Genomic DNA, 127,842 nt, shown 5'->3' on the forward strand with positions numbered 1-127,842 from the left:
TCGTACCAAAACTGAAGCAGCTTCACACAGAGATTCCAAAGAAAAGGACAGTTTCAGGCACTTGATCCTCTTAGCATGACAACTCAAAAGGTATTTGATAGATCTTTTTCAAACTGTACAGGGGCATTGTTTGGATGATGGAGTAGTGCTGATCAAATTTTGAGACAAATCACACAAAAATAGAAGCAGCATCACAGTGATACTAAAGAGAAAGGTAGTCTTCAACACTTGATTGTGCCAACAGCACATAGTTTATTTTGTCATTATCTCCTGGTTGCGGATCACAGCTAAATGTTGTAATGATATAGTTTTATTAAAGTGAAGTTAAAATACAAAAACTTCATAAGCACAAGCACTGTTCATTCGCATGAGAATAAAATATACTCTAGAATATCATACAATCAAATCAATGGCCAGCCACCACAGGAGCTTCACCTCTTTCCTTCTTCACAGGCTGCTTCTTCCTCTTTTTACCTTTAAATATCGGCGAACTCAAGAACTGCGTGTCAGTAAATTTATCCCCACGCCTCATTTTGCTAGAAAAAAAGAAAAAGACATTTTCAGTTGGGGCTGATCAATATCATTCAATCATTCAAAAATCATTCAAAGGAACTGCTCTGCACGTGAATAAAAACTTCCTGTCATTTATTGTGTGAAATAAGTAAGTGTCTCACTTACTGTGTGAAAAGTTCTCATGGGAATCTGAGTTAAGTATTTACCAAACCCAGCATTCTCCAGCTGATAAAGCACATTAGCAGGTTTCATTGCATTGCATCATATGCATACAAACATGTATAAACAACAGAAGTAACAATTGCAGCTTTCATCAGGTTCATGCAGCTTTAAACCCTGACTATCTATTATTGAATTTAATAATCAACTATAATACAGAACCAGGTTGGGTAAACATTGGCCCACCGATTAGCTTTAACCGGCCTTTCAAGCAAAAATATATAAAAGATCTGTTTATTATTTTCATTTATTGCATTGATTGTACAAATCGATTTAGCAAGAATTAGGAGATATTTCGTTTTTAGCAGTCTGTAAAAAGATAAGTAAATATTGGACGTGGATCGGTCACATATGGCCAATACCCGATCTGTCTAATAAGTAAGGATTGGTGCCAATACCAGTCCAAATATCGGATCGGTACACCCTGTCAACTATTTACCCTTACAATAAATAAAACAATAACAACCCAAGTGGAATCATTCAAATTCATTGGAACCACCATCTCACAAAACCTTAAATGGGAGGCAAACACTGAATCATCATGAAGGCCCAACGAAGGATGTTCTTCCTCCGACAGCTAAGAAAATTCAAGCTGCCACAAGCACTACTAGTGCAGTTTTTCAGTGCTATCAAAGAGTCAGTCCTCACATCCTCATTGACCATTTGGATTGGATCACATACTGCAAGGGAAAAGGCAAAACTCCAGCAGATCATCAACTCAACTTCCTTTCAAGGGATTCTACCACAGCAGATGCAGGAAAAGTCCTGCCAATCCCCTTCTATCAGCCACTACCTTCAGGGGTCAGATATCGAACTGTTAAAACAGGAACTTCAAGGCACAGAGAGTTTATTCCCATGGACCATAACCCTGCTCAGTTACAGAATTTAGACTCTCACTTTTTAATGCTATATGTTGACTTATATTTAAAGCTCGTCTTGTGTGATTCTTACAGCAAGCGTCTAGTAGTGTTGTCATGATACCAAAATCATGACTTTGATACGATACCTAAATAAAATATTTTAATACCGATACAGTGTGTGGTTCAGTGAGCTAAGCCTCTGCGTCTATGATCAGAAGCTTGACAGTTCAAGCCCAGCCTTGGCATGTCTGTGGATCCTTGAGCAAGGCCCTTAACGCCCAGCTCCCTGGGTGCTGCAACAGGTGGCTGTCCTTTGTGGTCAGCTTGCTCTCACCTAGAGAGCAAGTTGGGGGGAGACGTAAAGACAATTTCCCCATGGAGATCAATAAAGTATCAATTATTATTAGAGACATTACCACAACAAAAAACTAATGGATAAATAGATGAACACGGAACTTAAAATATAATTAATATTTGATCGATATCAGTCAAGCTAAATATAGCCTATTTTGTCACAAGTGCAGAGCTATACTGAACATGTTTTAACAAAACTAAAATCATTCAGTCGTAGATGCTGAGCTTTACAGTCATTTAATGTTGTAATACATTTATAACACTGAAAATTTGAATATTGTAAATAACTTGATCAAGGTCATTGCGTTATTAAAGCTTACATGGTATTCAGTATTATCCCCTATACTTCAGTTTTGATTTCTTTTACGGTTATAACTATTGGCGAGATGCTCTGCCAAGTTCAATGTGTTGCCTCCCTTGTTCTGTGTTGATTTAATACATCTTTTACACTCAAGCTTTACGATGTCTGGTTTTGCCCTGACTGCCAGCAATGAAAGCTAAATAATGCCATATTTCTCTCCGTATGTCTACAAGCTGTTGGCAATTAGCAACAGTATACTGAAATGTTGTGACATTTGTGAACGATTTGTTTGTGGGGAACGAGTCTCTTACAGGAACTATACACTAAATACAGGAACTGTACATTCACTTCCCTGCAAAGATTTTTTGTTTTTGTTCTTTAGATTGTCTTCAGAAATATGACATTAATGCTGCTTCCCTCCTCAACTATGGACAGTGACAGCCAGTAAGGCAAGTAAGGTGCTGTAACCGAGCATATGATTGGCTGAAACCTAAACTTGGGACTAAACATATTTGCCTACAGTGAATGAACGACAGAGTTGGTGAGTGAGTCGATGAACAAGAGTGTTTCCTCAGTCTCTCAGGTCTCTCATTCTGAACGAGAGACCAGGAGTGAGCAAGCTGGTGAGCGAGTCAGTGGATAAGAGGCTACTGAACGAGAAAGCTGTACCTCAGTCGTGACTGAAATACTCCATCTACAGGTGTATTATAGTCTACATGTGCAGTGACCCTCCTCATATGCTGCAATTGGAAGATGTAACATTTTCAGGATTTAAATTATTTTAACCATGGTTTATTAGCAATGGTTTATTATTGTGATGAACAGTTAGTTTGGCGTTTTTAAAAAAACATGGTAAGGTACAATATTGAGAGACAGACTATAATTCAATACTGGTGGTATTTAGCTTACTCCTTAGCACTATTTAGCTTTAATATAATATAATAATTATATTATACAAAAACACAAAGCGGCGGTGTGTGACAACACCGCTACACAACACCGTAACCCACCACGCCATCCTGCCTCCGACTGGCTTGCACAATGCGTGATGTTAATATCAACATGGCATTTCATGCAACTGTTACGTCTCAAGGACCACAATAGTCTGCTGAGTTCAAGACTCAATAATTTGCACTATTTTTTATTTTTTACTCAGTCACTAGAAACAAAACTTAGTAAGCCTTATTTTATTTTAATGATGGTTCCTTTACAAAATGATCTAGTATCTGTAAAAATAAATAAATGAACATGATCAGTCTAAAGTTTACCGCCACTGCTTTTGCATGAACTCTGCATGCACATTATGTATTACAGAGCTGGTCTGCCAATTCCATAAGAATTCATAAATTAGATGACAGTCGATTGTTCCTGATTTTCCTTCCAGTAGGGCTGGAAACCATTAACACATGGTGCTAATTTAAAAATTATAATGTGTTATTATTTCTCTCACCATGTTAATGCATGCAGTACAGACTATCCCCAGGTTACAATATGGTTACATTTCAATAAATATACTGTATTGTAAGGCAAAAATATTGTTACAATGCAAAAATGCGTTGTAATAAACATCATAGCATATATGCGGTGTCAAGCACTCATTTTTGTGTACAAAATACATTCTCTGCCACAAAAAAACATTATTTAATGAGGAAATCAAGTAATGCTTTGCTGCATTCTGTCCACAATAGCAAAAAGACTCTCTTTTGTGCACAGAAATCAAAAGCAATGTTTCATTTTGTGCACAGAATTGATATCAGCACTTTGCATTTCGTGGACAGAAGAAAGTCATTTTGTAGATGAAATCCATTTTGTGAATGAAAGAAAGTCATTTAGTGGACAAAATGCATTTTGTGAATGATACAGTCATTTTGTGGATGGAATTGATTCTGTGAAATCACAAGATGTATTTCGTCTTTAGCTGACGAAAGCAGTATTTTGTTGGAAATTAATAATGTGTATGTCACAAGTTTAACTTAAGTTAAACTGTTTAACATTAAAATATGGGTCATTCTCACAAACTTCACACTTAAAAAAATGTTTTGGTGAAATTAGCAAAAGCGTTTTCTGTTAATCAACTGACTAACATTTTACGTATATTAAAATTACATAATTTGTTGAAGTGATTTGATGAGAGTTAGCTATTGTTTCCAAATAGATCAGTAACACACAACTACAAAAAATGTTTTCAAATATTTCAGCTTAATTGCATGTAACCCACAATAAACAATCAATTTGTATGATAAGATATACATTTTTAATTTTTGTCATTTTTCTCTTATTTCAGTAATGTGTACCCTGGATTTGATTAATACTTATATTACAGATATAAATAGTGACATAACAGAAATGAATAACTACCCCAGAAGCAAAATCAAGAGTTGAGACAATGAATCTAAAAATTAGAGAAAATGAATGTTACAGTAATGAGTTTGTGAGAATGACCCATTTACTCTGCTTTGTGTTAATTCTTCATAGATTTGGGGATTCAAAATATAATCACAGAAAATTGTAAGATGAATTTTCTTTATGGGTGCACCGATCGATCGGCCAGCGATCGGAATGTGCCGATTTTCAGCCTGATCGGTGATCGGCCGATCAGTCTCGTATTTACGATTACGAACCGATCTTGCGCATGTGCAGTACATCATATACACAGTCGCGCACTTTCAGACATGCAAAAATGGCAGAAAAAAACGGCAGAAGAGAAAAAAAAAAGAAGTCAACTTTTGCGATATAACCCAAAACCTTTGCGTTATAACCAAAACTTTTGCGATATAACCCAAAACCTTTGCGTTATAACTCAAAATGTTTGCGACATAAGACAAAACTGTTGTGACTTGGAACTGGAAATATGAGTAGTCAGTGTAAAGAACATAACAGATAGGAAAGCATATAGCGTTTAATCATTTCTTACTTTGATTTTGGTCTACAATACAGTGGTATGAAAAAGTTTGGGCACCCCTGATCATTTTCATGCTTTTCCTTTATGAATCACTGGTTGTTTGGATCAGCAATTTCAGTTAAATATATCATATAGCAGACAAACACAGTGATATTTGAGAAGTGAAATGAAGTTTATAGGATTTACAGAAAGTGTGCAATAATTATTTAAACAAAATTAGGCAGGTGCATAAATTTGGGCACCCTTGTCATTTCATTGATTGAATACCTTTAACACTAATTATTGGAACACAAAATTATCAAGGGGGCCCAAACTTTTTCATACCACTGTATATGGACATTCAGTTTGTTCTCGGATCTAGGCATGATGTTCACATAAGTCTGAGACAGATTAAGAGGATTTTATGTGAAAGGGGATTATTCCAACGGAAAAACTACTCCAACTTGGGTGATGTAATTAACTTTATTCGCGAGCAGCTTTTGCACTCTGGGCAGCTTCATGGTTATTGATGAATGTATGCAAAATGCAGAATAAATGGACTTCATGTGAGAAAAGAGGATGTGCGTTTGATTTATATTATATTAATTTATTATAAACATGGAACAACAAAAAACGAACAATTCTTTAGGCTTAAATCAACCTCAACAGATTAGCATTAATTAGCAATGCTACTGAAACTTTACCAAGGCTTGCTGTACAAATTACTAATTATGAATTAAACAATCAAATCTTACCACACTGAACTCTAAATTTTTTTTAACTGTTAAATTAGATTAATAAGCGAAGTGGGGATCAACCACATAATGCAAACAGCGGCTTTGGAAGTTGCACTTGAATGACCAAAAGTACGCTAGTCACCTGGTTTTATTGTTGCATTACTACAGAAAAGTGTTGGGTTATAACCAAAGAATATAAACCAAGATCAGCCAAGAAAATCGCAAATCGGTGCATCCCTAATTTTCTTTAAATCAATTCACAGCCCTACCCTGAAGTTTTAATAACGAACAATTTCAAAACAAATTCTGTTTCCGTTATACAAAAATTGCATCAAACCCTTATCCTAAATACAAGGTGTGTACCCTTACACCATTAGTAAAGACTAAGTTCTTACATTAAAAAGCCTTTATTGAGCTATTGTTTCAAGTTGGGTTGTTGGCTGAACACATAGCTGCGAGTTTTTTGTTGCCCAATTCAGGGTGTTGGGAAAGATGTGCATGAATAATAGTGGTATTACCACAATATTTTGTAGGAGCGAATCTTGCAGATATTCATGTCTTTACAGAATCCAAAGTTTGCCCAAACTTTAGATTCAAATTGAGACAGTGCCGGAAAAGTCTCTGCACATGCTTGCTCATTCATGATAGCATTGTGACGGGCTTCCACATTTCAGTCTCTTAACAGAATGTGTGCAACAGGGTAAATCTATTAGCAGTAACAAATGAGACCAACTTAAGTAACCTAAAAAAGTCTGCCCACCCTTGATATAAGACATTTGCAAATGCTTTATGGATTAGATACCATAAAGGGTAAAAAAAAATAAAAAATTATGAAAAATTAGATGCCACCCAAGTCTACTATTAAACATCTAAGCCAAAATCTAAGATCTAAGCCAATTTGAAAATAGTCCATTGCTAAGACAGTAGTTCATTTGAAATTGCCTGCTGCCAAGCCCAAAGGACAGCAGGTTAATAGCACTCTAAGCTGTTTATTATATGCTTATAAACACATGGCTGCAGTGGCAATGTAAATATATTTTGAACTATTGTTTCAATAATTTAGCTTTATGTACCTCCTGATATTCAACTGCATTATGAGTGAAACCCAATTATGGAGTGTTTACTGATTATTAAAACCGGACTTTGTCATCTTGTTTAAGCAGGTTAAACAGGACTGCAACATAAGAGCAGACTACAAGTTCATTATATCAATTCATCGTTTTGGTATTTAATCACTGACCACAGGTCCTGATCTTCAGCCTAGAGTACTGCTGTTGTCTAAGTGATCTTTACTTTTATAGTTTCCATTAAGTAATGTTAGTTAGAATGAAAAAGATTATTGTTGCTTGGCTGGCACTTCATGTGCGGTTAAAGAAATTTAATCAACACCTTTCAGATTTGAGAATTCAACAGTGCTGTGGCATAAAACAATATTAAAACTTGTAGGCTCACCATATGCTTTGATACCCTCGTTTTTAAGTACTCACCTGTTGATGGGAGGTTCCTTGTAAGACACAGCTCCCCCCCGCCTTCTTTTCGGACGAGATTCATACTCACCTGTTGATGGAAGGTTCCTTGTAAGACACAGTTCTCCCCTGCCTTCTTGTCAGATGAGATTCATCCTCTACTGTCCAGTTTGTATTAGTTATATTCTTCAAAACTTTCCCCTTTTCAACTATGCAAACAAAAACAACATCTGGTGTTTTAACATGACTAACTAGGTTCAAATCATCTTAATTACTTATATTAAAAGACATCACCTACCTGGGGATTTATCTGCTACTCTTGTCCCTGACCCAGTGTGACCTGCCACACTAACCCTTGATTTCGGAAGAGGACTAGCAGCTGGATTTTCAGCTAGGACCCGCTCAGAACAGGGAATTGATGAGGGTGCAGTGGCACTGCAGTGAGGTCTGTCACCCTTGGTCTGCCATTTTAAGGTGTCCCATAGCAACTCTGAGCCTTCCTCAGCTTTTACTGTGACTCCCAGAACAGGAGTGACGCCATTGGCTGAACAAATACCTCCACACTCAGCATTCTTCCTTGTCACTTGTGAGTTGCTGGTAACATAAGCTTTTCTGTTGACTTCACTTTGTATTTTGTTGCCCTTTTTCTTTTCTTGCCCTTCCTCATAACCTCTTGCAGTACTGGAAGGATGTAACTGGTGGTATGAAGCCACATTTTCTACATCACACTGCCTCGACATCTTTCTGGGCTCACTGCTAGTGAGATTTTCGTTCACTGGAAGAGAGAAGTCATCTTTCCGGGTGTTTTTCTTCCTAAATCTGAATGTGCTCTCTTTACTTGTGTTCTTGGATTTAGTGTCAATAAAGGAGCAGGTGTTCAGACACTCCCAAGGAGGTCTCTCCTTCATGATCAAGTCTTCGGAATTCTCTAGATCCCCAGCTGCCCGGAATTCAACAGAGAGCTGTGGATTCTCTTGGAAAGGATCCTGCGGTGATTCTGAGACTTCTGTCACCAAGATAGTTCCTCCAACAGAAACAGGAGCATCAAGAACAAGAGACAGATCTGGGTTGTATCCTTCATGGGCCAAATCATCATCCCTCCTCAGGGGGAACACTGTGTCCTTGCTTTTGGTTTCAAGGCAGCCTATTGCGCAATCATCTATTACATAGGTTCGTCTATTTATAGAAGAATAAGATGTGGGGACAGTGAAAGTCTGTTCACTTTTTAAACAAGGCGTTTTACCATCCTGCACATCTGCATCCCAGGGAATTTCCACATTTCCAGAGTTCTGAACTTCAGGGTCTCTAAAATAATCATCTTTAATTTGAGAAAATAATACATTGTTATCATCATGGTTCTGAGAGGTGACTGAAATTCTACTAAACTGTAGTCTATTTGCAATGGATTCATCTACGGTTGGCTCTTTTTGAACTTCACGACTCTGATGCTTGGTTCTCCGAGAGGTGACATGGGTCTTCCTGTGTGTCACAACTGATTCGGACACTCTGCATTCCTCCTCCAGCTGCTCTGCCTTGTCCATGGCTTCATACAACTGCAGGGGCCTTACAGGACCCACCAGCTCCTGTGCCTCAGTTTTTTCCAAAGTAGCAGAGCAGTCTGCTTTCAGGGTATCTTTTCTGTCAGCTGAACTGTTCTTCATCTGCATCCTCTCCTTCCCGAGAGGGCAGGATGTGTCTAACCGAACCTTTTGCTTTCTTCTTGGCTTGGCTACAGAGTGATTTGTGGTCTTTTTGGGCTTGGTCTCCACAGCATCTATTTCAGCATTGTCACTAAAGGTGATTTCCATCTCTTTATCGACCAGTGTCGTCTGCTCTTGGTATGGGGGATCAAGAGGAGTCTCATCTGTTGTGCTGGATAATGATCCCCTACTGTACTCTCCTGAAACATAATTTACTGTATTGGTTGCAGGGGCCATGTTAAGAGTATTTTCAATAATATCTTGGACCTTCTGTGGAGTGTTTGAAGGGATCTTAGACCACTTTTCTAACTCCATGGGTAACCTAGTGGCAACTTGAGTCGTGGGAGCTGAGTTTTCTGTCCCTGCCATGTTTGCTTGAGATATATTTCCTGCAAAAGGTAACAGAACCATTCAGAAACTATACAAATGGATTTTAACACACATTAGCAAAGCTCATTTCCCCCAATGACTTTTAAATAATTAATACTAACAGCAGTATAAAAACCCATGGACAGGAATCCATGAAAGGCAAAACAGTAACATTTTAAAGTACAAATGTCTCAAAAATACTTTCAAACCTTTCAAAGTATTAGGCTCCGATTGTGTGGTTATGCCGAGTGCTGCTGTGAGTGGACATATGTTATCTGTATCTGTTACCCGTCTCACTCTTGCAGGCTGTACTGAACACTCAGCAAATTGAACCTGAGCTGATGAGAAAGGTTTGCTTGCTGGGTTCCTAAAAATAAATATGTGACAGATTAATATTTTCTTTGACATAGTACTATGAATACTGGATTTTGAATTTTAAATCTAGTACGCACGACCGCACAAAATTCATCAATTCAGTGCTTAAAGGAACTATATAAATGATCACCCATGCTTTGTGTTTGTCTCTTCACAATCTGCCTGCAATTGTTCATCTGCAACTTCCTGTAGATCGGAGACATCCTTGGTTGTGAAAAGATAAAATTGACAAAATTAGTTAGTTGTTACTCTTATTTAAGTAAAACGAGAAACACATAAGGCCACACATTAAATATACTGTAATGAAAAATAACCACTGGGTTGATCAGGTAAACTCTATTTCGTGATTACCAGAAATTCCCAAATACACACCACAATAACCAAAATCCTTACATCATGGGCCAGCACGTCTACAGCAGCCGCCAAGCTCTTTAGAGCATTGCTGTGAAGATCCTTCAGTACTGCAACCTAGGACAAGACACTTAGATATCAATATACTCTGTGTGAAATAATCCATCTTCACCATTCTTTTGTATGTGTTATTTTGTCCCATTCTTCCTGCAAACACATCTTAAGGTGTGAAACAGTATGGGGTGGTCATTGTCGCATTTTCTGTTTCAAAATTCTCCATTATTTTTAGAATTACTGCATTTTTTTTTTTTTTGCATTTTCCATACCATCCTAACTTTTTCTGATTTGGGGTTGTAAAATATTTTAATTCATATACAGTAGGAGGCGCTGCTGGGAACCACACAGAAGTAGGTTAAAAAGGCAATCCTTGGAGGTACTCTTTCATTCTAAAGCAAAATTATGCTTATTATGCAACTAAGAATATACCATATGGATTTCAGAATGGTGCAAAAACAATGCTTAAGGGTTTAACTGGTCTCCAGGTGAACACTTTCAGGTTTCATTTGTTCACTGCACTTAATATTTCTGACCCACCAATTGAGTCTGCTTGTGCCGACGGAGGGCAAGGTCAAAGCACAAGCTTTGCACCTCTTTCCGCAGGCGTACAATCTCAGTCTCGAGGTGCCTGCTCTTCTCCTTCTGCGCCGCAAGAGCAAGGGCAAGAGCCTTGTTATTAGTCTTAAGAGATACCTTAAAAAAAGAAGAGGTATCTGCAAAGAGGATGAAATTAACAAATTCAATAAGACAGACTTGCAACAAACTTAACTACAGATAAGGATCCAATATAAAATAAAATAAAATATGATTCAACGTCCTCAAAAGCAATCATAAACAAAAGCATATTTCCACATTCGGCAGCTACGGGGCAAATTCTGTAAATAATCAGCAGAATTATATGTGCAATAACTGGTGCAACGTTTTGCCAAATTGTGACATTTAGAAAAGCGCATTCACCAGTTTTCACCATATGACTATTGCTGAAACTGCCATGTTACATAAAGCACCGGCATCACAGCAAGAACTCGGTATGTGTACGTTTCCTTTTGTATTTTTAACACACAAAGATAACTGTACTTACTTGCGATCTTAGTCTTGATCTTAGATGAGATCAAGGAGCTTGGCTTGGCGACTTGCCTCTGTCGCACCATCCTCCCTCGGGGGTTTACCAACGTGGTGGAAGAGGACATCATGTTGCTGGTAATTACTACGGTCCTGTCAGGGAAGATAAATAAATTCTAATTCTATTCAACAGCAAATTAAAAATAATCTACAGACTAGACGGAATACATATATCTAGACGAGTATCCTGTGATATTTTCACTTGGATCTCTAGGTAACATCGCCTTTGGTATTTTACAAACGACACCCCCCTAACTTTTACCGGTATAAAACAAAATAGTTTTTCTCCAAATACTTACCGGAATAAACTAGACTAATACATATACCCTCGAATTACTGGTATCTTCGTGGCAAACTGCATATCTTATACTAACCACATTTACCCCGATGCAAAACAAACCGAAAACACCACTTCAAACAAAAACGTTCTTCTACCGCCGTAACAACTCAAACTTTAAGCCCCGCCCATTGCGTCGCTTCAGCGGGCCGGTATTCTGCTGATGACCAATCATAAAGAGGTTTAATTGTTGTTTTGTATGTGATTGGTGGGAGTATTTCGCTTCATTTTTTTCTCGTTTTGCGGGGCACTGGCTGTTTTCGGCGTTTCCAATTTCTCTTGCCATAAATGACTTCAGGCTGTTTTTATTGCGTTTCGGGTTCCCTTGTTCTTATTTTGAGGTTGTAGTTTGGGGGCTTTTTAAATTGCGTATTGGGAAACTTCTTTCAAGGCATTTGAATTAAAAAAATATAATAGATTCATCATTCAAAGAAAGAAATTCTAATATTAATTCTAATTATACTACAGATCCAACCCATCATCGATCCAACGATTGAAATTAGACAGCTAACTTTTGGCGTACGCGCATAAAATAGCTTGAAGCTTAGAAGCTTGCCATCAAATGCTGCCTCCGTTGTAGGCTAAATTTTAACCTTATTTTATTTTTCCTGCCGTCATACTGTTCATATATTATATGGTATTTTGACGCTATTTATTATTACGAGCTGGGGAGAATTCCCACGATAACAACCGAGATCCAAAACAGCACCCAGACTGCGCGTTTCGGGTTTTTAGGAGTCACTGTACTGTGGGAATTCTTTTTTCTGATTCATACTTTAATTCCCTAGCATCCTTGCTGGCTATTTCCAGCCATTTTGGCTAGCTCAGTTAATTCACGAGAGTTTGCCCCGAACCGCAGATCCGGTATTCTGTTAAGTAACAAAAGGCCCAATAGGCAAAACAAAAACGAAGAAATGTAGATGACTTGATGGTTGCATCATTCGCATTAACTGACAGTCTGTTGATGTAGCCGATTTTAGGTCCATATACTGGAATAATATGAAATGCTCAAAAAATTAAAGGAACACTCAGTTAAGCGTTCTGCTGAGTCTGGCAAAAGAATTTCATCTTTTAATATCACTTCATTTAATTTTTGGCCAGAATTTGACATTGAACTAGTGGTTTAAGGTTAAATAAGAGTTTTGTTATGCAGATATATCACAAAATTTTGCACCTCTCATATATTTATGAGTTCAGTATCCAATAGTTTGTGTGAAATGTGCCACAAAGGGCCATATTTAGTTTAGCAAACCATGAATTATTTACTATTATCAATTCCACCAAAAAAGAAACACTAATACAAGAAAATGGTAAATTAAGAAAAGAACGGTGCCTCAAGTATTTGTAGGCTATTGTATGCATATTTACATGGAATACACATAATATGGCAAATACAGGACAAACTATTCCATGCGGTCATGTATATTGGGATTATATTTGGGCTTGATTTCTCCACTCTACTTTGCACAGTGAGTTTATTTTGGGCTTGTTTTCAGAGGTCATGTTGCATGTTTGTATTAAGAGACTGGGCAGCACTCGCTGTTTTATTCGCTTAGCTACAATTTACAATTTAGAGTTTAAACCGAAATAATTAACATTGTTTCTAAAACTCCATTGCTCTGTCCTCTGTGCCTGCAGTTCAAATTGCAGTTACATTTAAAACAAAACCCAGCTGCCCAGTCCCTTAGAACAAGGTTTCTCAAACACTTGTCCGCGGTAACTCAGTGAGTTCCAAGGCCTTGTGGTCGGAAAAGTTGAGAATCCCAACCTTAAAATTCACCTGAATGCCAATAGGTGTCACTCTTTCTATGGTTTATGTTATGCTTGCACTGCACATGGTTTGTCTTTAAACAGAGATGGCCTTGGTTTATACAGGCTCCGTTTAATCATGTAGAGTATTACGTAGGTAACCCCGATGAAATCAGTAGCACGTGTAGTTACAAAGGCTACATATAAATTCTAAAGGCACCAGAAAGTCTCTGAATGGAAGGTCCTGCACCGGTCTATAAGACCTCCAGGATAAGTGATGCTTGAAAATGGCGCAACATTATTGGAGATTCCTCGCACCCAAACCACAGACTGTTTCCTCTTCTCCCATCTGGAAGGAGGTGCAGAAGCCTCCAATTCCACATCAGCAGAATGAGGAAGAGCTTCTTTCCCACAGCTGTCTCAGGGTTACCAACTTTGGTCAGCTGGAGTGAGATTTTCAATTCGTAACAAGTCTGCATGTACATGCATACGCATTTACATGTTACAGTTTTACTACCCTGTAAATCAGGGGTCTCAAACTCCAGTCCTGAAGGGCCAGAGCCCTGTGTAGGTTAGTTCTTTCCCCCTTCCACCACAAATGATTCCGCTTAAGAGCTGTCTGGTAATTAGCATAAGGAGTTGAATCAGGTGTGTTAAATGAAGGTGAACCAAAAACTGTGTAGGGCTCCGGCCCTCCAGGACTGGAGTTTGAGAGCCCTGCTGTAAATAGTCTGTAGGGTTTGCAAACCACCTCAGTGCTGTTGATGTAGCCGATTTTAGGTCCATACTAGAATAATATACAATACTCAAAAAAATTAAAGGAACAGTTTTTAATCAAGTATAATATCAAGTCAATTAAACTTCTGGGATATTGATCTGGTCAGTTAAGTAGCAGAGGGGGTTGTTAATCAGTCTCAGCTGCTTTGGTGTTAATTAGATTAACATCAGGTGCACTTGAGGGGCAACAATGAGACAACCCCCCTAAACAGGAATGGTTTAACAGGTGGAGGACACTGACATTTTTCCCTTCTCATCTTTTCTGAGTGTTTTTCCAGTAGTTTTGCATTTGGCAACAGTAAGTGTCACTATACAACGGCACCTTGACTACCATTAGGAATCAGGATGAAATCCTTGGACCCACTGTCAGACCACTGGTGCAGTAGGTCCTGGGTTCCTCCTGGTGCCTGACAATGCCCGGCCTCATGTGACAAGTGTATGCAGGCAGTTCCTGGAGGATGAAGGAACTGATTCCATTGACTGGCCCCCATGCTCGCCTGACCTAAATCCAATAGAACACCTCTGGGACATTATGTTTCGGTCCATCCAACACCACCAGGTTGCACCTCAGACTGTCCAGGAGGTCAGTGATGCCCTGGTCCAGATCTGGGAGGAGATCTCCTAGGACACCATCCGTCGTCTCATTAGGAACATGCCTTGACGTTGTCAGGCATGCATACAAGTATGTGGGAGCCATACAAACTACTGAGTACGATTTTGAGTTACTGCAATGAAATTTTAGCAAAATGGACTAGCCTGCCGCATCATTTTTTCACTTTGACTTTCGGGATGTCTTTGAATTCAGCCCACTTTAGGTTGATAATTTTCATTTCCATCAAACAATGTGGCATCCTTTCATTCCTAACACATTACCCATTTGATATAAGTATAGATATCCAGCATGATTTTTCTCTCATTGAGATTTGATGTGTTTTCAAAGTGGTCCTTTAATTTTTTTGAACAGTGTAGATTTGCCGTAGGATTTCTTGCTTTGTCACGCCAGATGTGTGAGAGTTGGCAACCCTGCTATTTCACTGCTGAACTCTCCACTTATCATCACTAATCTTTAGTACTAATCGTTATACCCCTGTATAGATGTTTATTCTTCTATTTACTGATTCACATATGTATATATTGTACAGCAGTGTCTAGCCTTTTGCACTACTTTGCACTTTCAGATTAGATGCTATACTGCATTTCGTTGTTTGAGTTATTGCGCAATTACAATAAAGTTGAATGTAATCCAATCTAGTGTAATCTAAAAATTTGTAAGTGGTTTTTAATATAGAGTTTACCTCTATATATTTTTTTCCTATATAATGGTTTATTATCAAATCTCTGTTTTTGTCATTCGCAAGTTATGACAGTTAATTGGTGGTGGCAGAGATACAAACGTACTCACGCTGTTTTCAGACTATTAACATATCTCCACCTAAACCGATTGTATTATCTAATTCAACTGGAAGCTGAAGTATTTAAATATGGCATTAAACTGTATTTTGTGGTATTTGCATCAATTGTACGTCGCTTTGGACAAAAGCATCGGCTGAAGAAAGTGAATGTAAATGTAAAGTATTTCACCTAATCCCACAGATATTACATAGCGAAAGCATGACTACAAATAAGAAGGCCGCGAGTCACCATTTTTTTTTCTTCTACAATAAAAATATGATCAGGGATAGATTAGACTAGTTAATTTCAGAATAATCGTTCACTCCAGATTCGCTTCTAGGTGAAAGTAACCCCGATTTTGACATATAGATGTGTGATGCCTAGTCGCGTGACCAAAACAGTTCGATCCTGGGGGTGATCGACTAGTTTGGTCTGTTTTAGGAAGCGGTCTTCTGTTGGTGGCTGGGGGAAACTAGAGGCAGGAAGGTAGGTGTTTGTTTTATATGACATCTAAACTTAAGCTTAAAGCACATGTCACTTGTATTGAGTTAGGACATACCTATTAAAACGATATAATATTTAAAACATCGATAATTAATCGTTAGCAATCAAAATGAGATAGCACTTATCAAGGCCTCCTGGATTAGACAGGGAAAAGCAACGTCCTGGTTTTTTTGTATCGGTCTGTCGCTTTCTATCGGTTATGTCGGACAGATTTAATTGATTAGCCTATTTTAAACAATGCCTGCTTGTCTGCCTTGTACTTCAGCACTGTAGTTAGTTGTAGTTCATAATTGTATTGTACTTTACTATTATGCAGTGTTTGCTTTCTAGCAATTATGTATATGCATGTACATTTTAGCATTGTTATATTAATTTTTGCGAATACAATATTGCTGTATGTTCCTGTATAATTAACATTCGCAGTGCCACAAAATTACGAGAAGCGTAACGGATCTCAACCGTCGTCTTCTGTCACGGGCTTGTGGTCACATGGTTGGATTGTTATTAATGGTAGTTGGTCTTAACTTCATCCCTTATTCTTATTTTACGTTACATTCGTGTTTTTCGTTCGATCTCTGAGTTTTCATATTTTAAATGTTTGTTGCAAAGATTAAGTATTTTGTGTGTTGGTGTAGAACAAAGTGTGGTCACATAAACTCATATGTTGGTTTGAAGTTGTGTGGTTTTTACTGTTTCGAATAACAATATGAATATGCAAGCATTGGATCAAACATTATATGTCAACTATTTTGACAGACTTTACCATATATAGTCAGAGGTAAAAGGACAAATGGAAAGAAATCCGTATTGTTGTATAATCAGTTTAATTTGCTCAATCATTATCTGAAGTGTGATACAGATAAAGACATTTGCATTGTCTTTAATAGTACTGAGATCATCAAACTGCTTATAAGGGTTTTCCTGAGTTTTTATGTAAGTTATGCAATTATACTCTGAAGAACTACCCCATGCCTGGCTGTGTCGTGGTATGGGCATGGGCAAAGTAAAGGGGGGCAAAGTCAGGACAAGTCCAAGGGCCCCTAAGTGGGGCCTAAAAATATGTAACATAATTGAATTGGTCTTGGTTGAGGGCCCAAAATCTCTAGTAGCACCCCTGTTTGTCGGGTGGTTTGTGCCTCTGCGGGTTAGGGTTCTGTGCCCATGATCAAAATGTCACTGATTCACCTTTTTCCGCTGGCAGAGTTGAGCCCTTGAGCAGGTCCCCAGGTGCAGCAGTGTGGTCTGACCCTGCTCTATCATCCTCACTTTTATGGGTCATTCCATTTTAATTCAGCAAATGGCCTTTGCATGACCATTTTTTATTTTGATGAAATTTGGCTTATGAATTATACATACCTGCATGACACTTCTACTAATGGGAATAAAGCCACGGACGCCCAGGTTTGAGGGATCAGCTCTGCCATTTGGAATCTGTGCTGGAGAATCTTTCCTGTTTGCTTAATTTTCTCAGAAGAGCACAAGATAAACATTATTTCATGTATGGGATCAGAGTAATAGTTGTGCATGTGAATAATCATAAAGATCTGGTGTAATGTGCCCTGCAGACCTGATGAGTGCCATGCCTGGACTCATCTTTCAAAACACAGGAGAAATTCCCTGGAAAGTCCCCTGAAACATTCCACACTTGAGGCCACACTTTAGGTACACCTCAGGTGTACTTTAAGCTGTTTTTGTGGAAGGAACTGGTTAAAAGAGAGTGAGATTAGTGACGTTTCAGTGATTGTTTTTTGTATGTTCTGTGCTTCGCAACTCCTACAACCGATTGAATTACAAACACTTTTTTTAAAGCAGGAAATGTGTACTTTCATTCCAGCTAAGTGAAACGTTTTTACCCCTCTCCCACTTGCTTTTTTTGAGAGTCAAATACAGCTTTTCTGTACAATTTGTGCAGTTTTGGGGTGCATATCTCATGAAGGATACCAGGTACCAGGTCAATGTTTTGTATACTAGCAGTACACCAAGTAGTACACACACTGTTTTATTACAGCCCTTCTTACTCACTCCTCACTTATACCATAATTGACGTGCTATCCCAAGCCCTCCACTGTTTTTTATAACCAAATCAGGTGAAAAATGCTGTCTGTAAGATTAACTTTGACCTTGAAGAAAGACTAATGCAAAAGTTAAGTTTGATAATACCGTGAAAAAGTTCTTTCTGAGCTGTCCATCAAGCTATAACTGACCCATGTCCTTAGAAACACTCCGAGCTATCATTTTTGACTGCCTGTGCAGTCACTATATCTCAAAACTAAATTAAGAAAAACAATGAAGAACATAAGAAATGTACAAATGAGAGGAGGCCATTCAGCCCATCCAGCTCATTTGGGAAGAATTTAATTAATAGCTCAGGGGCTTGTACTACGAAGTGGGGTTACTGGTCAGATTTAAGGTAGTCTGGGCAAAATGTAAGTGAATGAATATGAAGTCCATTTAAACTGTCCGTTTAAATCCGACAAGTTACCCCGATAAGCCAGTAACCCCGCTTCGTAGTACAGGCCACAGAGCTGTTAAAATCTTATCTAGCTCTGATTTAAAGGAACCCAAGGTTTTAGCTTGCACTACACTAACAGGATGACTATTCCATACTCTACATGCTGTGTAAAGAAGTGCTTTCTGAAATACAATTTAAAATGTTCTCCCGCTAATTCCCACCTATAATTTCCGTAAGTTCTTGAATTTGAAATAATAAAGGTAAGAATAATTTCTGAGCTCAGGAATGAATATGTATTTCACATGCCAAATTTCATCAAAATCAGAAAATGGTGATGCAGAAACCTTGTTGGAAATTTGTTGAATGAAAATGTAATGACTCGTCCGTCACTTTGGGAGCACAAGCCCCTGCTAAGTAACTGTGATGTAATGTAAGCCTTGTCTTGATCACTGGGGGAATAGTGCAGCCGTAACTTTTGGTTACTTGTCATGTGATTTCTAGTTGATCATGCCTTTCATTAGCCATTTCAGGCATTGATAATTTGGGTCATGTGTATTTTCTTGTGGAAAAAAACAGTGTTTCCTAGCTTTATGACTTTATCCTTTTCGTTAGAACTGCTGATAATGACACATTAATACAAAGGGACCTTTGTGCTGAAAAACAGATGGATGATGAAAAATGAAAGGAGTATGACATCATATAGGACAGTTTATTCCAGTGCTGTCCTTAGTGCACTTATTCAGGTGTTGTAGAAATGGGATTAATTTCTTATACTGTGGAAGTTGGATCTTGTTTTTTTTTTTTTAAATAGATGGGGGGATCCACTGAATGATTCTTTAGGGAGACTGTCTATTATTTAGCCTGTGAGCCATCTGTAGATATATTCAATAGATGATTGAAATTGATGAAGGCTGTAGCTCCTGTCCATGGGGGCCCAGTGACAGCCCCCACTAAAGAAGTGTATCTTCCTGGCAGGGGCAGTGACATGGCTGCCGATGACAAGTCTTCCTCCTCCACTCTGGAGTGGAACGCTGAGCCACTGCCCTCCCCTGGCAGCCCCTCTCACCTCACTCACTTCAAGCCCCTGACCCCCGAGCAGGATGAACCCCCACTGCGATCTGCCTACAGCTCCTTCGTCAGCCTCTTCCGCTTCAGCAAAGGTGGGACGTGAGCCTTTGGCAGACTGTTTACATGCTCTTTCTTTTTCACAGGCATTGTGGTTGATTTGGCCTGAAGTTATTTAAATACAGTGTTTCTTAAACTGGTCCTTGGGAACTGAAATGTGGACCTTCTGGCAGGGAGTCGAGATAGAGCAAAAACCTGGATCGTCTTGGGGTCCCAGAGGACCGAGTTCAGACACACTGATATAAATGGGTGAAGGTCATGCAGACCTACAGGACTTAATAGCCAAGGAATTGTGCCTAATTCACCTGTTTTCCAGGCTTATGTAGGTATAGTCTGCATAGTTATGTTAAAATATTTGACAGGGGATTTATCATTTGGATTAGAATCATCTGTAATTCACAAGACTAATTGATGGAATCCAGAGCCTTTCTGGAGAGCCAGATGGACATCATTCACTGGATCCTGTTGCTGTTCATTCATGGAGAATTTCTGGTGGAGAAACTTAGTTTGCTGGTTGAACTTAGCTACTTGTTGTGATTTTGGATTATTCGTTTTACAGCTTCTACTACCTTAGTGGATATATGACAGATCATTTGATTCCTAAAATAGTCTAGTCTGTTCTGAAGTTTTCTAATGGAAAAAGCCAGTGTTGCTGGGGCTGTAGTTAAATGAGCTGTACAAACTGATGTTTCTTATTTTTGAAACATAGAAAAAAATGTAAAAAGTGCTGCTAACATTATACAGACAGTCAGAGGAAAAAAATACAGTGGTACCTCGGAACTCGAATCAGAACGCTGGTCAGGTTGCGATTTGGTCGAGGCCCAAGTCAAATTTCCCCCAAAGAAATAATGTAAATGAATTTAATCTGTCCCAGACCCCAAAATAATTGCCTATTTCAGCTTATCTACCCAATTAATATAATACTAATACACAAAGCACACATGCAAAAGCAATAAACGTAAAATAAATGACAATCCCACACTCCAAATCCAAGAGCAGACACAATCATTATCTGAAGTCTCGCTATAATTTCATTTTTTAGTTCTACAGTTACTCTCACTACTTTCCTCTTTGGTTTGCTGCTATGACAGCCAACTTTTTAGTGGCCATGATGACTGTATCACTAAATGTACTGTAGATAAAGCACAACAAATTCACACCGATCACAGCTTTCGCGATTCATAGGCATCAGCATCCCAGTAGGTCTGCTTGCCTTCACTTCAGCCCATCAGAGACGCGTCTGGATCCGTAGAAGTTTTAGCAGGTCTGTTTTGTTTTGTTATGCTCCGATTTTTCGTTCAAGTTGCGGTTAGATTTTCCTTGACCGGCCTGCATCTCGACCCATACAAGTTATAACAGGAAAGGTCGAGGTACAAGTCAAAAAAATCCAACAGACTCGATGTCCAAGTTGGTCGAATTAAGAGGCGTCCAAGTTCCAGGATTCTATGGAAATTTACTTATTGCTATTGTAAGTATTTGCACGTCAGTACTTCAGTACAATATTAGTAAACTGGAGAAAAATTGGCATTTTTTAGATTTTAGATTTTTACTATTTTCAATTAGGCCTGTGAGATATGACCAAAATCTCATATCCCGATAACAGATAATATACATCACGGCCTCACCTCGTATTTACGCATTTTTTCTGCAGATCAGCTGCGGTAGGAACTGGACAAAAATCTTCTACTAAAAAGGCGCGAGGTCACAAATAGACAGGAAGTGATACGAAAATAAGCAAATCTCTTTTCGTGTGTACAAATCTCTCTGTATTTTTGTGGATATGATTTTACATAACATAAATAAAAATACATATCTGTGAATTGTGATGAATTTGTGATTTTTTTTTCTTCTACAGATTAGCTGCGGTATACAGAGCCCATAATATATTTCTGGGTGTGAAAATATCTCGCTATAGTTTGCGTTCCCTCGCAGTGCTTTTCTGTTACTAATACTAACTGTACTGTGTCCGTTTAAAGTACAAAAGATGGAATTAACAGACTAATAAGTATAAACCTAAATGATATAACCATGTCCAGTTAATTGTTCTTTAAACATTAAACTATGGGGGGCATTGTAACTTTCTTATACAGTATGTGTTTTTAAACGTATTTATTAATAATTGCACTGTCCATTCACCGTCAGTGATTGTAAATAAGTAGGCTGGGCTTGGGACATTGGACGTGAAGTGCACACACAAACATTGAAATATGAATTAAAATTCGTAATATCTCTCAATGTTTGTGATATATTTGTGTTCATATGTGTGTGCTTGACGTTCAATAGCATCATAGTTTAATTCTTAAAGCACACTTTACAGGACATATCTGTATTATTTAGGGTTATCCATGCCCTCACGTGGCAGCAAATAGCAAGTGAGCAAGTGCACTATTGCGAATGAACACAAAAGTGTTTCAAAAATATTTTCCCACCCAGACCCCGCAAGGGGGTCTGTAGTGGTACAAACTGGACAAAAAATCCACAATTCAATAGGAGGGAAATCACAAACGTAACGCGATTCACAAAAAGACAGCATCTGATCCACAAATGGGCAAAACGCGCTTCACATGTACAAATCGTTGTTTTTGTGGATATGACTTTACACTACACAAACACAACAGAAACACAAAATACATATTTGTGGATAGTTAAATTATTGTGGATTATGGTACATATTTGTGGAATGTTTTCTGTGGCCTACAAATAATAAAGTCCAATAAAAACGTACATGCTAGTGCCACATGCCATGTGGTGGTTTCACCCAAATGAAGAGAAATGTTGCAGTAAACAGTGTATTTTGCGAAACCACAAAATAAACGTCAGAGCACATTATGAAATGATAGACGTTTCCATTTCGTCATTCAATATGTGTCGTCATATCGCACAGCCCTGTTTTCAATGAGTGAAATGGATAATTACATTTTGTAAACAACAGTGCAGTTATTTCTGTATGATTTTCAGGCAGTTTATGGATATGGCAATCAAGGGTTACTTTGTTAGTGTCTGTGCTCAGATTACTGTTGGGAAACTTCTGTGATTTATAGGACGGTGGCAGTGGCCCAATCATAACGCAGTCCTGTGACCAGATGAATGTGCCAGGAATGTTCACACAGTATCATGTGCTTCAGCTTCCTTCTTCATTTTACAAAATGATCATTTATTGTGTGGGTTCAGGTTTGCACTGTGCTCTTGAGTACTGGCTTGTACTTATGGAGTTTAGTGTTTTATCATGAATCACAGTAGTGCTGTGTTTGATTCGGTATGTGCTCAGATGAAGCACGGCCCCCGTCGGCGGCTGAAAAGATGGAGGTTGTCGTGCCATCCCCTAAAGGAGAGCGGAAGAACTGGCCCAGCCCTTCCCACTCCCTGCACGCTCCTGCCACGCACAGAAAGCCCCCCCCTGAGCTTCTCAGACGCACTTCCACAGCATCAGGTGCAGGTTTTGCCGTTCTGCCTCGATTAGCCATCCATACACCGGGACAGACACTTTTACCCACTGCTCACTAACCCCCCACCAAGCAGGACCCCCCCCCCACACCTTTCCCTTTGATTTAGTCATATCTTATGAACAGTGACCTGGCAGATCAGTAATTCTTATTCCTGATGTTTTCTCATTTCACATCAAGGGACCATGTTTGCTGAGATTCTCTTGCTGATGTATAGCTACTGCATTGCAGCACCTCTGGATCACTCCCTTTGCCTTAAGTTCTTTTATGTCTTTTTTAAGCTTTTTAACAGTAACGCAATGAAGATACACAGGAGTTTATATATATATATATATATATATATATATATATATATATATATACACACACACACACACACACACACACACACACACACACACACACACACTTCAGCGATGAAAGTCATTAAGTTAAATCTGAACTGTCTCTACTGAAATCTCTCAGTTATATACTATATATCCCTATTATTCAAATCACGGTCCTCAAGGTCTGAGCACTGCTGGTTTTCCAGCCTTCCTTTACCTGTGAGCCTGGCGTGAAGCCTCTGACCAATCAGAATCAGTAATTATTAAACTAACTACCTGGGAGAACTGAAAACAAGGCCTGGATTTGGAATCGAGGTCCAGATTTGAAGAACCCTGCTATATATCATAAAAAATATTGGCTCCAGCAACCTTGTGCCACTCCACTGGTTAATCTAGATGTTGTTTTTGTTTTACTTAGAGGGGCGAAGAAAATCGGAGGCCCCGCTGGGGAGTCACGACCCGCGAACTGCGGTTCAGCTCCGTACTGCCCTCAAGAGGCTGAAGGAAATAATGGAGGGCAAAAGCCAGGTGAGCCGCGTGCCGAAGATGAACATAAACCACATTGTTTCCCCCCAGGGATTTGCACTTCTTTATTAGCTGGTTTAAATTTAATCTTAATTTCCAAGTAATCTGGATGGGAAAAAAATCACTGTCTTGTGAACTGCTGAAATGTTACTGTATTAAGTTACAATATTATGGAGAATAGTATATATTATTATATATAATATTATATAGTCAGAATATATACTTGTATGTGTACTTTCCAATTTGCACCCGTAAAATGAAATTTGCTCGCACTGAACACAATTTTCATTCGCAAAATATTGAACAGAAATACGCGTCACGTGATCTGTAGTTTTATATGAAGATTTGTGAATGAACGTGAAAAACATTTTGCAAATACACGTCAATATTTTTTGTAAATGCGAAACCAAACATCTTAATAAAAATATTTTTTGCAAAGATAGAATGGTTTTCAAGTACAAAGCCAGTATTGCAAATCCATGTCCTCTTGCAAATACCAACCTGCGAGTGCAAATTCACACTTGCGCACATAAATAATTTTGGCACTAACTTGCCTAGCGCTTTGCAGATAAATATTTTGCTCCAATCAAATTAATTCATTTTCTAGCCAATCATAAAACCACTGGTGTCCTGCATAATACCATAACCGTACTACTAGATAATTACTGTATCATAAATTACTTGTTTTATGTGTTCATGTAACTTAGAACTTAGAATAAAATACAATATCCCTTGAACATTATTTAATCATTCATTACATTTAGCGCTATGGCCTCACACCTTTAGGTTTGTGGGGTTGGTTTGTCCCCCAGCTCTCTGTGTATTTCTGCTTTTCCTGTGTCTCTGGGTGTCTCCCACTGTCCAAAGACATGCAATTCAGTTGATTTGTTTCTCAAAGATGGTGCCCTGCAATGCCCTGGATAAATAGTCATTGACCGATTTTGTTTACATTCACTGATAGGGGAGAAGCACTGTAGCATTTATTTGAACCCATATATCCTTCATGCGTCTTTGTATAATTCTCCACACTTTGATTGGTTAAGACATAAGTCCCGCCCTGCCCCATGCTTGCTGCAGGACAGCGACCTAAAGCAGTACTGGATGCCGGACAGCCAGTGTAAGGAGTGCTACGACTGCAACGAGAAGTTCACCACCTTCCGACGGCGCCACCACTGCCGGCTGTGTGGCCAGATATTCTGTAGCCGCTGCTGCAATCAGGAAATTCCTGGCAAGTTCATGGGGTACACAGGTGAGTGGGGGGGGGGGGGGAACTCGCTGTCAAGCAGCTTCATGACGTGTCACCCTGCTGAAACGTGCGTGGTGACAGTCGCCTGTGAAGTCCAGGCTGCTGCTAGTTTTGGATCTTATGAGAGTCAGATTTCAGAAGCAGTTTCTTCAGAGTGTTTAGCTGTCTGCTGCAATATTTACCCATGAAGCGTCCATTAGGATGTGATTTCATTAATTTTTTTTGACCGGGACACTTTGGGGTTCTTTGTGTGGCATGTTGTAGTCTGGCTTCAGTGTGAAGCAGTTGACTCCCCCCCCCAAACCCATACCTCTGCCCTCTGCAGGAGACCTGCGGGCTTGCACCTACTGCCGCAAGATAGCGCTGAGCTACGCACACTCGGCCGACTCGGGCTCCATCGGTGAGGACCTGAGCGTGCTGTCGGACTCGCCCTGCTCTGTTTGCGTGCTGGAGCCCAGTGAGCCGCGTACGCCGCTGGGCGGCCGCAAATCCAGCCGTAACATCTTCCTGGAGGAGGACCTGGCCTGGCAGAGGTGACCACAGGAACACACCAGTCAACCTTCTGCCTATGTCCTGCCCTTTTCCCCCCTCATTGCTGCCTTTAATTAATCTTTTGCCCCCCCATCTCTCCCTGTCTATCTTTTTTTTTCGTGTTTTCCCTCTCTCATCTGATTGGCCCATGCCTCTGTACATAGTGTTCGAGCTCCTCCTCCCCCTCTCTGTCCAGTTCCTCTGTCTGGTACTTGGGGTGCCTCCTTGACAGTATTGAGTGAGTAACACTGTTGGCAACTTCCCAAGATGGATGTAGGTTTTGGCTTTTGACCTGATTGGCTTGCTGTGAGGCGTGTGTGATTGGGTCCCCTGGAAATCCTTCAGACCATCCTTATGCTCTGAATGTCCAATGCAGATTGTCAGGTCCACATTTTTAGTTCTGTGCCACAAGCTCATATTTACTGGCCACTATTACTATTGAAAATTTTTTGTTCACATTTTAAATTGTATACATCTTCAGAAGAGAATCTTTTATCATTTAAGGGAGGTCAATCAGAAAGGGTAATTAATTTGGTGAGGAGAAATGACACCCCCATTTCTTGCTCGAGATTAAGTAGGATGACCCTATGTTTGTTAAATTAATTAATGGTCAGCCTCAGAATACTGGTTACCAGTGAAAAGAGAGGAACTGTCAGGGCTTGTTGGGACAGCTCTCAGGTAGTGCATGCCTTGACTTCCTGGTTAAGAGAGATGGTGAACGCAGTCCTGTTTTTGATTGCTTACGGCCCGGCTTGTGTTGAAATCCTTTCTCCCAAACGTCACTTCCCTTGACAAATCACTTTGCCCAATATGTGCCCGTACGTATTTAAAAAGAGATTTCTTTTCTTTTTCCCTTCACATAGAAAAACTCCAATTGGGATAAGGAAGAAGTGAGTCATAGTGCTGTTTTTCTCAAGAGTATTGTGCACTAGCTCTGAGTGGATGCTTTCGAGTGGTCTGGTGGATTGGAATCTTTGCATGTGTGTGTTCTTACTGATACGGAGCCTTATTTTGATTGGACGCTGCGACGGAGATGAGAGTGGCTGCATATTCAAGTCATTGAATGATGTGTTCTGTGTTTTTCTTTGGGTCAGTCTCATCCACCAGGAGTCCCAGAACAGTGGCCTCAGCTCCAGGTTAGGGGCAGTGCAGGAGGATGTGAGCAAGTCCCCAGCCAGGAAAAGGTTTGTTTCCCTTTCTTTCTGCATCAGTGTTCATTTTGTCAGCATATTTTGATTAAGCTGTAGTCTGAGTCTTTTGAGGAAGATACTGTGCACTTTAGTTGTATTTGAGTCATCTGATTTATTTATTAATTTAGTTTGATGAAAATTATGGGATATTTAGTCAAAGTCTACAGTACACAGTCAATGAAACTAGCAGGTTTTGTCATAGTCTAATACATAATTTTTACATTTCTTTGAAAACTTCACCTAATTTTTAGTGTATATACACATACACACACACACACACATACACACACACACACACACACACACACACACACACACTGTCTTCTCTATCTCCTCCTGATTCCTGATGGCAGCATTTGTGAAGCTTTGAATATTTGCTCTTGAAAGACATAAAATTAATTTACAAAGCCTGCAAATGATTCATTGCACTAAATAAAAAATGGCTTTATATATATTTTATTTAATGATAAAGTTTAAGTAAAACCAAAATTTAGTCGCAAAAACCATATTTGCATGTAACACATCTCCATTCGTATTATAAGAAACAACACCAGTGCTCAGCAGTTTACAGTCCCCCATGGTAAAATTTGCTAGCAAAGACATAAAAAGTTTAAAGACAAACTTTAGAGACGGAACTGCATGGATTATGCACTTGAAGCCGGTTAGATCAGTATTATCCTATCATGTGCAACTACAATCAACCCTATAATTAAACATGCTACTTCTAATTGGCTCAGTTTTAAATTCACCCCTTCCTGACATTCCTGACTCATTTTCATTTGTTGCTCATTGTTTCAAGTGTCAATGCATTTCATCATAGTTTTTGGCATCATCAATTAATTTTTATTTTATTATCTTCTCGTTTTTGTCAGTGTAATATCTTCATTGAGTAATTTTCATCATGGTTTTCGTCAGCGAAATTAATACTGGTGTGCGTGTATGTGCTTGTCTGTGTTCAGTGCTGGGAAATGCGTATCACATTACTAATGCACCAGGACGTCCTTGGAACACCTGCAAATAGCGGCGGCATGTTTTAGTTTTGTTCACATCTCACCGCTTTACAAGGATTGTGGGCGGGGGGGGTGGGGATGTGGATTTGACAGGAGAACCGTATTCAAGCAGTAAGCCAATGAGATACGTTTCCCTTTTTGATAGTAAATAATACAAAATGGTGGAATAATTTGAACGGTGGAAACATCTTCTCCTATTTCAACAGGTCGGCCAGCATCACCAATCTTTCCCTGGACCGCTCGGGCTCCTCCATGGTGCCGTCCTACGACAGCTCCGTAAGCCCCCAGACGAGCCGGGCCATGCCCAAGCCTGACCACAGTGAGGAGGAGCGCAAGATACTGCTGGTACTCACAATCTCTGCTTTCTCTTCAGTTCCATACGATTGTCTTTGTCAGATCTTGTCAGGTTTTATGTGCTATTGATCCAGTTTACAGTGTGTATTCACTCATTTAAATTATTCATATTTCATTGGCTGTTATATCAGTGCATTCAAACTCCCCCTTTGTTAAAAATCTTACAATAAAGCTGCCTTTATATCAGCACTCCTCCATTGTTGTCTGTTATGCTATTTCATTAGGATTCTTCCCAGCTAAAAGACTTATGGAAGAAGATCTGTCACAGTAACACCGGCATGGAGTTCCAGGACCACCGCTATTGGCTGCGTACCTACCCCAATTGCATTGTGGGAAAGGAGCTGGTCAATTGGCTTCTGCGGAATGGCACAATCTCCACGAGGTACTTAAAGCTGAGGAGCCTGTGATGTTTATTGAAAGAGCTGACTTTGGACATTTGAGCGGCATACAAATGCCATTCCGCTTGCTGATTGGACTAAAACATCTTTATCGATTTTGTGTTCCATTACAGGGCTCAGGCTATAGCTATCGGACAGGCTCTGGTGGACGGTCGCTGGTTAGACTGCGTCACACATCATGATCAGCTTTTCCGGGATGAATATGCTCTCTATCGCCCTTTGCAGGTAGAGACTGGCACTCCCAAGCATATTTCTTGTGACCTGTAGCATTTATGCATAAATATGCCGTATATCCTGATATAGCTGATAATTCCTACTGCTTGATATGTGTATGATGATGGTGTTATTGTTGATCTTCCTGGTTTTGTCCGTAGAGCACTGACTTCTCGGAGACCCCGTCCCCAGACAGTGACAGTGTAAACTCCCTGGAGGGACACTCTGAGCCCTCGTGGTTCAAAGATATCAAGTTTGATGACAGTGACCCTGAGCAGCTGGCAGACGAGAGCGACTATATCATGCCCAGTGCGTACCCTTGGGCCTTTCTGTCTAATCAGGAGTATTTGGGCAATTTTAGCTCTTATTAGTGTGACAGCTGCCTTGCTATGAAATCTCCTGTATTGGCTCTGTTCTTTCCTTCAGTATTAATGCATGCCCTGCGTTTTGATTCAGTTTCTCTCTGTCTGCTCCGTTTGTCATGACACTGCATTTTTGTGTTTTGGTTCAGCGTCTCTGCCTGCTCCGTTTGTCGCAACACTGCATTTTTGTGTTTTGGTTCAGCGTCTCTGCCTGCTCCGTTTGTCGCGACACTGCATTTTTGTGTTTTGGTTCAGCGTCTCTGCCTGCTCCGTTTGTCGCGACACTGCATTTTTGTGTTTTGGTTCAGCGTCTCTGCCTGCTCCGTTTGTCGCGACACTGCATTTTTGTGTTTTGGTTCAGCGTCTCTGCCTGCTCCGTTTGTCGCGACACTGCATTTTTGTGTTTTGGTTCAGCGTCTCTGCCTGCTCCGTTTGTCGCGACACTGCATTTTTGTGTTTTGGTTCAGCGTCTCTGCCTGCTCCGTTTGTCGCGACACCACATTTTGATTCAGTGTCTCTCCTCATTTAGACTCTGCCAGCCCTAGTAAGAGGACGTCAGTCAGCAGCTTCCATTCTGCGGTGGACAGCGACTCTGCAGCCTCCATCAACCTAAATGTGGAGCAGGACAATGTCAACTTTCACATCAAAAAGCAATCCAAATACCCCCATGTGCCTCCACACCCCTCGGAGCAGAAAGGTCCTTCCTCCCCCTGCTCTCCTCTTTGTTTTTCTCATCCGTATCCTGATTGGCTGGCCCTGTGCTCCAAGCCGCTTTAACTGCAGCTCATTAACTGTTCAAAGTTCACAGTCTTATTTTGCTTGAGCTGATGATGCTAAAGTCTACCAGTGCTCTGCACTTGCATCACTTTCACATATTCTGAGAGAGCTGTGTAATTCATTTTGTGCAAAAACAATTGCAAACATTTTGAAATAGTGATGAATTTTGACCGATAACAGTTTTGTCTATTAACGTCAGTGCTGATAGTGATTACCTCCGAGCCACTTGCTGAGTTGGTAGGTAGGTGGGGGACATTCTTGTGAAACCTGCTGGGTTTGCTGGCAGAGGTTAGTGGAATGATGTTGCATCATTTCTTTATTCTGTAGAGAATGAAAGATCGATCTGCAGGCCAGATTTAATAATGACTTATAAACATGCTATGAGCTGGTACTTTCAGATCTCTTATAAGCAGTGAAGCAACGAAACCCTCCACTGCAGAAAATGACTGATCGTCCAGTGTAAAAATCTCCTTTATTTTTCTTTTAATAGCTGAGTTCTTGGTGTCAGAAGATGGACAACAATTTTCAATAAGTGATGCCTTCATCAAAGGTATGGGCTAACTAAATTCTAAAATTTCACTTGCCTTATCCAGATGTAACAGGCACCTGTTCAGTGATTCCCAGTTCTATAAATGTTAACTGAGTTTAATGTTTTAATTAGAAATGATTGTTAACGGTGAATTCTTTGGGCCAGAGTCGCTGTTTAACCGGCGTGTGGAGGAGAAGGCGAAGGAGATGCTTTTCACACCTCTGGGCTGGCACCACAGCTCCTTGGACCAGCTGAGGGAGGAGAATGGGGAGAAGAAGGCCATGGAGAGGCTGCTGTGAGTGTCACCCTCTGCATGGCCTTATGAGGACATTGATGGTACCAGCAGAGTTAGAGCAGTGCTTCCCAAGTCTGTACTTGGGGAGCTCCAGATAGTCTGGAAGGGAGCTGGGAGGTAGCAAAAATGTGAACGGTCTGGGAGGGAGCCAAAACATGGACTGTCTGGCAGGGAGCTGATAGGGAACAAAAATGTTGACTGTCTGGCAGGGAGCTGGGAGGGAGCAAAAATGTGAACGGTCTGGGAGGGTGCCAAAACATGGACTGTCTGGCAGGGAGCTGGGAGGTAGCAAAAATGTGAACGGTCTGGGAGGGTGCCAAAACATGGACTGTCTGGCAGGGAGCTGGGAGGTAGCAAAAATGTGAACGGTCTGGGAGGGTGCCAAAACATGGACTGTCTGGCAGGGAGCTGGGAGGTAGCAAAAATGTGAACGGTCTGGGAGGGTGCCAAAACATGGACTGTCTGGCAGGGAGCTGGGAGGTAGCAAAAATGTGAACGGTCTGGGAGGGAGCCAAAACATGGACTGTCTGGCAGGGAGCTGGGAGGTAGCAAAAATGTGAACGGTCTGGGAGGGAACCAAAACATGGACTGTCTGGCAGGGAGCTGGGAGGTAGCAAAAATGTGAATGGTCTGGGTGGGAACCAAAACATGGACTGTCTGGCAGGGAGCTGTTAGGGAACAAAAATGTTGACTGTCTGGGAGGGAGCAAAAATGTGGACTGTCTCGGGGTCCTTGAGGACCGGGTTTGGAAACAGATAATAATCCTACAAAAGAACTGATTATCCAGTTATTATAGTGCTTTTTTGGACAATTTCAGTAGAATATTACAAAAAAATAATTGAAGATTACAGAAGAGTAGTCAGGAACTCACCACCCCATTGGCCCGTCTGTCTGTACAGCTCGGCAAACCACAGCCACATGATGGCACTGTTGCAACAGCTGCTATACAGTGAGTCACTATCACTGTCCTGGCGTGATATCATCGTGCCAGTGGTGCGGCAGGTGGTTCAGACAGTGCGGCCGGATGTGCGCAGCAGTGACGACGACATGGACATACGGCAGTTTGTCCACATCAAGAAGGTCAGGGATGTGGCTGACTAATAACATGCTTCTGTTTCGGGTGCCATTCATCACAGTGTGTCTGTGGCCACTTTGACAAAAGTCTGCTGATGTGCTCTCTCCATTTGGACATCCTTCTTTATATGCTGTATTCTAATACAACATATACCAGTAAAACTATAAAAATGATGATCAAGTTTGTGCATATTGGAGCATTTTTAGTACCTTATTCAAAAACATCCACTGATGTCTTATTATTTTGGATCCTCCAGATTTCAGGAGGAAAGAAGTTTGACTCATCTGTTGTAAATGGATTTGTTTGCACCAAGAACATTGCCCATAAAAAGGTAAGGTATGAAAATCGATATAGACTGAACTGAATGTGAAATATACATGTTTAACTAATATATTGTTGCTGTCCAATGAAAATCATGTATCTCCAAAAATCCAGTATTTCAGAATCATGAAAAAACATTTGGATATAATAAGCTTAGTCTTATGATCTAGATATCAGTCGTTAGAATTAGCAATATAACGTAATATGTACAAACAACCACCATCCTGAATGCAAATGTTAACGAGTACAAACAAACTCTGTTTTCAAACGAGAAGCTTAGGGTGTGGCTGTTACTTTACCTTGACAGCAGCATCTTACTCAAACTGCAGTGCAAACTTTCTTCTGGTTTCCAGTGACAGCAATCAGATGAGGTAAACTGTGTGATGCTAGGGCTGCAAAATGAATCATTTTAAAATAAAGATTAACTTTATTGATGAAGGGGCGGTATCTGGTGCATACAACAGTAAGAACATAGAGCAGACAAATGCATTTCTTGCACTTGGAAACGAGTTGTTTGTTAAAAGCCAGGAATGTTCTCTTTCTGTTCTGCATAGTTTATTTGGCAGTTCCATTTCAGTAACGATCGTATTGTTAGTGGTGCATCCCTATGGAGAATATGAACAGTACCAAATCTAAAAGCAGGGCAGAATCACGCGCAGTAATCAAATAGCTGTCAGTAGTCTGGCGAATGTGGCTGAATGAGGGGCATGGCAGTGGAGAGTGATTGGATCCATATTATTATTATTAACATAAAGAGAGACATTTATTGCACAAGAATAATGAGAGAAAATTGTAATCTTGTTTTAGCGTGGAAGAAAACAAACAATGTGTATTTTACTCAGAATCCTCCAGCCCTAGTTGACGCTTTTCCAAACAAAGGGTGGCAGATACATGGTATTGATGGATTCATCAGACAGCAACAACATACAGTATGTGATGTCGCAGTAGTGTGGATTTAATGTTTCTTGGTATGATTCTTGTCTTCAGATGAATGCCTATATCAAGAATCCCAAGATTTTGCTGCTGAAATGCTCCATTGAGTACCTGTACAGAGAGGAAACTAAGTTCACATGCATTGACCCAATTGTGCTGCAGGTAGGGGCCTGATTATCTCAGTTTTGTTCTCAAAATGTCAGCGTTTACAGGCTTGTTGTTACAACAAAGCTGCTGCCAGGGCCAGGCGTGCAGCAGACTAGCAGCGGCCAGGCGTGCAGCAGACTAGCAGTGTGCACAGTGACAGTTCCTCACCTGAAAAGGGAGCTATTCAGTTTGTCATAGGTGCCGGTGTTCTGACGAGTTGAGCTACCGTTGTAGCTACCGGGTGAGGGTTAGGGCTATGGATTAGGGTTAGGTTTTAGGGGGTTTGGGTTTTAGGGGGTTTTGGGGGGTGAGGGTGAGGGCTATGGATTAGGGTTAGGTTTTAGGGGGTTTGGGTTTTAGGGGGTTTTGGGGGGTGAGGGTTAGGGTTAGCACTTCGGATTAGCACTTCGGTAGCCTAACTCGACAAAGTAGCTCAACTCGACAGAACACCGGGTCTCCAGAGTTTTTTGCCAGACTGCCGTTTGTGTCTAAAAATGATGTTAATTCTGGTTTCCCACGCCTTGTTTTAGAATGTTTGGGAGAAAATTGTTTGTTTAACTTTAAAATTTATGATAGTGGATATATTTCAAAACGAATGCAGACGCAGAAATTTTGGCTTTTTGTATTTTTGACAGAGTCAGTCTTTGTCTTACTAATCCAAGTCCTGGACCATTATCTTGTGTATTCTAAGAGTTCACATATAGGACACTATCTGTTTACTGTTACACACCATTCATTGGGAGTTCTGGGTCCCACTGACGGTCTTGACTATCTGTCAGGAAAGAGAGTTCTTGAAGAATTATGTGCAGCGAATTGCTGACATGCGGCCCAGCCTGGTTCTGGTGGAGAAGACTGTCTCTCGCATCGCCCAGGACATGTTGTTGGAACACGGTATCACCTTGGTCATCAATGTGAAGCCTGTGAGTGTCACCCCCTTAACAATGGTGCTGTATTACAGCGTTGAGGAGCTTCCCGTCGAGCCTCGTCCCACTGCTTTTAATTCAGTCCCTGGCTCCCTCTGCTGTAGCCGTCAGCATTTCACAGCTAACCATCTGGTGTCAGCCTGACTAATTCTGACACATCCGCTGCATTATATCTGGTGTTTACAGCAAGTCCTAGACAAGGTGAGTCGTGTGACGCAAGGGGACCTGGTGATGTCTATGGACCAGCTGCTGACCAAGCCCCGCCTGGGAACCTGCCACAAGTTCTACCTACACGCATTCCAGCTAGCCAACAGTGAGTGTACTGTCTGCTTGCCCAGTGTGTGGTCCCACTCCTATTTTAGCGATCATCTGGCTGCCATATGCACTTTCTAGCTGTTGATGAAATAAGGTTTTAATTTAAATCTGTAAATTCATTAGGCTCATTATGAAAGCTTTTTTGTCCTATTTGAAAAATATAATACTGATAATATAGCACACTTCCCATATAGTGCTAGATAATAGTATTTATGATGCTACAATGCTAATCTGTTCACGTTGATTACCCCTCTACGTCTACCATTGTACCACCACCTACCCACAGACGAGACCAAGACCCTGATGTTCTTCGAGGGCTGTCCCCAACATCTCGGCTGCACCGTCAAGCTGCGGGGGGCCTCGCTGTATGAGCTGGCACGCGTGAAGGAGATCATCATGCTTATGATCTATGTAGCCTACCACTCGCAGCTGGAGATCTCTTTCCTTATGGATGAGTTCGCCATGCCGCCCAGCCTGGCCAAGAGCACTTCCTTCCCTTGCCTTCTGGAGAGCACAGAGGGTGAGGAAAAGGAGGGAGAGGATGGGGACGAGGGGGCCACCTCTGATCAGAGCGACCCCTTTCCAGGAGTTGATGCCAGGCTGGGGCTGCAGGAACAGAGCCTTCCCCTTGAGAAGCCACCAAAACTCTCTGAGTCCTCACTAAGAGATGGGGAGAGTCCCAAAGGCGCCAAAAATGACTCCACTGAGTCCTTCCCCGGTGCTGAGACTGGAAATCCGGATTTGGTGCCCTCTACGCCGATTTCTTGCCTGCCCGTGCAGCCCCCTCCAGTAGCCCCGCCCTTCCTAATATCTGACCTGGAGGCAGGTCGAGAGGAAGGCAAGGGGGCTCTTCTCCGCGGGGACTCGCGGGAAAGCTCAGGGTCTGAGACGCCACCACCCCAGCTTTTCCGGGACCCCCTGCAGGATGACACCGGCACGTTCATCACGGAGCACGTGGCCTCGTCTGATGACCGCCTCAAGTCCTTCTCAGTGGCCTTTAAGCAGGAGCTGAAGGACATCATCCTCTGCATCTCGCCCTTCATCTCCTTCAAGGAGCCCTTCCTGCTTACGCCGGCTGGCTTGCGCTGCCCGAGTCGGGACTACTTCCCTGAGCAGGTCTACCTCTCCCCTCTGCTCAACAAGGACTTCAAAGAGCTGGATGGGCGGCGCAAGAGACAGCTGCTCAAGGAGTCTGTGCCCCCGGTGGCCGTTAATGGCGGTGCACCTCCTGCCCGCTCCATCCAGGTGCTGCCCTCTCACCAGCTCACTAGCATGCGTATTGCTGAGCAGCTGAACAGCAGCCAGGACCTGGCCAAGATGCTGGCCGACTTTCGCGCCAAGGGGGGACGCATCCGGCAAAAGGATGTGGACCCCTTCATGCCGACCCGGGAGGCCCAACCGAAAGGCCCCACCAAGGGCGACAGCGAGGAGGATCGTGGGCAGAGTGACATGGTTTGGGCTAGTAAGGTAAGAATGAACCACTTGCCGGAGAAGGCCGTGTGTCAGGCATCCATGTATAGTACACACCGGTGTAGGCTGTCAGCGGCTCTGGCCCTTGTTCACTCATTGAGCGCCCTTGTGATTGTTTGATTCTGACCTTCTTGTGTTGTAGATGGACTGTCTGAATCCTGCCAATCACCAGCGGCTGTGTGTGCTCTTCAGCAGCTCATCCGCCCAATCTGCAAATGCCCCGAACCCCTGCGTGAGCCCCTGGTAAGACCCTGCCGTTCTCACAGGCCTGCTGTGCAAGGAAGTGCTTTAAATATGTCAAAGAAATTCATCAAAAAGGATTTAAAAAAAATTTCACAACAGGATTGTGACAATGGAGTTCTATGGGAAGAACGACTTGACCCTTGGAATATTTTTAGAGCGATACTGTTTCAGGTGAGTCAAACTCTCAGTACTTCTGTTACTTTCCAACATGGGCTGGGTCTTCTGCAGAAGATATTTAATCTTTTTATCTTGTGTTTTCTGTGGTTCTGTGTATACCTTTTAGTCTGTCGTTTCTGTAGAAAACATCACCATACCCGTGTTTTGTCATTTCTGTCTAGTAGTGACATGAGCCGATTTGCGCAATTTGTTCATCACCTAAGAAAATTTTGCAACCAGGGCCTAGGAAAATGATGATGATGATGATGATGATGATGAAGATCATAGTAGTAATGAGCTGCCCCACCTTCTCAGGCCTTCATATCAGTGTCCTAGCATGTTCTGCGAGACTCCCATGGTGCACCACATTCGACGCTTCGTGCACGGAAATGGCTGCGTGCAGATTGTCTTAAAGGAGCTGGACTCGCCAGTGCCTGGCTACCAACATACCATCCTCAACTACTCCTGGTGCCGCATCTGCAAGCAGGTAAGAGGGAGGCCCCCCCGCCCGGGCTTGGCGTGTTCTGCTGTAGGGCAGCATTCTCGGTGTGTGTTGCTTGATAAGGGTTTGTGTTCTCAGCCTGTAGATGCTATATGCTTTGCTTGACCCTTCACTGATACTAGGTGACTCCAGTGGTCCCCTTGTCCAACGACTCCTGGTCCATGTCCTTTGCCAAGTACCTGGAGCTACGATTCTACGGGCACCAGTACACTCGCCGCGCCAATGCTGAGCCGTGTGGTCACTCCATTCACAAGGACTACCACCAGTACTTCTCCTACAACCAGATGGTGGCCTCCTTCAGGTGAGAGATGTTTGTGTAGCGCACACACACACACACACACACACACTAGGGGTGGCACGGTTCACAAAACCCACGGTTCGGTTTGTATCACGGTTTTAGGGTCACGGTTTTCGGTTGTGTACGGTTCTTGTTATTTTTTCTTTTAATCTTTAACACTCCAGAAATGTACTTCAGCATATGATATATAGCTTAATTATCCACAATTTAGGATACAGTATTAAAAAAGTTATATCATGTAATCATGCATAAACTGAATTTGACTTGACTTAAAGCACATTATTAAAATTATTAAACATTATTAATCCCAGAACAGTAATAAAATAAAAGTCTTGCCTTAACATAAATGCTAAAAGAATAGATCGCTTTAATCGCTATTACAGTTGGGTATGGGCACGCGGTCTTATTTAGAAAACATACAAAAAGAGACGCATATAATGTTTAATCATTCGTTTTGTATTTGTCCGGTCCACGGGGTTAATTTAATTGGGGATCGTTAAAATGATAGATCACCTATCTTGATTAAGCCTGATTCGTTTCGTTAACGTGAAAAAAATTGGTATTAATTATATTGAATGTTCTTGAGTAATCGATAAAATCAGTTTCTGTGTATGTACAAGACATCAATCTGTAATAGTGCAAAATATGTCTAGTTGATATGTCTAGTATGATCATCTGGCAATAGCCTGTAGGTCTGTGTGGTCAGACACTGTGCAATAAACAGAATTTTTAGGAACATGGCAAATGTTCACATTGCAGCATGGAAGCAGGCTCACTGTTACAACGCTGACCGGGGAAGCAGAGGCGAGGAGACCTAGGATCGGGGGAATGCGGGGTTTAATGAGCAAAAGGAACACAGACGAGCAGTAAAGCAGAATTACAATATAATGACCGGACTGGAGAAAGAAACGGAAACGCGGACTAAATACAAAGGAGTAATGACAAATTTGACAACAATCAGGAACAGCTGGTAAACACTGGGAATCCACACAGGGTTAACGAGGGGGCGTGGCACACGGAAAGAGCGGACGATCGAGGCATGACACTCACTGGAGTGCTTTGTCACAGATAACTTAATTTTCTTTAACAAAGTGCCTAACCGCACATTAAATAAAGTCACACAACAAAGGCGCACAACAGTGTTCAGATGTTGTGCTATCTGTTGGCTGAAATTTAAACGTTTTCTTCAGAGACAGGGTGGTAACGCCGAAAACACGAGCTAAACGCAGCAAACGAAAGGCTACCGGAAATTACTTAGCTGGCTGAACTTTTACCGGAACTACGTCACACCGCTCTGTGCATATAGCCTATTCTTTCGCGCGAAAGGGAAACACACTGACGTCACATACGGGGCACGAGGCTACATTGCGCATGTCATGAACCGTCGAACCGTGCGACGCATGCATGCTCCGAACCGAGACAAGCGAACCGAACGGTTCGGTTTTTTTTCATGAACCGTGCCATCCCTAGTACACACACACACACACACCACTTTTTTATTTGGTGAAAACTTTAAATTGAATCTGTTTTGCCCATGTGTTTCTTTTCCAAACATTATTTTGTATAATTGTATTGATTTAGGGCTACGTGCCAGTAGTCTTCCTCGGTGCCTTCACCACGCCGCTCGACCCCCATCTCCTCCTGTCTCTGTCCCTGTTTGTCTGCCTCTTCTCTGTATACAAAGTGCATTCAATGTGGAAATGCATTAGTTCATGTCTAGCTACCACACATGGAAATACATTCACACTGATTCAGATAGGTTGCCTATTTAATATTATGTCTAATAACCAGCTAACTTTATTGTGAATAACATAAATCTGCAGGCTACAGTACTCTATGATAAGTAATGTTAGCTTCTTAACTGAAAAATAAGTCATGCTGTCTGTCTGTAAAACAGCATATGCCTTTATCTATATGCAAAATATTCAATGTCTATGCATATCCAAAATATCACGTTAGCATGCAAGTGCAGCTGTGTAAATGCAGGCAGTGGAAGCACGACTGCAGCAGCGCAGGGTCCTGCTATGGCTTGTTCTGCTTCCAGATTCTCACCGACTCGAGATTCTGTTTCAGGCAGACATCTCTGGAAACTGCCCACATTTTCTTGTAGAGCATTAATGGAAACTTGCAATGGACCAATAATAATAAAAAATATATTGGGTTTTCAGAGTAACCATCATTTATAAAATAATTGCATTTGTGAATTATATTAAATCTACAAAAGACAACATATCAAACAGAAAACATGGTAACACTTTACTTGACGGGGCATAAATACTTAGTAATAACTCAGTTATTACTGAAGTACAAATCATGAGCAAATATATTAACTGCTTGGAATCATGATTCATTAATGATGAACAAATATTAGTATTTAACTTGTCATTCATGACTTGTTCCTTCAGTAGTTCACAAAAGTTTACAGAATTAGATATAGTAATATATGGTACTTGCTTGAGTTAAAACATGCATCACGATTTATTAATGATGAATTACTATGATATTATAAATTATACTACTATATTATTTGTATCCCGTCAAGTAAAGTGTTACTAAAAACATAAAATACACACCAACATTTACACAATTACAGATTGATTCTTGAATAATAGTTGAAACAACTTCTCTAATGCTGATGCGTTGTTTGATTAATTCAGACACAAGTTGGTTCGTGGAGATGCTTTCTGTGTTTTCAGCCGTCATGATGGCGATTTTAGCAGCTATGCCTGACTGTTGGCTTTCGGTGATCCATGCAGCCGCCATGATGGCGATTTTAGCAGCTATGCCTGACTGTTGGCTTGCGGTGATCCATGCAGCCGCCATGATGGCGATTTTAGCAGCTATGCCTGACTGTTGGCTTTCGGTGAACCATGCAGCCGTCATGATGGCGATTTTAGCAGCTATGCCTAGCTGTTGGCTTGCGCTGATCCATGCAGCAGTCATGATGGCGATTTTAGCAGCTATGCCTGTCTGTTGGCTTGCGGTGATCCATGCAGCCGTCATGGTGGCGATTTTAGCAGCTTTGCCTGGCTGTTGGCTTGCGGTGATCCATGCAGCCGCCATGATGCAGAGTTTAGCAGCTATGCTAGTGGTGGATCTTGTTTCTGGTGCTGTATGAACCTGTTTTTGCTTTAAATTGTTCTTTTATCAGCTTAATTTGTTCTAAGTTGGTATAGTTATGTGTAGGTGAATAAAGTGCGTTGCTTGAAAAGTTGGTGCGGAGCCTTTCTTTCCCACACCTTACTCCTTCATAGCTCCTTTCTCCGTAGTACTAATTAAAATACAGTGGTACCTCAGAACTCAAACTTAATCCCTTCAGAACTCGGGCTCGAATCCTAAAAAGTTCTAATCAAAATTTCCCTATAAGAAATAATGGAAAACCAATTAATTGGTTCCCGGCCCCAGAAAATTACACTCCAGTTTCCCCCCACAGTCCAAAGACATGCTGAGGCTAATTGGCGTTGCTAAATTGCCCATAGGTGTGCATGTGTGAGTGAATGGTGTGTGAGTGTGCCCTGCGGTGGGCTGGCCCCCCATCCAGGGTTGTTCCCTGCCTCGTGCCCGTTGCTTCCGGGATAGGCTCCGGACCCCCCGCGACCCAGTAGAATAAGCGGGTTGGACAATGGATGGATGGATGGATGCTATCACAGCGAATGCGAGGCTGAGACTGAAGCGTTACCCTGTTTGTTGAGACGTTCCGCGTGACTCATTTCCCCGCGCATACAAGTTATATTTCAGTGTTCACGGTTCGACTTCTTGGACTCAGATCGAGTTCTAGGTCATTCTTTTTCGAACTGGTTGGTTCGACTTTTAAGAAATTCGAGTTCTAATGAGTTTGAGAACTGAGGTACCACTGTATGTCTGTTTATATCCAACCTTCTGTCTCGTAGCTACACCCCAGTGCGGCTCCTTGAGATCTGTCTCCCTCCACCGAAGATCTTCATTAAGAACCAGGGACCATCCAAAGCCACCCTTCTGCAGGACCTGAAGGACTTCTCCCAGAAGTATGAGTCCTGTCCCACCGTGGGGTTCCCTCACTCACTTTGCATGACACTGCATCTCGCCCCTTGGGGGACCCTGACCTGCAGCACTCTCACCTTGCAGGATGACTCAGGTATACCTGGCCATCGACGATCGCCTCACGTCCTTGAAAACGGATACCTTCAGCAAGACGCGTGAGGAGAAAATGGAGGACCTCTTTGCTCAAAAAGACGTGAGTGTTATAGAGTCATGTTCTCTGTGGATTAGCGCAAAATATTTTATTTACTTTATATTGCCTCAAAAAACTGGGTGGGTCACATTTCTTCATCTAATCCAGGGATATTCAAATCACGGTCCTCAAGGTCCGAGCACTACAGGTTTTCCAGCCTTTCTTTACCTGTGAGCCAGGTGTGAAGCCTTTGACCAATCAGAATCAGTAATTATTAAACTAACTACCTGGGAGAACTGAAAACAAGGCCTGGATTTGGAATCGAAGTCCAGATTTGAAGAGCTCTGATCTAATCAGTGCAAATTACTAGAAGTGTATTGGAACTGTCAGTTTTCAGTTAGTATTACCTTGTTTCTCCTCATCCATCGTCTTCACTGGTCATATGACCTGGTATTCTGCCTCTGCAGATGGAGGAAGCAGAGCTGCGCAGCTGGATTGAGAAGCTGCAGGCACGTCTGCTGTCATGCACCCTGGACTCTGCCCAGCAGCTGCAGGCCGTGCTGGAGTCTGTGGTGGTTAAGAAGCAGGGCCTGTGCGAGAGCCTGCAGTCCTGGAACACGCGGTGAGGCCGTAAGCCGCGGCTGCTGCAGAGCGGTGCGCCGCAGCGCTATCCGGCCTGTAGGGGGCGCCGGCCCGATCACTTATACTGACTCTTATGATGTAATTATGACTGGTACGCTATGATACTTTGCTTCAGGCTGCAGGACCTGTTCCAGCAGGAAAAGGGCAGGAAGCGTCTGTCCGTCCCACCAAGCCCAGGCCGACACAGGCAAACAGATGACAGCAAGGTCAGTCGCTGTGCTTTGGCCAGTAGAAAATGGCCAGCAGTGTTTTATATTTAGCTGGCTAATACATTTTACCTGGCCTTTCCTGTGTGCACAGTGGCTGTAATGTGAGGTAAAGCCCCTGAAATCAGATTAGACAAATGGCTGTCTGCCAGTAGCTGTGAGTGAGACCTGTGTCTGGTTTGTACTGGCAGACCAGCGCTCTGGAATCTTCCCCCCGCAACCCCTCCCCCGTGGTGCAGAATGGAGACAAAGGTGAGGAGGCTCAGAGGATGAAAGCCTGATCTGTGCGTCCTTTTCAGTGGTGATGCTAATGCTAACTGTCCCCATGTTGGCTGGCAGAGGACCGTCACCTGAGCACCCTGCCCTCGGGTTCTGGGTCATCTTCACTGCTGCAGCTGCCGTCCCCAGGAGAAATGGGTTCTGAGCTGCTCTCCTCCGGACCCTCCTTCCCTGAGCAGGACTCAGTCAGCATCCCAGAGGGTTTGTGCTCTCGACTGACACATACATACTGTATATACACACTGAGCAGGATCCAGTTGGCATCCTGGAGGGTGTGTGCTCTCGACAGACACATACATACTGTATATACACACTGAGCGGGATCCAGTCAGCATCCAGGAGGGTGTGTGCTCTCGACAGACACATACATACTGTATATGCACACTGAGCAGGATCCAGTTGGCATCCTGGAGGGTGTTTGCTCTCGACAGACACATACATACTGTATATACACACTGAGCAGGACCCAATCAGCATCCAGGAGGGTGTGTGCTCTCGACAGACACATACATACTGTATAAACACAATGAGCGGGACTCATTCAGCATCCAGGAGGGTGTGTGCTCTCGACAGACACATACATACTGTATATACACACTGAGCAGGATCCAGTTGGCATCCTGGAGGGTGTGTGCTCTCGGCAGACACATACAATCTGTATGTACACACTGAGCAGGACCCAATCAGCATCCTGGAGGGTATGTGCTCTCGACTGGCACATACATACTGTATATACACACTGAGCAGGATCCAGTCAGCATCCTGGAGGGTATGTGCTCTCGACTGACACATACATACTGTATATACACACTGAGCAGGATCCAGTTGGCATCCTGGAGGGTGTGTGCTCTCGACAGACACATACATACTGTATATACACACTGAGCAGGACCCAATCAGCATCCAGGAGGGTGTGTGCTCTCGGCAGACACATACATACTGTATATACACACTGAGCAGGACCCAATCAGCATCCAGGAGGGTGTGTGCTCTCGACAGACACATACATACTGTATATACACACTGAGTGGGACCCAGTCAGCATCCTGGAGGGTGTGTGCTCTCGGCAGACACATACAATCTGTATGTACACACTGAGCAGGATCCAGTCAGCATCCTGGAGGGTGTGTGCTCTCGACAGACACATACATACTGTATATACACACTGAGCGGGATCCAGTCAGCATTCTGGAGGGTGTGTGCTCTCGACAGACACATTCATACTGTATGTACACACTGAGCGGGATCCAGTCAGCATCCTGGAGGGTGTGTGCTCTCGACTGACACATACATACTGTATGTACACACTGAGCGGGACCCAGTCAGCATCCTGGAGGGTGTGTGCTCTCGACTGACACATACATACTGTATGTACACACTGAGCGGGACCCAGTCAGCATCCTGGAGGGTGTGTGCTCTCGACAGACACATACATACTGTATGTACACACTGAGTGGGACCCAGTCAGCATCCAGGAGGGTGTGTGCTCTCGACAGACACATACATACTGTATGTACACACTGAGCGGGACCCAGTCAGCATCCAGGAGGGTGTGTGCTCTCGACAGACACATACATACTGTATATACACACTGAGCGGGATCCAGTCAGCATCCTGGAGGGTGTGTGCTCTCGACAGACACATTCATACTGTATGTACACACTGAGCGGGATCCAGTCAGCATCCTGGAGGGTGTGTGCTCTCGACTGACACATACATACTGTATATGTATTACCAGAATCAGGCCTCTCTGATAGTTAAGTGTGTTTTTTTTTCACTCAGTATAATGTCAGCATTTTTATTTCCTGTTGTACTCATATCCTGAAGAGTGTAAATTCTTTAAATGACAGTGCTTCTTCTGTCTCTCTCAGATGTGTTTGATGGACACTTGCTGGGCTCCAACGACAGTCAGGTGAAGGAGAAGTCCACTATGAAAACCATCTTGGCAAACCTGTTGCCTGGAAGCAGCTATAATCCAATTCCCTTTCCTTTGTAAGTGTAACCCTGAATTAGAATCATCGATATGAATGAGGATCTCTGAAAGAGAATGTATCCAGAGTATCAGATAACATTTAAATGGCTACGCACCCCCCATCCTTTCTGTATACTACTATTAACAGTTCCTCTTTCTGCAGTGACCCGGACAAGCACTACCTGATGTATGAACATGAGAGAGTCCCCATTGCTGTATGTGAGAGAGAACCCAGCTCCATAATTGCCTTCGCTCTCAGGTGAGTTCATTGCCTTTATATAGCAGTATCTTATTGCATAGGAAGTCCAAGCCAGCAGCACTGTCTGGAAGTTCTGTTGTTCTGCTTTGATGTTTATTACCTGTGATTTCTGCCAGCATTTTTGTCATTGTCACATGTGATACAGTAACAATCATCCCTTCTCCTTCAGTTGTAAGGAGTATAAGACTGCCCTGGAGGAGCTCTCCAAGAGCACGCTGAAGGCCGTGGGGGAGGAGACGACCCAATCTAGCAGGTACAGAAATGCCCACTTCTCTGCCACTTGTGATAGGCTGTTGTAGGTCATGTGATCAAACTTGCAAATATCCAAGGTGGAAGTGTTACCCTTACTTTGTGTGGCATCTCTGATTTAAAGCACTGCTGACAACCGGTTAAAGAGCAGCCCAGCCAAACCCAGCGAGAGCACAGGCGCCCAGGGCAGCCGCGTCAGCCTGGATGCCGAGCCGCTTAGTGAGTGTCTGCCCATGGAGTCCGTCATCAAAGAGCTTTCGCTTTCGCTTTTGTAGCTGTGTAGCTTGGCTGAAATCGAGTGTAATGTGCTTTCAAACTTTCTCTTCTTCAGAAGAGGTTGACGGAGCAGACAAGCAGAAGAAGCAGGCTGGGAACCCTCACATCGAATTGCGTGAGTGTGGTAATCCCCCTCCCCCCCCCCCCGACATTAATGGCCTCATTTTCTATCACAGAAATGTTGCACAGTCATTCTTCACCCTGGCTTCCTTTCCGCGCTGCAGAGTTCTCTGATGCCAACGCCAAATTCTACTGCCGGATCTATTATGCCGAGGAATTCCACAAGATGCGTGAGGAGATCATGGAGAGCACGGAGGACGACTTTGTGCGCTCACTCTCCCACTGCGTCAACTGGCAGGCCCGTGGGGGCAAGTCCGGGGCTGTCTTCTACGCCACCGAGGGTGCGTCACACCCAAACGCTGGTGCCCGGCTCTCGCCCGTCTCTAGCTGCCATCAGCTCATGCTTCTTCATGGAGCATTTTTTAAATAGTAAAAATAGTCATTTTAAGCTATTAGCAGGGCTGCATGATATCCCATTGTGATATAATCATAGACCAGGGCTTCAGATGACAGGTGCAGACATTTCTCTGGATGCCAGCTTTTCGGTACTATACAGACGTTTACTCACGCATACAATTTGGGAAGCAGATTAGTAGTACACCTACAATATTAAAATTAGGTATGACACCCAATGATTAATAAAGTCTGTATAAATTAGGTGTATCCTTACGTTTATGGAATTTGGTTACTGGAGCATGTCACATACTACTGTTTCGGTATGTCATGGAAGCGAGAAATCTGAAGTGGTGGTGAAGAAAGAGACAGGTCAGCAGCGCAGCATCTTTTAAAAGAGGAAATGATTTGGATAAACAACTTGAACAACTTGAAAAAGAACTTGGTGGTTTTGCGGTACTTCTGGCAGTTAAAAAAAAAAAAAAAGTTTACTAAACATAAGGATTTGCCAATTTTACCCTTTTGATTATTGCGTATGTACGGTATAATCGCGATGTGATATCGCACAGCCCTGCTGATTATTGTGAATGAACCATATAATCGTGATGTGATATCGTGCAGGCCTGCCAAATATTTCACGTACTCCATATAATCGTGATCTGATGTCGTGCAGCACTGGTGATTATTACGCATGTGCCATATAATTGTGATGTGATATTGCACAGCCCTAGCTATCAGTGAAAGGTGACGGATAGGTGGCAGCGTGCGTAGCATCATTAGTGTCCAGTTGCAACGCTCCCTGACCTGTGGTGTCCTCATTCCCCAGATGACCGCTTCATCCTGAAGCAGATGCCCAGGCTGGAGGTGCAGTCCTTCCTGGACTTTGCTCCACACTACTTTACCTACATCACTGGAGCTGTGCAGCAGAAGGTACAGTCCTGATTCCACTCTGCTCTGTGCTGGCCAGTGGCCGTCCGTGATAATCAGTGTGTCAATGTATCTGTAAAAAGCAGTAGATTATAAACTCTGGTTTGTTACAAGACTGAGGGCTAGATAATGAGAAATGTTTCAAAACAATTGAACGTTTTTTCTTTCATTAATGTTACGCTAATATGTGCATTTGTCTTCATTTTAGCAGTAAATTTTAACGTTTTTGTACGTAATTGTACGTAAATTGATGTATCTGTAGTTTAGTACATATAAGCTGTGTGAATCTGTATGTTATGACACTGTGATCAGAAGATGCCACTGTTGGGCCCCAGCTCCATGGCCCTTAGCCCCCAGCTCCATGGCCCTTAGCCCCCAGCTCCAGGGCCTTTAGCCCCCAGCTCCATGGCCCCTAGCCCCCAGCTCCATGGCCCTTAGCCCCCAGCTCCATGGCCCTTAGCCCCCAGCTCCATGGCCCTTAGCCCCCAGCTCCAGGGCCCTTAAACCCCAGCTCCAGGGCCCTTAAACCCCAGCTCCAGGGCCCTTAACCCCCAGCTCCAGGGCCCTTAAACCCCAGCTCCATGGCCCTTAATCCCCAGCTCCAAGGCCCTTAGCCCCCAGCTCCAAGGCCCTTAGCCCCCAGCTCCAAGGCCCTTAGCCCCCAGCTCCATGGCCCTTAGCCCCCAGCTCCATGGCCCTTAGCCCCCAGCTCCAGGGCCCTTAGCCCCCAGCTCCAGGGCCGCTGCCCACTAACTGCCCCTGCGCTGTGACCCCTCTCACCTCTATAAACCGATGGGCTGAAACATTACGACCATCCCCTCATGAATTGAACGTTAACTCCCTTGCAAAAACAGTGCATGTCAAGGCTTGTGATGTATATTATTGGCTAACATATGGGAGAGTCAACCTTTTGAATGCAGAAGAAACAGCCTGGGATAAAGATCTGTGTGACCTTGACGAGGGCCAGATCATTATGGTCAGATGCCTGAGTCAGAGCTCCAGAGCAAGGCCCAAATATTATCTTACCTTAAATGTATCCCAGATTTTGACACGCTCTGCCTTTATGAGAGTCAACATTATTTACCTCATGTGTGGGTGGTCATAATGTTTTGGCTCATTGGTGTATGTGGCTGTGTATCTCCTTGAGAGCAAGATGGCATAAGCGAAAAAGAATTCATCCTACGGGCCTGAAGGCCTGAATAAAGTATCACCCCTGGTAGTAATTGTTTTTTTTGTATCAATCTAAAAGTCTACAAAGGCTTTGTGGTGATTCTCAAATTGCATTATTCTTCTGTATGTTAAGGGTTTGTGTCTCTGCCTCTCAGGAAATACCATACATGTCTAGATAAATGGTCTATGGTACATCATAAAAAGGCAACTAAATAAGTAACATACACAGGGATTCATTAATTTAGTTAGTATAGGCAGTCCTCAGGTTACGAACAAGATTCATTCCCTACCTCTGTCTTTAAGTCGAATTTATAGGCAAGTAGGAATAATAATAATACAGTAATAATAACAGTAACTACATATGGTACTGTACTGTACCATGAACCAATGAAGCACTGAAGCCACGCAATGTTTTCAAGAACGTCACAAAATAGTGCAGCCGTTCATCATTACGAACCACTGTATTTAACCCAAACTTTTAATAATGGACTTTATGGTAGTCTGTTCATAAGTATGTTATCTAAGTCAGACATTCTTAATCTGTGGACTGCCTGTATTCAATTAGAATATGATGCATGTGGATTCAGCTCTGCATACAGTCTGGATCAATTTAACATTGAAAAGAGAATCATTGAAAATAAGTCAATGTATTTCACTTTGCAAAAGCCAACTGTAACTCTAGGTAACTGAAGCTGATGCTTAGATGAAATATTATAGCAGTAATGGTGATAGTGATGTGATGGGTGCATTAAAGGCTTTATTGGATTTGACTGACTTTTCCAAACCGGATTTTTGGTGGACACTGGGACCGGATTTCCAGTTCATGTCGGTTTTTTCTTACACCTATAAGAAATGCTATTTGACATGCTGTTTGTCTCAGCGGCCAACCGCACTAGCCAAGATCTTGGGCGTGTATCGCATCGGATACAAGAACTCCCAGAACAACACTGAGAAGAAGCTGGACCTGCTGGTGATGGAGAACCTCTTCTATGGGCGCAAGATGGCGCAGGTGTTTGACCTGAAGGGGTCGCTGCGCAACCGCAACGTGAAGACGGACTCGGGCAAGGAGAGCTGCGAGGTGGTGCTGCTGGACGAGAACCTGCTCAAGCTGATACACGACAACCCGCTGTACATCCGGGCACACTGCAAGGCCATCCTGCGCGCGGCCATCCACAGTGACGCCTACTTCCTGTCCAGCCACCTCATCATTGACTACTCCCTGCTGGTGGGACGTGACGACGCCACCAACCAGCTCGTCGTGGGCATCATTGGTGAGATGTCCAAGCTTTTGCTCACTCACACACTCATTCTTCTGCTTCTCTGACAGGCTCTCAGCTTTGATAAGTGATTGAGATCTTCTTATGTCTTTCTTTCTTTTACATTTTGAACTTTTTTGTACTTCTAACAGCTTTAAGTATAATTGTGCTTTGATCCACCTATCAATCTGCAGTACCTGCTTATTCAACTAATGGTCCTAATACAGGGATCTCACACACAAACACAAAGGTGCTTCCATTGTCATGCAGTGTTATACAAGGCTGTTTAGGTCTTTAATACTGAATCATAGGTCTTTTAGACTCTGCATGCAATTATTTTCTGTGAGAATTAGTTTGGTTTCGGAGCAGATCTGGCCAACGTGGATGGTGTTGTGTTGCAGGGTTGGAATGATTTCCATTGATAAATTTTTATGAGTTGAGCATGTGGTATGGCAGGGATGTTCTCACAGAACATTATGAAACAGACACCCCGACACTCGTGTTACTGTGACATTGTCACCTTTGTGCCAATTCCTTCTCCCTTTATGGCTTCACATAAACGTGATTTACTCTATTAGATTTTTTTTATGCAAATGTAAACCACATTTTCTTCTCTGAAGATTACATTCGGACATTTACATGGGACAAGAAGCTGGAGATGGTGGTGAAATCAACAGGGATCCTTGGTGGCCAAGGTAAGTCATTTGGTGTGCAGCCATATGACATTGAGCTAGATCCAGAAAGATGTCTTCATGCTGTTGATTTGGGAAAAAAAACTACCAGTCTATACTGGTTTTAATTGCACACTTTTGAAATGTAGTGCAATTTAGCCAGAGCTTTCTGTTTTAAATGCCAAGCTGTTCTGTGTTCCTGTATGACTCTCGCGGCTCCATTGTCATTGTGCGCGACTCAGCACCCATTGCACCTCCTCCATAGGGAAAATGCCGACGGTTGTGTCACCAGAACTGTACAGAGCCCGCTTTTGTGAGGCTATGGACAAGTACTTCCTCATGGTTCCGGACCATTGGACCGGACTCGGGGTGAACTGCTGAGGAACCATTCCAGACCACCTCCTCGGCAAGGAGATGTTTCCCTTTCCCCCGCAGCTCAGTGAAGAGGAAACCACCAAGGCTCCTGTCCTACTTCAGGCACCAGCAATGCACAGTCAGCTCATTATTTTGTTGGATGAATGAACTGATCTGAGGATTGTAGGAGGAAAAGGATTTGGAAACATTTTTAGAGTGAACTGAGAACTGGGTTGGCCTTTTTTTTAAAAAAAAATGCACACTGTGGAGGAGTTTTTTTTTCCCCCTTTATTTCTTTTTAATGCACTGACACAAATGTTGCTGTAAGAATGGTGGAAGTGCCAAATCGGACGATCCTTTCAGGTCCCGGGAGATTTTACACTGAAGAACTCGCTAGGCCCCCAGAATGGCATGTACAAATCACCTCACCCAGTGTAAAAGTGTTGTAAATGTATAGATATATGTAATTAAAAATATTAACAAACGAATCCAGCTATAGTAATAAAAACAACCCACACTGGATTAACAACATTCACTATGTGAAAGAGATGCACCACATACAGGTCAAAGCAAAGAACTTTATTGGGTTTATATAAAAAAAAAGAGCCACTGTAGCTGAGATGTAGCCTTCATTTCGTACAACCTGGGTTTTTTCCTACCATCAAGAACAGACACATCTGGGAATCAATTATAAGATTGTCATAACCGGCACCGCCCAGTGTCTAACGCTGACCCCCTGCCAGACTCAGACTAGTCATATTTATTTCTGCAAATGCATTCTGCAGACACATACAATAACATTTCTCTCCTTTATTACATTAATTAGGCTGGATCAGAAGTCAGAATATTTATAGCGGCTTGTACCTTTCTTTAATCCTTATCCTCCAGTCCATACTAAAAATAAAAAAACAAACTGAAGCTTTTACTGGTGCACTTCTCGTACAGCCTAGAAAGACCAATAAAAGTGATGCACCAGAAAGCACAAATAAATGCTTTAGTAACACAAGGGATAAAGCATGACGGGGGGGGGGGGGGTGCGGAAAGGCACTAAGAGGTGCAGACACGCAAAAAGGGCTGAGCGGAGGAAACAGGGAGGCCATGACTGGGCAGGGAAGAGCAGCTCAACTCCCCAGAGCTGCCCCCCCCCCTCACTGCCACAGTATTACAGTAAGATGCTTATGGTTTCATACTAAATAGTAACAAAATAAATACAGCACAAGTGACCTTTCCTAAGGGGACACCGAGTACCAGAAAACGTGTGAGCTTATTGTACCTCATGGGAACTGTGTTCCCTTCATTTTATGTTTGGCTCATGCGAGTTAGAGACCACACGTCTGCAAAGGGCAGGATCTGCCGAATTCACTAGAATATCAGGCTCATGCAGCAGTGCTGGGCAGAAAGCCTCAACACTGCCGACCCAGACACCTGCCCATGTTAGGGCTCCCAGTGGTACTGCTGTTCACAGACATAATGCATGTAAAATACTGTGGCACACCACTAGGGGGCACTGATGAGTACACATACCAGGAATGGCATGAGCAGTAGAAAGGCAGAAGACACTTTTGTCAGGAGAGGTCAGTAAAAAAATCTTTAGACAATGGGAAGATTGTCTATTCTGTATTTTAATACCAGTGCTCATTCCTTCATGTGACCTAAGACCAATAATCTGATTATTACTCAAGAATTTAGGACAAACCAACTTAGAACTAAAGTATCATTTAGATTTGGTACTGAGTTTGATTCCTCAACCTGAGAAATGCTCATAAAATATCATCCATCAGTATGGATTTGTTTTGTTTTCTTTCAGTGTTCTTTTTCACAAGAGAGCTGATCTGAAATAACCAATTTATTTTGTTAAATGCAGGCAGAATACAGCTTTAAAATCTATATCCATATTTGTAAAACCAGCTTTAAAAATGGATTTTTCTAAAAAGTAAGCTTTAACAGGACAAGCCATCTGTCACCTCTTGAATATTTAGGCCCTTGAATTTGAGAACCTGTTTTTCCGGCTTGGCACCACTATGGAGTGCAACCAACACAGCCAAGCCAGCAAGTATTACAAGTACACTGCAGGCCGACAGGCTGAGCACAAAGAATCTGCACTATTAGGAAATCAGCCACATTAATCAGTTTGTCACTGCGAGCAGGGAGAGGGGACGTCCTTGGAGCCAGTGACACTGGGCACTCTGAACCCCCCACCCCCCTGGCAGTTCGGACACATGCACACAGCAGATGTCCTGAGGCAGCTCGCAACTGCTGTGGAGAGCAGCTGATGTCCTGCGCGTGCATGTCACCCCAATACGGTGTGGTCAAGCTTTTCCTGTACAGCAGGGGTGCCCAAATATGCTGTCGTGATTTGGTAGCTCATCTGAGTATTTTCTTTGTAAAAGTAGCTCTCACTGTAAAAAAGGTTGGACACCCCTGCTGTATAGCCTAGTGCAGGGCTACTTAATTCAGGCCCTCGATTCCAAATCCAGGCCTTGTTTTCAGTTCTCCCAGGTAGTTAGTTTAATAATTGCTGATTCTGATTGGTCAGAGGCTTCACACCTGGCTCACAGGTGAAGGAAGGCTGGAAAATCAGCAGGGCTCGGATTAGTGCATTACCCTGCATTCATCCTGTCTGTACTCAGGGCTTTGTGCTTCTCCATAGGGCTGCTACAAGCCTCTTGTATGACACAGAAATATACGGCATGCTTTTCAACATTATGTCAAGTTACAATTTGGCCAAACACTAGCTGGTCCATGAAGTGGTCCTCTTGTCAGGTCCAAAACAAAAGATTTGAAATCACATTAAAAAAAACACATAAATGTTGCTGATTGTGATTAAATAGAAGTGTCTGCGTGAGGAACCTCACCGAGCACATTACAGAAATCCATGTCCCCAAACTGACGTGAAGAACCAGGGAGGCGTCTGAGGGAGGGATTAAAAGGTCTCTGAGTCCGAGTTGCTTTTTGTGGTTCCCTTATTGGGGGCATCAGGGAGCACCTTCGAGGCCATGGGCTCCGAAACACTCTGTCACCTGTGGCAACGCCTTCACACAGGGGCCGGGGGAGGGCACTCTGGAGCTGTAAGGGGGGAGCAGAAAGGTGTCATGGCGGCCAGAATGAGAGCTAGGCAGTCGGCCACCTCCCGGCTGGGAGCACAAGCTAGAGCAGGTCTGAAACCTGAGGACACAGAGAGGAGGGAGGGAGGGAGGGGAGGAGAGTCCAGGAGTGATGGGGGGGCATGAGAGGAAGAGGAAGTGGGGAGGGAGAGGGCAGCATCCATTTAGTATAGAGCCTGGTAGAAGGTGGGGGAGACTCTAGAGCAGCTACACATATGAGACATGTGACACACATACGCAGGACATGTGACAGTTACATGTGACACACATACGCAGGACATGTGACAGTTACATGTGACACACATACGCAGGACATGTGACAGTTACATGTGACACATACGAAGGACGTGACAATTACATGCGACACGTAGGACATGTCACAATTACATGTGACACGCAGGATGTGACAGTTACATGTGTCACATATGTAGGACATGTCACAATTACATGTGACACGCAGGACATGTGACAGCTACATGTGACACACATATGCAGGACGTGACACATGCAGGACATGTGACATGTAAGATGTGACACGCAGGACATGACACGTGGAATGTTAGTTACATGTGACACATGAAGGACATGTGACAGTTACAGGCCATGTGACAGTTACATGTGACAAATGCGGGACATGTGACGGTTACATGTGACACACACTGGACATGTGACGGTTACATGTGACAAATCTGCATGGGAGATGCAGGGGCTGGTAAAGCATGAAAGATGCTGAAAGTGGGAACCGGAGACAGATGCAGAATGAGCACACAGGCTCTGTGTGGCGGGACGTGGGCACGCAGTCCATGGGACGTACCCTTGGAGTCCAGAAGCTGGGCGCTGGCACCGTGGGACAGCAGTTCCTGCACGGTCTTCTTTAGGCCGCTGCGGGTAGCCAGGTGCAGCGGGCTGCAGCGTTACCCACAGAGAAAAAAGCCTTCAGTGACTGCAGACCTCCAGCAGAGCATCTGCTGATTTTATATGCATGACAAATATGGAGGGGAAACACCAGCAGAACTAATTTTTATTGGGGTCCCTAAGCCGCAAAGGCCCAGCACCAGGCGTTACGGACACTCACGTCTGCAGTGCCGCGTTGGTGCTGTTGATCAGGGTGGGGTCTGATATCTTCTCCAGGATGAGCAGAGCACAGTCTTCTTTTCCCTGAAAGGAGGGATGATCGATACGGAGGACACACTTATGGAGAGTAACCATCTGCACTGACAGAGAGGCGAAGTGTCCTTCACTACGCCAATCACAATGTGCCTTCACACCCCGGCTGCAGCAGCGCTGTGTCCGTGCAGCACCAGCTGGCGCTGTGAGTCTAAGTGGGCCTGTTGTGTGGGGGCGGGACTCACGTTACTGCAGGCCAGATGCAGGGCGGTATTCCCATCGCGGTCTGTCAGGCTCAGGTTGACGTCAGGCTGCTGCAAGAGCACCTCTGCGGGGACCAGAGACGAACCCGAGAAAATAAATAACGAGAGCTACCCCCCAGCAAGGTTAGGTGACAGAGTGGGCGGCACCTACCCAGGGACTCAGCCCTGCCATGTGCCGCTGACATCATGAGCACGCTGCACCCTGCCTCATCCTGCGTGTTCACCAGCGCCCCCTGGCTGAGCAGCAGCTCCAGGCAGTCGGCGTGGCCAGAGAAGGCGGCCGCGTGCAGCGGGGTCCTGAGGGAACAGCGAACAGCGAACGTCACCCCAGTACCAAACTTCAGCAACTGCCATTGTCACGCCATCCTACTGACATCTGTATGGGAACTCATGACATCCAGCCTGATACTGCAGGTATATTTAACGTGAAATGGTGCAGATTTAAGAAGAGAAAGTGTGGAAAACAGGAGGATCACATGCCCTTGGAACAGAGGAGAACCAAGAGAGCATTGGAGCTACTTAAGAACCCTAATCAGGACAGACGGAAACCATGAGAAAGGCGTGATGAGAACTACTACGGCTTGCAAGATTCAGGTCAGCACTGGAGCTTGCATGAGTGGGAAGGGTGTGAGGTAAACACAATAACATTCTCGGGGTTCGGGTGCTCAGGGACACATCCTTAGGGAAGCAGGTTTGGATGTTTAGCTGGAGTGCAGAGAGAATATGGTCAGATTCCACAGCGTGTTTCACTTAATCAAAAGGAGGTGTGAAGTACAGAGAATGTCTTATTGGAAGCCCGGGCCGGCTCTCCGGAGTCGATGCTCTTTACCTGCCCCTGGCATCACAGCAGCCAACAACATCAGCTCCCAGGGCCTCCAGCAGCAGAGAGGCACATGACCCTTGACCTTTAACCCTGAAGGCCAGAGGGACAGCGACAGTCAACATAAAAGGGCAAAGGTGAAACTCCTCTGTAGCTCAGCCTTTGATTAATGCAGAGCATATGGCTGCAAAAACTGCTGCAAATCTACATTTTATCAGCGGTTAGCATGTAAGAAATGGAAACAAAACCAGAACATATTAAACAAAAGTTCCCATTCAATGACTCATCTAAATTAAAGTATTAATTTCTCAGCTGGACTCAAAGCATAAATACCAGGAGAGTGATCCGCGTTCCATAAACGGCACAGCCAGATATAGGGAGGAAGACAGATGGGAGGTGGGGCGGGGGGGCTGAGTACTCACACGGCACAGTGTAGGGGGGAGAAGAGATTCCCTTTGAAGGCCTGGCAGGCCTTATGCTCAAGGAGGACCTCAATGCAGCCCTCGTGGCCTGCAGACACACATACACAGGCACATGCTGTCAGGCATATGCAAACAGACAGATGTGCAGCCATTCAATCGGTATACACCACAGGGGTGGGACTAACGTCCCACAATCACCAGCGGGAGAGTTACAGGCACTACAGGGTGATGTGTACAAATATACAAAAATAAGCTGACATTTGGGGGGAAATAAAGGCTTGATAGACACCAGTTATTTTCTTCTTTGATGTTTTACCCAAACCTGCTAAAAAAAGCTACCAAGGATATTTTACTGGAGCAATTCCTTTGCACAGGGACTAAATCAAATTCCTTTCTGGGACTTGAAATAGCAACCTACGGGTTACAAATCCATGCCTGTAACAAATAAGCCGGCTGTCAAGATTTACAAAGGAGTGAACGTGAGCCAGACCGTTATAACAGGCCCAGTGTAACGGCGTGTAGCCCTGCAGGTCCAGGAGCGGAGGGGAGGGGGACTCGGTGCAGGCTATGTTCATCAGCTCGCTCAGCCAGGATGCGTGCCCCCTGCTGGCCGCCAGGTGCAGCGAGGTGCGGCCCCGGTGGTCAGGCTGCAGCACGGAGGCTTCCTGCTCCAGCAGGCTCTGAACACACTCCTCCTGGCCACACAGCAGCTGGGGTGAGAGGGATGCAAGGTGAGGGCTGGACAGACCCCATATGACTCCAACACAGGGAGTTAACTGGTTAGCACTGTGCACTGCAGGGATCACTAAGCACCCCAGTCAGAGATACAGTGAATAAAATGAAGATAAAATCAGCAAGCCTGCATCCAGCACTGCACTAATACTGCCTGAGGAGAACTACTGCTTTTGCCTTTTGGTGTAACAAGGTTTGCAAAATTCTGAGAATATTCCCATTAATTCCCATATATTCCTGTTAATTCCCATGGAATACTTCCAAAATTCCCTATCTTAACTTCCCATGGAATGGAAAGTTTCTGGAAAGTTCTACCGCCCTAGATGTACAGTAACCTTTTCATACAGATTAACTACCCCAGGCAAGGCTACTAGCAGCTTCCAGGATTCTAGTCTCTCAATAGGTTCCAGACAACGCAGCTACCTGCCGATTGTGATCAGCCACCTGAAAACCTCACAGAAGCCCAATGACAGCAAGGATGACCTGGCTGTCAGCAGTAAATGCACAGGGCTCGCAGGGACCAATCACGTGGTGGCTGTGAGAAATCTATGAGCTGTCATTTTCATCTGTGTCCAGGAGCCCCCCTCACTCACCCCCAGGTGCAGGGCTGTCAGTCCGTAGCTGTCAGCCGAGTCCACTGCGGCCTCATGCTCAAGCAGTACAGACACGGCATCCACGTGGCCCCCCGCCACAGCCAGCATCAGGGGGGTTCTGAGGGCCGACATCACATCGAGAGGAGTCGTCATTGGGAAAGGAGGGGGGGGGGGGGGAAACAGATACAGTGACCTGACCAAATGCAGATACTCACCGTCCCTGAGAATCCACTGCATCCACCAGATCCGCACTGCCAGAATCATCCAGCAGGAGGCGCAAACAAGATGTGTGTCCATTCATTACTGTAGAGGACAAAGCGCCAGAGAATCAATCAGTAAATGCATTTCACAGGCACATACAGACAAGCGTGTGCACACACACAGCTGAGATGGAATGGGCTTTATTTGCCATTTGCACAGGAATGCTTCTTTCCACATAACCCACTGGCTCTCCTTTGAGACACACACACATGCAGCAGAGAGTGGAGCCTGGGGTCAGAGCACAGGGTTGCCTATTTGTCCAGGGCTCAATGCAGTGTGGCTACTGCGATGAGCACAGCTCTTGAACCGGCAACCTTCCAGTCACACATACAGAGGTTTAGCCCTCTGAGCCACACACACTGTGTCCAAGGAGTCCCCTTTAATTCATTTTAACACATGACACCCAACCCTTAAGGAAGGATTTATAAAAGCCTTTTATGTTGCAAAAATTCTCTTCCTTTTCCAGGAGTTTAGATAAAATATTGCACTCTGACCGCAAAGCCAGGGCTTGTATGTGCCCCCACAGCCACACAGCGGGCAATTCACCTGCCAGGTGCAGCGGTGAGCGGCCCTGCGCGGCGTCCTGGGTCCTGGGTGAGGCGCCATGGCTCAGCAGTGTGCGGACGCAACTAGTGTGGCCCCTGAGGGCCGCCAGGGCCAGTGGGGTGCGGCCCAGCTCATCCGTCTGGTCCACCTCCTTCTCCCCCCGCAGCAGCGCCTCTAGTGCCTGTGCGTGGCCATGGTATGCCTGGGGGGGGGGGAGGACACACATCAGGCCAGAAGCTCAGGCTATAGTGCCAAAACCAAAATGACACTACACCACCGCAAGCTATTAGAGCTCATTAAATCCTAATTGTCTACAACATAAATTTACCCAGCCAGCTGTTGCCAGACATGCATCAAATGTTTCACTCAACCGATTCAACGGCAACTAAGTATTGGTTTCCCAAGTGACCAAAAAAAAAAAAAAGAAAATTAAAATACTAATAACTGTAGAATATTAAGGGGAAGTTTCACTTTTAGAATGACTTCACTATTCTAAAGACAAATTTCGCTTTACACAACAGAATGGATATAGCAAGTCCTAATGTACCTGTGCAGCATGTAGTGTGAAGGATTCAGACACTTCCCATGATTCTCAGTCTGTTATTGCTGTGAAACTGACACCTGACTGCAAACCCCCCCCCCCTCCATCCCCACCCCCATTCCTCACCGCAAGGTGGAGCGGACTCCTGGTGCTGGGGGAGTCTGCTGGGTCATCCAGCTGGCCCTGGTCCCGGTCCAGCAGCTGGAACAGAACCAGGAACTTGGTTTGAGTTACTACACTGCACCTTTGGCTTGTTCCTCCAATGCTCAGACTTCATATTCCACAAGGTGATGAGATGTGCAAATTGCAATATGAAGAAACCAGGAGCCAACTGTCAAGTGCTTCTTGTTGCGTGGAGAGTCTAGCGGAGCTCTCCCTTTGCCTGACGTGAATTAGGGCCATTCGGTAAACAGAACAAACATTATCAAACACACATAACTCAAACACAGCCGGAAATACGTGTGCAACCTCAGTAATCTGTCAGACGTATGGTGGTGCTTTACGTCATACACTTCAAAGTCATTCTCTGGCTGAAACACGTTGGCTGCCTTATGAGTCCACCCTGCCATGCAGATCTGATTCTCTGAACCACATTCAGATATTATCTGGCAGCACAGAACATCCGACAGACAAGCATGTCAGATGAAAACCAAGCTGATTTCAAGCTCTGATATTTCCACTGGTTTTCTGGCAGCAAGCACAGCTCCGAATTTGCATACTCAAATTCCTTTATTTTTTTCAAATATTAAGTGAGCATTGCCATACATGAATACCTCAACAGAACACTGTGCACTGTTCAGTTGCTATTGTTCATTTGACCTGTCAATTAGACCAAATAATAAGAGCATAAGAACATAAGAAATTTACAAACGAGAGGAGGCCATTCGGCCCATCAAGCTTGTTTGGGGAGAACTTAACTAATAGCTCAGATTTGTTAAAATCAGCTCTGATTTAAAGAAACCCAGGGTTTTAGCTTGCGCTACACTAGCATTCCATACTCTAACTACATGCTGTGTAAAGAAGTGCTTCCTCAAATTCGTTTTAAAATGTTCTCCCGCTAATTTCCACTTATGGCCACGAGTTCTATTATTTAAACTAATATTGAAATAGCCATTTGGCTGAACAGCATCCAGACCTGTTAGAATCTTATATACCTGGATCATGTCCCCCCTTAGTCTCCTTTGCATGAGGCTGAACAGATTCAGTTCCGCTAACCTCTCCTCATAAGACATTCCTCTAAGACCAGGAATCATTCTCGTAGCCCTCCGTTGAACCCTTTCCAAGGCAGCAATGTCCTTCTTAAGGTATGGTGACCAAATCTGCACACAATATTCTAGGTGGGGTCTTACCACGGAATAAAATAACTTAAACTCCACACAGAGATGTAACCCAACATCCTACTGGTCTATTTTATTGCTTCCCCACACTGGCGAGAGTGGGACATGGAAGCATCAACATACACACTGAGATCTTTCTCGTAATCAGCTACCTTTATTTCAGTGGAACTCATAAAATATCTGTACTTTATATTTTTGCTCCCTGCATGGATTACCTTACATTTATCTATGTTAAATTTCATCTGCCAGGTATCAGCCCAGTCACTAATTAAATCAAGATCCCATTGTAGCCTCTGTGCTGCTAGATCAGTACCTGCTATACCACCCACCTTGGTGTCATCTGCAAATTTAACCAGTTTACTGTATTGGTGTCAATATCATTAATGTAAATTAGGAACAATAGTGGTCCTAAAATTGAACCCTGTGGTACCCCACTATGAACACAGGCCTGCTGTGACATTGTGCCTCTAATAACTCTAATGATCAGTGTCTGTGGTTTCTTTTATGGGTATGGAACGACAGCCTTCACTAATTCATTCATTTCTCCATGAAGCTTCTCAGTTCCATCCATTTTGCTGACACTAGACCTGCCTTTTCTGACACTGGTGTTGGGTCAGTTGGACATAAATTTCAAATCTTACCACCAGGCATAGCAAAACACCACAGGTCTTGACAAGATTATTATGGACTGTACCATATGCTATGAGCTGAATGCTGCCAAACTGTTTTAAATCTAATTAAATTCTTTTCAAACTTGTTATGACGTTGACAAGATCTACCATGCAAATTCATATTTACTAGTTCCATATTTGGCACTGTCACACCACTTCTATTGGTAACAACATTTTTTCACTGGCTTAATATCCAATCTCTGTGTGATTCTCTGTGTGATTCAGTTTGTCTGTGTGTGATTCTCTGTGTGATTCAGTTTGTCTTTGTGAGATTCTCTGTATGATTCAGTTTGTCTTTGTGAGATTCTCTGTGTGATTCTGTTTGTCTGTGTGTGATTCTCTGTATGCTTGAGTTTGTCTGTGTGTGATTCTCTGTGTGATTCAGTTTGTCTGTGTGTGATTCTCTGTGTGCTTCAGTTTGTCTGTGTGTGAATCTCTGTATGATTCTGTGTGTGTGTGTGTGTGTGTGTGTGTGTGTGTGTGTGTGTGTGTGTGTGTATGCATGTGCACTGTCCTCACCAGCTGTAAGCACTGCCGGTGGCCGTAGGCAGCAGCGTAGTGCACGGCACTGTAGCCCTGCTTGTCCCTCAGGCTGGGACCTGCCCCCTTCTGTAGCAGGAACTCCAGACACCTGTTCACACAGCCACAATCAGATAAAGGGGGGGCTCATGCACGCACGCGTGCAGAAACATGCAGCCCTGTGACATGAGACGGGGCCTGACACTGAACGGCAAAGCTCTGTGTTTCATATATTGGGGAGCTGATAGCAGTCCAGGGCTGATCTGTCAGGGAAGGTAAGGAGCTACACAACTGGGACAATGAGGCCGTCCTGACATGCAGGACGCTGTGAGTGGACTTCTGCTGCAAAGCGTCCCATGTCTGGTCTATTTCAACAGGGGAAGGACCTCCACTGTTCCACTCTATCTACCCAAAATGGATGCCGATGCGGGGTGTCAGCACACACACACACACACACACACACACACACACAGACACAGACACAGACACAGACACACACACACACACACACACACACACACACACACACACACACACACACAGAAAGTATGTGAAGGGAGATCAGACTGTGATAGGGGACAGACACGACGTCACGGACTGGCAGAGGGTGTTCTGGGTTACAAAGATGATCATTTGGGGTGATAGCCAGGTAGCTCCGCCCACGGACGACTCACATTGCTGCCTCCTTCTCCCTCTCCGCTTGCACCCCTTCGCTCTCTGGCTCCAGGGCCTCACGCCGCCTTGGAAAAACACCAAACCAGATGTTCAGAGGGGTGTCCACACCCAGAGACACACCCACATCAAGAGACACACCCATACTTTCATAGACACAACCATATCCATGCATCCACAGAGAGGCACAGCCACATCCACGCACAGAGACACAATCACATCCACGCACAGAGACACACCCACATCAAGAGACACACCCATACTTACATAGACAGAGCCATATCCATGCATCCATACATAGAGACACACCCACATTCACACACAGATCAAGAGACACACCCAAACTTTCACTGACAGTCATATCCATGCATCCACCCACAGAGGCACAGCCACATCCACGCACAGAGACACAGCCACATCCACGCACAGAGACACAGCCACATCCACACACAGATCAAGAGACACACCCATACTTTCATAGACACAGCCATATCCATGCATCCACGCACAGAGGCACAACCACATCCACGCACAGGGGCACAGCTACGTCCACATCCACGCACAGAGGCACAGCCACATCCACGCACAGAGGCACATCCACATCCACGCAGAGGCACAGCCAGATCCACACACAGATCAAGAGACACACCCATACTTTCATAGACACAGCCATATCCATGCATCCACGCACAGAGGCACAACCACATCCACGCACAGGGGCACAGCTACGTCCACATCCACGCAGAGGCACAGCCACATCCACGCACAGAGGCACATCCACATCCACGCAGAGGCACATCCACATCCACGCAGAGGCACAGCCAGATCCATGCACAGAGGCACAGCCACATCCACATCCACGCAGAGGCACAGCCACATCCACGCACAGAGGCACAGCCACATCCACGCACAGAGACACATCCACACTCGCACTGTGCACTGAAACACCAGCCATGTCCATCTCAGAAGTGCTACAACATGAGCCTCGAACACATCTCACTTATTTCTCCTCAGATGTCTTTAAACATTATACTTTAATGCCTTAATATCACATGTGATACTATTAAAACAAATTACACATTTGAAAACATAAAAATACTAAGCATAAGTATAAAAACTAATACAATAAGCACATGTACGACATAATGTAGCTGGGGAGTAAAGGATCTTCAGTAGAAAGATTTTTTCATTTCACTTACTAAAATAAGGATTCAACCAGGGAATTTTACAACAGCTTGTACAAAACAACCACATTTATTCAAACCGAAAGATGTGATCTGCAACTGAATCACTTTACTTCTCATCAAAAACACAGGATTACAAATGTTACACGTAATACTTTAATGACTTAATATTCTGTACTGCTGAAATACTGACTTTCCATCATTTATCTGCATTTAGGTTTGCTAGAAAAGCTGCTCCCATCACACAATAGCAAAGAAAGGTAAAGCCTGATCGCTCGAAAATCCTATGAAGGAAACCCGGCAAGCATCTAGAACCAGTAAAATGAATACAATAAATCCACAATATGCTCAGACACTGATCCAGTTCTTGCTCAGACACAGTCAGCAAGGCTGCAAAAGCTACAGCTTTCACACGTGCCATAGACAGGCTACTTGACCCAATTCTAGCTGTTTCTCACACTGTCTGCAAAGCATCATGGGAAATATTGGCCCTCACTTCATTAGATGACATTGCCAGTCAAATACATGCATGGATTCACAGGAGAACAGGCACGCACACTCATCCTGAGAACATGTACAGATTCATGGGAGAACAGGCATGCACACTAACCATGATAACATGCACAGATTCACAAGAGAACACGCACGGATTCACAGGAGAACAGACATGCACACACTCACTCTGAGAACACACACGCATGCACTTACTCCAAGAACGCGCACACATGCGCTCACCTGGAGAACACGCACACACACATGCTCTCACCTTGAGAACACGCACACACATGCACTCAACTGGAGAACACGTGCACACACATGCACTTACCTGGAGAACACGTGCACACACATGCACTTACCTGGAGAACACACGCACACACACATGCTCTCACCTTGAGGACATGCACACACATGCACTCACCTAGAGAACACGCAAACACACATGCACTCAACTGGAGAACATGCGCACACACATGCACTCACCTGGAGAACATACACATGCACTTACCTGGAGAACACACGCACACACATGCACTCAGCTGGAGAACACGCGCACACACATGCACTCAGCTGGAGAACACGCAAACACACATGCACTCACCTGGAGAACATGCACACACTCACCAGACCACTTTTCTGGAGCTACTCACTCGACCAACTGGTAAGGATGATATACAGTACTACAGACCCAAGCAAAGCCTTACCTTCTGTCCAGGTCTGAGGCAGCAGCATAGTGAAGGGCAGTGCGCCCCCACTGGTCATCTGCATTAATGCAAATCCCACGTGCCAACAGCATCTCCAGACACTGATAGTGTCGACTGGCAGCAGCATAGTGGAGTGGGGTTCTGCAGGGGAGAAGAGACAGAAGTGAATCATAGCCACACTCTTATAGTACTGAAACATACGGTAATAATACTGATGCAGGACTGAACACCCACTCAGATCACGAAGGAGGCATTCCCGCCTCGAGCCCCGTTTGCTCTCCATTTTGATTTAACCACTATCCTGACCACACCCACTTCAGATTCTTCCCGTCCCATTGGCCCCTCACTGCCAGCTACCCATTTCCTGCCCCCTCATTGTAACCTCTGCTCCCCTTCTCCTCTGCCAGCCCACCTGCCACACTTGTCCCTCCGGTTGTGGTCGGCTCCACTGCTGAGGAGCAGCTCAACGCATTCCATGTTGCTGCAGGAGGCAATGGGGGGATTGGGGGGGGGGGATCGGATCAGAACGGCATTCCGTAAAGGAGCAGCGCCAAAGATCATGCACAGTGAAGGAGTTTATTAGTGTCTTAGTATCTCCACATGAGGGAGTACCGAGGAGGGAGAGAAATATCGAAAGAGAGATAGGACTCACCCCCCCGCAGCAGCAGCATGCAGGCAGGTCCTCCCGAAGCGATCGGGGGTGTCTATCTGGAAGCCTGTGGACAGGAGCAGCTGGTTACTGAGTGAGCACAGATGCTGGAGGACACAGCCTGTGACGCCACGCTGCCAGGAGCAGTTACTGGGTGGGGACAGCAGACGGAGGCATGACAAAGGCTCTCAGAGACACACAAAGGCATGGACTCACTCTGAACGCTCCCGCTCACATGAAACCTAAAGCAGCAGCCGTGCGTTTCGACATGATATCGCACCCCTGCAGCCTGCCCCACACACCCGATGACAAACGCTGAGTGGCAGAAACAGGCAGCTGCAGGAAGTCACCCCATTGAGAGGTAACTAGTCTGTTAGCCAAATTAAGAGGGGCAGACTTGGAATGTATGTCAGCCCTCCAAACCCCCACGATACACATGACAGTACATCATGGGACCTTCACAGAGAGTGTAGGGGGTGGGGGGCTACGCATTCAACAGAAAAAAAATGTGACCTCCCCCAAAACCAGGTCATCACAGTCGCTGCTAATCAAGGTTCATGGAGCTTACGGTGATGAGACAAAGGGCAACTTTCTGAGCAATGCTTTTGGGCAACTGCCAACTTGGCGACACAAAGGGCAACTCATCAGGATCTGGATGACGCAAACGTTGTTAACTGGTAATCGAAGAAAGTTTCCGACAGAAACTTGTAGCCCAATGTCAATGGGAAAGAGGCCGAGCAACTTGTCAGCAACATTGCTCAGAAAGTTGCCCTGTGTATCATGACCGTAAGCTCCACGAACCCTGCGTACCGTCACCCCGATGGGCGAGTAAAACACAAGATTCAGTGAACGCCGCACATCTGATGCCACTCAGCAAGCCTGACCCTGCCTCTTCCCCAACACATACTCCAATGTATTTACCATGCAACAATATGTGAAACACAAAATGTAAAAAAAAATGTAATGAATCACAAACAAAACAAAAGGTATGAGGTCAGACAAACAGAAGGACTGATTTATTATATTTTTCACCATTATAACCGATTAGAACCAAAGCCACTCCTCTTTCCCGACATTGCACAAGAAAGCAAAAAATATCATGCGGAAGTTGTTCACCAGTCCTTCCACCAAAAAAGAAAAGGCAAAAAGATGGCCTGACAAACAAGAACATAAAACAGTGAACAAGGAATGACTAACAAAGTAAAATTCAAAGTAGAATAGTGTCACACCTGAGACACACCTGCATCACCTGCTCAGCAGTATGATTCAATACTGTGACACTCCACACAAACACACTTAACAGAAAAAATACAGTTTATCAGTTATGACTGAATTAGTCCAAGGGCCCAGACGACAAATCGCAAAACTAAAACTATAGGCTATAAAAACTTATAGCTTTGAATAATGATGTCATTCTTTGCACACATAATGAAAGGATACTTCAGCACAGCTAGGAAAGCAAGTCACATAAACCACAGATTGAATTTGGGGAGAACTTTAAGGTACCCAGCACACTATGTTTGGAGATAATGGCTTTCTGCGGGTCGTCATGGTAACAAAGTGTATGGTTGTCAATGGTAACGTCATTATCCAGAACCTGACGTCTCCGTCAGTGAACACACAACAGGAAATGCTGAGAGATGGCAACTGTGCTCTGCATGATTCTCCATTTCTGAAATTTTAATGGAATATGAGGCCTGTAATTTGCACCCACAGCGTACAGGTTGAGACTGGTTGATGTGCAGAACGCAGACCCCCTTTTCTTACCTTTCCAACAAGCCTTATGCATTTGTTTTCCCTTCACCTTACGCACTTAGCATTCACGAGAGGCTAAATAATAAAACTGCCAGATAGGAAATCTGATAGCCCACTACCAAGCCGAGTAGCTGAGGGTATGCTATGAGTGCGTGGGAGAGGGACACTCAAGCAGCCTAATGCATTTCCATAATAAGAGCTTAGCACATACTTCAGACTGAATGACAGAGACCAAAAACAATAAATGCACTGAGGATTAAGCAGAGACCATGAAAATGGACATAAAGCAAATGAAGGTAAATGAGAAGAGCGGGGGGGAGAAGCAGCGGCCACCTGCAGCACAGTGACGGGAAGTAGAAATGCGCTACTGAGTTTCCAGGATAAATCTCTAAATGCTGGACGCTAATTGTTTTTGCCATTCAAGCCAGTCAAGTCTGCAGCATGCAGCTTGCGGTCAGTCTGTCATGCCTCAGCGTAACACATTTAGGTGACTAAGGGCACCGTTCTGGCATTTGATTTGGTCGACACGACATATTCTTCATCCACCCATCATTCAACCATTTCTGCAGTCATCATGAGGTGGGGTCAGAGCTCGAGCCCCTCCCCGGCGGTGCAGTGCCCTGCGCCGGGTGCCAGCCCACCACCCAACTGCTTTCAGCCAATGACACGCCTTTGCAGTGCGGGTGGGAACTGGGGTATCCAGTGGCAACTTCAGGAAGAAACGCAAACAGAGTGGGGGCAGGGTCTGACCCCCTAACCCTGCGGTCCTGTAGTACATCCAACTTAAAGCTTTAAAAATGATCACATTTTGAATGAATAGGGGAGAAATCAAGAGCCTGAGAGCCTCACTAGCCCAGAACATCCCTCAATTGATTTTCATGTCAAGGACAGAACCAGGACTCCAATTTGTCAGCGAGACGGCATAAGCGCGGTGAATACATGTGTCTGTCTGTTAATCGGTAGCATTTACAAAGGAAGCACATCTTCAGAGGCTGCTCGTTCTTAGAGAGCTTTATAAAAGGCTGGCAACTCCCTGCCATCTTATCTTTCGCGGTGCGGCGTTAGCATCAGGGCACCGGCCTGCTTAGACCGCCGTCCGTCTCTTGCTTGCTCTCACGCTGCCGACCAATGGGGCGACGCATCGAGTGCTTTAACAGCACACCGCTCTTCATTCACATGGCAGTAAAAGAGCCTGAGCAGCGTTTCGCATGCCTGTTGCATCATGCTTTCTAAGGAACAGGAACTATTCTAAGGAACAGGAACTCCTAAATGGACTGCAGGGAGACGGAACAGCCACCCCTCCACCAGGCGTGTTCAGCAAACACCACTAAACAATGATGTGGAGGAAACAGTAATTACATGACAACAGTAAGAATTTCACACTCCTATGTTTGTATCCCATCACTCATCACCATGCCATTGTGTCCAACCACAGCTCAGCAGGCCCCACCCTATCAGGCTTTCCATGTTCATTGACGTCTCTGTTCCACTATTCTCTGCCTAGGCCAAAGTCTCCATAACTATAAGTATTTCGCCCCCTCTGCCACAGTCTCCGCCCCCTAAGGTATCCCCGCCCCCTATGGTAGCCACGCCCCCTATGGTAGTCACACCCCCTAGGGTAGCCACACCCCCTATGGTAGTCACGCCCCCTATGGTAGTCACGCCCCCTAAGGTATCCCCACCCCCTAGGGTAGCCACACCCCATATTGTAGCCACGCCCCATATGGTAGCCACGACCCCAGTACCTCCAGCCCCCTCACAGTACCTGATGACAGCAGCTTGCGGCAGCAGTCTACATGGGCGCTCAGGGCTGCCAGGTGTAGGGGCAGCATCCCATGCACCCCTCGTCTGCATGGTAGAAGGGTAGAAATGTAGGACACAGAAAGAATAGATGGGAAGGGTGGAGACAGTCAGGGAGAGGGTGAAAAGAGCAGGATGGATAAGGAAAGAAAAGGGAAATGAAAGAGCATGATGAATAAAGATGGCTGAGTCAGTGACACATGTTGCCAGCAAGGGCGGCATGCCGATGTGCGGGGGGGGGGTGGTCTGACGGACCTGGTACAGTCTGCCCCGTTCGTCATGAGGGTGTTGATGAGCAGCTCGTGGCCGTAGCGAGCGGCGATGTGGAGGGGGGTGTTCCCATCCTTATCCGTGCAGTCTATCTCCCCACCTGCGCCCGCCCCCCCCAAGCCCACACACAGACATGTCACCACACAGTCAGGTCTGGCCATCCTGCAGGAAGGAGGCACGGGTGAGCGCTCACCATTCTGGATGAGGGTCTGGGAGCGGGTGAAGCGGCCGTGCACCGCCGTCATGTGGAGGGGGCTTTTGCCGTCTCGACTCTGGGGGAGGAAGCGTTACAGACCTCCGTGAGCACCTGAGCCCACCCAGAGTCAGCGGGAGGGACAGACAGACATAGAGCATCGTGAGGGACGAATCGAAAACGGCAACGGGAAAAAATCTTGACGACGCCGAAACAAAGTTAAAGAGAAAGAGAAGAGAAAATGAACTTACACATAATACAAACAGAAAGACTGATGAGGAAGGCCGACAGGAGGAACCAGAGACAAACAGGAAGTGGGGAAAAAAAAGAGTAAGTAGTGAGAAACACAGAGGCATGTCGATACAGTCAGGAAAGGGACAAACACGCATCAGCAGCGAGCTGGGAGACAGGCGGAGGCGGAGCCTCCTGGCGGCCCACCTGCACGTTGACGTCGGCGCCGTTGTTGACAAGGTACTCGAGGCAGAGCGCGCCGTGGGTGGATGCGGCCGCGAAGTGCAGTGGCGTGAAGCCCTTGTTGTTGGGCTGGCTGACGCTGGCGCCGTAATCAATGAGCTCGCTCACCACCGCGTCCTGCCCGTTGAAGCAGGCCAAGTGCAGGGCCGTGTTCCCGAAGGCGTTGGCTTCGTCGATCTGGACATGCACACGCCCATCAATAACTGCATCACATGCCGGCTCTCTGTCCCCGACTCAGCACTGCACACGGTACGGGATCCCCACGCCAAACAGCTGGCGCTCCTGCCACGGGTCGGTACCTCTACTGCCAGGTTGAGCAGGTGCTTGACCACGGTGATCTGACCGTTGGAGGCGGCAGCGTGGAGGGGCGTGTACCCGCGCTTATCCTTGCAGCTGATCTCTGCGCCCTGGCTCACCAGGAGACGCACCACATCCAGGTGACCTATAGGGGGAGACAGAATAAGGCTGAATACCACTCTTATTGTGCTTCCAATCAGTTTCTCACCAGCAAAGAGAGCTTCCAGTGTACAGTCGGAAAAAAGTGTTTAAACATGAAAACTGTTTATGCCTCCATCCATCATCCATCCATCCATCCATCCACTCAGTATGGGGTTCTGCTGAGCCCAAAGCCTATTCCAGGAAACAGAGGGTACAGGCCAGAGGAACATCATGGATGGGACACCAGTCCATCATGGATGGGACACCAGTCCATCACAGGGTGTATCCACCCTAACACATTATTATATTATATATCTGTTTTTAATTTGATTTGCACAGTCTAAGGGGCATTCATATGGGAGGTATTTTCTGCAAAAAATAAAATGAAAATGATAGAAAGAAAATACAATTTCCACTTTGCCATTTAGTTTCCAAAGTCTGTGCGCAAAAAACCTGCAAAAATTAAAACTAAAATGCAACAGCACCATTTGCATTTTAATTTTCCACTCATGTATGAGTCAGATGTGAAAAATTAAAAAATTAAATTAAAAACCCTTTTTGTCTTATAGATATCTTGTATCTTGTGTCCTGCACCCACAACCTGGAAACGCCAATTCAACACGTTTCTGGATTGTGGGAGGAGAAGAACCCTAACATGGAGGGGGCAAGGTGTGGAACCCAGTGCAGAACCCAGGGTTTGCTAAAATGAGGAGGCGTGCCGACGGGAAGTGTCCCCTGTACCCATGAAGGCAGCCCAGTGCAGGGCCCTGGCGTCCTTCTTGTCAAACGCGTTGAGGTTCGCACCCTTGGAAATGAGGAGCTGCACCATCTGGAGCACAGAGAGAAGAGCTTGGCATAAACAGGGATCTCAGTGATATCAATATTACTAAGAGAAAATCTGTCTACGTGCAGCAAATTATCTCCAGATAAATACACAAAGGTCTTCATCCTTATTTCCTGGCCGTTATTTCTGATGGGCTAAAAACCTAAAAGCCTCAATATATTTTTTGAATTCCATTGTTCCTGTTAATTACCCATTCTTGGGTGCAGTACCTCTGTGTGCCCGTTGAGGGCAGCATGGTGCAGGGCGGTCCGCCCCCCGCGGTCAGACACATTGACGCTGCTCAGCAGCGGGATGATGACCTCCGCACAGCGCAGGGCCTTGTTGGCAGCGGCCACGTGCAGCGGAGTCTGCCAGTTCTTGTCACGTGCGTTTACGTCCGCGGAGTGGCGGATCAGCACACGCACGGCCTCCTGGTACATGGGACGCGTGTGTGAGAACACGCACCACAGTCACATGTCCACTGAGCAGATGCAGACAGCAGGACACCCCTTCAGCATGAAGTCACATCCAAATGGGAGCTCAGTGAGACCAGACATCTCACTGACAATTAGGCCAAACTGAAGGACACTGGCATGGATCTATAGGTCCATGTCATGTAAGAATCTGTATGCAACAAAGTGGGAATATTGGTATGGGGGCCTCAGTCTGCCACTAACTTCACCTGTGATGGCAGGTATGTCTGTACTGTCTCTGCCTGCATGAATGACATTCCAACAGGGAGCGTCGAAACAGATCAGTGTTCATCACTGAGGGTTACGCCCTGGTATGTCCAGTGCTGTGTGCGGCAGTGTGCATGAGAGGCGCGTGTGCCGTTCCCACCTCACTGCGAGATGCCACTGCCCGGTGCAGTGGAGTCAGCCACATGTTGTCTTTGGCATTGACACGAGCCCCTGCAGAGAGACCATTCACTTCACTGGAGAGTCTCCTCACAGTGCTAAGAATTACACAACACTGATATCCACACGGGACACTTTTCACTCAAAGACATTTCGGCTGATGATGGTCTTTTTGGGTAGAAGCTGTTATCCTAAATAACACAGTGAAACGTGTGTAAGGTGGATGGAGACCAGGACCACCCGATACGGCACTGCGAGGAAGCAACGGGGACTATAACTGGGAACAGGAGTGCAAATAGGTTTTGAGAAGCAGCAGGAAGGAGAAATAAAGCAGCCATTTTGGCATCAGAAAAAAGGGAAAACAGAATACAACAGGCCATGACAACTGGCAATGGGGTCAGACATCAGGGTCCTTTACTGCGGTAAGAGCTAATGAAACATACTCTTTAATCACTAATTACACATCAGCTGTCTGACCCCAACCAAAGGTACTATAGCTGTTTGCTTCCTTTGCTGTCCCGCTAACAGGCACTGTGCCTTACTTACCCGCCTCAGAGGGAAAAGCAAAGCAGGGGAAGGGGTCATACCCGAGAGGATGAGCAGCTCTGTGATCTCAGCATCGCCCAGGAAAGCAGACGCGTGGAGGGGGGTGCGTTTCTCGGCATCCTGGGGGGGCAGAGAGAGAGGGGGTGAGGGAGAGAGTGAATGCATGGATCGGCTGTATGCAGCCAAGGCCGGCATTTGCGGGAACACCTTTCATCCCTCCTGCCACATCCACTGACTATATGGCATCCCCAGTGCCCAGAGGACCAGAGGAGCTCCACTCAGGCCCCCGGAGCAGATCTAAGTGCCTTCCAAAGGAACCGAGAGTCAGAGAGCTAAGGGAAGGGACACCAAATGAACGACATTCTCAGTGAAGCTGCAGGCCTCTCGTGTCGCCGTGGGAGCGCCCTTCAGCCATTTACATGCAAACTGTACCTGTGTTTGCATAAAACTGCAGGTCACCTGGAATACGGCTGTCTACTTATGCAAAGCAGATGAAATGTCCAAACCGGACCAGTGAGTGCTTCTGAACAGTCACTGTTTACATTACAAGCCCAATTGGCAAATGCAACCAGATATCACAGGTGTTCAAAACTACGTTTTAAATGAATAGGATCATTGCAACCATATAACTTGTCTGACCCTGGAGTTAATGCAGCAGCAGCAGTGATTTACACGGAGGAAATGCTCAGAGATGAACGGGTCCTGATCTGACCACATGGCCGTCCGGTAGCCGTCATGCCGTCATGCCGATTCTCCGCTGGGCCCTTTATTGGGCATTTGAAGCACTGGGCCTTTCAGCTTTTCTGCAGGTGCAGACTGACAGGCAGCCTAAGGGGCACCGCTGGTGAGCAACATGCCGGTGGAACCTACCAGAACATTGACGTCTTCTGACTTGTAGATCAGCATCCGGATCTCCTCCGGGTCGCCGGTGAATATGGCCTGGATCAGCGGGGGCTGAGGAAACAGGGCTGTGGTTAGAGTGAGCTCACATATACCCCCCCTGCACACCCTCCCCAAATAACCACAGACATCAGGAGCACTGCCACTTCGCAGTCAGCCAATAAGCTGCCCAGCTGACAAGCCTGCACCCCCCCCATCCCACTGTCCATCCAGCCCAATACAAACCCCCCATCCCACTGTCCATCCAGCCCAATACAAACCCCCCATCCCACTGTCCATCCAGCCCAATACAAACCCCCCATCCCACTGTACTTCCTACCCCCATACAAACCCCCATCTCACTGTCCATCCAGCCCCATACAGACCCCCCCATCCCACTGTACATCCAGCCCCATACAAACTCCCCATCCCACTGTCCATCCAGCCCAATACAGACCCCCCCATCTCACTGTCCATCCAGCCCCATACAGACCCCCCACTATAGCTGCAGTTAGCCATTTCGAAAAAACAGGAAGCATGCTTAAAACAGACCCTGCAACAAAAGCACAGAAACAACACCCTGCTGGGCTGATAATTATCACATCGTCACATGATGACAGAATTCAGATAAAATTAGACTTTGCAACGTCTCCTAGGTGACCTGCTTATTGTTTGTCTAGCATATACTATATTCAGTTATAACCATTAATTGTGGATATTTGAGGGAGCTGTTCGGTTCTTCTGAGGCAGGACCTGGCAACCAAACCAACGCAATGTAACAAACATCCGAGGAGAGCCCAGTGAAACCACAAATTAGCCTGTCATTCAGTCGGATGCCAAATTAGGAACTGTAACGCCGCGCTTTACGAAGCACTCCTCACTGGCCAACCAGAAAGCACCTTACAGTTTGAATCTAAATATCCGTTACCAGCTGTTGAAACAGACTCCTCTTCCATGTGACCGAGGTCTGAAAGGACTGGCTGCTGTGTGTCAGCTGGTTCGCAGGGGTGAGATGTGGCAGATCCACATGACTCTGGCTACAGAAATGACGACCTGCCACTTCCTGTGGCTGCCCTCCCGTCCTCGCACGTCTACCTACATCTCTTTTGCCTTTGCCAAGATCACAAAGAAAGAGGAAGCTCAGACAGCGTTTTCACTTCCATTTAAAGAGTCAGACAACCGTCCAATTCTCAAAGACAAATACGCCGTGCGACTTTCCGTACGGCCACCCGTCGCCCCAAGACGAAAAAAACCAGCACAAACACACATAACTGCAAACGTATTCGATAAAGTTCAGACCCGAGGCCTCGCCCATTATTTATGCCCCTGCGTTTGAGCCAATCCCTCTCGTCTCTGGCACAGCGGCTCCATGTTTTGGAATAATATAATCCATGCCAGCCATTTTGGTTCAGCAGTGGCCCAGAATGCCGAGCACATCCACCACTGCAGCTCCACGGGAATGAAAGCAGCTCTGCTGCTATGTGGAGCACTGATTTGAGGCTGGCTCAAGCCTGCTGCTCCATGCAGGAGGAATTTATACGAGACGTGTCCAGCCTCACTTGCACAAAGCCTCGCACCCGTACTTGACTTCAGACTGGGAGACCACAGCTGCATGAGAATCCCTTAATGGAGTTCTGCAAAAAACACCCATATTGCACCGCCACAGTAAGCCTCACAAGCTTGTGCATGACACTCTCTGGAGGTTCAAGTGAATCGCCGAAGCCCCAGCGACAACGCAGCCATCTGTCTGGCAATGGGACAATGGGGACGTCGAGACAGTGGCACCGAGTTTGAGGCCTGCAAAGGGGGCAAAGACAGAGCGCGTCATGATTGAGGGACATTCCCCAAACCGCACACTATGCCAATTAGTTGATGAACAAACTGGCAGACACTAAGGCCATTGTGGCTACACACAGTACACTACCCCCCTCCCCCCCACTGCCTCCATGTCACCCATGTGTCATCTTACAGCCAATGTCAGGGCTACTGCTTCCCTTTTTGGCCAATAATGAAGCAGAACCCAAGCAGTGATCACCTTTATGTTCTACCTCCTATCACAGAATGAATCCAACAGCTTCCTCAAAATGCAAATGCAGTCCTTTCCATTGTGGCTACATTTACGGGCCGTCTTCCACTCTCTCGTCCTTCCGCCTCCATCATCTCTCTCCCTTTACACTCCGTGACTTGCCTTCAGGCTTCCATCAGATAAATGCTGTCCCCCTTCTTCAAAAGACACAGACAAGCACGGACAAAGCAGAAACCCACCATATTCTGCCCGGTTACCAAAGTGCAAACTATTTTTATTTATTTATTTATTTATTTTTAAGTCAACATCTCTGGCATCTCTGGCGTTCTACTCAAGACTGAGGAGCATTATCTCTTAATACCACAATTTAATCTGTCATTCCAGAAAAACAACTCTAACAACATGCAAAAGAAACACACACACATACACAATACAGAACAAGGTGGGGCGAGTGCATCACTGACACTCATGCACAACATTCAAACAAGGAGATCCAGTGCAAGCTAAGCTCCCCAAGGGCCGAGAGAGAAAAAGAGAGAGAGAGGGGGGGGGGGGGGGGGGATGTGAAGAACTTCCTGTGCATTTCCTTCTTGGGCAGTGAGGCTAAATGGGCCCTGTAACAGTGAGCATGCTCTGCTTTACAAGCACATGAAATTTCTACACTTCCTGTCCTGGGCTGAAAAGAAGAAATGGTGCAACACATTGCTGAGGATGCAGCACAGACAGAACTACAAGCTGCACGCGCCTTTCACTACGGGAAAATGTCACCCCGAGGCGCGAATCACCACGGCCCCTTGGTCACGCAGCTGCACGGAATGTCATGCTGCTTGGAACCTTTTCTCATGATCCCTGACCTGACAGCCAGGCTGCACTTCCTGTGACGCGTGTGCAGGTCTCCTCAGTCTCACTCGGGGAGAAAGTCTCCAGCCCATAGTGACATGTACAGCAGGAAGGGAAGCTCACAGACAAGCCCAATGCTGCTTAGAGGCGGGTCTGCAGAGGGTGAGGCTCGAGGCCTCGGAAACAACCAGGGACTGACAGAGATGGAAGGAGCGTCAGCAGAGGATTGACAGACATGATCGGGGCCGCTTGGATACTTCTCACCAAACACTGATGGGAGATGAGGACATCTTAACCAACCCAGCTTAGAAATCCTCACATAGGTGCATAATGTATGCATTCTACACTAACACCGTTCACTAAGCCATACTTAACCAGGTCTACTGTCCTATTTCAGACAAATGTGATGTCACCATGTATATTCTGTAAAATGGTCCTGCGTGGAGGACTATCAAAGTGATAGAATTTTAATAAGAAACTGAACTGGTACAACAACAACTATTAAGTCCGTCCATACTTCCATCCATTCATCCATCCATACATCCATTTTCTGAAACTCCTATTCAGGGTTGTGGGAGGTCTGGAGCCTATGGGTATACAGAAATTAAGCATGATGTGAAAGTCAAGAATCGGTGTGGAGAAGTTTGCAGGTCGGACGGTCGGCTGGGTTCGGTCTGTGATGGGCGTTTTGTCGAAATTGATGAGACGAGGAAGTTACTGGGTTTACTAGATCTGTCACGGCCCATCCTCTGCACGCATTCCACTAACATTCCTCCACCTTATTGTCTTTTCATCATAAGCTGAATAAACTGTGACAAACAGAAAAGCTTTTACTAAAGTAATAAATGATCAACGTTAAACGTGCCACTGCCTTATCCGCCAGCAACCGCGATCCCCAACTTCGACTTTTCAAAGTGGAAGCTGAAGCACTTTTTGCATCGTGAGTGAAAAGACTGACATTCAGTCTTAATCACTGGATAAACCATCCCTCGACATATTCAGATTATCCGGTTAAACAAATGATGTAGATAAAATACGACACCACAGCAAAAAACAGCAACAATCTGGACAAAGTTGAAAACACCTAAAAAGTAAGATGACACTTCGAAATATTAATATTAATAGCAAAAATTACGTGCGAAGTTAACCAGGCAAAAAACAATGCAAAACCCTAACCACCATATCGTAAGAAAAAAAATCACTAAGTAGGAAACACGACTATACTCATCGCAAAAACAGCAAGCAAAGGCAAAGGACAGCACGGGCTTCGCAGCTTGTATTAATATATGTGACAGTCCAAAAATAGCGGTCCGCGACGAGTGCGCGCAAGAAAAACAAGCACATCCTACCAAATGGACAACTTATTAAACTGCATCGAGGATTTTTGATCTGATGCCGAACACTGATAGAGACTACGGTATTGAAAGGAGATTTCCTTATTTAATTCGGAATCACAAACCTTACCTGATCGACGAGTTTGAGAACAGCCATATCAGCTTAAGAGGCGCATCCAGGCTCGCAGCGCTAATTCCCGCAAATGCTGATGCTGCTCACTCCTTTTATTCTTATTATTACAACGCGAGCTGCATGCAGCCGGCCGCTGCTCGCCGATCCGAGGCGAATGACCAGGGCCCGGGCTGTGTCCTCTGATTCAGCCGCTTCTCCAGATGCTATCTGAGGCAGCCCAGATTCAGCGCAGCGGCAGCCGCTGTACGCAGATCCGAACTGGAGGAAGGGAGGCAGGGCAGGCGGCTCCGGCTGCTGTAAACACTCCGCATTTAGCTAATTACTCAGGCTGCCTTTCGCCTTTTGCCATATACTCACGTATACACCGGCGCCCTATCACTCACGGGCGTCTAAGTACTCTTAGGCATGTACGATAATGCGAGAATGCCGATACTTGCGGAGCATACAGGAAGTTAAAGCACCCCTCTCCTCCTTTGCTGCGCTACACAGGCTCGTCGTCGACTGTCAGCGCCCGCTGCGCTCCAAATGCCGCTACACTGCCTCCCCCTTGTGGTCTCATGCCGGTATAACACCCACAATGACTGCATTCGTCGTCACTTCTGTCCAAAGCAGGTCGTTTATATGGAGATTGCGTCGCTATGACTAGGTAATTACATTCTCATTTCCCCGCAATAGCCTTCAGTTGTGTCATTAGAAGATGATTTTAGCAACAGAAATAGGTGTGTTTTCCGTATCCAAACCAGGGTGATTAACATCATTGCACAGACATATACCCACGAATTGCTGCACGGTTAGGAAGAGGTTGCAGGCTGCTAGGCACTTTCATCAGCTGACCCTGCGTGATATATTTTGTATGGACGATTTTCTAATCATCATCTCACGGTTTGTCTAGTTTTTCTGTTTTTAGGCAAAGGCAGAGGCAGATATGCTGTGTTAAGTGCCCTCCTGCCATTGTATTTTCTTCATTATTAACCTCTGTATTTGTAGCATTCAGTTTGTTTGCCAGTTTCACGAAGATGCCTTTGGGCACAGAGTGATTTCCTGTGAGTAGTCTGAGACACACTCCAGTTTCAAGCCCCACCTCCACAGAAGCTGCGCAGTCTTGGTGTGATCTTCTGAAAGCCCATTCACTGAAAGAAAACCATTCTAATTTGCACTCCACCCACTCTATGGGTGTCACTTCCTGCACTGTCTTAAAACATACTGGATGAGCTCTTAGTGTGACCTCTGGCAGGACTCCTAATGGACCTCAGACCAGATCTCCTATAGCACTGAAGCAATGGCCTCTATGGGCATGTACACACTCAGATTCACCATCGAAACTGGGTCAATGCGTGTGACTTTCTGCTGAGCAGCGGAAAATCAAGATGAATGGATCCTTGCAGAAAGCAACTTTCCACTGTTAGGGGGAAGAGGGGGGATGAAAGACACTTATTGGCTTATTCAGTTGTGGCAGATTCTCGTCTTGGTGGAACTGGCAGAGTCGGTACAGTACGGCATTCCAGAAATTCAAGTGGCTTTGGCATATTCCTGCTTGGTTTGTGGAACCGGAGGGAGGGAAACAGGCAGCACTGGCTAACTGAGGCTCATTTATTTCCTGCTTCTACCAAGTCATGTAGCTGAAATGAAACCAGTCAACTTCCTCCGCCCTTCGCAGCATGATTCAGACCTCTCCTGGCCTCAGTCACTTCCCCTTTGCAGCAGCTGTGCAGGACAGGTTGGGATGGCATGTCACCCGCGCTTCCTGTTGCTGATACAAATCTGGACTCGGAGCGCCTTCGTTTCTCGTGGCAGAGGCAGGTGTTCGCCTGCTTCCTCTTAAGCAACAGCAGCTTTAACTGCTACATGCGCAGCCTGTGGCCCAGTAGTCAAAACGGTCTCTTCAGCCAATGCCAATCGTCTCTGGAAATACCTTTTAGCTTTTCCATAAATAACTGATACCCATGAAGATGTGCATAAGCAAAAAGTAATGACAGTAAACAGGATAAGGCTCGAAGTGGGCAGGCTTCCCGTCAGCTGGGAGGCCTTGTAGCAAACGGCATCTCCATCACACCAGCTGAACCCTACACGGCTGTCCCAGCAAAACAAAGATCACTTCTATACTTCATCTACATTCAGAAGACATAATAAAGGATTCTCCAGTGCCCAAGACAGCGTACCTGCAGCACCGTAATGAGGAATACATTTCAGAAATGACTCATACTTTTTCTTTGAATAAAATGAAAGCTGCAAACTTCTACAATGTGTGAATAAAACTGGCAGATAAGGGAGCGCAAATGACAGCAACACGAGTCAGATTCTTGTAAGTTGGGGAAATTTTTTTTAATGGAATAGGTCTGGTAATACTTAGAACAGGAATTGATCAAAGCCATCAAATGACTAAATTATGAAGTTTGGAGTCTGTAATTTGGACCTGATAGAGCACAAGCAGAGCACACCACTGAAAATTTAGTCCACCATCCAAGTCATTTGTGGGGGCTTGAAAGAGACAGGCAGACATTTTATACACAAACGTTTATTTCAAATAAAGAAATATCTCAATTAAGAACAGAGAAAGGGAGGCTGGGCCCCAGGATGGACTGCCTTGAAAGGCTGCTAAACTAGGACAGTAATATTTAAGGTTATAACAACATTTCACTGACCATTTCTAAAGAGGCCATGACCCCTCTGTCATTCTTCAAACAAAAAAAGTTTTAAAACTGAAGTTACAGAATCAGTTGTTTCATTGGAGTTTAAATGTCTTTTAATAAAAACAATGCTTGCTGCCAGCGTGGCTGATTGGTCTCTCACTATCAGACACATACAACTAAACAGAATGAATCCTATGTACGTGTGTGCATGTGTGTGTGTGGGCGCGCGTGTGTGTGTGTGTGTAAAGTCCTGTTCCCTAAGAGGCAGTACACACGAATGGAGGGACAGAGTAACAAGACTCTATACGAAGTACTCCAGCTCATAGCGGATGAAAGGGTTCTTCTCGTCGTTGTAGATGTGCGGATAGTGAGCAATCAGAGCATCCTGAGATCCAATGTAGATGGAGTTGTAGATCTTCCAGTACACATCACGTACCTTCCTGGCTGGGTGGAACAGACCCTGGGTAAGAGGGAGGGGAAAAAGAGCAGGCAGACATTAGCCTCCATGTACAGCACGCCTCAGAAATCCCTCGCTTTCCCGGAGGGTTACAGTATTATTCAGCTCTATTAAAGCATGAGAAACCCAGCAGAGAAGAAACAAAATCCCAGTGGCCTAGATCTTAATTATCCTTCAGAATGAACACCAGTATTTAGTATCCATTAGTGGTGCTGGGATGTATGACCAAAATTTGTAGCATTGTATTTAAAATTCTGCCAGTTTCACAGTATGTCAGTTTTTCCCTTCTAAGTTTACTCTTACCACTGCAGCCATTGTTCACATCAATAAAATGTTCATAAATGTTTTTAAAAAGATTTATTAATTATATAAAAAAAATTACATCTAGTTTGACAGTATAACCAACATGTTTTATTATAGTAATGTATATTCAGCTTCATGGTGACATGTTTTATTGATTTTTACCGTGTACTTGGCTCAGTAAGTATTTCACTGACATATTTTATTATATGAATAATGTATATTTAGCCAGACAGCAACATGTTTTATTGATTATAACCGTATATTTAGCTCCATGGAGATGTCATTGATTATTACCATATATTTAGCCTGGTAATGTTTACTTAACCGGCATGATTTTAATTACCATGATAAATCAATTAGGGATTTTGCTTTAAAACCAGTATAATTTCCCAGCACTATCTATTATGTCTAAGTAATGCACCAAGCAAGATATCCACAGCTGTATTCAACAGAAACGCAAGCCAAGGCATGGACACAACCCAAACACTCTGACAGTACACAAGGCGGAGAGCTGGCGGACGTACCTGCAGACAGTACTGCAGCATGCGGCAGGGCCCGATGGCGACCCGCAGGCCCTCCAGAGCGCCCATCACCGCCTGGATGACGTGTGGCGACGTCTCAAATACGTTGGGCCACACGTAGTTCAGCAGGTGGTTGAGAGAGTCCTCGCACCCAAAGCCGTAGACGCCCAGGGACATGTGCTGGACGACGGCGCTGGCTGTCTGCCGATGCACCAGGTCCCTGCAGAGACAGAATGAGTACATGGTGGGGGGGAGGGGGGGTTACTCTCCTCAGGCTATGACTAGATCATCAATAGCACTAAGGGGTGCATTAGGAGGTAGATTGACAAAATATAGATAACATTCATGCTAAATAAATCTTGACATATAGTAAAACATTGTTTCTCAGCTCAGTCCTCGAGGACACATCCGGTCCATGTTTTTGCTCCTCGTGGGAGCTGGGAGGAAGCAAAAACATGGAACAGAGTCCCCAAAGACTGGACTGAGGAACACTGGACTAAACTAGCAAGGCTTGGTGGCTGACCTGTCCATGAGGGCATCTTCCAGAAGGGGGGTGACGGCATATATATAATCCTTGCCCATTTCTCCGATGTACTCGAAGAGGAAGGAGAGGGACTTGAGCACGCCATTCTGGACGTTGAGTTCGGGCACTCGGTACTCGTTCATGAGCGCGGGGAGCACGGTGAAAGGTGAGCAGGTCTCGGCTACAATAGCAATGGCCACCGTGGTGCAGACACGGTTCTGACGTTCCTGTACCTTCAGGTTGTTCAGCAGGGTGGCCAGCACATCATGAGGACTGTGGAAGGGAGTGAGAAGATTCAACAAAGAAAAACAAAAATGTACCCAGTCATGTACACTCCAGAAAAGGAATGAGTCAGAAAACAGTTCACGACCCTTAACCTTAGAGATCTTCATCAAGCAAGGAATTTAAAGCAGTTTTTTTGGGTTTCCATTTATATACTACAACACGCATATGGTCCATGACCATGTGCAGTTACAGACCCAATGGCCTTGGCGATGTAGCCGAAGGTGTTGACAGTGGCTCTCCGAATGGCTTTCTTGTGGGCCTTCAATAACTCCAGCAGCTCAAAGCAGATCCTCATCCATTCTCGGGCAGACACATATTCCGCACCCCTGGGAAGATGACATGGCGATAATGTCAGTCCCCTGGTAACACCAAATAAATGCTAAAGCTGTCAATTGCACCCAGTGCTCCACACTGACCTGTCAGCAATTCGGCCCACCAGGTCAATGCAGTTTTCTTGCACCTTCTCGTGCCTGTTCTTCAAGATGGGTGTCAGGCGGGGCAGAAGGTCTTTGATGGGTGGGGTCATTTTATGCATGCCTGCAAAAAGACCACATTTAGTCAAGTGGGAGACCCTTCACCCAAGAAACACATGCAACATGTTCTGAATGGGGAGCAGCTTCAAGCAGGTGGAGCATTAGAAACAGGTTTACAAGCTTATGAACTTGAGTCATACCAATGACATTGACAATGGCCTTCAGGGCTCCCAAAATACTGCCCAGCACTTCAGGGTATTCCTCTCCCAGGTATTCATACAAGACCACACCCAAGTGACCCATTAGCTTCTCCTGCAGAGAGACCAAATAAATGCTAGTCAGGAAAAAAGGCAGGACAACTGGCTGTCTAGTTTGTGGCTTGAGCAGACAACTGGTATAAACATTAACCAGTGCAGACATAAGAGCATACATTGGGTTAAAATTAGACCCACTTGCTTGCAAAACCACACACAAGTTTCCCTGGTTTTTCTTTCAACATATGAGTAATGTTGGTCAGTTTATCACATACTAAAACATCTACCATGACCAACAACTCAAAAGGGAACAGTCATGATGAACTGGAACGCAGCACTTACCTCTTGACAGGTCTTCATCACCACGGCAGTGCGGGAAATAAGGTCGGCCGCCTGCTGTCGCACCTTTGCGGATTTGTTGTTGAGACGCCACAAGACCGTACCGCAGATCTGAGGCAAGTAGGGCTTCACCCGCTTCCCAAGGGCATTGACCACTGTACCAAAGCCATTCAGCATCACAGAGTCCTGAAAAAAAGTTTGATCCATGTCAAGGGGTTTTCCTAATGTTTACAGCCAACAGCAAAAAAACAAAATCGAAAGAGTCTGTAACCATATTTTCCAGACACACACACCTTAAATACAAAAACACGACCTTATACATTGCCTGTAGGTTTCAAACGACCATAAAGGTATAATAGAACTCACCTCTGTGGTCTGTTCCTGGAAGGCGTAGAGGATGCCATCAATGAGCTGTTCCTCCAGCTTATGGTCAATGTCTGCAGCACCTAGGTTACCCATGATCTTCTCAATGGTCTCCATGACCATCTTTCTGTACTGCTCTGCTTCATCTTTCAGATCGTCCACAATTCGGCAGATGATCTCTGCTGCACCCACCTTGTTGGCCAGTTCCACAGTGGTATCCACCAGCTTGGGTAAAGACAGGACAGAAGTAAATATGCAAACTTCATTCACTTTGCAATACAAGACTTATCCTCAAATATCCACTAGGAGGAAAATCATTGTGACCAAAATTAATCTTAAGGTGACATTACCTGTCTGTAGTTGCGTCGATCCAGAGCCATCCTATGCTGCCAGAAGTGCTTGAAGAAAGGTGGCAGGATTTCAGTCTTAATGTAGTTGGCCTCGACACCATCAGTGCCACAGCACTGCTTCACCACCTAAGGAAACAAACAGACTTGTATGAATAACTCCAAATAAAAATGTTTACCACAACACCAACCACGCCGAATTACTGACCTTGAGTACAATCTTCTTCATTTCCTCATCAGGGGACTGGAACTCTCTGATGAGGATCAACATCACTTCCCTGGTGTAGTAGTTGGCATATTCAGCATCCATCAGGGGGATCAGATAACCAATGGCTTTCAAGAAGGCAGCCAGACCCTGCAGAAGGTTGCCCATGTTCAGAAATTCTAGCAACATTTAGAAAGACTGTCCACTATGGTTTCACTAGAATACTCATGTAGCACTCTAGAAGTTTTCCCCGGACTCCTTACTCACCTTGCCTCTGTGTTGTCGAATACCCTTCCAGAGAGGCTTGAGCACAGAGTCGAACGACTCAATACCGTAAGGGGTGGCCGCCTCAGCCAAAGCGGCAATGGCCAGGGCACTGATTGTGCGCACCTTCTGCTGCTCGTCCACCAGCCCTGTGAGAGGAGGCCGGAGTTAAAGCGGGGTCGTGATCTCTAGCACAACTAGAGAAGGCAACACATATCAGCAGCAATGGCTATTCAAACACATTCTACCTGTCGAACACTACACAAATTTTACATAAAAGTACAAGTAACTTAGACATCCAGCTTGTTAACACGTGAAACTCAGACTTGTCTAACAAGACTGACATACCACAGGACATTACACTTAATGTCTCACTGACCATGCTCAATGATCTCCACCAAGCTACGCAGGTGAGGCAAGATGGCACAGCCCATGAGGATGGCGATCTGCTGCACGATCTTGATCCCGGTGTGGCGCGCCTGCCATGACTTCTTGCTCTTGCACACAGCCTTAAGGAAGGGCAGGAGGGACGGGATGCCCAAGGCGGAAGCCACCACTGCGAAGGCGCGGGCTGTTGTGTTCCTCACGTACTCATCCATGTTGTCGATATCAGGCCTCATGGTGGAGATCATGGTGGCCAAACCTGCCGCCTGAGACGACAAGAGAAAGTCTATTTGAAGTTCTAACTTAAAAAAAAAAAAACAAAAAAAAACTGCAAGCTCACACTAAGGCTACTACAAGCCAGTTTATAAAGCAGTTTCCCCCAAAACATACAAATTCAGAAGTTATTTGAACATTTCTTCAAAGATTAAACTGTCTGTAGGACACACTACAGGTTTGAAAACCAATTTTTTTTTTTTTAATTGTTAAAAGATGAAATTAAGGCCGTGACAGCCACTACAGACATAGGTTTTGGTGTGGGTTACTGTGTACTCACCTTGGCCAAGTTAGAGATGATTTCTCTGCCTTCCACTCTGGCATAGTAATCCTCATCGATCAAGAGGGGCTCAATCACCACCAGGATCTAACCAAACATGCAGCCAATCAGAAATTGAAGCAGAACAAGCCAAAAGTACACATTACTGACTTTAATACTACTTATGATTAGAACATTTAATCCTGCTCTCTTTATATGGTAACCCAATTTAGTTTACTGCTATCCAGACAAAGTCCTAATCAAACTCACCTTGTGAACATACGGCCGGACCAAGTCATCCAGCTTGTACAGGATACGGTCAATGACCTTGACCAGCAGGTGACGCTCCTGATCCTCAAGGGTGGGCGACATGAGCAAGGGCAGGATCTGGTTGAAGAGGGGTCCTGCCCCAAATTCGCGAGCCTTGTCGGTGATCTGACGAAGAGCAGCCTGAAAGGGACCAAGACAGCAGGGGATGTGAAATGCAAATGATGGCAATTATCCAGCAGAAGAGATACAACATAGAAAAATCGTCATGGTGATGGAACACTTCTCACCTTTCTCATGGGAGGAGTACCATTCTTGATCTTCAGCAGAAGCTTCATGATTTTACGCTCCTTTTGTTCCTCTGGGCTTAAAGTAGACTCATCCACTTCCACCTAAACCCCACCATATGCAAATGAGTCAGTGTGACAGAACCAGAAGCATTTACCCTTTGGAGTCATGCAGTCAGGACCCAGGGATCAGAAATATATATATACACTCACCAGCAACTTGTCAAAATACTGGATGTCATCGGGCTTGAGGAAGGGGAGGTTCCCAGAAGGCTGGTCATTGACTGATTTCAGGCTGCGATCTTCAGTCTGCATGTGGAAACCAGTCATGCCTCCGATGGGGGTTGGAGTGGCAGTCAGCTTGCGGGCCGGAGTGCGGATGGGTACATAACCTGCCGGGGGTGGCAGCACCTAAGGGAGCAAGAAGCAGGTCACCCTCAAGCATCTTCCTGTCTGCCAGCGTCAACGCAACTCCAGAGTCCAGTCAACCTAAACCAGCACCGTACCTTGTAACCTTCTGGGAACATGGCATCCAGCTCCTCATCAGTAAGTGGCCGGTTCCTTTCGTCAATCTCTCTCTCCCAGCGCCAGGCCTGCAGCTGCTCTGGGGTCATGCTCATAAGGTGTCCTGAGGACAGACCGCCTTGTAAACTACCGAATCCACAACCAACTTCAGAAATATGACACCTGACACACAGGACAAGCTGCAAAGTGGACATGAAAACAAACCGAGGCTTTGCTTACCAGGTGTGGGGGTGGCCATGTTCATCGCTGGGGTCCCAATGGGGGTCTTCCCTGGAGTCAGGAGGGGGGTGGAGGAGCCCATCTGGCTGGCAGGGGTCTCATCCCAGCGGGACTTTCTTTTGCTGGCCCCAGGGGTGGGGGTTTCCCCGACAGACTCATCGCCGCGGTCGGTGCGGGGGGTCTCAGCCCAGCCGCTGCCATGGCCAGGGGTCTCTGAATTTGGGAGGGGGGTATCACTACAGTCACTACAGCTCAGCAGCCAGGCCTTGGAGCACAGCTAACATTTCTGCCATGTATATTAAGAAGTTAATAGCTAATTTCAGCGTGACTTTTTGGGCCAGCCATCGCACATACCCCTCTCCGTCTTTGGAGTCTCGTCCCAGCGGTTCTTCCTCACACTGGAGGTGGCCCCCCCGTGGCCTGGCGTGGCATGCCCGGGTGTGTCCCCACGGCCCGGCGTGGCGGCTCCGGCTGGCGTGTGGCTGGGCGTGGGCTCCCACATGCGTGAGCTGGGTGTGGCCCCGGGAGTCTCGCTGCCCCTGGGCCGGCCGGGCGTCTCGTCCCAGCGGCTGTTTGAGGGGGTGTGGCCTGGAGTCTGAAAGGCATGGAGCAGCTCAGGTCATTAACCGCAATGAAATGCCTCAGGCTCTTCACACATCATGACACGACACGTCATTCCACAAATAAATCTGCTACATTAGAAAACTCTTACATGCATAAGTTTTCCACCCTATTTCAACTTTAATCACAATTTAGTGCAGCAAACAGCTGCCTGCAACACCCTCCAAGTATTTAAGATACACGAGCACATCAACCTGCACTCTGCAAGCAGCTGAAGATGCCACCTCACCTCTGAAGCGGCATCAGCCTGGTCCCAGCTGGACACCTTCTTAGGCGTGGCGTTGCTGGGCGTCTGGTCGGCAGTCTGGTCCCAGCGTCGCTTCCGCTTCACTGCGCTGGCGGCCTGAGAGGCTGTGGAGCCGTTGACAACTTTCAGTTCTCCGGATTTGGCCTTTTCTGCCAGCTGCTGGCGGATCTCTTTCTGCAAGGGGGGGCACAGGCATGGAGTGAGAACGCAGTGCGGGCGCGGGCACCCGCGGGCCACAGGCAAACGCGCTTACCTCCTCTTTGGTGAGGTGCTGCTCCCTCATGACGTCCATGTACGTCCGGGCCTGTACCTTGGGGTCTGGCGTTTTGCCTCCTGCGTGAAAAGAGCACCAACAAAAAACGAGACTGTCAGCGGCAAAAACCTCCCGTCTTACACACAAGCACAACACAGCCAGCTAGCCCTGAACTTCCACCTAAATCAAATGCTTATTGGGGTCACGCCCTTAAACAAAACTTACTGTGCGTTTGTTTGTTTGTTTTGTTTTTTTAAGATAACAGCCCTATGTACAGCTTGAACAAAACAATCCTCATTTAACAACATAACTAACAGGCAGATACAAGAGAAACAGCTGAGGTTTGTAAGAGATAAGGAGGGTAAAGCCATCACTGATGCTGGAGTCCTGGGCTGAGCTCTCCAGAATACGTACACTCTCTGTGCCAGGGTCCTTCTGCAGTCGACTTCAACCGGCAGAAAAGAAGCCTAGAAAATTCTCTTTACCATTAGTAACACTTTGGAAAAGGGTTTGAACTCACACACAAAGCATACCACCTGCTTTTACGTTACTTAGAGAAAATATCCTCATTGTACTCTAATCTTGGAAATCCCTTAAAATTCTTAACTGCTGGAGTCACTCATCTAAAAATTTTGATATTTCAAGATCCTGCTATATAAGCTTTGGTTTTTCATTTTGTGACAATAATCAAATTTTTTTTAAATGCTGTCCAGATAAGGGATACCATTAAAGACCAGGACTCAGAGACCCTTATTAGTAAGGGCTCCCAATGGACAGTGTCCATGTTAATTCTGCCCCCCCCACCCCCCCCCAAAAAAAAGAGACTCCAGAAACTGGGAATTTAACAATGAGTCAAACTAATTTATCAAATTCCCATGTCTGACTAGCCTAACTCCATTAAAAAGCTGAAAGTGGACTGATGACCAGGAGTACTGAGGATTGTTAAGAACCAGGTGGTTTTAGGAGGCCACTAACACGCCTTCACAACCAGCCGGCCCATCGGGGCCCAGGGGCCTGACATAACTGACAACGCTTGCTTCTGATTGTTTCACCATAACCTACACAGGATGTGTTGCTGCACTCTTATGAGAATGCAGACAGGACTGGCATAGCAGTACTGCTGTAGGAGAGAAATTAAGGACAGTTAGTATGGGCCTGTGGAATCGCGGTACACAGATTCTTTTATATATATTTCCATTTTAAAATGTACCTAAAATGGAAATATATTTACACACAACTCTTGCTTGTATAACAGATGCTGGATAACTACTTGGATTTGACTACATGCAGTTTAGATAGATCTCAAAAAAAAAACAAAAAAAAAAACCTGAATGGGGTTTTCTATTAAACTTTGCTCAGGTTAGAAAATTGTCAATCTAATAAAAGAGCGGAAGGGGACAAAAATTCAGTGTCCTCCAGGCTATGAGGCCAAGTATGCCAAACACTTAGCAAAATAGTTATGAAACAGACAAGCACAACTAGTTTCTGAAGCAGTCTTACAAGACCTTGGTTCCAAAAACTTCTTGGGAACCTTAAGACTGTGGCTGGGGAAATGGTCTTACCTAATGCGTTTATACTAAGGACTTACAGAAGTTAGAGAGAAACAGTCCGGTAGTCTGCAGTAGCGCAGCACCTGGGCACAGTAGGGCACAGTATTTAGCGAAGCCCCCTGAATCACTTAAGTGGGCTGCTTTCCCCTGATGCTCAAAGAGAGACCAACAGTTGTCGGCCAATCACCATTTCCCCACGTCTTCGCCCAATAAACCAAACAGAGCCAATGGCTTTGAAAGATCCTGCAAACTATGCCAGCTGACTATTTCTAAGCAAACTAGGGGCTGAAATCACTGCACTTATTGCAGTCAAATGTTCTAAGCCAAAACTGGGTCTGGAACATCAAAAGTTCATGAAACCCAAATTCCTTTCCACTAATAACAGGAATGCCTAGTGGGAAAATCCCTAAGCAGTGACAGTTGTAGCCTGTCACATGAAAACCTACAGGTTAATTCCATTACTAATTCACCCCAAGGCCTGTTTGCGTAATATTAGAAATAGGCCTTCAAAAAATTATTGAAAAATAAATAAACCTTGTAAGGATGTCAATATTCCTGGATATGACAAGTTTCCCCCTGAATCACCGTTAAATAACCCCACCCTTTCCATAATATGCACAAGAACAGAGTAAGCAGCCACACTCCCCTACAATGAATGCTTCTCAAAAGACTAAGAGACATGGGATTGTGTCTGAGCGTAACGCAGTTTAAGATTATATTTCAAGAAGGGAACAGTCAAGATGCCATCACAGCAGGTGCTGCACCGGCACAGCTAACCTTGTTGGGCCGCTGGCTGATTTCTGTGGAGTGTTGCAAAGAGCCAGTACATTTCTAGCCTTCCTTATGATTACCTGACCTAGACATGCTGCCAGAAACCACAGATTCCCACAGCCTGAGTGCCACAGAGTGCAAATCAACCAACCAAACACTTTTCATGTGCTGAAATACTTACACATGTACCATTTCTGAAATTCAGTTACCAGGTATTAAAAGGACATGGATATGAAATGTGTCCATTAACCCTTTGACGCACATACGAAGCCCTCTGCAACCCATGTTTTGCAGGGTAAACTGCACAATACAGAAATACCCAACTGCATCCCTCTGAAAAGCAAGAATCCCAGACATGACAACCTGCTTAATATAAAGATTCTTTTCTCTGCAAAAATATGTGGTGTGGATTGCACATTAACAAAACAACACTTTGGCACTAAAATTAGCATTTCAAAAAATCCTGATAATGAAATTAATGATTTATTAATGACTCGGGGTACTAGGTTGACATTAAGCAGCACACTAATTTAATTTGGGGTCAAGTTCCTCTGCCTGGCGTGGGAAAATTACGGAAAAGGGGATTGGGAGTTGGATGGCAGCAAATCAAGCCCAATTTGTGCTGACATTTGAGAGTTTTCAGTTTTTGAGAGGATGCTAAGAGAGGGAACCGTTTGGGGTGCAATCAGACACATAGTGTTCAAAGGATTAAAAGCCACATAGGCTGGACAGGTGGCATACAACCGGGGACAAATAACCAGGGGTGTAGTGTTTCTCATGGGAGGAGGGAACGATAAGAGGAATGGAGGGCCAGAATTTACCATCTGCAAATGGGTCGAGCCGCTCAGGAGAGATGATCATCTGTCGCCGACGAGCTTTGTACTCATCTTCCCGGTCAGCAATCTTCTGAGGACGGTGCTCAGCAAATGGATCATACTGAAGGAGAAGGAACATGATCAGGACATAGATGAAACAGGTGGGAAAATTCCAAAAGGATAAAAACTAACTAACAAGAACAGATTAAGAGAACGAGTCCAGGTAAGCTGCTGAATATAAAGTTACTTACCTGTTCATCTGACTGTGGAATAGCATTGAGTATAGCAACCGGAGCATGATACCCTGGTTTCTTCTGTCCCAGAAGACTAGTGGAAGAGTCTTCCTCATCATCCTGGAAGAAAGAGGGAGAGTTCAATCAAGCCCAAATTATTTTCCGAATAAGAAAGTATTTAGGGGAACTCAAAAAGAAAAACAACATGGGATTTGCTTACATCCTCCTGCTCATTGGCTGCGATAGAGGTGACATATCCAGCAAAGCGGCTGTCGCTCCCCCCATAGATCTCCTGATCATAGTAACCAGTGGAATCCAGACCCACACCCTGATCTCCCTCCTCCAACAGGGCAGCCTTCATCCCCTGGATCTCCAGGATCTGGGCCTCAATGTCTGGATGAAAAAAAGGGTTGAGTTCACTGAAATTACCATATAAAATGAAAATCAAAAACTATTCGACATACTGTAAAAAGGAAAAGGCAATTAACACAGAGTGATATGAAAAGCATTCAGACCTCTATCAGGGTTACAAACACATAAAAACCATGTTAATGAACAAATAAGTACATATACCGGACGTCTTTGTGAAACGCAAGATATAGCGCTTCAGCGCCAGGCGCATTTAACCGTTTAAAATGCGTGTAAACTTACGATACTGTACTTCAATAATAACATACTACGTAAACAAATCGACTAGCAAGATTAAGACGACGCATAAAAATCATGGCGTATGATGGCCTGTTAAGAAGCAATTTACCTAGTTGTAATCTGCAATAACAGCATACTGCGGAATTCTCCAATTTAATAAATATTCAACTTGTGAATAAAATCAATACATAACCTTAAGCGGCTTTCTAAATTATGCAGGTACATCAACAAAGACGATGATACTTGGTTTAGAAAATAACAATCTATCGTTTCCGGCAACTAAACCATGATTAACGGGAAAAACGTGACCAAAATCAATTTCACAACAAATCGTTAAATATTACCAACATTACCTAAACATCTTTAATTAAGAAATCGTAACACTGCCGAAACAACAAAAAATGTTTTTAGAACGTGCGCTTGAAACATGCGACATTCGGTAAGGCCTACGCTTATGAAAATTCAACACTCGGGACGCCATTATCTTTTTCCGTCCTCGTTGCCGTTTATCCTACCATCTCAAAAACCTCCATAACATACTCGATTTTATAACAAAAATATAAACAAATGCACTGTTTATGCACAACTGGGCTATTACAAACGATATCAGAAATATATTAACATTTGTATAATATTATTTTATCATACCTTCGTGTGTTTTGGCGATCTTCGCCATTTTCGTGCTATTGTGCGAGACTATGCCGGAAGCCCGGGTTCTTGTATTTCCGTTTTAGACTCGACACGGCGGATTTGCGCGTGCGCATATGCTTGGTGACGTCTCTACTTAAAGAGCATGATACAAAGACTAGCTAATGATGAACATCCTTTACATGTGAATAGGTACCGTAAGTAAAGTATTATTAGTATTAGGTAAATTCATATTTTATGTGTGATATTGTAACACAGGGGTTTTCAAAATTTCACACCTGTGACAATGGCCATTTTTAATATCCATATTTTTAATTGATTGGTCTTTTTTATCCCACAGTAGTGAAATTGCACAATTTGTATTTTGTAATTGCATTTGTTTCGCTCAATTAGAGTTGTATTTCAAATAAAGTTTGAATCTGAACCTGTGTATTTTGAATGGGAGGGGGGCTCAATAATGTTCCTATCTAGAAAAGGGGGGCCCTGCAGAGAAAGTTTGGGAACCACTGCCTTAGCTGTTCTATGTCGACACCCTAGGCTACCCCAAATAACAATAGAGGAAACCAGAGCAAGGGACTCTAATATGTCCTAATGACATGCGTAACTAAGGAACTATAGTGCTTAAAATTTCTATAATATTTTCCCCATTATGTACAGTGACATTTTGTCAATTTATCGATTTACAAAATTAATCCTGTACAGCTGATCTACGGTCTTGGACTCCAGGTTGAAAACCCTTCCAATAACATTGAAAATGACAGAATTGTATTTTATTTATAAAAGGAAGTAAAGAAAATACTTTGCGTCAAACAGTTAAAAATATGAAATAAAAGGAATAAGCACATCTATTGATTATTTTATACACATGGACATTTACCCATGGATATTTTAGCTGTTTTGATGATGGTACACACGTACTAGCTTCAATACTAGTTACAGTTTTTTTTACACAACCATCCCGCAACTCGTGACCCACGCAAATATGCGTGAGTCATTAGCGAAGCTCGCCGATGTTGTGGGTGAATCCGCCAATGAGAAGCGGTCACATGACTGCGCGATATCTGCGTTTTACTGAAGTGGAACTCAGCTGCAAGAGTAGTGACACTGTTCGTAACCGAAAGTAAGAACTAAGAAACTAACAGGCGGTGATAAAGAAGATGGCGAGAGGAAGCCGGAATTTAAGGAGAGCCCTGGCTCAGTGTATTACCCAGTTACCAGTTACCGCTACCCGAGAGACACCTCGGAGGAACGCTGTTAAGTAAGTCACTTACTAAGTGTCTTCATATCTTTCACGTAGTTGGACGTAACCCACAAAATAAAAATTCGTCGTGTCTACTCACAAAGCATTGTTATTTCCTCCACACCCAGGCTTCTGTGTTTGCTTTACAGAGTCTCTGAATTGTTTGAAACGTGGCGATAGTTGCATATTTCCATCACAGAGTTCTGCTTCACTTTTACTTAAGCCTCGCGAAATGGCAGCAATTCGACTGGAGAACAGCTGTGTCATAAAACAATATGCAGGACAGTAAATTTATCATGAAGTAGGCCAAGTAAGGTGTGAAATAATTTGACGATCGTGACTGATTTCTGCTTTTTGTATGTTTTTGATCAGCCGTGCTTGTTTAACTCCTCCGTAGCATTTGATCCTTCTCATTTTCATTAAAGAGCATTATCGGATTAAACGGGATGGCAGTCGTCCAAAACGTAGGCGCCTAGTCCTCTGAATATTATGTATGTAACTTATTGGGACTTGCCATTGACATCATAATATACAGGCAGTTCAGTGATTTTATTTCATGCCTAAACCTAAAAACAATTAGAAAACATCTAAACTGATGTAAAATTAGAAAAGTTAATTTTCTGCATAGTTGTTTTGCGCAACTGGCGTCCGTCCAGGGACTCCGTTTTTCCTTGGATAGGCTCCATGCCCCTTTCCTCCCCGTGATGCTGTCTGGAATAGCTGGGTGGAATGTTTCATTTTCATTTGCCTGTTCCTCTCTTGTCAGGTACAAATGATCAGGTCACATTTTTCCTCTGTCCCAGAACATTTTGTGAACACCCTCACTGCACAGACAGATTCAGTGTCCTGGGCTGCTGGTGGCTGTGAATGGAGGGTTGTACACCTGTTTTTAGTAGCTTGTGTGGTCATGTTTTCATACGAGCCCCTTCCCCCAGAAGTCCACTGTCACTTAAGAGACAGATATGATGAGAATTACCTTTGTATTCATTAGAGAACCGTTGTATTAATTGTTTCCAGGCTCAGTGGCCCAGAAGCTGAGCTTGTGGAAAAACTGCTAACAGTTTTTCATTTTGCTTTGTGGGGGCTTGTAACAAGTTAAAGAAATATATAGACAAGAAATGGCAATATGTCATTTCAACTCTGCTTTGATTGACACATGGGCCTGACCTTGGTTAAAAGCAAAAAGTGCTGTTTTTAAAATCTTAATTAGGAATGTCATTTTTGGGTTTGCTAGCACATGATCATGAGCTGGAGTTTTAGTGGCAAGGCCAACGCATGGGATTTCGCAAGCTTGATGTATCAGAATGTCAAGCTGATCAGACCTGGAGAATTTTATTATTTTTCTTAGAATTGTTTAAGAGCAAGCTGGCAGTTAATTGGTCAGGGGAAAAACCCTGAAAATTCCATGCCGCAACAGGTGTGAAATGTCTTGGGCTGATATGGCTAATATGACTTTGAATTGGACTGAAATCTAATGTTTTCCATACTTTGTCCCTCTTATAGTACCTCAGTGTGTTCCATGACACAGGATTTCTCAGTTAGCTGGTTTAGCTTAAGCTAGAAGTCATGATTGTCCAGTAGGAATGCTCCTTACCTCAACACTTGTTGGAGAATCATTACTTCTAGCTTACGTTAACCAAACTAACTGAGAAATCCTGCCTCGTGGAACACAACCCACAAGAGTCAGACTGCTACTTACAAACTCTTCCCCCTAACATGTCCTGTAGAGAACAAATTAATTCCCATTTAATTACAGGTGAGGAGCTTGTCTCAATTCACAGTTGTCCAAGACATTATCTGTTGCTTTGACTATTGTGCTTGCTGCTGTGAATCCTTATATTAAATATTTGTACACTTTGGCTTATAGTCTTTGGAATGCATATGTATGTATTTTTCACTAACTGGCAAATGGAAAGAGCGCAGTAATGCAGACCTTCTGGACCAGCTGCTTTTCCTGTACATAGGGTTTGTAATATGTCTGGTGTCCTTGAGGTGATGTCTTGGGTCACCTGCACCCATTTTGGTTTTGAGACCTGAATGATCAGTGGCTGTCAGATGGGAAGTGACACTTATGAAAGCTGTACTGCTTTGTCTCCTTTCCTGATTATCAGGGTCCCCTTTTTCTGTGCTATTTCCTCTGTGCTTCTTGTAGCTGTTTAGTCTGGAATGTAGCATTTGAGCATTATAATGAGGCATTTAGATGACTTTTTTTTCTTCCATTGTCTATTTCGTGTTACAGTAACTCGTCTTTATGAAATTATTGATACAGATCAGCAGTCTGTAATAGCAGGGACAGTTGAAATTAAAACATCAGTGTTTACTGTTTAATTACTTGGCTTACATGTTGTCTACAGAAAAAGCTCTCCATCAATTTATAAAAGTGGATATTTTACTTGAGGAATTTAGGTGAAATGCATTGTTTAAAAACTTATCAGTTTGGCATCTTCCCAAACTTAGCCAAACAACCTGCTGGTTTCAAGCCCTCGCTTCTGATTTCATTCTCTGTGTTTTGTACCAGACATCTGTCTTCCTGTGGCATCCTAATGACCCGGGGTCTGCCTCTGCTGAGGGTGGCTCTGCGCCCCCCTTTGCCACCCCATACCCGCAGTCTCTTCAACTTGGCTGCATCCTTCAATAAAAGGAAGGAGTACAGTGAGCGGAGAATCATTGGGTGAGTGCTGCACACGGCCTGGTGCTGCTTGTGACCGGGGCCTGGCTGACCAGCTGACAGGACCGTGTTTCTCTCTATATTCGGGGTGTGCTGTAGTCTGGAACGGCTGAGCACATTACATAATACAGTGGTGTAAAATATATACTAGCTGAGAGACTTCAAGATTTCAAGATTTTTAAGGTTATTGATGAGAAGCAGCATGTTTACTAAATTCATTCACACTGGTTACACTACATCTCTTCAAAACTTCATTATTGCACACAATTAAATACAATTCTAGAATTTAAATGTGGATTTAAAATTACTGATGGAGTTCTGTATTTTTTTTTTATTTTTAAAAAGTAGAATGAGGCGTAGATTGTAATTTTAAAGGCTGTTAGGGGTTCTCTGACTTTATGTAAATCAAACATACAGGAAGTAAAGCAAAACCAAAGGCCTTTCACAAAGCATTCATCCATCCATCCATTTTCTGAAATTGCTTGTTCTGTTCAGGGTTGTGGGGAGTCTGGAGCCTATCCCGGAAGCTACAGGCGCAAGGGAGGGAACACCCCAGGATGGGGTGCCAGCCCGTTGCAGGGCACACTCACACACCAGTCACTCACACACGCACACCTATGGGCAATTTGGCAACTCCAATTAGCCTCAGCATGCTTTTTGACTGTGGGGGGGAAACCCAGAATTCCTGGAGGGGAAACCCCACGACGGCATAGGGAGAACATGCAAACATACACATGGAATCCTGGCAGAGACTCAAACCCAGGTCCCAGAGGTGTGAGGTTGCAGTGCTAACCACTGCAGCACCGCACTGCTCTCAAAGTATTCTTAAAGGCAAATTAGAGTAAATCTTGCCTGGCACTGTATGCTTTCAAAATATAAGAGACATCCTCTTGTTGTTAACAGGTACTCCATGCAAGAGATGTATGATGTTGTGGCAGGAGTAGAGGATTACCTCCACTTTGTGCCATGGTGTAAGCATTCGGACGTGATATTCCGCCGATCAGGCTTCTGCAAGGCCAAGCTGGAGGTTGGCTTCCCCCCACTTGTGGAGAGATATACCTCACTCGTCACTATGGTCCGCCCACATTTAGTCAAGGTAAGGTACTGTGATGAATTGCTCTGGTTGGGTTTTTTTGGACACCCATGCTTGTCTGTTATCTGTGAAACTGCTTTCAAGGATTTTTGGCCTCACCCCTCTTCCCTTCCCATAGGCCTCCTGCTCAGACGGAAAACTCTTCAGCCATCTGGAGACAGTGTGGCGCTTCAGCCCAGGACTCCCAGGCTACCCACGGACTTGTACCTTAGACTTTGCTGTGAGTGTCGAATACCTTTTTCTATTTGGTAGGCATGTGCTGCCATAATGTTGGGCAGGTCATTGAAGGGTTGATTTGATGAGCATCTGCTGCTCTCTATGGCTTCTGTTTAATATCACTTTTTCTTTATGGAGGCATCAATAAGGGTATTAATTGTTACTTTTAATCATGATTCATGATACAAACTGTGTGTAATGACCACCCCTCCCACTTTGAGTCCCACTCATACGTTGTTGTTTTTTTTTCTTGTCTTTTTGCTCCAGATCTCCTTTGAATTCCGGTCCCTCCTACATTCTCAGCTGGCTACTGTCTTCTTTGATGAGGTGGTCAAACAGATGGTGTCTGCCTTTGAGCGCCGGGCATATGAACTGTATGGTGCAGAGACCTGTATCCCCCGGGAGCTGATGTTCCATGAGGTCCATCATACGTAGCCCCACCTGCCCGGCTTGAACTTTGGGGGAAAAAGGGCTGAATCGAAAGGCATGGAGGGTGGATAGAGATGGGGCTCCACATCCCTGAACCACCATACTGTTTTGAAGTATGGATTATTGAAGCTTTTAAATTTTTTACATTTTAAAAAATCTTGTTCTATAGAGAATCATCAGCCAGATATCATTCTTGGATTCCTTGAAGCAGATGATACTGTAAGGCCACCTGATTGCAATTATGGAGCCCCCGCTCTCAACCTCCTGGAACACTTTGCCCTTTTGGGCTATGGGGCATCAATGCCATGCCTTCAGCTGCAGGTGAATCAGCACTCCAGTACTGTGCCTTGAGTTCTGAGACCTTAAGTAGTGTGCCTAAAACATAAAAACTAACAGTGTTTTAAGAAATACATGACTATGATATTCAAGTTTTACGGGATATTCCCGGCTAGGTTGTGAAATGTTTTTTTTTGATTGAGCTAAAGGGCATTGTGAAAATCTAAATATCGCTTTATATTTAAACACTTACATCACTGCAGTATAAATAAGCAAGCAAAAAGCAGGGGAGATGTTTTATCATTGTGACCAATAGGAAAGATAAGGGAAAGGATGTTGATCATGAATGGTTTGGATGATGATACGGGAATGCATGCCGTTTGTAACTGACAATGCCAGCTGAAGTAACAAATGCATTTTGGTAGCAACCTAGTTCAGTTCTTATCTTTATGAAATACCAGCTGACTCACAAGGAGATACAGGTTTCAGCCTCAAATTCACTGCTCATTCTTCATTCCTGTGAAAAGGTTTACTGGTTTTTTCAGTGCAATATCATTTTTGCCATTGCTCATACTCAACTCTCAGCTATTAGGGTCCAAATGATGGATGTAGAAAAAGTGTGTATGACAGATCACCCTAAGTCTGTGGACCAACATGTTTTGTTTTGCACCCACTGCTGTGTGCTTTTTAATAGCAAATATATTTTCATATTCATGTTCTATTTGTATCTATTTATGTAGTTTTAAAGTGTGTACATATGTTTTTAAAACAGGTGAGACAGGTGAATTGTTTTTCATGCATGTCAAGGTGTTAAGTGTTTAAGGGTAAAGTTGAAGACTGCATGGCTTCAAGTATTTTTATACCATTAAAAGTCTCTGCCTGGTGTACTGGTCTGTATATAAAGCTTTGAATATTTAAATTTGGTTTCTCTGATGGTAGTATGATGTTCATCATTTGGGGAAGCCCTGTTGTGGCTAATGGGCCGTATCATCTGAATCTACAACAATGATGGTTATACAAAAAAAAACATTTACAACTTATTTTCAGAAGTCAGGCCCTTATGTGCATTGCCCATGTTTCAAAATAATTTCAGTGGCATGGCATACTTCAAAAGAACATTCGGCTTTATTAAATTAAAAAATGACAGTAATTATCACACTACATTATACAAAAAAGGTGATCACTGCTGCCCCCCCAAAAAACAAAACCATGAAATTAAGGGGAAATGAATCCATTGTTAGAGGTCTTGAATAGGTTCAGAGAATGCCCATTGCATAATGGTCTGTCATCAGATGTGGGCACACTTACAAAATCAGAATGAGCAAAACTGCCCTCTGTTTCTGCTGAAGCAGGGCCGGGTTCAGAGGCCATACACAATGAACGTCAGGCTGAAAAGAACAAACTGCTGTAGAATGGGTAGTGTCTCCTCCAACCCCATCCCTCCTGCACCAGCACCATTCATGCTAGATAAAATATGTTTGGGGAAATTCTATGTGTAATGTTACACACCCTGTAACCCTAGCAGGCCCCCTGGCTGTAACATCTGGTCATGGCAGCCTGCAGCTTCGTTTTATCATTAACACTACAACCATTTGAAAACCATAACCAGTAAACCTTCCAGTTAAGTCTGTCATTAACATCTGAGTTGTCAGCAGTAGATGCTGTTTCACAACATGTAATATGTAACTGAACTAGGTTCCATCCTACCTATATTAAACCTATAAGATTTAAAGCAGCCTCATGAGCAACACAAATGGTAAGACAGAATGGTGGTACTGGAGAAAAGACTGATACAAGAGAATCTGGACCGGAAACAATTTGCAGAGCTTCCATTTTGTACCTCTGCGGCCATTTTATAGCTAACTACAGAAATTCCATCTGAGAATTACATGGTAGAAGTGCACCTTTAATATATACGCATTTCAGAGACAACAGCAGTTTTGTATGCTAAGCAACATGTAAATGACATACAAATTGCTGCTTAAAACAGATACCAATAAAGTGAAATTCTCTGAGGAAATCCGAGTAGTTACAATTATACAATAGCTGAATGGACAGTCATTTATCATGTAAAAAGACAGGTTAAGTACTAGCATTTGTCAATGTTCTAAATCAAGGGGCGTGGCTAGATCTCCAGCATGGGCTGCGTTTCAGAACTGATGGGGTTTTTGTAACTCCTCAACAAATGCATGGTCAGTGGGGGAGTGGGGGGGGGGTGTCCCCAGCCCGCTCCACCATTAGGAAGTCTACCAGAAGGCTCGGGGAGGGGCTTTAAAGCATGCCCCCCATTCCTCCCATTCCTCCCATGCCCCCCATTCCACCCATGCCTCCCTCCTTTTCCTCTTTGGGTATTTCTGTGACGACGGCCTCTGCGGTAGAGAGTAGAGATGCTACGCCAGCGGCATCCAGCAAGGCTGTCCTCACAACCTGTAGGGGAATTAAGGGAATCGCTTTAAGCAGGACGCAGCCGAAGATACCAGGGGGTGTTTCCAATGCAATAGACACTATGGCCACTGAGATCCCAGCATGCTGAAGTTACCTTGGTGGGGTCGATGATGCCTTTCTGCACCATGTTGACATACTCGCCCTGCATGGCATCATATCCCATCTCTCCCTCGCTCTGCAGGATCTTCTCCACCACCAGCGAACCCTCCACGCCGGCATTTTTAGCGATGGTCATCGCTGGGATGCGCAAGGCACGGCGGATAATATCGATTCCTGAGGAGAGGGGAGCCCTGGTTTTTTTTGAGTATTGCCACAGGTGCCCCGTCTTTGAGTACTTAAGGACAATCATACACTTCATTTAGTCCACTACACATCATCCACAATACAGCAGTTTGCGGTCTAACCATTGACTCACCGATTTTCTGGTCAGCATTGGTTGGCGTGATGGTATCCAGCACAGGGATGCATCGCAGAAGGGCACATCCACCCCCCAGGACAATGCCCTCCTCCACAGCTGCCCGCGTCGCATTTAATGCGTCAGTCACGCGGTCCTTCTTCTCGTTCACCTCCACGTCACTGGTACCTCCGACCTGACACAGAACGGCTAACCATTATTCACAAGCCAACTTCTCTCCCATCGTGCCCACAACAAGCCCTGCAACTAAGTCAGGTGAACAATCAAAGTCCAAAATGCCAAAATATACCAAGTTTATGCTTCTTGCCATAGAAACCCTACTTCTCCCATGAGTAGAAAATGGTGCAGAACTACATGGGTTTTAGAATTCTGTTTTTTCTCATTCGCCAACAGGTAGCTTCTGGTTAATACTTCTGAGAATAGATGGAAGCCTCATTCCACATACTGACCTTTAGCACAGCTACGCCATCAGACAATTTGGCCAATCGCTCGTTCAGCTTCTCTTTCTCATAGTCACTGGTGGTGGTCTCCAGCTGCTCAGCGATCTCTGCTATGCGTTTCTCGATAGCACTTGAATCACCACGTCCCTTGAGAAGCAATGTGTCATCCTTGGTCACCACCACCTCGCCGACCTTGCCAAAATCATGTGCCTGGATGTCTTCTACAGCTAGGCCCATTGTTTCATCACCAAACACCTACCAACAAAACATAGATGTTAATAGAGAACAAAGAGGTATGTGCCATCTTTGGCGGAGTTTCATTATTTTCTGTTTCTGCCAAGTCAAGTCTGCGACATTACTGACTGCGACATTACAGACTGCGCAAACATGAAAATCTATTCATTGCAACTTGAAGAGGTTAAAAGAACTGCTCACAGTGCCTCCAGTGGCAACAGCCATATCCCGCAGCTGGTTCTTCCTGTTGTCTCCAAATCCTGGAGCCTTTACAGCTACAACCTGCAGTCCCACCTTCAACCTGTAGACACAATGACAGCATTAAGAGATCAACACCAGGAGCTCAAAAGATGCTATAATTTAAACACTGAACACTTTACCATGACAATTCTCAAATACAAACTTCACATCTCATTTATATACAGTAGAACCTTGGAACTCAAACGCATCCAACTCGGACATCTAATGGGTCAATTTCTTTTTTACTTGTACCTTGACCGAAATCTTGGGACTTGACCGTTCCTACTAAAGATTATATGGGTCGAGATGCATTCAACTCTACCAAGACGGACCTCGAACAGGTCAGTCGAGAAAAACCTAAGTCAAGAAAAAACTTGGGAACAAAACAACGGACTTGGTAAAACTATACGGATCGAGACATCTCTGGTGGGCTGAAACAAAGGCAAACGGACCTACTGGGATGCTGATGCCTATGAATCGCTCTCTGTCTCTCAGCCAAGTTCGATGTGCGAAAGCTGTGTTCCTGTATTCGGTGTGAATTTTTTTGTGCTTTATCTACAGTACATTTAGTGATACAGTAATCGTGGCCCCTAAGAAAGTGAGCAGTGATAGCAGTAAACCGAAGTGGAAAGTAGTGAGAATAACTGTAGAACTTAAAAAGGAAATTATAGCGAGACTTGAAGGTGGTGCACGTGTGTGTATGAGAAATTTTTGCCTTTTCATGTGTGTATTGGTTTTATATTGATTGTTAATGATTTTTATCATTAGTTAGGTAGGTAGATAAGTTTAAACAGGCAATCATTTCGGGGTCTGGAATGGCTTAAAGTAATTTACGTTATTTCTTATTAGGAAATTTCACTTGGACCTCGACCAAATCACAACTCAACCAGCCCTCAGGAACGAATTAAGTTTGTGTTCCAAGGTACTATTGTATCTTCATAAAAAGACAAGTATGTCCCAAAAGCAGCATGAAGGACCTGTTCAGGACTAGTGTGCTGAGAGCTTCCCCATCAACATCCTCTGCCAAAATGACCAGAGGTTTGCGGTGCTGGTTGGCAATTTCGAGGGCAGGAACAATGCTCTGCACACTGGAGATTTTCTTCTCACTCAGCAGGAGGTAGGCATCCTGGAACTCGCACTTCTGACCTGAATTGCAGACACAGGGGTGGCAATTCAAAGGCAGTCAAAGTCACGGGCCATGGAGAGGAAGGCCAGGCGATCGCACAGCTGAGGGGGGAGCTGGAGGCAGGGGTGGGCACTCACCCTTGGCAGTGTTGATGAAGTAGGGGGAGATGTAGCCACGGTCAAACTTCAGGCCCTCAATGATCTCCAGCTCATCATGGAGGGTTTTGCCATCCTGTCAGACAGTCACTTTATGATAAAGCTGCACATAAACTAAATATATTTAGTCCTAAAACAATACAGAGCACAGGCTTATTGGCAGGGAAGTCTTCTCAAAAACGATAACAAATCTATAACGGAAATACATCTTGGTTCAAAATGCTCAAGTTAATGTGTAAAACAGAAGAGGGACTCACCTTTACTGTGATGACCCCTTTACGGCCGACCTTTTTCATGGCGTTGGAAATGATGTTACCAATCTCACTGTCTCCATTTGCTGAAATAGTAGCCACCTAAAGAAACAGTACATATAATAAAAACCACTGCTCACAATAAATCCATTTTCACATTATCTTAGGGATCAACCATATGGCCAGACTACTAGAGGTGCACCGATCGACTGGCCAGGGATTGGAGACCGGAGAGTCATACTCATGTATTTCCATTACTGAACCGGTCCGTTTTACACAAGCGGCACACTATGCATGCACCACACAATAGCCTCACCGCCATATGCACGCTCACAGCCATGCGCTAGCATGTCATTAGCGCTTGGCGCATCTCTACAGATTACACTAAAATCATGGGAGAATTTTCCAGTGATTTATGTTTGGAGGAGGCGGGGGAGTTTAAATACACATACAACTCAAGTCAAATCTCATACTTGATAAGTTGCCCGTATGATTATTATAATTTAAAAACAACTACCACTGGCTTTCCCGTCTCTTCATAGACACTGCTGTTGTTACCTGTGCAATCTCTTCAGGAGTGGTGACAGGCTTGGACAGCTTCTTCAGTTCACTTATGACCGTGTCGACAGCCATCATGACACCGCGGCGGATCTCCACGGGGTTGGCGCCCTTGCTGATGCTGTCGAAGCCCTCCTTGGCGATGGCCCGCGCCAGCACGGTGGCAGTGGTGGTGCCGTCGCCGGCTTCCTCGTTGGTGTTGTTGGCCACATCCTGCACTAGTTTAGCCCCGATGTTTTTGTATTTATCTTTAAGGTCGATGCTCTTGGCAACTGTAACCCCATCTTTGGTCACCTTGGGGCTGCCCCAACTCTGCTCAATGATGACTGTTCGACCCTACAAGCAAGAAGAGAATGTGTACAAGCTGAACGCACCAAAGAACCTGGATCATCACTAATATAACAATATCACCACATTTTTAAGACGAAAAGATTTGAGAATTGCATATTTTTGCATAGTAAGGCTACATCTAAGAAAAAAAGATCAGTATCTCATAAGTATATACATACAAGCTGACATCTCTTTGGTACATAGTCCATCTCTACAGTTTCTTTCCTCTATGGTTGCCCGCAATTACAGAAGCATTTAATGAGAAGCATATAAGTAGAAGCATTTTCCGCTGATAGCCCCATAACAATATTGACAATTTAGTTGTACCTTGGGACCCATGGTGACAGCAACAGCATCAGCTAGCAGATCCACGCCTTGGAGCATGAGGGCACGGGCATCAGCTCCAAACTTGACGTCCTTGGCATAGGCTCGCGTGAGGTGTGGGGCCAGAGCCCGGCACACTGGCCGTATTTTTCTCATCACACTGGGTATGCGCAGCATTCCTAACAAAAAAGTGGTGGGGGTGTTCAGAAAAGGAAATGCAAATCTTCCTGTAAATTACAAACTGAATATACTTCACATCAGGGGTATTCAACTCTGAACCTCGATTCCAAATCCAGGCCGTGTTTTCAGTTCTCCCTGGTAATTACTTTGATAATTACTGATTCTGATTGGCTAGAGGGGCTTCGCACCTGGCTCATGGGTGAAGGAAGGCTGGAAAAACATCAGGGCATGGACCTTGAGGACTGAGAGTTGCATAGCCCTGATTTAGATATATTACTACACCCCCCCCCCCCCCCATTAAATAAATCCCAATCCCTCAATACATTCTGCATTTTAGGTGACCTTTATTAATACATCACATGAAAAATCAGCCTCTAAGTTTACACATATGAAAAAATATTAATTAAAGCAATATAACGGTTTCTTAATTGCAAAACCACGTTACTAGGGCCGTTTTTTTTGGGGGGGGGGGGGTTAGCCCGCCCCGAATAAATGTACACTATTTTAAAATGTGTGTTCACATTCATTCATTTTAAACGCTTAGCCCACCTTTTCACAAATGTCAGGTGACGCCCCTGCACGTTACCCATTACCTCACGAAGCTATGAGTATAGCATTTTTTTTTACGTATAAACTTCAAAGCAAGATCCATGGGGTGTTTGTTAACTGGTATTTCTTTATAAAATACACTAAGAAACATGAAATACTGGCGGTAATATTCATTACGACAGTCTGTCGTGCACTTCATCGCACACACGTGCCGCCTATCACAAGGTCAAGATTCCACAGCATACGGAAATGACGAAATATCTTTAACTCTTTTCCCTACAAAGTGTAGCGGGCACGCGTGTCTTCTCCGCAGATGAATATTCTAGAAATGCTACAATGTACTGCGACGAAACTCTTAAACTGAGCGACAAAGTTAAACATCTGTGATATGACCCGTAATAAGACATATTCAGTCAGTACTACTTCTGACATGTGCTGGACAATAGTCAATGAATGACAATTGGGAGACCCCGGTATCATGTTAATTGAACTGCAAATTAGGTTCCATGAAAGAAACAAACATTTTATTATCAAAAGGTATAATGTGAAATGTATTTGCATCTGCAAATACAACACACAGCACTTCACCACCTAAAACGTATCAATATTTATATAGAAGTATAATAGCAGATAATCGTCCAGCGCACGCTCGCTATTCAGTTAAACACACGCATGGAGAGTGCAATCTACATTGCTTGCCATAACGTACTAATTTGTTGTACATCCAACAAAAAATAGATTTCCTATAATTGTGCATAGTGCACTCCAAAGTGTAGTACAGCATAACTTACTGTAAATTGTGCAGATAAAGTCGAAGAAGATGGTTTGTTCGTGCCCTCAGCTCGACTAGCAGACGGACCGCTACTACGAACAAGTGTGAACCCGAGTGCACGTCGGCTGAGAGCACTGCGGTACACATGGTTTTTTCCATCCGGGTAATAGTTTTACTGGCCCTGTAACATGCATAATAGTGGCGGTCAAATATTTCTTGCATTGACCGTAAATATAACAGCAATTACTGATATAGTACAAAGTATAACTTTACTTACATTACTATTTACATAAAGGTATGTTGAAGTAATATAATAAATTCCTCGAATATGGAAAATTATGATGTGTGCTTATCAAACTATGCTCGTTCCAGGGTTTGATTTCCAGAATTTTCTTAGAGTCAATTGGATGAAAAAAAGTTGGAGGTGTCAAAGGTTGAACTTGCGCAATATTAATAAATTATATCCAAAACTTGATCCTTTTATATAGAAATGTATGTACATTATTTAAATTATATACAACAATCAGGAAGGTGTCGTTATTTTGAAAATCTTGTATTATTGTTAAAGTAAAAACGTGGAATATTCTAGATTACTGGAACGAAGCAGGCAAGAACGCGTGTGAAGGTCGCGCATGCGCCTCGGGATTCTGGCTATTTCTTCACGTGGAAATCAGTCCTTTGGCTGATATTAGCGCACAGTATCACACAGCCTCCACGCAAAGAGTCAGCAAACATAAAAATGGTAAGTCAGTTATACGTAATATGTCATTGTAGAACTAACGTTATGTGCTTAAGAATAATAACAAACGGGAATTCACGTGTATCAGATGTTTCAGCTTATGTACTGTAATTTACCATTAGCATGCGATCAGAACGTGTGCTCATTTTAATCTTTACCTCTAATGTTCGGCGATACCTCTAGATACTCAGCTTCAAAATACAAATGATACAACTGGTGTGTCTAGACACATTTAGTAAATGGTCTGAAGAGTATCCACATGAGGAAAAGGGGATTAATTCTTTTTTTCTTTTCTTTTCTGTTTTCTTTTGTTTTGGAAATTAGATGTTCCAGCAGTTTGGGACTAACGTTCATTGCATTTTAAGGTATCTAATGCCGTTAAAGTACATTATGATGCCACTTTAAACGATAGTACAGTGAAGAACCTTATTGCCCAACTCCCTAAATAAAAGTAACGTATAATCGCTTAAATGCAAGGAACCCAAAAAGCAATGACGCATGACATCAGTTTGGTACATTGATTCACACTTTGCAAGATAAAGTAATGTCTAACTACAACCTCATAGTGCTTTTATTAATATTCCATTAACCAGTTGGTCAGAATAACAGAGCGTCCTGCCGATGATTCTTACCGTTAAGCAAAGTGCACCGAGCATGAGCCTAATCATATCCGGGGTTACCGCGCTGTAAAACGGCAAGGGCGCTGCTATTCAAAGTATAGTTTATTATCGGTGTCTGAATCTTAATGGAGTACCGTTTAATAGTTAAAAAAAAAAGTAGGTCCAGTATTGTCGACTAATCACAACCAGTTTAACTAAACCTTTTTTGTTCTTTAATTCTGCAAAACTATGCACAATTATTAATCGGTGTATGTTTTACGGAGTTCTCGTGTTATCGGTGAGAGTACCACCCCCCACCCCCAAAAAAGTCAGGAATCAAGGTTTTGTCCCTCCCTCGTTTAGAAACAACCTTCATTCAAGGTCAGACACACATACCATGTGCACAGCTGCAGAAAAACTATCAATTCTAGAAAAGCAGACTATAGCCCCTCCTCGTAAGGTGGGCATTTATAAACATTTTACATATAATCAAGCAGTCTTGATAAATGGCGCTGGCATGCAATAAATGGTTAAGAATTATGAGTATGCGTGGGGTCACTTTTCAATCTTAAGTAGGAGTAGTGGCTTTAGAAATAAATGTCCTTGAAATATATACTCAAAAGTGAATCTAATCCTTTATTTCAAAACTACTCATTTTAGTTGCTTTTTTTATTTAAAGTAACGTTTATTTTTACTTGGAATGGGTCACTCTTTTACCTGAAGCATTTTGGGTTAACAGCCTGGCTCAAAGGCCATTGCTGGCCATTGTTCAGAATCAGCCCTCATCTCTAATCATTGGCTGAATGCTCCTGTAACCCATTTGCCATAGAGAATCAGAAAATAACGGAGTCAAAATGAATGTGATAACTTAATAAGAAATATTAATGTTGTTTGGATCCCTGTTTTTCTTCAGGCATTTAGGAAATTCCTCCCCATGTTTGACCGTGTGCTGGTGGAGCGTCTGGCAGCGGAGACGGTAACAAAAGGGGGCATCATGCTTCCGGAGAAGTCCCAGGGCAAGGTGCTGCAGGCCACAGTGGTGGCCACTGGTCCCGGTAGCACCAACAAGGTGACCTGCATACATACCTATACTTCCCAGTCACTTTTTAAAAACGCACTGGAGTTAAGTTTACCCAGGCTTTCTCTCTGTTCTTTAATAGGATGGTAAGGTGGTTCCAGTTAGTGTGAAAGTGGGAGAAAAAGTCCTGTTACCTGAGTATGGAGGAACTAAAGTCAGTCTTGATGATAAGGTATTTATAAAGTTCTATGTAAAAGAATGCCATTGCTTTTGAGAAGTTAGCTTGTATACCAATTTTAAAAATTGTTCTAACTTTAGATTTTAAGTAATAATATTTTATTTTTCAGGAGTATTTCCTGTTTCGTGATGGCGACATCCTTGGAAAATATGTTGATTGATGGTTTATGTGCCTGGATGTCATTACCCATGTGAAAGAAGAATATGTCTGTGTAATTCATTTATATATAATTCTGTTGTAAATAAGCAGTTTTGTTATAGTAATAAACAAAATGTGTATCCCTTTCTACGGATTATTTAAAGTTGGTTTAATTGTTGAATTAGAAATTATCTTAAGATGATGCTGGCTAGATTCATAATCTCGCTGCTGTGACTTGGTGTATTATCTTTTTTTTTTTGCTAACACGGCTAATCTTTATGGACACATCAGAAATAAAGTAGTTTAAACCAGCTGGAATTCAGCTTTTGGATTTGTAGCTGATGAAGCATAAAAGCATAAAACACCATTGAAAACGTTAATGTTTTAATTGCGATTATATCAATGGGCCTCATTCATCAAGTTACTCCTAATTAGCGTAGGAAAATGCCCCACAAATCCCCATAGAAGGGCTGTGTGCACAAACAGGAATGAAGACTAAAAGTTGTGAGAGAAGTCAAGAATGCAAATGAAAATCTAAAGACAGCGGAGCCCAGGCATCCAAACGTAAGAAAAACTTAAGTAGGTCAGAAGTGGAAGTACTGCTGTAGGAAGTGGGGGGAGGGGGGGAAATCAAAAAAGCTGTCATGTTAAGTAGTTGTCATGTTTTGGCTGTCATTCAATTTAAAAATAAATTATTAAAATTATTGAATACTTAAAATATTGTAAACGATAATATTGTTACTTAAATCCTATGATACACATATGTAGAACTGAGTTACACAGTCACTATTGAAAGCATTCCTATATGATGGAAGTTGGTGTCAAGAGTAATGAAAAATCTTAGATGAGGGCTTTGGGGGAAAATTACATTTACATATTCATTAATGAGCTCTCAAATGTGTTTTAAGGAGCCTAGGATTGTTACTAGTTACTACTTTATAAATAGTATTAGGTTATTTTATTTGAACTTAAGGCATCAGCATGATTAATATGAAGTTGCAGTAAAAAGCAGAAATTTTGAATCAAGCAGTTGTGAGATGATAGTGTGAACACACATTGCCAGAATCCCATCATAGTAAATTTTTGCAGTTAAATCCCACTGGAAACTCAGCTTCACAGGGCTTTTGAGTTATACCATATGGACAAAGGTATTGGGACACACCTATTTATCACTGACACATTGCCACAAGTGTATAAAATGAAACACCTAGCCTTGCAGTCAGGTTTACAAGTGTTAAAGAATGGGTCCTTCTGAAGAGCCCAGTGGATTCAAGCATGGTACTGTCCTAGGATACCACCTTTGCAATAAGTCGTGAATGTCTTCCCCACTAGATATTCCACTGTCAGCTGTGGAATTAGTGGTATTATTACAAAGTAGAAGCTTTTATGAACAACAGAAACTCAGTCACAAAGTGACAGACCACATAAAGTAATAGAGCAGGGTCACCGAGTGCTGAGGCACATAATCCGTAAAAGTTGCCAGTGCTCTATTGACTCAATAACTGCAGAGTTCCAAACTTCCTCTGGCATTAACTTCAGCACAAAAAACTGTCCCCCGGGAGCTTCATGGAATGGGCTTCCAAGACCGAGCAGCTGCATCACCAAGTGCAATGGAAAGTGTTGGATGAGGTGGTATAGAGCACACCGCCACTGGATTCTGGAGCAGTAGAAACATGTTCTGAGGAGTGATGTGGCAGTCTGATGGACAAGTCTAGGTTTGGCAGATGCCAGGAGAACAATACCTGCCTGACTGTATTATGCCAATTGTAAAGTTTGGTGGAGGAGGGATAATGGTATGGGGGTGTTTTTCAGGGGTTGGTTTAGGGCCCTTTAGTTCCAGTGAAGGGAATTCTTAATGCTTTAGTATACCAAGACATTTTGGACAATTCTATGCTTTCAACTTTTTGGGAACAGTTTGAGGAAGGCCCTTTTCTGTTCCAGCATGACTGTGCCCCAGTGCACAAAGCAAGGTCCATAAAGACATGGTTGGGTGAGTTTGGTGTGGAAAAACAGAGCCATGACCTCAACCACATCTGGAATCTTTGGGATGAACTAGAACTGAGATTATGAGCCAGACTTTCACATCCAACATCAGTGCCTGACCTCACAAATGCTCTTCTGGATGAATGGGCAAAAATTCTCAGACACACTTGAGGAAAGCCTTCCCAGAAGAGTGGCAGCTGTTACAGCTGCAAAGTGGGGACCAGCTCCATATTGATGTCTATTAATTATCATAAAAGCTCCTGTAGGTGTAACATTACTGTGGGCCTACATTTTTGTCCAAGCATGTTGAGTGTGTTTTGCTGAATACAATTTGATTTTTCATTTCAATTATCAGTTTGATTATTCCTCATTTTTTGGTCAAAGAATAAATACATCAGTAAGATAAATGTTAAGATATAAGATAATTTTATAAGAAAAAGATCCAATAATTATCTGAATGCAGGTAAATGAAAGATGTTAAGTACAGAAGAAAAGACTGCAGTCTTCACATACATCTCAAATATGCAATTTTATGAACATGTCATTGCAAAAAGCAGACAGTGAGTGGGAATTTCTACATCCTCAGGCATCTATTTATTGCCCAGACAGACTTCCTACCTTACACCTACATGGAGCTAAACTCAACCTATTCTTATTTCCTAAATAAGTATGAATGTTTCAAGGTTAATCTTACCGCTAAGAACCACGTGGCTTGGTGGTTGGATATCCTGGCTTTCAGCTTGGGGCTGGACAAGTCAGTTTATAGCATTTCACTATACACATGTACAGTATATGTTTGTGCACGTGACAAATAAACCTTTAAACCTGGAACAAGCATTCTTCATGCAGTCATAATAATAATAATAACAACGGTAACAACAACAACAATAACAATGACAACTTTCATGATTAATTATTATTTACTTTTATATTATTATTATTATTATTATTATGCGACTCTTACTAGAAGATTCGATATGAAGATGGATAGGTGGATGGATGCGTAACGCAGAATTTATAATATAATATAATCATGAGATGGAAACGCATAGAGAACTCCGGGTACTTGCTGTACAGCGCCCCTGCTGACGTACAGGCATACTACAGCACGGCGACGCTTAACATCCGGGGTATTTTGGCGAGATGGTCATGGCGGAGGGTACTGCAGTTCTCAGGAGGAATCGTCCGGGGACAAAAGCCCAGGTATGCCTGTTAGCCTCGGAACTTTGTGAAGATCACGCCAAGTAATAGTTGGCCGTCGAAGTTATCGCTTGAAAGCCGATAAATCGATTTGGGTGTATGCGTATTGGCATCCTGTCTGCAATTCTGGGGTAAGGGAGTGTCTACAAATACAGGAAGGGTCGGGCCTTGCTGTGTACTCTTTGGTGCGGAGTTATTACTATCTTACTAATCTAACAAATAGTAAGAAAGGTCCAGATTGTTATGATCTGAAATTAAGTTAAAGTATTAATGATGAGGAAAGGGCTGCTTTGCTAGGAGGCCGAGCTTGACGCTGTGACTTTACAGAAATGATAGCATTCTCTGATCTGTATACAGCGAAATTGTCTGTAAAATGGACGTGTAGCCGCTCATTTGATTGAGCTGGAGTATAGTACAGTACTGTCTCCGATAGTATCCGTTTACTGCTAAATCTGGTGTTTGACAAATATTTAACTCTTCACATGGTCTGCCGGTTCTGGAGTTTCGCGCTATTTAACATTGGTTAAGGTAGCTAGTTAGATCTGTCCTGGAACTGACCTGTTTTTTCAATAGTATTCAGCTTACAACGTTTAATGTTAAACGTTTCTTAACAGGTTGTTTTCTTAATATGCATTCTGCACCATTTATCACAAGTATTGTGATTTTCTGTTACAACAAGATATACATACGTAATTTCTTCGTAGCTAGGTGACTCATAACCTGCAAGATGCATGATACCTTTTAATTTTATTCTGGGGAAATTGCCGTCTGAAGATCGGTGGACAACAGAGGGATAATTGCTTTCGTTTATTCTTTTCCACGGCCCCTAACTAGCACGGGCTTGTATAGCTTGTTGACCGCTCGCTTCCCCAGTTGCCTTACGAATGCGTGACAGCTGCGATCGCGTCAGCGCTGCGTGGTATGCGGTGGTCCCCCACCCCACCTAACGTCGAGGATTATCTGTCCAATTGCAGGATTTCTACAACTGGCCAGATGAGTCTTTCGAGGAAATGGACAGCACCCTGGCTGTTCAACAGGTGGCGTATTAACAGTTTGGAGTTAGGGAGGCAAAAACTTACTTAGTGCTTGTCCTGGATTTCATTTAGACGATCACTTCATTATTATCAGTTATATATGTTAAAACTATAAAGAGATGCATAGATTTAATGAACTAATATTTCATTGCTGGTTGTTTCATGCTGGATGTTAAGTCACATGATGCTTTGAATGCTTGCAGTACATACAGCAGAACATTCGATCAGACTGTTCCAACATTGACAAGATCCTGGACCCCCCTGAGGGACAAGATGAAGGTGTCTGGAAGTATGAACACCTCAGGTATTGCATCACCTTCTGACCAAAGTTTTTTTTATTCCAGTCACTTTTTACTATTTCTGTTTATACTTCATTGTAGATATGTGTTTGTAGACATTCTTTCTGCGTTACAGACAGTTCTGTCTGGAGCTGAATGGCCTGGCTGTGAAACTGCAGGTATTGCTTTGCTCATTTGACTACCTCACTCTTAATAACACTTTGTTGTTGTGTGGGAGGCGCACTGCAGCATTTTATTTTTGCAGTGTAAGCACACTGGTTCTAAATGCTACCAGAAATCTGCCTTTCCCCTTGCTTCAATGAAGGCGTTTGACGTGCCTGTACCCCCACAGAGCGAGTGTCATCCAGACACCTGCACCCAGATGACGGCTACAGAGCAGTGGATCTTCCTGTGTGCCGCTCACAAGACTCCCAAAGAGGTGAGATCTCATGCGATTGTCCGTCGATTATGTTTTTTACATTATAATTTCGTTGCTTAAAGGAAGTGTTTCCATAGCTTCCACTGCTGTTCTGGCCATGACTCATTCCCACTTGCTATGTGCTTGTGTCTGCAGTGTCCCGCAATTGATTACACCAGGCACACCCTAGATGGCGCTGCCTGCCTTCTCAACAGCAACAAGTATTTTCCTAGCCGGTGGGTTCTGGAGCATGACCTCTTCCTGTCACGTTTGCATGTATTCCCTGTTACTTGTTCTCACACAGCATCCACCACACCCAGATGTGTCATTTCATACACATTACCTGCACAGTCCGTGTCTTTCTGGTAGTAAATCACTGTACCCCCACGCACACAGAGTCAGCATTAAAGAGTCGTCGGTCGCTAAGCTGGGCTCAGTGTGCCGCCGTATCTACCGGATATTCTCCCACGCCTATTTCCACCACAGGCAAATATTCGACAAGTATGAGGTGAGTCACATACTGGGAGCTGGGTCTCCCTTTTTTACAATCTAAGTGTCCTTTGAGAAGTAGATCATCAGAAGGTTCTGGACGCTTATGTAACGCGATGAAGATATGGAGCAGCCATTTAATGTGATGTCTCTCTCAGGACGCATGTCTCATTCATTTCTCGCTCCATGCAGAATGAGACTTTCCTCTGTCACCGGTTCACACGCTTCGTGATGAAGTACAATCTCATGTCCAAGGATAACCTGATCGTTCCCATCTTGGAAGAGGAGGTGCAGAACGCAGCCGCGGGGGAGAGTGAGGCTTGAGCAGTGGCTCGCCACTTGCCAACTGTACACTACAACATGCACACACCGACGTAACATACCTAAACCATAACAGTGTCATGAGAAATCCGTGGCACAAAAAAAAGCCTTTTCAGCTAACATGATGCTGAGGCCATTGCTATAGCCTTGGAAACTGGGAGCATTTCGGTGTTACAAAACACGAGAGTGTTGTGTGTCTGTGGGTTATACATATGAGGGTTAACGTTCTGATTAAAATAAAAATAAAAAACTTGTATATACTGCCTTCCCCTCTGGGAAGGAAAAAAGATGTCCTGTTGATAGCTGCTTCTTCTGGACTTGGTCTGACTTCTGTCCTGCTTTCCTGCCCCACCTAGGCAGGCATGCTGCCTCTTCATCTGTCTGCCATTTTTAAATTATTGTGTGGGTTGCAACAGCTTGTCTGCCATGTGATTTTTTTTCTTTCTTTTTTTTTTAACGAACTAAAGTTTTATTATTATTTTCCGTATATGTAATAATAAAATAAAAACTAAATGTTACCCACAGATTGTTTCTTGGCGTTTTTGTCCACCATTTAAATTCATTCATCTTATGCTTTATAATTTTACTTTTTTTACATTCTACACTATATGGGTTTGATGATATTTTTAGATTATTTCAACCGTGCTTGCTGAAACGTTTTGATCGTTACCAGCGTTTAATTCTATTCCTATACATGCATGCAAATATTTTAAATATAATACAATACTACAATAATACAAATAATGAACTTTAATTAAAATGACATTAGCACTTACAAAGGATATAGACATACATCTTGCTAAATCAAATAGAATACTGTAGCATGTTCATCCCAGTTATAATAGAACAGACCAGATTTAAACCAGTTTGAATTATTGCTGTAATTTGCAACAAGAAAATGAAAAGGCTGTTTCCCTGCATATTTAGTTAAAGGGTTTGAAATTCTAGCTTTAAAAGATTTATGTACTCAAGAGTTTGTAAAGTCTGTAATCCAGCAGACAAGTATCTTTTGTACCATAAAAGCTCTATAGCATAGTTTACTGCTAATGTGGACTGATCCTCTTAGAATCAGTCTTGGTAAGTACTTGCATTGTATTAAAAAAAGAAGTGCGCTTTCATACCAAATTTGCAATGAAAACTTTGACAGGCCATAAGGTACATAAATACCCTACTGTTCAAAAATTTGGGTCACTTAGAAATTTCCTTGCTTTTGAAAAAAAATTGGAAATTGTCCATTAACATCACATTGATCAGACATACTGTATAGACATTGATAATGTCGTAAATGACTATCATAGCTGGAAACTGCTGTTTTTTAATGGAATATCTACATAGGCGTACAGAGGCCCATTATCAGCAACAATTAGTCCTGTGTTCCAGTGGAATGTTATGTTTTCTAATGTAAGTTTATCATTTTAAAAGGTTAATTTATCATTAGAGAAGCAATAAAGAAACAATAAAACTGGCCTTCTTTGGACTAGTTGAATATCTGGAGCATCAGCAATTGTGGGTTCGACTACAACCTCAGAATGGTCAGAAACAAAGAACTTTCTTCTGAAACTCGTCAGTCTATTCTTGTTCTGAGAAATGAAGGCTATTCCATGAGAGCAATTGCCAGGAAACTGAAGATCTCGTACAATGCTGTGTATTACTCCCTTCACAGAGCAGCGCAAACTGGCTCTAACCACAATAAAAGGAGGAGAGGGAGGCCCCGGTACACAAGTGAGGGAGAGGATAAATATATTAGAGTGTGTAGTTTGAGAAACGGACGCCTCATAGGTCTTTAACTGGCAGCATCATTAAACAGTCTCAACGTCAACAGTGAAGAGGCAACTCCGGGATGCTGGCTTTGTAGGCAGAATTGCAAAGAAAAAGCTGTATCTCAGAGTGGCCAATAAAAAGAAAAGACTGAGATGAACATGGACACTGGACAGAGGAAGACTGGGGGAAAAAGTGCTATTTATGGATAGACAAAGAAGACAGTTTGTGAGACACAGATCAAATGAGCAGACACTGGAGGAGTACTTGACATCATCTGTGAAGCACGGTGGAGGCAATGCGGTGGTCTGGGGCTGATTTGGTGATGGTAGAGTGGGAGATTGGAACAGGGTGAAAGGGATCTTGAAGAAGGAAGGCTATCACTCCATTTTGCAGCACCATGCCACACCCTGTGGACGGCACTTAATTGGAGCCAGTTTCGTCCTACAGCAGGACAATAACCCAAACACAGCTACCAACTGTGCAAGAACTATTTAGGGAAGAAGCAGTCAGCTGGAATTCTGTGTATAATGGGAGTAGCCAGCACAGTCACTGGATCTCTACTCTATTGAGCTGTTATAGGAGCAGCTTGGCTGAATGGTACGTAAGAAGTGCCCGTCAAGCCAATCCAACCCAACCTGTGGGAGATGCTTCAGGAAGCACGGGGTGAAATTTAATCAGATTACCTCAACAAACTGACAGCTAGAATGACCAAGGTCTATAAGGCTGTAATTGCTGCAAATGGATGACTCTTTGACGAAAGCAAAGTGAAGAACACAATTATTATTTTAATTTCAAGAATGATTATTTCTAAATTTGTCAATGGCTACGTCCTATCTGTTTAGTTATACTTCCTATTGAAACTCATTTCATGCATGTTTTCATGGGAAACAAGGACATTTCTAAGTGACTCAAACTTTTGAATGGTAGTGTATTTGTATGGCAATTTTTATGGCCTTTTGGAAACTTGAATAGACACAAATTTTACATAAAGTAAATTCAAAGCTAGCAGCTCAAAGAATAAGTGAATACATGACTATTATTACATTACTATATATTTTTTTCTTTTTTTTGCTATAGAAAACCTGCGTTACATGAATGTTAATTCTCAGCACTAACAGATCTGTGTCTACTGGAGATATTTATACAGAATGAAATGTGCTGTTATTGCTATTCAATATTCAATGCTCACAGCCTCTATACAAGGTAAAAATGAGCCTCAGTAACATGAAGGAATATCCTGCATTCTGTGGTTGCAGGCAGTGTGTCTGTCACACTGGAATACCTGTTGCCATGGGTACATATTTGTATTTGTATGGAACCTTCTGTTAAGTTGCTTGTGGATTCCTCAAAGGCAGTGGCCATTATTCTGGATCACCAAGGCAGAGGCTAAGCAAAGTCAGTCAGAAATGTTAGTTACAGGCAATCAATCAATCAATCATCAATCAATCAATCAATCAGTCAATCTGTCTGCCCACCCGTCCGTTCGTCCATCCCCCCATCCTCTAACTGGTTATCCTGGTCTGGGTCGCTTAGAGCCTATCCCAGGCAGCACAGGGTACAAGGCTGGGGTGCACCACAGATGGGATGTCATTGTCTCAGGTAATATATCTTTAGAACGTCTATGAAATACTCAAACATTTTCCATAGCACACCAGAAAATGCATCATATGGATATGTATCCTCCAAAAAAATGCTTCTCTGGCTAAAGAATATAAAATGTGCAACCTCTAAGAAGGTACATATGGCTTTGTAAAAAGACAAGTGTCAAATGAAAAAATTAGGCGAATCTACAGTCTCCATTAAGAAGAAATTAGCGAGCATGGAAATGACAGGCGCACGTCTGCGAGCCTCTCTGGGTGTCACATACATGTGACCTCGGCCGCGGCATCATCCTGTTCCAGGCAGCCGTCTCCTAGCTGGGACAGGGAGCTGCAGTAGCCCTCCTCATAGACAGAGAACTGCTCCGTCTCCCCTGTGCAGGAGGGCAGCTCCTGGGGAGGGAAGGCTAACCCCAGGTTTGCGGAGCAGCTGGAAACCATCCTGGGGTTGGACCCTCTCTAAAGACACAAATGAAAGAGGGCACATAAGTCAAAGCCGTCAACCATACACTTCCTGTTTGTCCCACAGCTAACACAGCTAGTGGTGTCTCACCACTGGGGGGCAGTGTTCTTCTTGTAAAAATAAATGTAGAAAATTCCCAATGAAATCCAAAAAACGAATTATTGGGCTATATTACAGTTAAATTTGCTGTATATCTACCCAGCATCAGCACCACCAACACTGACATATCAAGACATGATCCTGGCAAAATAAAGGCGGGGCCACTATTGTGGTTCTCTTACCTGACTCTGCTGCTGTACTGGGTCTGGTGTGACAGGCCTCTGCAGAAATAAAACCTGCTTTGTGGCCAGATTTCCCTCACTGTAACAATTACAAAAAGAGTTTTCACACAGAGACAATAACTGAGGCGGATGGTTGATATGCAATGTGTTGTCTATCAGCATTAGCATGTAGTACTTATACCTATATAGTACGCTATATGTCAGAGAGTGTGTAAACTTTACCTGTCATGGCGGATTATGGGTGTTGGCAGAACGCAGGTAAGCAGCCAGCCAAAGTCAGCGAGAGTGTGCAGGAGGGGACCATAGTCTGACTTCACGCCAGAGCCCTGGGGATGACCATGCATGAACAGACAAACAGAGGGTGCTTGTGGGTGAGGAAGAGTTTGCATGTGTTTCAGGCACACTGGGCATCTTGCGGCATTCCTACAAATGCATACGCCCTCTACACGGTGTTTCCCAACCCGGTCCTTGGGGACCCCAAGACAGTCCACGTCTTTGCAACAGGCGAGCAACATGGACTGTCTCACAAGGCGTGGGAAAGAGCAAAAACGTGGACCGTCTCGGGGTTCCTGAGGACCGGATTGGGCAACACTGCTCTAGCACATCTTCCATAAACTGGCATTCACACAGATCACAGCTGTGGATACAGATGGCCGAGAGACTGATTGATACACATCAAATCTGAGGCTTGCCGAGATGCACCCCCACCTCAATCACGGTCCACTGCTCCACCACGATGGTGTCACTGGGTGGGGCTGTAGCACTGCACTCTTCGTACAAAAACAGCCCTTCCAGAGACCTGGGCACAGGCTCCCCTAACACACAGAGTAACAAAACCAACAGCTTGTCAGCCAGTGCAGTGTAGCACAGCACTATGCAACAGGACATTTTGAAAAGTGTTGCTGTAACATTTACATTTATTTATTTAACAGATCCCTGGAGCAATTCAGAGTTAAGGACCTGGCTCAGGGGCCCAACAGTGAAATCAGTGTGCACACTCACATGCACAACACAACTGCCCCCATGCAACAACGTAACAGGTAACAGTGCAATTAAGTCGATACATCAAGACCAACGCTAAAATTACTGAAGGAGTATTTGCCTTATCTCGGAGTATGCTCACATTTGTATGATGTCAAGATATGTGCTGCCTGGTCCTTTTACTCTGCCACAGTATGAGAGACAACACATGTGAGGCAGCGCTGACAATGCAGGATGTGACTGACGAACCACCATGTACTAATGAATGGAGTATATAATGCAGATGCAGCCCCAAGCATTTTAGCAAATGGGAAGCAAGGCCGTAGGGTTAAAGAGGGGGGACTATATTTGGCTCCAGTGGGAAAAAAAGATGAGGGCAAGATAAGGGTAAGAGAGAACAGGAAGTTAAAGAGGGGGGAGGACAGAACAGGACGCAAAATAATGGGAAGGTCACAAAAACCAAGCAGACAGATTAATGGAAAAGGAGAGGGAGGATAAAGATGGGGAAACAGGAAATGGATTTAGGGGAGGCAGTACTGGACTAAATAACATCATGAGTAACAATTTCTGTTTTATATACATTTATATATATATATATATTTTAGTAAGGTACTCGGGGCAGTAACTAAAAAAAGTGACTAACAAGTCAAGTTTGCTGCAGTGCCTCAGTCAAGAAGTAAAGCTTTACTACCTTTAGGTGTGTCCCAGTACACAAAGGAGTCAACCAATGACCAGCCCCTCTGGTAATATGTGGCAGTCAGCTCCAGCCAATCAGCTTCCAGTGAGCTGATAACATGGCCCTTCCGAGAGACTCGCATGGACAAAGCCCCTTGGTGGTAGCAGTATGTCACAGGGTCCAAGGGGACACAGCATGAATCCCAAGAATGGAACAGGACCAACAGATTTAGATCTGGGCAAAAAAAAAACTGCATTAGGAAATTACGAAGAATATTTACCAACTTAACTCACTGATTCCATGACTCACTGTCTAGGCCATGGCGCTAACGGTGGATCTTGTTTAAATTAGTTCAGCATGTCCAGTGTGGTACATAACCGCATAACTTATAATATCATATAAAATCTATTTATCTTCCAAATGTTTATCCTGGTCATGGTCACAGACACAGGGTGCAATGGCACAAAACCTTCACGTCTGCTCAAAAGCTGAAAATGTGGAGAAATATCACCTTTCAGCATGACGGTGACCCAAAGCATGCACACAAATTAACAAATGAATGGCTTCACTAAAAGAAGATCGATGTTTAGGAATTGCCCAGCCAGATCCCAGACACGAAGGGGGCTATGAACAGGTGATGCCCTCACAGTTTGATGGATCTAGAACATTTTTGCCAAGTCAAGATGTGCCATGATCATACACTCTTACCCAAAAGACTGATTGTTGTAATGAAATCAAAAGATGCATCAACAAAGTATTAGTTTATGGGTATGCACACTTATGCAACTAGCTTATCTACCCCCTCCCCAAAAGATTTCTGATTTCTTTCCTTATTGTATAGCTTGCAGTTTCACATTAAAGGCACAAAAAAGTTCTAACATGATTTATCTCGGTTTCATTTTTTTAGATCACAAATCCCTACCATTTAAACAGGGGTGTGTAGACATCTATCTACTGTAGTTGAACACGACGTTGTGTATTTTGACTAGGACAATAGGGGGTAATTTGCCCAAGGTTACAAATACCGGACCATTATGGTGACTCAAAAGCTGTAACCTCTGCCCACCTGTAACAGTTCCCTTAACCAGTGACTTTGGAAACCTGAGAAAATTTGTAATGCATCCCTGCATGACACACACCGTCCCTCAAGAGCAAGTAGGCAGCATAAACCTTTAATTTAATGGTGAAACACAAGACCCAATAATAGAACAGATTTTACTGGCCATCTGGATGGTCTTCTCACCAGGACTGGTGCTTCTGGACTCCTCCAGGCCGGGGCCTTCGCTGGGTGACTGGGCAGGGGATACGCAGCTCCGCCCATTGCAGCCCAGTGACCATCCTCCTGCCTGCTGCAGCAGTGAGCCCACGAACCTCAAGCCGCCACGCGCACATCTGTCCACCTGGGAAGTAGAAAAACTGAGCAGAGAAACAGACATTCGACAGGCTGAAGACCTGATACTCAACGAGAAAGAGAAAACTGTGGGAGACACGGGAGCAGTAATACCAGTGTTAGAGCAGTGTTTCCCAGTCTGGTCCTCGGAGACCCCCAGACGGTCCACGTTTTTACTCCCTCCCAGCTACCTACCAGACTGTCCACATTTTCCGAGGACCGGGTTTGGAGACACTGCATTAGACTACATGGACTTGACAGGCTTGGTCAGATGGGCTTACCCTGTCAATGAGAGCCTGTATTACGTCAGCGGTCAAGGAGTCTCCAGGGAGGGGCCACTCCTCCACCCTCAGCACAGGAGCTCTCTGGCACATTGGCACCATATCCTTACTGAGTCAGACAGAGGGGGGGGGGGGGGGAGCAGGAGAGTCACTCAGCTTTACTGCACCCCCATGTAACTCTGGGGGTTGAGAGGAATGAAGACTGAGCTGACTTAAGGGAGTACAGTTCTGGAGTTAGGGCAGCGGGGGGCGGTATGGATAAACATTGAGAGGTGTGTGAGGTTACAGTAGATGAACCAAATAGACAGAACGGAGACAGATGTTATCGCAGCTACAGCAAGACTATCATGCCTAGTATGGAGTGGAGATGTCTAGACAGGTCATGTCTGGCAGTGGGCCTCTCTGTGGGAATACTCTCTGACGTTTACAGGCCAGACAGTGAAAAATTTCCACAGGAAACAAAGTCCAAGGCAGCTATGTCTACTGGAAAGAATCATCAGTCCTGTATCGATGCGGATTTAGTCTTATAACTGTGTATGAGACCACAGCAGTCTTCATATTTATTTGTATTTGAAACATCTGATAGCATCAGAAATAACTCAGACATGAGAGGAGATATTGATTTTCCTGTGTTCCCATGCTGCAGTCCCTGGCTAATTATGGCTCAATAATTCACTGGTTCACACGTTATGAGGGCAGGTCTGAAGGCACCACACTCATCCCCAGATGGCGCTGATGGGTCACCTGGTCCGAGGGCGAGTCAGAATGGCCCGGTACTGCAGGCTGCAAGGCAGGGCACCAGACCGTCTCACAGACAGGACGACGGGGTGCAGTGCGGCCAGTGTGTATCCCTCAGTGTAGTATGGCTCCAGGGCTTTGGGTAACTCGCACAAGGATGCCAGACCCTGCACAGTGGCACGGCTGCCTGGGGGGAAGTGAAGAGAGACAAAGGGGAGACACAGCGCTGTCAGAAGGGCGACTCTGAAGAGAAGGAGGGAGCTTCAGCCTGAGGTTCCTCTCCCATGGGCTCCGACAGGAAACCAGGCCAAGCCCCTGAGGCCAAGTGCACTGGCCACTGCATTCTGCTACTGAGCTGCTACAGCAGAGAGCCAGAGTAAAGCCCTCCTGGGGGAAAGGGAAATACATAAATATCACCGAAAAGAAAGCAAAAAAGACATATGGAAAGAAGACGTGAAAAAAGAAGATAATGGAAACAAAAGGTGCCTTGGTGGAGGTTAAAAGCACAGCCAGCCAATCAGCTTCCCCTGGTAACAAGGGGCAGGAGACTCACACATGATTTGTATGCATTCTTTTACGCTTCCGGCTGTGGTGGCATATTGGCTCAGTGGGCACCAAAATAAGGGGAGCACAGGGCACAAGCCTGGATGAGACACCCGTTACGGACACATAACTGGGACAACTGGACTTTGCCCAGTGATTCTACCTACGCTGTTCCAGGACAAGACGCAAAGATAAAGCAAACAGCTTCTTCAACTGTTTTCGGAATTAAAAAAAAAAAAAACTATTTTAGTGGGTGTCTGAAGGTCCTGAGAAAGCGCATCTGTCCCGAGGTCCCCAGACTCCTGTAACCCTCTCCTATTACCCTTAAACTGCTCTTATATTACTTCGCTTTCCCAACATTGAATCTGTAATCAGATCATTATACAGACGCTCTCCAGGTTACAATGCTCTGCATTACAATATTTTGATTTTACAATTGGTATGATTATTCAATGAATTACATGAGATATTCAACACTTTATTATAAAATAGGCTTTGTGTTAATGATTTTGCCCAAGTTTAGGCTAATGTAAGTGTTTTAAGCATGTTTAAGGTGGGTTAGGTTAGGCTATGATGTTTATTAGGTTAGGTGTACTATATTAAAATGCGATTTCGCCTTAAGATATTTTCACCATACAATAGGTTTACCAGAACGTAACTCCACCTGTATATTAAACTTGGACTCCAGTCCCTGTCAGTCACTCCTGTTTCAGGATTATCTGGACCTTTTAAAGATAGACCTAGATTCACTGATACTGCATTTGTCTCTTTATGTCCAAGCTACAGATTAGGGAAATATTTTACAATCTGAATATGACACACAACTCTCCACTAAATAACAACTAATCCTCCTTCAGGTTTATTAATATGCACATTTTTCATATTTAGCTATGTTTCTGATTATATGCCAAAGTATCAATATTGGTGATTTTCTGTGACAGACTGTCTCAGAAAGTGCTGATGTTTTCTTGATATATAAAGACAAACTTATTTTTTTCTGCCTTGAGACTGAAGTTTCAAGATCTTCTATTGGCCATGTGTAAGAAGAGTATTGAAATGCTTACTTGTTCAGCCACACCCAGTACAAATAAAAACTAATATTATAATAGTGTGATAGTATAGTATATTACAAATAAATAATACACAACAGGCGCGCAATGTAATAGTGAAAGCAAGTAACATTTAGACATTAAAATTCAAATAAAGGTCAACTTGAAATCATTTTATTTATGTTCAAGCTGCTGTAGGTGCACTGATGGACATTATGTGACTTACATCACTGATAGGCCTTAGAATCTCATGGAGAAATATAAATCTCTACATTATTATCTAAAGAGTGTTGAATAGGAAAGACTGGAATAGATTTTCAGGTCATTTATATCATCATCATTTCTGCTAACATTTTGTAAAAGAACTGAAATGAGGCCATATAGCATGGGAATTTTTCATTAACACTTTAATATCAAGGCTGGTTGAAGAAGGTGAAGTGATTTGAGTATCAGTGTTAGATGATGATGTTTTAAAATCCTGCTTCTAGAGGCAGAAATAGCTAAATAATTGGGTCATCCGCGGAACCTATCTCCAGCTGTGCAATCTGTCAGATTCCGCCCTCTGTGTCATGTGACTAGGTAGTGATATGTGAACTTTAATCTTGAGTCAGAGTCATCAGAGCAGTGACAAGTCTGTAGACATTATCACAAGGAGTAACAATAGATTCCAGGAAAATAGACTAAAGCCCACAGAGAGATGTAAAGTCCACTGCCGCCTAAATCATTCTTTAATTGTATTTTAAAATGAAATCAGACAGATTTAACTTTAACCATATATTAATTTTAATTGCATAGGACATGAGATCCCAGTAGTGAAAGCTTTGCATGAGTTAGGACAGACAAGCACACCACAATGTCTTTTTATGACGATGTCCAGATGCTCGAAGGATTAAGCGGTCACACAATGTGGGAAACTGAGTGTTATGAAAATGGTGACCCCAGTCTCACCATTTGTCCTGAAAATGGGTCATGCAGGTTAAAATGATAACCCATACAAATGCTGAATATTAACAATACCATGAGATTAAATCAAAACATACTGCACGTGAGACAATGCATTGTTTTTTAAAGACAAAATTTAATATACACAGGAAACTGAATTATCTGGCTTACTTTAATACTATATTTTGTTAAGATAGAAATCATATGTTTTGAAAGTGTGGACAGATACAACTACTTGTACGAGATCAGTCTATTCTTCAGCACGGCAAAGCAGCTCACGTTTTTGAATCCCCCTGCGCGCGCACACACACGTGCGCGCGCGCACACACACGTTGGCATACCTATCTAAATGGGGACCTTTCATACATTTATACAGGCAGAACCCTAATCTCAATCATGACACTCTTAACCCCAACCCAGCCCTAACCTTAACCATAAGTAACCAAACAAAATACAAGTCTTTTGACATTTTTACTTTTTTGATTGCATTCACAGATCTTTGCAGAGACCTGAAAAATAGTCCCCACAACGTCAAAAAACAGGTTTTTATTACATTGTGGGGGACATTTGGTCCATACACACACACGCACACACACACACACTGACCTATTTTTCATTCGGGGACACGATGGTTCCGTTGCTACGAGACTTAATGAGCCATCATTTTCTCAATAACTCAACCCATAAACTGTTCCAAATGTGGGTTCACTTTCTCAGAAATACTGTTGAAGTAGTATATGTGTTTTGGTAGCAAATCGACACTTTTCTGTTAAACGAAAAATACTACGAAAAACATATAATAATAAAAAAAACTAAAAAGCATGAAGCAACATTAGCACAAATGAACAATAGAACTGATTATATTTTATAAATGCATACTTCACTTTTTTGTTACTGAACTTTACGCACACAAAAATAGGCACTTAACCAAAGCTTTAAATACGTTCTCTGAAAAATACGTGGCGTCTACCTTCTAAGCTGAAGTCCAGTAGCACATACTCATGCACAACGTCGCACTTGGTCTCCACCTGGGGCCTTTTCAAAGTAGAATAAATCTTCCCCGGGCTGCTGTCCTCCCGGTCTTCCAATTTGCTCAGCCCGCACCCCATCGTGCTGGGAGCTCCAGCGGGCACAGGCCGCGCCCAGGGGGGCTCCTCTGTGCCACGCAGACGAAGGAGGTCCGCTCCGTCTTCGGGGCTACCGGGATAACCTCCCCCTCCACCTTCCCGACTCGGCCGGCATAACCCACGGGATCCCCAAACAGAGAATGACGTGCGCCCACCGCTTTCGGACACGGTGAGGGGCGCTATACCATGTTTTTTTTTTGCAAGATATGTTAATGAAAATCCTGATGTCGACTTTCCCTAAAACGTACAACTCTAGTAGTAAAACACTTCCAGACAAAACGTTATAATTTAAAGTACGCATAAAAGACAAAGCAAATTAAAAAAGAAAAGAACTTCATATGCTGTTTTCAAGGTCTGCCCACGATGGAAAAAATCCCACAACGCACACTTCCCAGACATCTGCTAAAAATAAATCCAGCGCTCCAAAGTCTCTGATGTACTTGGGAAGGTAGGAATGAGGAAGGGGGATGATCAATTTAGGCAATGCACACTTCTTTATTTTGGCTAGGCTTCGTAAAAGGAAGAAAAAAGGCGCAATACCTCGATCATACCCTTTGGAGGGGGTGGGAATGATGGTGATGAAGCCAATCAAGGCAACGATTTAGTCGCCGAGGCGCCGATGGCGAGCAATTTAAGTTCTTCCCAATAATAACTTGAAACTTTGCATTATGTTGCGCAGTAGTAACTTTGTATTTAAACGCTTTGTTAAGCTTAATAAAAAAGTTGCGTATTAAATGCGAAGTCGTTACTCTTACATAGGAAAACAAAGACCTGAGATGCTAGTTCACTCCCGTGATTGAGTCTTCTAAGTTAAGCTGATCAACTCAAAGCTCTGACAAAATGATTTAGCATTTACAAACGCGTAAGGTGGAAATGTGACAGCCGCGTATATTTTCCATCATGTAATATCACCATTAAAGCTTCCAAATTGTGTAAATACGTTAAATGAAGTACGAACGTTATCACAATACTAACAAAACACACCGTATGTATTATAAATTAACTTAGAAATATTATTTTAAAATATTCATAATCACAGTTATTTATTCTTTAAATAAAAAAAACTGTCAGGACTATGGTGCCATTTAATTTGGTGGTAATGAGGTTATGGAAACGAGATACACGGAGGACAGAAATGTATTCTTCTATTTGACAGTCGATCTAAAGTTAACGCATGGCTAACTCACTGTTTCACAGTCCATAACAATAATCAGCTATTCCCACCAGTGTTATTCATGTCTGATGCAGTAATACATCGTTCATAATTGCAGAGACCACACAAGGACTGTAGGAGACGTGGGAGAACTTAGCTCCACCAGAATCAGCTGTTATGACATGTAACAAATGTTACCATCCTGTCAGATAACATGCCTTGTTTTAATCCCATGAACTTTTGGTTAGCTTGGCTGTTCTTCATCATCAGCAATGGAACAACACAAGATCCACAGAGCATTTATGTACACCATACACCCATGGTGTCAACCCACCAAACAGTATCCCCCTTGCATTGCTCAACAAGTACTCAGTGCATATCCTGAAATTTAGGAATAACAACCATCCCATTAAATACATTC

General features: G+C 44.0%; 9 protein-coding genes across 16 annotated transcripts; 4 read left to right on the forward strand and 5 right to left on the reverse strand.

Moving 5' to 3' along the window:
* Positions 1 to 220: 220 nt before the first annotated feature.
* sgo2 (shugoshin 2) lies at positions 221 to 11,752 on the reverse strand. 2 transcript variants are annotated; one of them, XM_023805686.2, is made up of 9 exons: positions 11,605 to 11,752; positions 11,265 to 11,398; positions 10,721 to 10,896; positions 10,169 to 10,243; positions 9,906 to 9,979; positions 9,610 to 9,767; positions 7,630 to 9,420; positions 7,353 to 7,422; positions 221 to 536 (listed from the first exon to the last, which is right to left on the reverse strand). In XM_023805686.2, the coding sequence occupies exons 2-9, from the start codon at positions 11,374 to 11,376 to the stop codon at positions 407 to 409; spliced, it is 2,586 nt and encodes an 861-aa protein (XP_023661454.2). In that variant the 5' UTR covers positions 11,377 to 11,398; positions 11,605 to 11,752; the 3' UTR covers positions 221 to 406. The 2 variants fall into 2 exon arrangements, with proteins under 2 accessions (XP_023661454.2, XP_023661453.2); XM_023805685.2 differs by lacking the exon at positions 7,353 to 7,422 and adding an exon at positions 7,423 to 7,540.
* A 4,216-nt stretch (positions 11,753 to 15,968) lies between these two features.
* On the forward strand, positions 15,969 to 50,575 carry pikfyve (phosphoinositide kinase, FYVE finger containing). 2 transcript variants are annotated; one of them, XM_072714979.1, is made up of 41 exons: positions 15,969 to 16,046; positions 19,492 to 19,676; positions 22,910 to 23,071; positions 23,829 to 23,938; positions 25,013 to 25,184; positions 25,507 to 25,714; positions 26,576 to 26,602; positions 26,807 to 26,896; positions 28,119 to 28,257; positions 28,491 to 28,648; positions 28,778 to 28,889; positions 29,039 to 29,186; positions 29,769 to 29,936; positions 30,507 to 30,566; positions 30,711 to 30,840; positions 31,740 to 31,920; positions 32,172 to 32,246; positions 33,224 to 33,331; positions 34,096 to 34,236; positions 34,426 to 34,552; positions 34,841 to 36,021; positions 36,167 to 36,267; positions 36,367 to 36,438; positions 36,739 to 36,910; positions 37,048 to 37,226; positions 41,114 to 41,227; positions 41,328 to 41,436; positions 41,841 to 41,995; positions 42,131 to 42,221; positions 42,413 to 42,473; positions 42,561 to 42,701; positions 44,372 to 44,492; positions 44,636 to 44,731; positions 44,901 to 44,984; positions 45,105 to 45,199; positions 45,312 to 45,371; positions 45,481 to 45,657; positions 46,536 to 46,639; positions 48,687 to 49,077; positions 49,683 to 49,757; positions 49,999 to 50,575. In XM_072714979.1, the coding sequence occupies exons 2-41, from the start codon at positions 19,502 to 19,504 to the stop codon at positions 50,112 to 50,114; spliced, it is 6,186 nt and encodes a 2,061-aa protein (XP_072571080.1). In that variant the 5' UTR covers positions 15,969 to 16,046; positions 19,492 to 19,501; the 3' UTR covers positions 50,115 to 50,575. The 2 variants fall into 2 exon arrangements, with proteins under 2 accessions (XP_072571080.1, XP_072571086.1); XM_072714985.1 differs by lacking the exon at positions 26,576 to 26,602.
* A 76-nt stretch (positions 50,576 to 50,651) lies between these two features.
* On the reverse strand, positions 50,652 to 77,605 carry ankrd44 (ankyrin repeat domain 44). The gene is made up of 28 exons (XM_023806098.2): positions 77,076 to 77,605; positions 72,737 to 72,820; positions 71,908 to 71,986; positions 71,304 to 71,374; positions 70,694 to 70,894; positions 70,382 to 70,469; positions 69,502 to 69,644; positions 69,167 to 69,379; positions 68,729 to 68,807; positions 68,521 to 68,635; positions 68,231 to 68,313; positions 64,714 to 64,777; positions 64,474 to 64,542; positions 64,062 to 64,202; positions 61,678 to 61,743; positions 61,004 to 61,115; positions 58,603 to 58,677; positions 57,936 to 58,137; positions 57,344 to 57,431; positions 57,129 to 57,246; positions 56,294 to 56,513; positions 55,804 to 55,891; positions 55,391 to 55,474; positions 54,713 to 54,858; positions 54,544 to 54,626; positions 54,267 to 54,349; positions 54,006 to 54,097; positions 50,652 to 53,153 (listed from the first exon to the last, which is right to left on the reverse strand). Exons 1-28 carry the CDS (start codon positions 77,100 to 77,102, stop codon positions 53,122 to 53,124), a joined length of 2,946 nt encoding a protein of 981 aa, XP_023661866.1. The 5' UTR covers positions 77,103 to 77,605; the 3' UTR covers positions 50,652 to 53,121.
* A 1,972-nt stretch (positions 77,606 to 79,577) lies between these two features.
* Positions 79,578 to 92,163, reverse strand: sf3b1 (splicing factor 3b, subunit 1). 5 transcript variants are annotated; one of them, XM_023805796.2, is made up of 25 exons: positions 92,043 to 92,163; positions 90,967 to 91,139; positions 90,765 to 90,866; positions 90,520 to 90,634; positions 87,378 to 87,457; positions 87,107 to 87,298; positions 86,611 to 86,851; positions 86,257 to 86,469; positions 86,019 to 86,140; positions 85,726 to 85,923; positions 85,516 to 85,617; positions 85,229 to 85,408; positions 84,980 to 85,066; positions 84,422 to 84,692; positions 84,046 to 84,191; positions 83,782 to 83,928; positions 83,577 to 83,702; positions 83,230 to 83,451; positions 82,867 to 83,049; positions 82,471 to 82,582; positions 82,214 to 82,334; positions 81,992 to 82,123; positions 81,513 to 81,785; positions 80,993 to 81,209; positions 79,578 to 80,168 (listed from the first exon to the last, which is right to left on the reverse strand). In XM_023805796.2, exons 1-25 carry the CDS (start codon positions 92,068 to 92,070, stop codon positions 80,010 to 80,012), a joined length of 3,942 nt encoding a protein of 1,313 aa, XP_023661564.1. In that variant the 5' UTR covers positions 92,071 to 92,163; the 3' UTR covers positions 79,578 to 80,009. The 5 variants fall into 5 exon arrangements, with proteins under 5 accessions (XP_023661564.1, XP_023661567.1, XP_023661565.1 ...); XM_023805799.2 differs by lacking the exons at positions 90,765 to 90,866; positions 90,967 to 91,139; positions 92,043 to 92,163 and adding an exon at positions 87,792 to 87,844 and having other exon boundaries at positions 90,520 to 90,579; XM_023805797.2 differs by lacking the exons at positions 90,520 to 90,634; positions 90,765 to 90,866; positions 90,967 to 91,139; positions 92,043 to 92,163 and adding an exon at positions 87,792 to 90,410.
* An 894-nt stretch (positions 92,164 to 93,057) lies between these two features.
* coq10b (coenzyme Q10B) lies at positions 93,058 to 98,883 on the forward strand. Its single transcript, XM_023805769.2, has 5 exons — positions 93,058 to 93,300; positions 95,801 to 95,953; positions 96,854 to 97,046; positions 97,162 to 97,263; positions 97,527 to 98,883. Exons 1-5 carry the CDS (start codon positions 93,200 to 93,202, stop codon positions 97,692 to 97,694), a joined length of 717 nt encoding a protein of 238 aa, XP_023661537.1. The 5' UTR covers positions 93,058 to 93,199; the 3' UTR covers positions 97,695 to 98,883.
* A 187-nt stretch (positions 98,884 to 99,070) lies between these two features.
* Positions 99,071 to 106,127, reverse strand: hspd1 (heat shock 60 protein 1). The gene is made up of 11 exons (XM_023805768.2): positions 106,003 to 106,127; positions 104,486 to 104,661; positions 103,829 to 104,164; positions 103,277 to 103,372; positions 103,002 to 103,095; positions 102,716 to 102,884; positions 101,700 to 101,799; positions 101,274 to 101,519; positions 100,825 to 100,999; positions 100,504 to 100,682; positions 99,071 to 100,391 (listed from the first exon to the last, which is right to left on the reverse strand). Exons 2-11 carry the CDS (start codon positions 104,657 to 104,659, stop codon positions 100,236 to 100,238), a joined length of 1,725 nt encoding a protein of 574 aa, XP_023661536.1. The 5' UTR covers positions 104,660 to 104,661; positions 106,003 to 106,127; the 3' UTR covers positions 99,071 to 100,235.
* hspe1 (heat shock 10 protein 1) lies at positions 106,114 to 108,862 on the forward strand. Its single transcript, XM_023805771.2, has 5 exons — positions 106,114 to 106,146; positions 106,573 to 106,725; positions 108,235 to 108,390; positions 108,482 to 108,571; positions 108,687 to 108,862. The coding sequence occupies exons 1-5, from the start codon at positions 106,129 to 106,131 to the stop codon at positions 108,735 to 108,737; spliced, it is 468 nt and encodes a 155-aa protein (XP_023661539.1). The 5' UTR covers positions 106,114 to 106,128; the 3' UTR covers positions 108,738 to 108,862.
* A 2,922-nt stretch (positions 108,863 to 111,784) lies between these two features.
* Positions 111,785 to 114,962, forward strand: mob4 (MOB family member 4, phocein). Its single transcript, XM_023805770.2, has 8 exons — positions 111,785 to 111,901; positions 112,873 to 112,935; positions 113,136 to 113,236; positions 113,347 to 113,389; positions 113,563 to 113,649; positions 113,785 to 113,864; positions 114,025 to 114,136; positions 114,310 to 114,962. Exons 1-8 carry the CDS (start codon positions 111,842 to 111,844, stop codon positions 114,439 to 114,441), a joined length of 678 nt encoding a protein of 225 aa, XP_023661538.1. The 5' UTR covers positions 111,785 to 111,841; the 3' UTR covers positions 114,442 to 114,962.
* Positions 114,963 to 115,173: 211 nt separating this feature from the next.
* rftn2 (raftlin family member 2) lies at positions 115,174 to 126,865 on the reverse strand. 2 transcript variants are annotated; one of them, XM_023806144.2, is made up of 10 exons: positions 126,112 to 126,865; positions 122,614 to 122,794; positions 121,870 to 121,978; positions 121,442 to 121,598; positions 120,214 to 120,432; positions 119,250 to 119,356; positions 118,764 to 118,867; positions 118,542 to 118,620; positions 118,067 to 118,256; positions 115,174 to 117,585 (listed from the first exon to the last, which is right to left on the reverse strand). In XM_023806144.2, exons 1-10 carry the CDS (start codon positions 126,248 to 126,250, stop codon positions 117,545 to 117,547), a joined length of 1,326 nt encoding a protein of 441 aa, XP_023661912.2. In that variant the 5' UTR covers positions 126,251 to 126,865; the 3' UTR covers positions 115,174 to 117,544. The 2 variants fall into 2 exon arrangements, with proteins under 2 accessions (XP_023661912.2, XP_072571128.1); XM_072715027.1 differs by having other exon boundaries at positions 115,174 to 118,256; positions 126,112 to 126,864.
* Positions 126,866 to 127,842: the final 977 nt, after the last annotated feature.

Source organism: Paramormyrops kingsleyae, chromosome 1, assembly GCF_048594095.1.
Source record: "Paramormyrops kingsleyae isolate MSU_618 chromosome 1, PKINGS_0.4, whole genome shotgun sequence".
In the NCBI taxonomy this organism is placed as follows: Eukaryota; Metazoa; Chordata; class Actinopteri; order Osteoglossiformes; family Mormyridae; genus Paramormyrops; species Paramormyrops kingsleyae.

What these genes read in the sequence shown, in the direction of transcription:
- hspd1 (XM_023805768.2), bottom strand. Translation starts at nt 104,659, where the DNA reads ATGCTGCGCATACCCAGTGTGATGAGAAAAATACGGCCAGTGTGCCGG. An exon ending in AGCACACTAGTCCTGAACAG is followed by an intron (nt 101,800 to 102,715) that starts GTCCTTCATGCT and finishes TTGTGTCTACAG; the next exon opens with GTTGAAGGTGGGACTGCAGG. An exon ending in CTGTTGCCACTGGAGGCACT is followed by an intron (nt 101,520 to 101,699) that starts GTGAGCAGTTCT and finishes TTTTGTTGGTAG; the next exon opens with GTGTTTGGTGATGAAACAAT.
- ankrd44 (XM_023806098.2), bottom strand. Translation starts at nt 77,102, where the DNA reads ATGGCTGTTCTCAAACTCGTCGATCAG. An exon ending in GCCTCAGACCTGGACAGAAG is followed by an intron (nt 61,744 to 64,061) that starts GTAAGGCTTTGC and finishes TGTTTTTCCAAG; the next exon opens with GCGGCGTGAGGCCCTGGAGC. An exon ending in GCAGTGGATTCTCAGGGACG is followed by an intron (nt 57,247 to 57,343) that starts GTGAGTATCTGC and finishes GTCGGCCCTCAG; the next exon opens with AACCCCCCTGATGCTGGCTG.
- sgo2 (XM_023805685.2), bottom strand. Translation starts at nt 11,376, where the DNA reads ATGATGTCCTCTTCCACCACGTTGGTAAACCCCCGAGGGAGGATGGTG. An exon ending in TAGACGTGCTGGCCCATGAT is followed by an intron (nt 9,980 to 10,168) that starts GTAAGGATTTTG and finishes TTCACAACCAAG; the next exon opens with GATGTCTCCGATCTACAGGA. An exon ending in AGTAGCAGATAAATCCCCAG is followed by an intron (nt 7,541 to 7,629) that starts GTAGGTGATGTC and finishes TTGTTTGCATAG; the next exon opens with TTGAAAAGGGGAAAGTTTTG.
- mob4 (XM_023805770.2), top strand. Translation starts at nt 111,842, where the DNA reads ATGGTCATGGCGGAGGGTACTGCAGTTCTCAGGAGGAATCGTCCGGGG. An exon ending in CTCACAAGACTCCCAAAGAG is followed by an intron (nt 113,650 to 113,784) that starts GTGAGATCTCAT and finishes TTGTGTCTGCAG; the next exon opens with TGTCCCGCAATTGATTACAC. An exon ending in AACAAGTATTTTCCTAGCCG is followed by an intron (nt 113,865 to 114,024) that starts GTGGGTTCTGGA and finishes CCACGCACACAG; the next exon opens with AGTCAGCATTAAAGAGTCGT.
- pikfyve (XM_072714979.1), top strand. Translation starts at nt 19,502, where the DNA reads ATGGCTGCCGATGACAAGTCTTCCTCCTCCACTCTGGAGTGGAACGCT. An exon ending in CCTCTTCCGCTTCAGCAAAG is followed by an intron (nt 19,677 to 22,909) that starts GTGGGACGTGAG and finishes GTATGTGCTCAG; the next exon opens with ATGAAGCACGGCCCCCGTCG. An exon ending in TGGTCATCAATGTGAAGCCT is followed by an intron (nt 34,237 to 34,425) that starts GTGAGTGTCACC and finishes TGGTGTTTACAG; the next exon opens with CAAGTCCTAGACAAGGTGAG.
- sf3b1 (XM_023805796.2), bottom strand. Translation starts at nt 92,070, where the DNA reads ATGGCGAAGATCGCCAAAACACACGAAG. An exon ending in GCTCGACCCATTTGCAGATG is followed by an intron (nt 87,458 to 90,519) that starts GTAAATTCTGGC and finishes CTTTTCACGCAG; the next exon opens with GAGGCAAAACGCCAGACCCC. An exon ending in TCCGGCCGTATGTTCACAAG is followed by an intron (nt 85,067 to 85,228) that starts GTGAGTTTGATT and finishes ATGTTTGGTTAG; the next exon opens with ATCCTGGTGGTGATTGAGCC.
- rftn2 (XM_023806144.2), bottom strand. Translation starts at nt 126,250, where the DNA reads ATGGGGTGCGGGCTGAGCAAATTGGAAGACCGGGAGGACAGCAGCCCG. An exon ending in ACTGGACTTCAGCTTAGAAG is followed by an intron (nt 122,795 to 126,111) that starts GTAGACGCCACG and finishes ACTTCCCCCCAG; the next exon opens with GCAGCCGTGCCACTGTGCAG. An exon ending in TGCCGCGGCCGAGGTCACAT is followed by an intron (nt 117,586 to 118,066) that starts GTATGTGACACC and finishes GACTTTGCTTAG; the next exon opens with CCTCTGCCTTGGTGATCCAG.
- coq10b (XM_023805769.2), top strand. Translation starts at nt 93,200, where the DNA reads ATGGCGAGAGGAAGCCGGAATTTAAGGAGAGCCCTGGCTCAGTGTATT. An exon ending in CCTCGGAGGAACGCTGTTAA is followed by an intron (nt 93,301 to 95,800) that starts GTAAGTCACTTA and finishes GTTTTGTACCAG; the next exon opens with ACATCTGTCTTCCTGTGGCA. An exon ending in CTTGTACCTTAGACTTTGCT is followed by an intron (nt 97,264 to 97,526) that starts GTGAGTGTCGAA and finishes TTTTTGCTCCAG; the next exon opens with ATCTCCTTTGAATTCCGGTC.
- hspe1 (XM_023805771.2), top strand. An exon ending in GTCCCGGTAGCACCAACAAG is followed by an intron (nt 108,391 to 108,481) that starts GTGACCTGCATA and finishes GTTCTTTAATAG; the next exon opens with GATGGTAAGGTGGTTCCAGT. An exon ending in AAGTCAGTCTTGATGATAAG is followed by an intron (nt 108,572 to 108,686) that starts GTATTTATAAAG and finishes TTTATTTTTCAG; the next exon opens with GAGTATTTCCTGTTTCGTGA.